Consider the following 144179-nt stretch of genomic DNA (forward strand, 5'->3'; position numbering starts at 1 on the left):
CCAAGACGTCAGATGTCCGCACTCAGTCGCTTGAGAATCTGCTGGACTGAGCAATATTCCTCAACCCTCTGGAATAGGCCACCCAAGTAGGAGCAGTTTGAATCCAGACTGAAATGTATCCAGAGCGAATTTAGACTAAAATTTACCCAGATAATTAGTCTCATCCAAGAATTCCTGGATTAGGTTGGCCACCACTCAACCAAGAGTTTTCCCAGGAAGGGAACTTTTGCCTGAGGACACATGCTATGTGACTGTAAGTGTGCTTGCTTTTGGCTAGCTTCCCGGCTACATCAAGCGGGAGTTAGCAGTAAATTACTTTGGACTGAGCAAAAATCAACCGGTACTTCAGTTATCTTTGTAACAAGGAGACATTAAGCTTTTCCTCATGGATTCAGGAACATAACCTAAATTACTACTCCAGATTAACTATTCCACGTGCACAACTGCATGCATTTGTGGGTCTTGGGATACTGCTTTCATGCTGTACTTCACAGTGGATATTTTTAAACTCGAAAGATAAATGTAGTAAATCCTGACATTATAAAAGAGTTCCCCTGCTCACTTTCTGAGTTATGTAACATCCCAAAGTAGGGAGGGGTTAGCATCTTCTCAGTTACGTGCAGAAATAAGTTTCCTATATTTAAAAAGCGGTTTGATTCTGTTGGGCTCTGCAGTAGTTTTTCTTCAATGGGCCAGTTGTATCAAGACTTGTTAAGTATTTGGCACAAAGAAAACTGCTGAATTGTCCTGGGGGAAGATCAGCAAGAGGAAGGGAGGGGACTATATACTGACAAAAACAAAACAAAGCCCAACATCTGAACAACCCCAAGTTGTTGTGAAATACTGGCTTAATCTGTTTTGTTATTGGGTTGAAAAATAAAGGTACAAAGAAGCAGAAAGGACTGAAACAGGCGTTAGAAAGCATATTTCAGACAAGGAAAGAACATCACCATTATTCTGCAGTTGTTTCTGAATTCCTTTGATGAACTTTTGGCTTCAGCTGATTGCATAAGGTAAGCTCTTTCATGTTGCTTTCTCCTTGACTCTTGAGCTACTTTCTTGTCAGTACTAACAGATGTTCTAACAGCACTCCTTTTTGGAGCACTAAAATGAAAAAGAGTTACTACTCGCACTGAAACTCAGTCACTTAGAGAACTGTTTGGCTGTCAAGTGATTGATATAATTTATAAATAGTAGGGGTGCAGTCCTATAAATTCAGAGATGCAGCTTCTGAACTTACAAGCATCCTCTGCTACTCTGCTGTGCATTTGAACTAGGCAGTTCTGGCCATCTAGCTGTGGCACTTTGGAGGATGAGGGAAGGAGGCTGGATACACTTTGCTGGTGGCCCCAGTCTCTGCCTTTGCCCACCTCCTTGCCACCCCCCCCCCCCAGGTTGCTTTCACAGCCTTGGAGAAGCAGCCAGCAGTGCTTCATGTGATGGGAGGGGAGGGGGATCAGTGCAGATCTGCACTGGCAGGGTTGGAGATCTGTTTTAATCTTGGAACTATGAATCTGCAGCATCCTTTGGCCCCCTAGATGTGGCTTCATGGGCCATAGGATTATTGTATCTAGAATTTCCTGCAAGGACTGTGGATTTTCCATTTGTGGATTTTCCTTAATTAGGCCAGATACTTAAGAATATCTTGCTTTGCCATCATTAGAGCAATGTTCTATGCTAAGGCTTTCTTTTCAGGAACTTTCAAAAGTGCACTGTGGGAAAGCCAGAGTTAAAATCATTTCAAAACTACAAATGTCAATGTAGCCAAGAATCCTGCTCTATGTGTTAAGCTCCAATATTGCAATTCCAAGACAGCTTTACAGAACTATATACAATCTTCACAGTTGTTTATGCGGTTCTGACCTGATTTGCCTTCACTATTGATTTGTTTAAGAAATCTTCAGTTATCCTTCCTACCTTTTTCTGCTTTCAACAGGATGGCCATTTATATGTTAACAGAAAGAAGGAGATATGCAGAAGAGATTTGCATGAAAAGTCCATCTGCCCATTGACATGAATAGGTGCCCCTTGAGAAGCATTTACTCAAATTTAAACTGAAATACAGAGCACGTTCTCATAGTGGTTAGGAGCAATCACTGAGTCTGCTCCATCACTCGCTTAGGTACTGATGGTTGCTTAGCATCGTCCAGGCCTCCCCCTGCTTGGGCACTTTATCTTTAAACTGGGCAACCTTCAAACAGAGGCAGCCCTTCAAACAGCATCTCCATGTGCGAATCTGGAGGTGCTTGCGGAAACAAGGAAGAGGGTTCTCAGCAGTCAGCTGATGCTTTCCCTTCTCTTTCAGACCATTGCATTGCATTGCTTTGCATTGCAGGAGTGTAAAACTAAGGCCCAGGAGGCCAAATCTGGCCTGCTTGGGTTCCCCCAAAGGCCACACTCCCTCTCACTTGCCTCTTCCCTTTCCCCCAGCCACCCATCATTTGGTGGTTTCCCAGTTCTTTTGCAGCTTCCCCGCCCCCATCCTACGAGATTGAGATGGCTCCCCAAGCCTCAGTTACAGGCAGTAAGAGCATTGCTAAGATATAGGCCCTTACACTTTGACAGCCACCTGTCATTGAACTGAGAACCTGTGTTCTCTTTAAAGAAAGAGAGGACTCAGTTTTAGCCCTTGTCCAGTTCCTCGGATGCCAGGAGCAAGGTGCAAAAGTGGCTCCCCATGGGCTCTGAATGGGGGAACTTGAGAAGTGAGGAACTTGCTGGGCAGAGGGAGGAATCTTCCGAGACATCCCTTTCTCAGCAGACGATCCTGCCTTGGATGATTGGCTTCCGTGGCCTGTCAAGAGAAGGCTGGGCAGGAGGAAGGTTTTCCAGCCTCTGCTGAAAATAAACCTGCTGCCCCTGGAGGGTTGGGACTCCCCTAAAGTGCGGCCCAGCAGAGGCTTGAGATGCTTCAATTAGCACTTGAGGTGAACCGCTTGGCATCAGTGGGAGTTGTTCTGAACTTAATTTTTCTGCACATGTCTCTAGGCACACAAAAATCAACAAAACAAAAGCGAACACGGGGTAGCCACTGGCAGCCCCTCCAAAGAGCTGGTGTGCAATTTGGAAAGGAAGGTGGCTGGCAGTGTGTCTTTCCTGATCTTCAGGAACAAATTGCAATGGAAAAGGCCCAACTGTGGCAAGCTGAAAAGGTGCAGCTTCACAGCAGCAAGAGAGAGACGAGACTTGTTGCTCCCATGGCAGCCCTGGAGACACCACCTGGAGGACTGCGGGGAAGGAGGGAGTGAAGCGCTCGCGAGGATCCTGGGCATCTGCTGGGATCATTGTGTGTGCTTCACAGAACAGCCAACCAATCGTGGCAAATCATCACGAAGGGTTATTGTGACATGTGGAGACCAAGCCCTGGAATAATCCTTCCGTTCTTAGGGTGGCCAGTTTGGGGGGAGGGGCGGGGAAGGGAGAGAGAGAAATGAAAAGTTGCCTTTTATTCACTTTGTTTTGCCTGAACCTGACAGAAAAGGTTACAGCTTTTTCCTCCAGACAGAGTTGCTACTCCAAGGTTAGAAGCGGCACTAGGCCCATGAATGCTAACAGCACAATCCTTTGGTCACTAGATAATGTCCAGGTGGCCATAGGATTTTTGAAGTCTACAAGGGTAGAAAATTGCTTGGACTTCATAGATGGGAATCTGCAGCCAGCATGGAAAGAGCTGTGCCAGGTACTTTGCTAAGGTTATAAGAGCATCATCACAGAAGGGCTCTCAGGGCAGGGGAGAGACTGGCACCACAATATAATGCAGTAGACAACTGAAATCAGCTTTCCGAAGTGCTTTGCCAATTAAGTGGAGGGCAGTCTCCCCTAAGCTCTTCCCACCCTGCATAGGATTATGCCCATAATCCTCCAAATTCAGAGAGTTTCAGGCATCTCCACCGGACTGCGCCCTTAAGTCCAATGATCCAGGAAGACAGACTGGTTGCTGCCTCCAGGGAACCTAACTCACTCCTTAGAACACAAGCCCAGCACTTAAGAGCATCAATGAGTGATTACATTAATCCCGTTATATTTGAAGTAGTCCCAAACACTCTTGGACAGATCCTGCATCTGCTAACTCTAAGCATGCCATGGTATATCACCCCATACCAAGATAACAATCTGCTTAGCAAAACACACACGCAGAGGACCTTGTCCAAATAGGGAGGATGGGGGAGTTGTGTTGTAATCTTTAACTTTTGCTCACGGCTTCACATTGCCTGCTGTAAAAGATCTCTGTATAGGTTTAATTTCTGTATTCAAGGAGGCCCTAAAATGCAGAAATACCAGAGAAACAGAAGTGTGTATCAACAGACAATTGCACTGCTAAGGAAAAATATGATTCTGAAATGGAGGATGAGGATGCAGAGTTTTCAGGTAAGTACAAAGAATTACAAAGTACAAAGGTGGGAGAAGTAAACAGATGGAATTTGTTATTTGATTAATGCAAGAAGGAGGGAGAAGCATTCACACCAATTAGAACAGGGACTGGTTGTTCTTTTCTCTCTTAACCACAATCATGGCAAGGGAATGGTTGGTATTGATACCGGCTGCATTTACGTGCAGGACATTTCCCATAAACATGTAAGATTTAGTAGTGGGCAGGTTTTATTCTCTCAAACTATCCTGACTGGCAGTAGATAGAATTTTTAGGTTGTTAAATCTGCACAATAAACTGATCTTACAACACACCAATGTTTGCTTAAATTCAGTATAGCATGGGTAAAACTTTTTAAAAAGGTATTTCGATCAGCAGTTTTTCAGGTAAGAGAGAGCAGCACGACTAAATCCTCTTCTCCCACTCTTGAACTTCAGTGGCAGGAGATGGAGGGGGTAGTAGTCAAACACATCTGGGGGCTTTTTGCCTGTCTAGCTAGTATGTCCATGGATTGGGAAGGAGGCTGGGCCCCCCAGTCTCTCCCTCCTTGCTCCCTGAACTTCCCCCTTGTATCTTTCTCTGAGGTTGCAGCCTTAGAAAGTAGCCAGGTAAGTTCTGGTTATGGTGGTATGGGTGGTGGTGGGGCCTGATTCCCAGTTCTGAGGTTGCAGCACGGCCTGTGACCTTGGAGCTGAGCATCCAGAAATCCCTCTGACACTGCCTAGGGGCCAGAGGGTCTATTTCACCAGCATTTTGAATAATTGAGCACTGTGAGTGCAGCTCTAAAATGAAACTTCAAGTAACTGTCCATCTGCCCTGCCTTCATCACCCATGAATGTGTTGTGTGAGGGAGCACGCATGTGTGTGTGAGTATAAGAGAATGGATTTATGGATGGAGAAGTGGAGCAGCACAGAGCATTTTCTTATTTCTGTTCCCTCCCTTGTATATGTATGTATCACATGTGATTCAAGGTGTGTTTGTGAAATATGTGCATGCATTTGTGCATGAGTGCAATATGTAAGGCGGCACAAGTGTGCAGGCTGCGTCTTTCTGTGTCCTCTCATCACTAAACATTCATTTCCATGGGTCTTCCATCGTTTGCCTGTAACCTGAATGATCCTGTCATCACAGGATAAGATTTCTGATGTGTTGCTCTAGTTATTATTGTCACTGATTTGCTTGTTATCTCCAGGAATGGTTCTCAGTGCTGAGTCTTTTCCTTTCAATATTTCTGCTGAAACAAATGACCTACTTTGGTCCAACTCGTGAGGTACCCCATGCTTTCCTTGGGCAACTAGATGATCCTTCCTTCAATACTACTGGAGTTAAAATTGTTTATACTCCAGATACAAGGATGGCAAGAGAAATCATGGAGAAAATAGAAACTGTCTCTGTCATGAAAGGTATATAAAGCTTGGTAAAATATTTTGGCATGCTAGTTCTTTAGCAGGACTTGAGTTGACTTCTTATATGAATTACTACCTTGGTTGAGCTCTGGAGACTGTTCTTGGTCAGTGGAAAAGTGGAGTCAACAGGAAGGCCTTAACTCTTTCAGCTCAAAAGCAGGGTCAACAGAAATCTCATTTCCACCTGAGAGGAAAAAACCTCCCACAGTCTTGGTTCTGTCTTCACAAAGAAGAGCAGGGTTCTCTGGCTGCTCCTGGGTAGTCCTGCCTTTTTTAAAAGACAAGTTGTTGAGGAAGAGTATTCCCTTCCCTCACCTTCCCTGGCAGTGTCCAAGGATTAGCTCAAGCGTTGCTGGACAAGCTTCTGAAGCTTTAAGCTGAGCCAAACCAGTCATAGCAAGCCTACTCCATGGTGATGAGGGTGGCAATGACGGAATTCTTTTCCACCACCGCTGAATCTTCTTAGCATAGTTAGGAAGCTATCCAGTTAGGGAAAGATCATTTCTTGGCATGAGCAGATTTCTCTAATTAGCTGGCTTTCTAACTTAGTTGATGTCTTTTGCTAATGACCTCTGCAATACTCTTTTAGTATCACAAAGCCAATCCGGCTAGGCTGCTTTAACATAATCAAAATTGTAGTCAGAAGGCTCTTGCCTAGAAAGTTGGAAGGAGAAAGGGCATGGGTAAAGACCAGCTTCCAACAGCTCACCTCCAAACTGAATCCCTTTCCCCTTTTACCAACCAAATGGTTATAGCACCAGCCTCAGGGAGGTTCCTGCTGTTTGTCACAGGACAATCTGTTAGCACTCACTCTGCAAAGAGACATTTTAACAGGCCTCTGCCAAAGATATACCATACATACTCCCACCGTACTCTTCTACTGGAAGTCATGGACCATCTGAAGGTGTCTTCAGAGGATGATCCCATGGCTGTTCTTACCCCTAAAGCAGTTCTTGTTAAGAAGGGTGATGAAGCCCTAACTGATCAGGGTAAGTGGAAGAATGAGGCAGCACTAGGTCAAGCCCACGAAGCCTCAGCTCTGGTCATTAGAGCTACTGTGGCTAATGGCATGGTTGCCTGGGCCATCCATTCTCTGGGATGCTGCCTGAAGTTCCACCTGCTTGTAAGCATCTGTGGGAAGATCTCAACAAGCTGAACAGGGTGACCAGAGTTTCTTTCATGGGCTATATCCAATATTCATCCAGAGCCTTGGCTTCTGGGATGCTAGCCCTGTGGGATCTGTGGCTGAAGCATTGAGAGGTGGCCACATCTTTCCTTGGAAGCAAGCTGAAGTTTTCAGACAGCATTGGAGATAAGGACATTTTAGGCAGGTCAGACAGCATGGCAACAAAAGCCCAGGGGACTCCTTCTCCAGGCATCCCCAGAAGGAAGCTTTGCATGTCTTCTCCTAGACAGAGAGTCACCTAACATCCATCCCTGCCAGATATGTAAAAGGAGACTAAATGTCCAGGCAGACTGATTGAGCCAAGCCATAATTCAGTAGGAGGATTGGATACTTCATCCTCAGGCCTTCCTGACAACTGCATGAGCATGAAGAACTTGAGGCACTGATCTTTTTTCAACCAAGTCCAGCATGTAGGTGTCTTGGTTTATCTCAAAATTTGAGGATCCCAGGGCAGAGGCTGGATTGTAATCTCCTTCCTCTGGTCTCAAGGTATCCTCTATGCCTTTCCCCCATTCCCTTTTCTCACCGGGATCCTGAGGAATATGACAACCTTGAAAGCTGAGGTAATTGTGGAGGCTTCTTATCAGCCAGACCGGCCATAATCTTCTGAGCTCAGCATCTATTCCTACTGGAAGATCCTGGTGCATCACAGCTTTCTGTCCCAGGGTCCTCTGTTCCATCAGATCTGGGATGGTTTAATCTCTATGGCTGGTGGGTGAATGGTAACAGCTCCCAAACAAATGAACTATCTAAAAGCATGTTTATACCATTCTACCCTTCAGGATAGTCAGCTGATAAAAAAAATTATCCAACAACATGGATGGTTTTCCAGAGGTCGTCCAGGAAGAAGGAGGTACCACCGCTAGGAAGTTAAGATTTCCCTTTCCTTTATTCCATCCGGTTTTCTTTCATTCTGTTCTTTCCACAGCAGGTGGAAATTGTTTCTTTCCCTCCTGTTGGGTCCACTCTCTATTGACCAGAAAGACACTTCATAGCAAGTCCGTGTTTCCAAATTCTGTGGCAGGGATCGGAGTTGAAACAAGTGACAAACTAAATGTTTCTGTAACTATGTAAAGGACATTCACCATAAACAATAATCCTGTTGAAGAGTTATTTTTAGGCAGAGTTGAGCCCTGTAACTTCTTAAAAATTAAGGAACCCGTAAATGTCACAGTGTGTTTCATAAGCATTTTCTTACTGCTAGTTTTAAAAAAAACTTTTCTAGGCATGACTAGACTGCAAATCTCTGGTTTTGCTATTCTGAACACTTCACAGTTAAAGAAGGTGATTTCAGAATGATTACAGTTTAGGTACAGCAGGAAAGAGTCATGCTGGATTTGCATTTGCATTTCAAATTATTGCCTTGAATCACAAACACGTTTTCAGGGTTTGTTCTGTGAAAGGATAGTAGTTATTTTGTTCAAAAATGAATCTCTCCCACATTTTGTGTTAACTTATTTACCCCTTGTAATTTGAGTGAAGGTTCAGGATTAAAATGCTACCAGTCAACACTTTCTTTCAGTGCTTAACTTGTACTATTATTTACTTGAACATGTTGAACCAAGCACCTGTTTTTACTTGTGCCTTCTACCCTGCTTGGTAAATCCATTTCAGGCAGGCATCATATTTGAATCAAGCAAGGGCCAGGGAGGCACTGTGGCATCCACCTGTGGACCTGCTCCCATTTGAGCCGAAACATAACATGACAGAGAGATGTTATTGGGCTCCTCAGCCGGGGGCTGCCCTGTGCCTCTGTCTTGGCTTGTTCAGAGGACTGACCACTGGGTTTGCGTAATGGGAGAACTTGGCTCCGTCCCTGCTCAACCCAGGGCAAGTTGCTATATGAGCTCTTTGCATGTTTCTCAGCAAAGGAGAAATTCGTCTTATGCATAATAATGTGTGTATATTTGGGCAGGGGGAATCAAGTGTCTTTGGACAAAGACTATGCTGGCACCTGGATGAGAAGCCTTTGGAGATCCTGTTGCGATCCCATTCACAACCCTTTATTATTGCTAGTCTACTGTGACTTTTCCTTGCTTCATACCATTAGCTGGTTATAGATTTCAGTCAGTTCATTAATTCCAGAAGTGTTGCCTTGGCCAGTTCTCCACCTTGTTAAGAACCATGGCACATGGCCTGGCATAGCTAGCCCAGCATCTGCATCAACAGCTGTTCCTTTTTCTCCTGCATGGGATCCCAACTAACAGCAATCCTTCTATACTACAGGCATACAAACAGAATTAATGAAAGATGAAAACACCATGGAAGCTGCACAAAAGGAGAACCACGATCTCATTGGCGTTGTGTTTTTGGATGACTTTTCCTACCGACTCAGATTTCCTTCTTATAAAATTGTTTCTCCAAGCAGTTTAATTGAAGAACTAGGTAATTCAAGATGATCTCACATTTCTCTTCCACTTCCTAGATAATTATATGAATACAGTGATGGCAGAAAAGTTATATTGATATATATTTCTGTAAGTTATTTGAGCATTCTTTTAGTGTAGAAAAGAGATCCATAGAGTCATTCTATTCCGTTATGAAAACAAACAAAAACCTGCCCATTTAAAATCAGAGGCTAATCCTGTTGGCTTAAGCCTCAGAAAGCTGGGATATTGAAAGGTAAGATGCTCTCTGTGATCAGCAGCAAGGTTGTGCAGTGTCACAAATGGTGTTTGTTTGCAGCTCAGCCTCTAGGCACCCACACTCTCCCTTGGTCTTTCATGCCCAATCCAGATCTCAAGCTAATGGGACCTTCTTGTCACTGGAGCTCATTGTTCTGCCAGTAGAGGAGGGGGAACAGGTACCTATCAGCTGGGACAAGGCTGAGATCAGTTTGAGGCTGAGAACCTCACCCTGTGCATGAAGACAAGCTGCAGGAATGGGGGGGGGGGGGGATCCTGTATTGGCTTATCCAGAAGTAGGGGCTTCTGCACAAAGAGGGACATAGCTATTCCTTTACACTTGTGCCAACATTTCCTGGTTTCTTACTGATACCATTAATGTACCAGATTGTGTATATGGTTAAATAACATTGTTTGATTTTCTCTTGCTTGTAGATTTGTGTTACAACTATTCAAGACATTATTGTAACAATCCAAAGTATTGGTTTGAAGGGTTTGTGTCACTGCAGTCTAGCATTGACAGTGTTCTTATTGAAGTAAGTAGAACTTCTTTGTTTGTGAGTTTAGTCTTTTCTTTGCATTGATTACATTATGTGATATTATTTTATTTTGATTACCTGTTATAATAATGAAATATTAATTGTTCTTGCTCATTATAATGATCTTTGGATTAAAGTGGCACAAGGGTGCCCCATGAGTTAAGGCAAATTGCACAAATAAATTTAAACAATGAAAGAAGTTTCCACAATTATATGCCTCAGAATTCTTTCATTTTTAAAAAAGGGACACTAGTTGAGCTAATACTTGACACTTGGAATTCATGATCTGCCTGATGATTGCAACAATTCTGCAAAATATTTTTACTTCAGTTCTGCAGCATGTCATATTATGTACTTCTTTCAGGTTTTGATGAATGTGACTGATATGCTTTGTTCATGCTTGTCCAGGAAGGGTACCTTTCACAGGCCTGGTGAAGCTCTGAGCAGGAGTTCAGGGTTACTAAGCTTTTTCTCTCCTGTTAAATCCTATTCAGCAATTGCTGCTACAGTTACCTCATACATGCTCAAGTTTTACTATGAATCCAGAATCCTGCCAGAACTTCCATGATTTCAGAGGAATTCTGCTTTGAAATCTACTATATTCTATATGCAGTGCCTATTCTTTTAGTTATGGAATGCGGTCTCATAAATCAAACTATGTATTATTACGCAGATTGGGAACCTAGTATGGGGAGGGCATATGTGGACTTAAGCTCCTTGCCCCTGCCCCTCCCTCAGTGGTCCTCCCCCACTTGGAATAGACATATATAAAGCGTGAATGTACATTCAATCTGTCTTGTGACTACCTCTTGTGTGACAACTCGAACTTTTACATTTTTCTCAGGTATTGGATCATTCAGATTAGTATAAAAATATTCTAACAATGTGCCAGGTATGATTACAGTTTCTCCACAGACTTTTCCAGTTGACCTGGGGAGTGTGGGGTAAATGGCATGAAGCCAGCTTTTACTTCCCCTCTAAAACTTAAGATTTTTAAGTGCCTGAATGAGGTTACCATCTAACCCTAACCCTGGCTCCTGGCTCCCGCTTTCCATGTTGCCTGCTGTTGTGCCTGCCTCCTGCCTGACCCACATCCGGCCTTGCCTGCCTCTCGTGCCACACTGTGTTGCCTCAGTGAGCCGGGCTGCCTTCCTGCGAGCTGCACTTCAGCCCCCGCCTCCTGCCCGCCCCGTGCTGCACCCGGCTCCTGTTGTCTCGTGCATCTTGACTGGCTGTGCCTTCGGCCCTGTTATTGCGTCCAAGATACCTGCGCCTCTGTTGGTCCTCCTGGTGCTGAGCCCTTGGCTTGCTCCTGGCCACGTCCTTGCTCTGTCCTCATGCCTGTTTCTGCTTCCTGGCCTTGGCCTGTACCATGACTATGACTTGGACTTTCCATTCAGTCCTGCTTTTGGACCCTTTCTTGCCTGAAGTTCTGTTGTCCTGGTCCTGGTTGTTGTCTCTCGCTGCCCACATCCAGGCCCTTAACCCTGACAGGTAAGTTCCCTCAAGGAGATTCTTCGATGAAGAAAGCTACCATCAAATCCTAAGATAATTAGAAACTTAATGCATCAGTACTACTACTGATAAAAATCCTCAGGAGTTCAGTGTGTGCATACTTGACCCCACTTGTTTGTGTCTCATATTTCTTGATATTTGTTCATAATTATCACTTTAAGTTGAGAATGCCTGGTATAGTTCACCATTGTTCCAAAAAGGAGCTGGTAAAATCAGAGTATGTCTGTGTGTAGCAAGAGAGACAACAAACAGCAGCTACTGACTTGTGTTTGGCATTTTAAACAAAGTATCATGATAATTATACTGGTGTAGGAGTATTCTCACTGTTAATTTTAACAATTATCTTTAACCGGTATGTAGGATCTAGGCAGGAAAAGATAAAAAGCTGGGAGTAGTTCTATCAATTGAATGTTGTGACTAGTTGGTAAGATAAATGACATTACACAGAGTATGGTATTTCTAAATTAGCTGTTAAGGCTTGTAAGTATGGGATGGTATAGCAAAGTTTTACATAAATAGATAAATAAATAAAGTGCCCCAATCCATTATGTCAACAGGATCTTCTCGGTACTGAGTCAAGCCTTCTGACCTGCTGGTGAGGCAGGTTTGAGGCTGAGGTAGAGCATGCCTGAGGGAAGCAGGGGAGTGAAAAGCATACTCTACTGGAAACCTGTGTTGGCTTACTCAGAAGTAGGGCTTTCTGAGCAAAAGGGACACAGCTATCCATTTTCACACCCGTGCCAATAAAGTGTGTGTGCTTCAGAACTATTCTGCAAGCAGGAAACTTGGCAAAGGTATTGGATCAGTATTGTGTGAGTGCTAAGACTTGTAAATACCTGTGGTAAAGTGCATGAAACAGACTGGTTGATGAAGAGTTAATATTTTGTTAAAGGGGCCAGCTGCCTCCCAGAGGCAGTGTAGGGAGAAGAATCAGTAGTAATATTACTTGTTGGTTTTGCCCCTGCTATTGTTGGCTGCTACTTTCAAAGTGGGTGGTTTTAATTAAGAGGGTCTAGGCCACCAATGTTTTGTTTATCCTTAAATGAATAGCTTAACGTAATTCCTGTGATGGGTGTTTGTTCTGAGTGGATGTCCATGAACAGAGCTTAACTCTCAACAATGAGATGCTGAGCACCAAGTGGTGATGGGTGAGGGGGCATCCTGCCAGAGAGAACTTATGTTTGGATTGCACCTTCTTCAGGAGGGGTGGAAGGGATTGCCTGGTTATGCACTAGAACATGCCACTGCACTTAATGTGAAAAGGGGGTTATCTTAGACTAGTTTTTTTAAAGTTACAGAGCAGGAGCAGTGGCAAATGGCACTTGTTGCTTTTATGTCTGACAGACCAAAAGGTGGACTGGGAACAAGAGGGCAGTCTCAATTTGAATCTTGCTCAGAAGGTTAGAGGAAGGCTTGATTTAAACCTTACTCAGATGGAAGACTAAAACTGCACCTGTCCTGTAATCCACGGGGTTACTTGTAAGCTTTTAAAAGATAGCTTACTGAAACCTAAACTAGATTTTTAACAAGACTTACCTAGTAACCCTTGTTTTACTATAATTCAGTACAAAGAAGCCATTTGGATGTCTTAAAAGAAAGACTCTGGCAATATACATCCTGCTAAAAGTAAGGTAATGCTTTTATAGAACCCATGACAGAATTGTTAAATCAGTTTGTAGTAAAATGTTGCAGTTCTTCGTCGTGGCCTCTGTGCATCACACATATGGGTGCTGTGCCTGCGCATTGCCTAGGCCAGAAGATTAGAAAGCTAACAGTTTTTGGCGGGAAAACTCCGCTCCCCTCCCCCTCCATAGTATATATAGGGCAGAGTGTCCACCAGTTTCTTAGTCTTGAAGACTGCCGTTCGCTGTGCCTCGTGCCTGTTTGACTCTCGCATCAATCTTTTTGCTCCTTGTTGTTCATTCTCTTATAGTTCTTATATCTCCTTACATTCCAAGTTTTTTCTCTTCCCCGTTACAAAATTCTCTCTTTCTTGCTTTCAAAAACAAACAAACCCAAAAAATATTATAACTCTGCACCATCTCCTCTCTTTCTTTTTCATGATGGCGCAGTGAGTGGCCTTTCGCAAATGCATTGAGCGCGGCTCCAAGATGTCCCCGGAGGACCCGCACGACCTATGCCTTTTCTGCCTTGGCGAGGGGCATAGGACCGATAAGTGTGGCCATTGCTTGGCCTTCACCAAGCAGGCCAGGAAAAACTGGGAGAATCATCTCCGTACACTGCTCTGGGACCAGGCCCTGATGCAGTCAGACCAGCTGATCTTAAAGTCTGGCTCAACTTCGGCCGTGCCTTCTCAGCGCTCCACCACTGCCTCAGCCGTGCCTTCTAAGCGCCCTGCCTCGGCCGCTGCCGCACCTCCACAGCATCCTTCAGATGAAGACACTACGTCGATAGAGACCCAACAGCTACCTTCTCCCCCAACTAAACAACGGGAGAAGCATAAGCATACCGGATCCGATAAGTCATCCGGTCATAAGAAGGCGAGGAAAGACAAGGCGGACAAGCCGACCCGCAAGGGGAAAAAACCCGACCACCCCCAAGCATCGTGGTTTGGGTTCATCTGGGTTTTCGGTACTGACCACCGCTACGATACCAACCCCATCAGGACCGGCCCTGCAGTCAGCAATGCAGGTGACTCCACCAGGATCCCCCAGGCAAATTGTTTGGCCTGAGAGTGCATCAGCTCAATGTTCGGGAGTCTATCTCAGATGGGGAAATTCGAGATTCCCCACCGAGGGAACGCTCTCCAACCCCGATGCCTCCAGCTGGACCGCCTGTGGAATCTCCATCACCACCTCGGCGGTGAAGCCATTCCGCTGACTGACAAGCTGACGAGTGGGACCAACCCAGCTATAGTGGTTTCACAGATTGGGGTGAATACCACTCGTTCGGCTACTATCCATGGGACCATCTGTTACCATTGGTCCCAAGGGAGGCACCATCCACGTCAGGCTGTGGAGCGTGAAGACGTCCTACTTCTCCGGAGACCTCCTCATCCAGCGAGCGTTACCGCTATCAAGGAAACTCAGATGAGTCAGAGGTGGACTCCACATCCCCTGGTGTGACCATTACCTCCCAGGACCCGGAGTTTCCGGACGAACCCCACATTACATTTGGGGAGTTCACATCCTGCCTGGTTCGGTCACTGGAGATCGATGCTCACCATCGCCCCGGTCCCAGCACTGATAAATTTTATGACATAGTCAGGGGCGAGCAATCTGCAGCCATCGCATTGCCCCTTATCACTACACTGTGTCAAGCGATGGTCCAGCCCTGGGACCTACCGGCTCAGCCGCAGGCCACGTCTCGCCGGTACGAGGCCATGTACCGGGCTCAGGAGGAGGACATATCATTCCTCCTACGTCATCCGAAACCGAACTCGGTGGTGGTTGAGTCGTCCCAGGGCAGGGAATCAAGGGGCCATACAGCTCCCCATGACAAAGAAGGGAGGAAGATCGATACGCTTGCGTGCCGAGTCTATGCAGCCTCTGGACTTCGCCTCCGCATATCCAACTATGAAGCGACGCTTGCACGCTACCAATTTTTCATTATGCAAAAGTTGGAAAACGTTGCCTCCTCCCTTCCGGACCACCAAGCAGACTTGGCGAGGGTATTCATAAAGGAGGCAATGCAAGTGGCTATTCAACAGCTTTCTACTGCACGGCATCATGTGGACACTGACTCTAGGACCTTAGTCGGTGCCATTTCCCTCTGACGGCATGTGTGGTTGAGGAGCTGCAACTTCCCGGAGGAAATGAAAAGAAGAATCGAAGAGATGCCATTTGATGGGACTGGACTCTTTCATGCCAAGACTGATCACAAGCTCAAGTCCATCCACGAATCGCATATGACAGCACGTCGCATGGAGCTCCCACCGCAACAGAGGCGTAAGTGATCGTGGTCCCGCCCTTCATACCGTCAACAATTTCAACCTCGGCAGCAATATCAACAGAGACAACAACACAGAAAGCAGCAGCCTCAACAACGCTTCTTCCAGGGTCGCCGGCGTTTTGATACTGATAAGTTTCAATGCTGACGGGCCTGGCAAACCCTTCCATCTCTCCACTTCCCACCTTTCCCTCTCCCTTTTGGGGGCCGGCTCCAAAGCCGACTCCCCATTTGGGAGTCCATCACATCTGATCAGTGGGTTTTATCCATCATTCAGCTCGGATGCAGAATACAATTCGACATTGTTCCTCCGTCGAGCCCAATTTGAATTACACCTTGCTCTTCAGTACTACAAGACAAAGTTTGTCAACTACTTCGTAAGGGAGCGATTCAACAGCTTTCTTGTTCTGAGCGGCTCCACGGATTCTATTCGAGATATTTTATTGTCCCTAAACGGGATGGTGGTCTCCGGCCTATCCTGGACTTGCGAAACGTTAATAGGTATATCAAACCTAAAGAGTTTCAGATGACCACCTTACAAAATATCCTTCCATTGCTGAGGAGAGAGGATTGGTTCGCCTCACTGGACTTAAAGGATGCCTATTTCCACATTTCAATTCATCCTTCTCACAGACGCTTTCTATGTTTCACAGTGGGATCCGATATATTCAAGTTCAACATCCTGCCATTCAGCCTGGCTACCGCTCCGAGAGTCTTCACAAAGTGCATAGCTCCGGTGTGTGCATACCTGCGGCTTCAGGGTATCCAAGTATACCCCTACCTGGACAATTGGTTTATTGTCTCCCAGACCAGAGACAGTCTCCTGTCAGCCGTACACACAACTTGTGCTTTACTAGATGATCTTGGACTTTGTATTAACCACGAAAAATTGTCCCTTGTTCCTACGCAGGTGATCGATTTCATTGGAGCACGTCTCGACTCTACTCTAGAGAGGGCATTTCTCCCTCCAACCCATCGAGACAATCTCTGTACATATATCCATCGGATTCGACGGGGCAGGACAATACAGGCTGTCACCATCCAGAGACTTCTAGGACACATGGCGGCCGCAGTTGCCATCATTTGGTACGCCAGACTCCGACTTCGGCCCCCACAGCTGTTTTTCAACAAGTCATTTCATCCACAGCGAGATCCTCCCAGCAAATTAATCCGGATTCCGCTGACTAGCCTATGTTCCATGACATGGTGGACTATTCCAGACAACTTGACAGTGGGAGTTCCGTTCTGGCCGCCCCAACCGACAGTAACCTTATACACCGATGCATCCCTCGTCGGTTGGGGTGTGGTATGTGCAGAACTTCATGCCCAAGGCACTTGGAACCAGCAGGAAGCAAAGAAACATATCCATTTCCTCAAACTCTCAGTGATTTTCAACTCTCTCCGATCTTTCGAGAATGTCCTTTGACAACAAGTTGTCCAGATTGCATCCGACAGAATCACTGCCGTATTCTACATCAACAAACAGGGCGGGACAAGGTCACCTGCTCTGGCTCGTCTCTCGATGGAAATTGGGGACTGGTGTATACCGAGGGAAATAATGCTGTTGGCAGTTCACCTGGCAGGAACCGACAACGAAGCCGATATACTCAGCAGACAGATGTCAACAACTCACGAGTGGAAGTTGGACCGACGCCTTAGCGAGCAGCTCTTCCATCTGTGGGGATACCCAGACATAGACTTGTTCGCTACCCAGGAGAACAGGGTTTGCGAACTGTTTTGCTCCAGGGTGCGCATCGGACTGGGGTCAGCAGGAGATGCCTCATGATCCCATGGAACAACATGACTTTTTACACTTTTCCCCCAATTCCACTTTTGACAAGAGTTGTCTCGAAGATAGCCCAAGACAACGCTACAGGGATTCTAATAACTCTGTGGTGGCCATGGCAACCGTGGTTCACCACTCTTCTCCGACTGTCAGACGGCATATTTCTTCGTCTCCCAGTAATTCCTCATCTGTTAACAGAACGGGGTGATCTGACACCCGGACTTGACTTCTCTAAAACTGACAGCTTGGCGCATCTGCTGATTTTCAGTACTGACTCGGTACCGACAACATCCCAAGCATCGGTGAACCCAGCTCACGGAACAGTACACCTCTGTCCCTCCTCAGGACCGACAGGAATTGCTTCAGGACTGACTGTTCTGGATCCAGACATTCAATCAATTCTTGAATCTGCTCTAATCTAAGACCATCAACGCGTCGATCTTGTGCGGCAAAATGGACTAGATTCTCATCTTTTGCTGAATGCCTTTCCTTTACTCCTGGACTGGCTTCCGGTGAGAACATTCTACAATTTCTTTTGGAATTGCATCATTCGGGACTTAAACCGTCATCTATAAAAGTTTACGTGGCCGCCATATCGCATTGCTGCAGTACTATACAAGGCTCATCTGTTTTTTCACAACCTATGGTCAGACGTTTCATCAAGGGACTGCAAAACCTTCACCCTTCCATTCGTCCTGTTATGCCGACATGGAGTCTTTCCGTAGTACTGCAAGCGCGTACTAGACCCCCGTTTGAGCCTCTGGTGACGACTGATTTACGCCTAGTTTCTTGGAAGACTGCCTTTCTTGTAGCTGTCATGTCAGCCCAAAGAGCCAGTGAACTTTTTGCTCTTTGAATAGATCTACCATACTTAAACTTTCATAAGGAAAAGGTCATTCTTCGAATGGATTCGACATTCTTACCTAAAGTTGCTACACCATTCCATAAGAATCAGAAGATTGTTTTACAATCGAATCCGATTGAAAGATCCCTTCACACTCTCTATGTTTGACGCCGTTTGGCATTTTACAGATCTCGTACTGAGTCCTTTAGTCCTTTAGATGTTCTAAAATAGACTCTTCGTAAAGTATTCTGAACACGACACAGACTCTCCAGTCATGTCACAAAGACTGTCAAAATGGATTGTCTAGACTATCGTGCTGGCATATCAGTTAGCAAAGATCGACTTACCTGTCTCTCCGAGGGGTCATTCTATGCGAGCAGCAGCGGCTCCATCTGCCTTCACCGCGGGAGTTCCGATTCAAGATATCTGCAGAGGTGCAACTTGGGCTGCTCCGTGCACTTTCACCAAGCATTATCGGCTTGATATACGTGCCAGACAGGATTGCTCCTTTGGCAGAGCAGTTCTCTCAGCTGTTCTTCGCTAACGACACCTCCCTCCTCCGAGTCTGGTAAGCTTGCTAATCACCCATATGTGTGAGGCACAGAGGCCACGACGAAGAAAAGCAGGTTGCTTACCTGTAACTGATGTTCTTCAAGTGGCCATCTGTGCATTCACACAACCCACCTGCCAGTCCCGCTCAGTGTCGGAGAGTGGCTGTCTTCATCGGTACCATACTTTAATATTCATGGTACCGAGTACACTTGCTATGATGTATATTTTTCGCCCACAAGGGGGCGAACGATCGATCTTCAAGACTGAGAAAATGGCGGACACTCCACCCTATATATACTATGGAGGGGGAGGGGAGCGGAGTTTTCCCGCCAAAAACCGTTAGCTTTCTAATCTTCCAACCTAGGCACTGCGCAGGCGCAGCACCCATACGTGTGAATGCACAGATGGCCACTCGAAGACTATCAGTTACAGGTAAGCAACCTGCTTCTGTTAGGAATACAGCTGAAATTGTGGGCAAGATCTCCAGATTTTATCTCATCTCATTACTTCAATATCAAGCTGGAACAGGGAAAAAAATACTGACCTTCAATGAAAAAAGTATCACAACAATCTGAGAACTTCAGGGGTTTTTGAAAAGTCCAAACTTACCCTGGTTTTTACCTTAATGTGTGCTTTTGACATGTAGCTTATGCATTATCACTGAAGCATGCTGCATTTTTATCTTTTACCAGTCTTTCATATTTTGTTTCTTTTTGACTTTGTCAGTGGTTTCTTGTCAATACCATCTATGCATAAGAGAAGACCTCAGGGGAATCTCAATATAGGCAGGAGTAAAGAAAAAAAAAGGGGGGGGGAAGCATTTCAGTGGAAACCTCTACCCTCTAACCCCCACAAAAATAGGCCAACAGGAAATGGACTTGTTTATTAGGCCCATGATGTTGATAGACTGTTGTGGGCAGTGGGTCAGAAGCAAAGTGGAAGGGAAATAGTGTGGAGTGGCTCTAAAAATGAGCAGAAGCACTCCATACTGAAACCAAAGTTAATTTGGGTGCAATTTATGACGTTTGTTTGTTTGTTTGTTTGTTTATAACTTTTGTAGACCATCCCATTAGTCTCAGGATGGTTTAACAATACAAAATGTTTGAAAAGGGGAAAAAATTAAAATTAAAACTCAGCGTCCTAAAATTTAGCAATCATAAAACCCCCATTAAAACAGTCAGGTCTTAAAACATTGGGAAAATAAAAAGGGTTTGGCCTGGTGCTGAAAAGAATAAAGTGCCAGTGCCAGGCAAACCTCTCCGGGGAGCGAATTCCACAATTGGGGTGCCACCACAGAGAAGGCCCTTCTCCGGGTAGTCACCCTCCAGTGATGACATTGCAAATGCCATCACTGATTATAGGACATGAGAGCCAGTGTGGTATAGTGGTGAAGAGTACAGGACTGGCAGTGAGGAGATTTGGGTTCTAGTCCCCCCTCAGCCATGGAGCACACTGTGAGAAGACCAATTGGTTGACAAGTGTGTGCAGAAAAGGCATGCGTGCTTTCCCTGTGCTCCTCCCTGAGGGTTGTGTCACAGGCAATGCTCATAAGGAGAGTTTTGATAAGTGACCACTAGGTTGGGCTCAAGAAACCACTTTGTGCATGCTCAGAGACGTGACTGAGTGATTTACGTGTATAAACAACGAGGAGTTTTGCTAAGAACAGCTTGTGGCTGGTGATGGTTGGAGAGAGGAAAAGCAGCTTGCAACTGTAGTAGCATAGTGATAATGTCTGTTAAGGCATCAGCTTCCAGTTTCCTGGTGTTGCGGAGCTTGAGCCAACATGGGGTAACTTTAACTCTGATCCTAAGCTGGCAGATTTTTAAAATGGTTTTTTTTTATTCGAAAAAATATTTACAATGAAAGTGTTAAAGATACAAATGTGTGTTGCTGTAACCCCATACTACCTAATCAAACTTTTATCAGTTCAAACATTAATATTTAAAAACCTTTTGTTGTAAATTGGTTAGGATTCCATCCAAAAGCTTATGTTTCTATTTCTAAGGGTAAAAGCTTAATCATGTTTAGACAGAAAAAGTCCAAAAATGCCCATGACTTCCCAGACTGCCATGCTTAAATGATTTTTAAATAGCCTAATGCAGCACTTTCTTTTTATTGTTGAATTTATTTTGTTTGTATAGCATACAATCTCAAGTTTGACACTGGAAACAACTGGTCAAGGGAGGGAAGTATAGGCAGAGGTAAATGGGAAAGGAATATGCTGTTTTATCAGTTACATGTGCTTAGCCACCTCATTCACAAAATGTTACGAGCATGTGGCTGTATTCACACATAACAAGCCTTGGCAGGAATGGCTCATCCTCATGTGTGAATACTGGAAACATGATGAAACATGGCTTATTGGTTATCATGAATCACTACAGAGAACCAACAATCAGTTCTAAGCTGCCCGTGCTTCAGCATTCCTTCTCGTTCTGTGTGAAGCCAGTTGCAATGCTATTCCCCAGTTCCCCCATTTCAGCCAGCAAGTTCAGGGGCAAGAGCAGCTGCGGTCACTCCAGCCACGATTTTCTGCTGCCCCGTTCACCTGGCAATGGCTGAGTTACTGGCAGACACAGCACTGGTTGGCTGCCCTGGCGTTCCCTCTGCTCCCTCCCAGTGTGCGCTCTTGAACTCCCAGCCACCCACCGCCATGTCCACCACCTGGCTGCTCACCCACCTACCCATCACCTGGCTGAGATGCCCATCTTGCCCACCTGGTGTGGCCCCGCACTCATGTCCTTGCCTGGCACAGCCTCCGAAATGCGCAGTGAGTGCGAGCACAATCACCCGGGGGCGGGGGGCAGACATGGTGATGGCGGGTGTCAGGCAGCACTCACCAGCAGGGGGGGCAGAGAGCACCTCCAGCAGCAGGTCAGGATGGGGGATAAAGAAGGACACTTGCAATTTTCCCCTGCAAGTTTTCGGGTTCTAAACTTCTGCATTCCCCCCACCCCCATGATTAAATAGAAATCCGGTGGCCATGCTAGGCACATTCCTATAAGTTTTATAGAATAATGTGATAGTTCCCATTTTCTTGTCATGCAGGGTTATATAATCATATATACCACATTGTGCATACCACATTGTGATATGCTGCAGAGGTCTTGGTTTTTGATCCCAAGTTATAAAACGAGAACACTAGTTCAAGGTTCTTGTACCAGTGTTAGTGCTGAGGCTTGTGTGTATATGTGTGTGCTTTACCACTGTGGAAAATGAAAGTATCTATCTTGCTATCTATAAAACAAAAACCTGTTTATTTTTCCAGCGTATTACCCATCATTCTGTTTGGGATGAAATGAAATCACTGAGTGGTGTTCGTATGAAATCACCTCCTTTAACACCTACAACTGACCTTGAAAGCTGTGTGTTCTTTTTGGTTTTGTCACTGTGCTTTTCTCCACTTATGTACTTCTTGTCACAAAATGTTTCACGGGAGAAAAGGAAATTAAAGGAAGTGATGAAGACAATGGGGCTACGAGACACGGCATTCTGGTGAGCTACGAGACGCACCTTCCTATAAGAAAAAGCTGGGGAAGGCATGTTATGAATTCAGCACATCTAAGCTTGTTTGTTTTCTAGAGTATTACTGTAATTCCCCGTTTTTTTCAACATCCACATGAAACCGCTGGGTGAGGTCATCAGGAGGTTTTGGCTGAAGTGTCATCAATATGCTGATGATTTTCAGCTCCGCCTCTCATTTTCATCTGACCCAGGAGTGGTGGTGTCTGGACTCAGTAATGGGTTGGATGAGGGCCAATATACTCAAGCTCAATCCTGATGAAACAGAAGTACCGTTGGTGAGTCAACCCACATTTGGACTGGGAGATTGCAAACCTGCCCTGGATGGGGTTGCACTCCACCTAAAGGACAAGGTCCGTAATCTGGGGGTTCTCCTTGACCCTGAGCTCTCCCTGGTTGCCCAGGTGGACTAGCTTGGCAGGAGCACCTTTTATCAGCTTCAGCTCATTTACAATCTCCATTCTTACTTAGATGGGCATAGTCTTGCCACAGGCATTCGTGCACTCGTAACTTCCGGACTGGACTACCTCAATGCACTATATCTGGGGCTTGCCTGGAAGACAGTCCAGATTTTTCAAATGATTCAGAAGAGGGCAGTGCAGCTATTGATGAGGACCGGTTCTTAAGAGCACATTACACTGGTTGTCTGTCGCCTGCACAGGTTGCCTGTTCCTTTCTGGGCTGAATTCAAGGCTTTGACTATGACATACAAAGCCCTAAACGGCTTGGGACCACAGTATCTTAGTGAGCACCTTACTCCATATGTTCCTGCCCATTGTTTAAGATCTTCAGCTGGAGCCCTCCTATGAGTTCTTCTCCCTGAAGAGGCTAAGCGGGAGGTTGTAAAGAGAAGGGCCTTTTCTGTGGGGGCATCCAAATTATGGAACATTATACTGCTGGAGATTTGCCAGGCACCTACCTTGTTAAGTTTGGGAATCACCTGGCAAAAAACTTTCCTTTGGCACCACCTGGACTATTTGCATCAGTGCATATATTAATGTATGTTTCATTTTTATTTAATTATTTGATTGTGACTTTACGTTGTTTATTATGAGATTTTAATTGCATTTTGACAATGTTGTTTGTTTTTAGACTGTAATGGCTGCCTAGAAAATGCATTGCTAATGGGCAGGTTTCAAACAAATTTAATAAATAAATACATAAATAAATAATCCAGTCATGGCAATGACAGTGAATTGCACTATTTGGCAAAAACTAGTCACGAGGTTACCATTTTCAGCAGCAGCCCCATACTCTCCTGTCCCCCTTAATGTTTAAACATATTTACCTAAGTGGTGATGACATTTTGTTGGGCATTTCCTTGCTCATCTTCCACAGAAGTGGCTTCTGCAGGCAAGGAGTGGAGGGGGGTGGCATGGCCCTAAAGCAGCCTTCCCCAGTCTGGTGTCACCTGGATATGTTTGCTCAGCATCAGTCTCAAAATTGTCAAAAAGTGTAACAACACATTTTCATTTGCAGGCTGTCCTGGGGTTTGCTGTATGCTGTATTCGTTCTACTTGTATCCTGCATGTTAGGACTTCTTCTGAAGAATTTGATTTTTGAAATGAGCAGTTTTTCAGCCCTATTTCTTCTGTTCTTCTGTTATGGTATAAGCTCTGTAAGTCTGTGTCCTTCATTTTATCACCTTTCAAAATACTTCATTCAGGATTGAATATGACTGTCTAAAACTTGGTGATATGTTAAATGAATAATTACAGTGGGTTAATCTCCCAAGAATGGTTATCTTCTACCTACTGTAGAGAAGACACTTTCATGTAAAGTCAAGTTTTTGTGTTATTTGTCATTTGCTACAGCTTATTTTAAGCTATTTAATATTATATTATATATTATATTATATTATATGGGGACTGCAGGTGGCACAGTGGTTTAAACAGCTGTGCTGCTGGGCTGGTTGATCGAAAGGTCACCGGTTCGAATCTGCACAATGGAGTGAGTTCCCGTTGCTCCGTCCCAGCTCCTGCCAACCTTGCAGTTCGAAAGCATGCAAATGCAAGTATATGAAAAGGTACCACTTTGGTGGGCAGGTAACAACGTTCCGTGCACTTTGGTGTATAGTCATGCTGGCCACATGACCACGGAGACTGTCTGCAGACAAACGCTGGCTCCCTCAGCTAGGAAATGGAGATGAGCACCGCCCCCTAGAGTCAGGCATGACTGGACTTAATGTCAAGGGGAAACCTTTACCTTTACCTTTTACAGCTTATTTTAATTCATGCTCACTGTTCTAGGCTTTAACAGCTTTTAACTGTATTACATACATTTTAGTATTCCGCCTTGAGGACCAGTTCAGACAAAAGGTGATAGAGCAGTTTAACAAATGCATTAAGTTGGGCATGTGTAGCTTCTTTTTTTTCCCCCACCCTGTTAAATAAATCCTACTTCCTTGTTTTCAGATCAAGTAGCCTACCAGTTGCTTTCTCTTTCCTTTCAGGAAACAAGTGGCTCGCACCAGGCCCCATTTTGAGGTCCTGGCATGCTGCTGCTTTTTAGTATATTTACATTGCATTTATATCCCAATTTTTCCCTCTTGTGAAGAACACAAGGTGGCTTGCATAGCTCCATTTGATCCTTTCTTTTTATCCTCTGTATAACCCAGTGAGGTAGATTGGGGTGAGATTGAGTGACTGGCCCAAGTCACCTAGTCACTTTCCTGGCCTAGCAGGATTAGGAACTTGGCCTTCCAGGTCCTCAGTCCAACACTATCCCCCAGGCCATACTGGCTCTTCTCTCCACCCTCATCTATTTTGAACCCAGTTCCCTCCACAAAAAGGGGCTGCTGCTACGAGAATGGCATTGCCCCTGCAATGTGTGCAAATGCCCCAAGGCCTTGTGCAGGTTTGCATGGGGTGTGCAAGGCTCTGTCCCCTTTCAGGGTGAAAATGGGGTGCTTGTCTGTCCTAAATATTGATAACCCATCAAATTGCAATTGTATCAGACTGAAATATTGGACAGTTAACCATCTTGGATTGGATGTAGGTTTCCAGTGCATATTCATGTGACAGAATACACATTTATATTGCCTTAACATATGATGATGTACGTACAGGCGTGTAGGTAGACACTCTGTTTCCTCCGCTTGTATATGCCCATGTAGGAAAAAGTCATGTAGGTTGTAGGGTTGTGGAATGAGTGCTGTTCAGTTACTTTAGTCAATTTATTATGCCTTTTCAGTTAGAAGTGAAAGTGCTAAACTAAAAGAGTTTCCTCTTTTCCAGATATGCTTCTGTTTTATGATCAGCGCTCTCCTAAAGAAGCCCAAAACCACTTGCTTTGCAGTCTTTGTCCTCATTTTTTCTTTTGGAGCTCTCAGCTTGCTTACATTGATTAACCTGCTTCCAGCAGCTTTGGAATGGATTTTGAGCCTCTGCTGTCCATTTGCTTTTGGGGCTGCAATCTCAAAGGTAGAGTGCTATGCTTTATTTGGGATTGGAAATGCCACACTCAATGTTGTTTGTGAAACTGGTGATAAGCATGCCGGAGTCCATATGAAAACGCAAACACATCCCAGCTGCCACTGTTTTTGCTCTGAGAATGAATTTATAGAAATCTCTTTATGGGCACAAAGGTGCTCGCCTTGGTTAGATCTTGTCTTCTCCTTCATGGGACTGTGAGCCATACTTCACAGGTTACCACAGGTTATAGTCTGAACAACAGTTACTTACTAAAGGATTCATTACCTTCCAAACTTTTGATTTCCCCATCTAGCTTTGACTCATGAGAACTAACACTTCCTCTTTTTACACAGGTTGCTCGTTTTCAAAATTATGGAAGATACTTCTATTTGTCTGACCTAATGTATGAACGTTACGTGTATGTCCTAATTTTTGACAGTGTTTTATATGTGCTGCTGACCATCTATTTTGACAAAGTCGTACCTGGTAAGCAAACAAATAACTGTTACCTAGAAGATTGCTTTTCTATGGATTCCACATCCTTATCTTCAGTTTATGGTTTAACAATTGTCTTCTGTAAGTTAGCAAGCCTCTTAAAGGAAAAGATGCCACTTTGGGGAAATAACAAAGCTGAACCAGCATGAGGAGCACTTTTTGTAGTTTTATTAGCTTATATTATCAGTTTAAGCCCCCAGATACCAATATATAGTTCAAATACAGACACTGTGGGCATGTTTCTAAGACATGCCAATTACAACTTCAGCCATTAGCTTGTAGCCCTGCTTTCATCAAGTTGCTGTTGTTATTGTGGTTGTTACTGAGCATCATCATATACACAATGAGCAGGGCAATCCTATGGCTCTGCAGACAGTATCTAGTGTCCCAGACAGGGGTTGGGGTTTTTTGGAGTTTCAGTTCAGACGTTGGAACACAATTCCAGTCTTGGAGCTAGAACTCTGCACTTGGAGCACCTCCCCTCCACAGCTGATGCAAAAGTAATAGGTTAGGGGCATTTCAGGGGATAGGGAGGAGAGCTTCCCTGTTTTTTGGTGACACAACCCATCATGGTATGAACAACCACTACACAAGCCATAGTTGTCAGGATAGCTTTAAAAAATGCTGTTCTGTGGGAAGTGGTCTACATTTGGATGACACGGCAACCCACCATGGCGAGGCAGCCTCAACAGGTTTTTGTGTTGTTTGAACGTGCTCAAAGCATCTACCCAGTTATGGCCAAGTAAGGCAACTTCTCTTCTCCACCAGTCTATCAGCTCTTGGAATCACTGACCCTTAAATAACTTACAGTATCATTCCTGCTCATGCCTCAGTGTTCAGTGAGACTGCACTATGGAGGAACCAGGAAGGTGGATACTTTGGAAGCTGGTCACATGTTCAGTGCCAACTGCAACAAATGAGCCTGTTCTTGCTCTACCAAAGCTTTACCATGTGTTTCTTATATTCCTGTTAGACAAATATGGAGTGCCCTATCCTGCCACATTTTTCCTAAAGAAGTCCTACTGGCGTAGATCAGGAAGCAGCTATACTTGGGATGCTCCTACAAATGAACAAAACCATGGCAATATTTTCAGTGACAATGCTGAGCCTGTGCCTCCTGAGTTTGATGGGAAGGAAGCCATTAGGTAAACAAAACATATTTCTCTCGTTAGATTAGTGTTCACGTGCATGGATGTGAATGTATAATGGAAATAATGGTCCACCAAGTTCAACGAAAATTGGAGCAAATTATATTCATTGTTGAATATTTGCATGACGTTCCAAAAGATAAATATGGCCTGAATATGAACTGGCTGCAGGTCGGTACAGGCAGGACCCTTTTCCTATGCAAATGATACTTTGGGGTAATTGTGAGAATTGTGACTAGAATCCGGCAATGTACTAATAATTAATTCCTTCCCAATCTTTTAGGATAAACAATATTAAAAAAACATATAAGGTAAAGAAAATGGAAACAGAAGCTCTGAGAGGTGAGACGCCTTTAATTGTATTCTCCCCTCCCTTCCTTCCTTCCTTCCTTCCAAAGAAAGGAAGGAAGGAAGGAAGGAAGGAAGGAAGGTGCATTTCTGTGTGTGTGTGTATGTGTATCCCACTTGAAAATACATTACTGCTTTTTATCTTATCACTGCTTTCTGCCTGTGAGATAATGCTAATAAAGTACCTGAGTATATAACTTCTTCCTCAGATCTGTTAAATCATGGTGTTATTTGAATCTTCCTTCAAGTAGTTTACATTACCCTTATTCATCTGGTAAAGAACTGTAGGAAAGTACCAACTACTGCAAACTAGTCATTCAGAGCTTCTCCTGAGAAAAGTTTCACAACCTACAGGGCAAAATTTGCACAGTGCTGTGCATTCCTACCACCAAAGCTGCTATAATGATGACTGTGGAAGCCGTAAAAAAGAACTATATTTGAGTTTCTGGCTCACACAGCTCTTTTGCCTGGTGCCAAGGAGCTGACTGACTATGCTCTGTCATAGACCTTTCTAAAGACAATATTGGATTACTGTTCCAGTGAGGAGATCCTTGTGGACAAATTCACACATACACAAGATTGGATGCTTGGAGCTCTGTGTGTGGATTCTACATGCCCACCTACCAACAAGGAAGTTGACATTGGGTTCCTCTTCCTCTTCCTCTTCTTCGGCTTTGGGTGTCCAGGGTGATACAAAACTCTGGCCCTTGCACTTCAGGTAGCATCAACCATTGTTATGTGATGCTGTCGTAGTGTGTCTTTGATGTTGTCTCTCAATCTTCCTCTGAGTCTGTCTTGCGCTCTTTTTATGAATTCCTTGAATGGTATGGATTCCCAAGACATTCTCTCCAGATGAGCAAACTACTTTATTTGCTGTCTTTGTATATAGTTAGGGATTGGTTCTATTTCAATTTTCCCTTATAATCTCATTCCTGATTTTATCCCTTACGGTCACTCTAGCAGCTTTCCTCAAACATCTCATTTCCATGGTGCCTAACTTTCATTTATGTTTTGTTGTAAGTGTCCATGTTTGACCCTGGTAGCATAGGGTGGGGATGAGTATGCTTTGTATGAAATGCTTCTTTGTACTGATTGGTGCATTGTGTTGTAGGAGAGGAGCGATCTGTCCCAATACTTGGTTTGCCTTACTGCATCATATGTTAAACTCTTCGTCCATTTTACCATCTTCTGTGAATGTTGTTTCTAGATATTTGAACACAGACTCTTGTTTTATGCTTGTTCCCTCTACTGCTATATTTAGGGTATGTTTTTCCCTTCCATCTGCCATTACTTCAGTCTTCTCTTTACTGATTCTCATATTGTTTGCCTTGCATTCTTGGTTCATGGAGGTAAGATGCTGTTGCAGCTCCTTAGCTGTACTTACCATCAGTGCCTGATCTTCTCCAAAGAATAGTTTGTTGATGTTATTTCCATTTTTGGGCTTGGCTTTTTTGCTTATGCTATCAATGTAGGTGAAAAATAAAAGTGGCAATAATATACATCCTTGTTTTACTCCAGATGTTATCATGAAGGGTTCCGATATTCCTTGGTTTGTTTTAACTACACTTCTGCAATTGCTATATAAGCTTTTGCATACTCTAATACAATGTTCACTTACTCCATATTGGGTCATTGTTTACTATAGCCATTTCCTATCAACTCTATTAATGCTTTCTCTTGTTCTACAAATGCAACAAAGAGATTCTTACTGTATTCCATATTCAATTCTATTAGTTGTTGAAGTGTAAAAATTGCATCTTTGCAGCTTCTATATCTTCTGAAACCCGTCTGTTCTTCTGCAAGTTCTGATTCTATGACTGGTCTCAATGTTGTTTCTGTTATCTTGGCATACATTTTCTCTGCAGGGCTCAGGAGTGAGATGCCTTGGTATTGTGTACATTCTTGCTTTCTCCCTTTGTTTTTCCAGAGTGATATTATTATTGATTGTTGCCAATCAGTAGGTGCAGTTAATTGTGTCCATGCTGCATTAAAGATTTTATGTAGCCATCTGATGCTGCTTTCCTCTGCTGCTTGAATTACTTCTCTTGGTAACCTGTTTATTCCAGCTGCTTTGTGTTTAGGTGACTGTTTAACAACTCTTACTACTTCTACAATTAATATTTCTGGCTCTAGTGCTATTGTTTTGTAGTCTTGTTTTGCTTCCTCCTAATACTCTCCTAGGGGGTTGAAGAGTTCTTTGAAGTGTTCCCTCCACTTTCTATTACTTCTGAGGGTTCTATTAGTGGTCTTCCATTCTTGTCATTGATTATTTCAGTGGGATTGTAATTCTCTCTCTTCTGTATACATTTGACTACCCTGAAAAACTTTCTGCAGGCTGTTCTCTCATAATCGGCTAATAATTTTCCAATGCAGTCCCAGGATTCTTGTTTTGCTTTCTTGATTATTCTGTTGGTATTTCTGCACTGCAATCTATAGTTCATATAATCGTCTTCTTTCCTGGATTTTATCCAACGTTGATATAATGCTTTTTTCAACTGTACTGCTTCTTTAACTTCTTCACACCACTATGCAGAGTGTTTGGTCCCATTCCATTCTTTCCCACTTTTCTCTTTTCCTCCTAATTCTTCTGCAATATTAAGCAGGGTGGTTCTGTATTCCTTCCATTTGTCCTCCACGTTCCCTACCTCTGGTGATAGCTGGTTAAATGCTGTCTCCACTTTTTGTTGTTGTTGTTCTGTTATTGCTTCTTGTGTAAGTTTTGCTATCTTAATTAATTCATAGTTTTTGTTTAGTCTTCTGTTCATATTAGATTTATCATTTCTTGCTGTTTACAGTCTTTTGACTGGGGCCACAGAGTCCATTGGGGATTGCTTTGGCATCGAGTATTCTGGATCTTCTTTTAACTCCTGTTAATATGTTATCAATCTTACTTCGAATGGTGATGTCATTTCATTTATACCATGAATAACGTTGTGAGTCTTAGTGTTCAGAAGGAGTGCTAGTGATAAAAAGATGGTGTTGGCTGCATAAATCCAGGATCCTTTGCCCATTCTTGTTCCTTTCACTGTTCTTGGCAACATGAGAGCCAACAAACTGTTCATACTCTCTTCTGTTAGTACCCTCTCGGCAGTTGAAATCTCCCATTATGCGCAGTGTACTGTTAGCTTCCACTTCCTCTGTCACCTCAGATAATTCATCAAAGAACTCATCCTTTTGCTCTTCAGTGTAGCTATCATTGCATGGGGCTTATTATTGTGCATATGTTTCAATTTGCTCTCATCTCTTGATTTTCAATATTATTATCCTGCCCAAATAGTTATTGATGTCTAGTATGCATTGTGCTATGTTTGGCTGTACCAAAAGCCCACTCCATTCTTTGAAGTTGTCCCTCCTGAGTAAATAAACAAGTACTGTTTGTGAACTTTCTTACTATGTCCTTTGCGTCTTATATCGGCTTGTCCCATTATCTCGATCCCTCTTTTTCCCATTATTTCTACAATTTCTTCTGTTTTATTGCCCAAGCCGGCTGTGTTCAAGACTCCTATTTTGGACTTCACTGTTCTGTCTCTTAGTCCGTTAACATTGCCATGGTCATTTCTTGTTTGATCAGTCTTTTGTATCTTGTTTGGATTTCTGTAGCGAAATGCTACCCGCTGCCAGCTTGCTGGGCCTGTTGCAACGTCACCAGAGGCCCTTTTGCCAGGTCGTTTCAGGGTGACCCAGGATGGCCTTCGTGGCTGCCGTAGCAGTCCTCTGGCACAAGGCCACGCCATACTTGGCCCAACCCTGGCAATCCCTTATGTGTCCTGTTACTGCCTCTCATGACGTGGACCTGGGGCTTGGGTTTGAGAGGCTACATTGGTTTAGGGGATAAAAAAGAACAGTTTTTAAAGGAGCTGGGGCTAAAGAAGTTTGAGGAAACACTGCCTTAGAGCATAGTGGTCTGCCTGCCAGGATTATGTTCCTGTTAAATACCTGTCTTTCACAGGTTTTTTCCATTCCTTTATCACTCAGGGTTGTCTGTTCCAACTTCCGGGCAAGCTTTTTTCTGCCTTAACCATCCCCAGTGAGTTTATATGTGATAGCTAGGGATCTGTGGGTTTTGGCAGTGAATAGATTTCCCCTCTTCTGTCTCTTTATCAATCCCATGTTTGGCTACTTCCAAATTCCTTTTCAACCAGGAAGGTGCCTAAAATTGCTTCCACAGAGATCATTTATTTTCTTTAATCTTGCCCCTACTCCCATAATATTGATGTGCATCAGGAGCACTGCAAATAGCACTAATTTGAAGGGAGTGCCTATGGTATCACAGCAAGAACATTTTTTGGAGGATGCATTTTTCATACTGATTTGCATGTGCATTCACATGCTGTGACAATACCACACATGAAACTAATCTGTATACAAAAGCAGGTCATGTGAATTGCATGGTCAAGCATCATAAACAGAAAGGAGCTGCAAAACCACACCACTGGTCCTCACTCTGAGGTGACTCATTTCCTTGACCCTGCCTCATGCTCAGTGCACTCACTATGGCGTGCTTCAGGGGAAAGCCTGAATGTGAAGACATTACTCTACAGAAAGCTAAGTCTGATGTGTGGATGTAGATCCATCCGCACAGTCTCCTTCTACATCTATTACCCTGTCATACAAAAAAGAGGCTAAACAATTGCATCAAGATTTCTGTTTGCATACTGTTATCATCAATTGAACACGCTCATTATTTGTACCTATTACACACATAATGATTGCTTTTTGAGGCGTTTTACCAACACACATATAAGCATAAAGAATTGAAAAGCTGACTTAGAAGGAATTCTTCTAAGTAGGTCCCAGTAAACCTATACAGGACTGCTTCATAAGAATGCGTGGGACTGCAGCCTCCGGGTCTCTTGTACCTTTCAGAGCTAACAGAGTTTCTTGTATACTAGGCTTGTCGCTGAATATTTACGAAGGCCAGATCACTGCAGTGCTTGGTCACAGTGGAGCTGGGAAAACTACCCTGCTGAACATTCTCAGTGGACTTTCCCAGCCATCCGATGGTAAGAATCGAGGCTTTCCGGTAAACTAGGCTGCCAGCCAATCCCAAACCTGTTTCGGCAGGCTCCTTGTTGGTTCAGCACAGAAAGGCAAATTAGGGCAGCAGCCAGTTCCCCACAGTGACCCACCGGATACTTCTAGGACAGGGGTCTCAAACTCAACTTACCTGGGGGCCGCTGGAAGTAGAGTCTGGGTGAGGCTGGGCCGCATCAAGCAGTGGTGGTGGGCCGCTCATCCCGCGTTGCTCCCGGAGGCCAGCTCGGGCGCTGCCAGCGCTTTGAAGGCCGCAGGGCCCCTCCCCCGTGCCCCGCCCATCCCGGCAAGTGTCCCGCGGGCCGCGAGTTTGAGACCCCTGCTCTAGGATCTGCACAGGTAGGACAAGGACTCCTTATTTACTGTTGTTCAGTGCCAGCTTGGCTTGCCTCTGATTCCCATTGTGTATCCTGCAAATCTGTTCTGGATGGTTGGGATATCCTTGGAATACTAGGGGAAGGTAGTTGGGATGTGGAATGCAAATGAAAGTCAAATGATCGGAAATCCTCTCTCTCTCTCTCTCTCTCTCTCTCTCTCTCTCTCTCTCTCTCTCTCCCGCTTGCTCATGCACACTCTTTCTGGCAGCAGGAGCGTTCTCAATGGGACTCCACTTGAATCTGACCCCAGCAACAGAATAAACCTCTGGATCCAACCCAAAGAAAATGTCTGAATTATCAGTAGTTGAACTCCATCACTTTCTTTTATATATGCAGGTTCTACGACCATCTGCACATACAATATATCTAAAAGGGAAGATATGAAACAGATTAGGGAAATGCTTGGTGTGTGCCCGCAATTCAACATTCAATTTGAATTTTTAACAGTGAAAGAAAATTTAAAGACCTTTGCTAAAATCAAGGGTATTCCATCCAAAGACGTAGATAAAGAGGTAGGTGTATATTTAGTGAGCAGTAATATATCACAGTAATCTATGCTATGCATCTATTTCTTGTAAACAAGCTGCATGTTAGGGGCAAACATTCTTATGTTCTGTTAGCATTTATAGTCACCCTAATCCAGAGAAGGTTACTTGCTTTGAAATCAATGGCCTTAGATACAACTGTTTGTTTTTGTTTTTCAAATGGCAACTGAATATTGTAACTGCATATCCACCAAAGGTTGTGGGCATAGTGTTATATAAAATTGAGAATTGCTCTAGGAACATCTTTATTTTCAACCTTTTGAGAATAAGGAAGCTTTTATCCTATTTTATCTTGCCAGTTTAGTATTTGCCGTAGGATTTATTTAAATATGCTTTCCCCTTTTTATTGGGGACATGCATATTAGACTTGACATTGGCTGTAATTCTAGGCAACCTTACCTGAGGGTAGTCCCCATTGATTGCAACTGGATTTGCATAAGATTGAGCTTTTTGGTACTGAGAGAACAATCCGATGGACATTATAGATAGTTTAGGTGGCCATAGGGTAATTCAGAATCTCAGCTTTGACCTTGAAAACTTGCTTCAAGATTGGGGCTGGAACTCTGAATTTGGAGTGTCCTTCCTCTACCCTTGCAGGGGGCATGTAAAGAACCACACCTGTTACAGCACTGAGGATGCAAGAGGGACCTTGAAGGTGGGCTTCTAGAGTCAGAGAGGGGAGGAGATGGGCTCCACCAGCATGCAAAGTATCCTGGTGCTGCCTCAGTCTCCTTGCCTTGTGCTCCTTCTCTTGTGTTTTGCATGACAGGAAGGTCACAGAGTTGACCTTCCTCTGTGTTCCTCCTGCCATGAATAGGATGCCCATAAACTATCTATTGTAAACTGTTTCAGAGAGCCTTTCAGCTGATGAACAGTATAAAAATATTCTAAATAAAATAAAAATTCTAAATAAATAAACTTCAGATTTGTGGGGGGGTGTTAGCGGTGGTTATGGACAGCCTCACTTTCCTGTGCTGTGAGCCTGATAATCCAAATGTTTATTTTTAGTACACATTATATTTAAGTCTTGTCTATTACACGAACTGAAAAAGCAAAGCAGAACCAAAACCCAAAAGAATGTAAAAGAAAGACTTAGCTGCATACTCATAAAATAAGACCAGTGGTGAAATATAGAGTTTTGAAATAATGAAACACATTTATTTTGCATGGCACATGTTCTCTTTCATTTGGGGATGTAATAAAGAGAAAACTGCATTAAATCATTAACAACCTGGGGTTTTCTATGCAGTTGAAGCAGGAGAAGCAGAAAATCCCCCCCTTTCCTTTCCTTTGCCCTGGCACATAGTTAATTAGGTTACAAGCAAACCCAAAAAATAAGGGCACCTTTCCCTGCACACATCTCCTTTCCTGCTCCTCCTAACCTGTTACCAAGTGATGGCAAATGTAATCAAGCAAGCAACACCCACTAAAAGCACTAGGAGTTGTTGCAGGAAAACAACGTGAATGCTGGATATCCTGTGACAAGCCTTGCCATCTGTGATAGTAGCAAGTAATGTGGGACGTGGAGAGAGCTGTACCTTGATGGGATCTTCGTGAAATGAGATTAGGCGTAGATTCAGCATCAACAGGGCACTGCGTTCACCGTTACCATCCTGTAGCGCATGGGTTCTCAAACTAAGGCCCGCAGGCCGGATCCGGCCCGCCATGCCCTTTCAACCGGCCCGCCCCACAGGTTTTGCACTCACTGGGCACATGTGCGGCTTGCTTGCGAGGAGATCGTTATGGACTCAATTGGAGAAAATGCTCTCCTCATGAGCAAGTCAGTACCTCACCCAGCAGCAGCTTGCTCACGGGGAGATCGTTTTGGACTCAGTTGGAGAAAATGATCTCCCAGCCAGCAAGCTGGCACCTCCCCCCACGCCCCTCCCCCCACGCCCCTCCCCCCAGTCTTTGCCTTGCCCCCACATGAATGTTTGCCCCCCCCCCGGCACTGCCTCGGCAGTCCGTGGCCACCACTGGCACCTGTCAACTGGCCCCCTGTTCAAAAAGTTTGATGACCCCTGCTGTAGTGTATCGAAAAGACAAAAGTGGCTGGTAAGTTCTTGTGCCAGTCATAACAATTCCATGGAAAACAAATCTGAATATTTGGCTACTATTCTTCTTTTTAATGAGTGCACTTAGAGTTGATTGCAGGAATAACATTTAAATTAAAACATGAAGGAAAAGTCCATGTTTGAAGAAAAATACATTGGAGGGCTTATGATGGTAAAAATATAAGCGATCAATGCAGATTAAAATCCTGCTGCCCATCTGAGGCAAGGAAGAGGGCGCTTAATTGAGTCCCAGTTGTTTTTCCTCAACAGCTGATTTGCAGCATTTAAAATGTTTTGGAAGCACTTTGTAAATGAGGACAGGTCAGTGCAACTGTGCAGCCCAGGAAATTCAGGGTGAGTGATGCAGAAAGGCAGGGATGGGCCCCTTTGACCATTCTTCCAGTAGATGAACCAATACTGCCTTGCCCGTCCAAATGGGAAGATAATCATTGTGTTGCATTGCTCATCAGAAAAAGAGTGCAGATTGGGAAGAACAGGAAACTAATCAAGCAGATGCTGAAATACCCCAGGGAAATCTGATTATGCAAACAATGTCACTATAAGGGATAGGCTAGTCTTGTAAATATTTGAGACTTCATGCTATCTTAGTAACATTCAATGTATAGAAGATACATTGATATACATAGCCTGTATCTTTCAACCAAGCAAAAGAAAGAAAGGTAAGATCAGAAGAAATTCAATTGATCCATCATCCCTATGCTTGAAATGTGCATTTATACACTTTGCAGGTGCAAAACATACTGACCCTCTTGGATATCGGGGCCATTCAGGACACCCAAGCTAATCGATTAAGTGGAGGACAGAAGCGGAAATTGTCCCTTGGGATTACTTTCTTAGGAGACCCACAGGTAAAACATGATAAGATTTGCACAGAATTAGCTTCAGTTGCAAAATACTAGATGAAATAATTTAATTTTAAAGCCACAGAATTGCCTGATCATAAAGAAAAATAATGCATGTCAAAGCTGAATGTTAACTGCTAATTATTAAGGTGGTTGAATTTAAACATGCAACCCTGTTCCTGCCTGCAGGTCTTGTTACTCGATGAGCCCACTGCAGGGCTGGATCCCTATTCTAGACACCTGGTGTGGGCCCTCTTGAACGAGCGCAAGGCAGGCCGGGTAACTCTGTTCACCACTCAGTTCATGGACGAAGCAGATATTCTTGCTGGTGAGTGGAGTTTCTCCTGTTTATAGGTATAAATAATATAGGTACAAAGAGACAAAGATGCCTCTCCTACTCTATTCCATCCTTCCGGTAGCTTTTGAGGTCCTTTGATCAAGGGTGGCGCAATTACATGCAGAGAGGCATCTTACTACTCTATCCACCAGGTACTGGATCCCTTCATGTCTTTCACTGTGGATCCAAGTGCTCATTATTCTGTGAGCTCAGGGCCAACCATAAACATTCTTGCCTACCACTTAAATAATTATCTAGGGTACCTTGAATGATGCTGCTACCTAAGAAGATCAATAATGTCTGCACCTGGAGATATAGTACCTGTGTAACTGCTGCTTCCCTGTCCAGGAGTTTAATGGACTCCAGATGCTGCTATTTTGCCCAGTCTTCTTGCTTTGTTCCAAGCCCATTGATCTCCAGTCCCACCCAATCCAGTGGTTTTGGCAATCTTTGCTTGGTTTCTGATCCTTCCCTTGTGCCCCGCAAAACATCAACCATTCAGTCCTTGTTTTTCATTCTCTTGTAAATATTAACACAAGGATAATTAAGATGGAGGAATCCCTGCAATCACGCTTTGCAGGAAGTTCTGCATCCTACAGTGCACCCTTTTAAGTCATTGTTTTAGGTAAGCTTGGCCCTGTATGTCAGGATCCTGATTTTGCTTCATGTTCAGGGGAGCATTTTGGACAGACTGGCGAGGTGGGCTAGCCTGAGGAGAGGGCAGTTTGTCCGCGGCCACCCAGGGAGCTCACTTAATCACTGAGTGGGCCAGAGATGTAATGCAGGGACACTCGGCTTCTACTCTGACTACTTCATTGTGCTGGCTGAACCTACCCCAAAGATAGTCTCAGTTGTCAGACCTGTTGGGATTCTTGCACAGCTTATATGCATACGGACATGAGGCATTACATCCGATACCAGGCTGCCCTCTTCTGCGTTTTGTTTTGGTTTGTTTTTGCATTTCCATTTTGAGTATCCAGCCAATGTACCTTCTCTTCCGATACTTCTCCTTGACAGATGACATTTGACAAAGAGTTTCTTAGTGCTGAATGAGCTATCTTTTTGTTTTGTCCAGACCGGAAAGCATTTATTTCACGTGGCAGATTGACATGTGTTGGCTCATCTTTGTTCCTGAAGAAAAAATGGGGCATTGGTTATCATTTGAGGTATTCTGAATTTGTCACTGTTGTGTATTTACCTGTTCTGTAGTGGCAAAGTTTATTTCATATCATCTGTGCATCCATAGATATTATTGCATGTAATAATTGGATGATTATGCGCCCTTCCCTTTCATTTCCAAAATGAAATGCAGATTATGTAACTAAAAATAACTCAATAATTAAAATAAAAGTTATCAAATCGAAAAGAAAAAGCAATATTCTAAGAGGCAACAGATGACAAGCAAAAACCACTGCAGAACAGGACAAACAAAATTGAAAGCTTGATGGAACAGCAAGACATGACATTGATGGCAGAACATTAACAAAGAAGGAAACACATGAACCAACTAGGTTAGGGAGTTCTATATCCTGGTTTCCACCACAGAAAATGCTTTCATGCGTTCCTGCCATTCAGGCCTCAGACTGTGGTGGAATGTGCAAAAGTTCACATGTACTCATGACACTAAGAATAAAGAAGCAAGAGGAGAAAATTGCTGGCAAAGAGAAGAAGTGCCAGAGAGTCAGACAAACAAACAAATAAATGCAGCTTTTGCTGCAACCTGTACTGCTTTGCCTATGTGTGTGTGCTGGAGATGGTGAGATAGTATAGTATAAGAAAATAATGAAACATTTTCTGCAGTGTGGAAGGTATATTGCAATTCTGTACTAAAAGCAAGAAATTGAAAATGAATTGCACCCTCAAGAAGGATTCTGTCTGAAAGCAACATTTGACAATTTTGGAATAATATTTGTTAGCTGGTACTACGTTTTGGATATCTTATTCAGAGGATATTATAAATAAATGAGTGCAAACTTGGTCACTGGTATCTAAATGCATTTTTAATATGGACAGGTTGCATGTAAATGAACTTTGTGACTCTGAGAGAATTACATCCCTGGTCCAACTATATATCCCAGCTGCTAAATTATCTGGACAACGTGAAAATGAGCTGAGTTATACACTGCCCTTAGAAAATCTGAATAAATTTCCAGGTAATTATCAATTTAAATATGATCATTGCTACCATCTTTCGTGTCTGATGAGTTAGATTTGATTAACTTACTCCATTTATCAGTTGCTCAATTACCAAAGTACTTTGGCAAACCTCCGTATCAAAATTCATTACAATCACTGTTCAGAACACCAGCCAATAACAGCAGAAACATTTTGTAATGCATAACAGCCATATCAAAGGATTGGGTAACACTATTTTAGACACAATAATACTCTGGACGAAGTAGCAAAACATAACAAAATATGGCATGTTAAAACCAAATAAGTCATTTTTAAAGCCTGGTGGAAAAATCATGCCTGAAAGAAAAAGTATATGAAAACAAGCCCCAGGCAAGCCTCTCCTAATATATTACTCTGCTTAGAATAGATTTTCAGAAGGCTCTTGCTTTGATATGAAGTCCTTATCTTCAAGTAGAAGGACACATCACAGCTTTGCATATGGGCTCCTCTCCCCCATCATGCAGATTTGTTCAGCGACATGGATGGCCAAACAGACCTGGGAATTGTGAACTACGGGGTGACCATGACAACTCTGGAAGACGTCTTCCTGAGGCTGGAGGGAGATGAAACCATTGGCACAGAAGGTGAAGTATGGTTGCAAACAATGTGCGTTGCTGCAGTGCTTCCTGCTGTACCTGGGAAAAGTGCTCAGTGGCAGAGCCCATGTTTTGTATGCAGAAGTTCATTTTTGACATCTCCAGATAGAAACATAGCGAGTCAGCAGGGGTCTCCCAAGCCAGCTAGTCTGATCCCTTCATGGTAATACCCAACATGTGGTTATCCAATCTTTCCTTGAATGCCCTCACTGATGGGGCCTCCACCACCTCCTGTGGAAGCCCATTCCATATCCCAGGGGTCCTAACCATCAGGAAGTACTTCCTGACATCCAACCTAAAACCTGGTTCCTTGAGCATTGCCCCTTTGAACCACGTCCTTTCCTCCACCACAGGGGAAAACCAGCCACAACCCTCTACCATGTGACACCCCTTCACATACCGATATGTAGCTATAAGATCCCCTCTGAATCTCCTCTTCTCCAGGCTGAAGAGGCCCAGCTCCCTCAGCTTCATCTCTCAGTAGCCCAACCTGGCTACCACTCTTGTGACCCTGCACTGAACTGATTCTAGCCTAGCTATGCCTCCCTTATAATGTGGAGCCCATAACTGGACACAGTACTCCAGTTGTGGGTGCACTAGACTCTAGGGCTGGGAAGAAACCAAGCCTGGAGCCCCATAGAGCAGCTGCTTGTCAGTGTCAGCTGGACTAGGCTTGATGGAGCACTGGACTGACTCAGCTTTTCGTGTCTTTAAAATAGGAGTTTGGGACCATAAATATATTTAGTTAGCTGACCTGTACCCCAACTTTCTATTAAACAAGGTGCTTGGGGTAGCAGAATGAGTACTATGGGCCCATCCCCACCCCTCTTACCCATCTTGACAGAGCAGGGGGAGGAACCTGGAATGGTCTTCCAGGAGCAGGAGATGGACCACTGTGGTAGTGGTGATAGCTGGGAGGATGCAAGAGACGACGGGAGGGAGGGAAAGATGTTTGGAAAAGCTGGACAGACACTCCCAAGGCTGATACTGAAGTTTTGCTTTTGTCCTCTGCAAATTCTCTTAGATTGTGGAGCTCTTTATGGAGAGCAAGTGGAAAAGGAACAAGATGTGCTGTTGCTCTCAGACACTGGAAAAGCAACAATGAAGGGCACTGAGCTCTGGAAACAGCAAGTCTGTGCCATGGCAAGGATGCACTTTTTAAATCTCAGGCGTGATAAGAAAGTCTGGGGTGCTCTGTGAGTGCCAAATCTTTGTTTCATTTTTTGTTCTCCAAAATCTCCTGTTTTAAGGATTTCAGAATGAGGACCAAACTGCATGTGATATTTAATTGTTGCATGCGCTGAGTGAAGATTGTTCTTCTTGACCTATAATTACATTTTTAAAATTGGGCATTTCAGAAATGCACAGCTGTTAAAAATTATATCATATCTTGACATGAAAAGCTATGTCTTGTCATGTTGGCTTATAAGCCAAAAATAATAGGATACGCTTTCTTTGGCTTCTGCCTGATTGTCTAATTTGAGGTCCCCACCCTTTCAGTTGGACATAAAGGACAGGATCAGAAGGGAACAGTTCCACCAAAATAAATTCTTGAAAATGTAATTCTGCTCCTATCAAGTTGTTGCTGTTCCTCCAGCTTTGCAAATAGGTTGCTTTTCCTTTTGGCAGTACATCTTAGCTTTTGCCTTCTCCCACATCCATGTTCTCCTGTCTAAATGCCCTTTATTTAACTCACCTTGGAAATATTACTCTGCTGCCTCACCTTCACTTGCTGCCAACGGCTACAGCTTTACTTTTTTACAGTGTTTTTTATTTACCAAGCCCAGCTGTGCAGCATCAGTTTGGCTTTTGCATGGCTGAGTGCAGCTTAACTCAGTCCAGAAGGTTGCTGTTCTATAAAGGTAGAGAGAGTCATGAGAGGCAGCGGGAAGGAGAGAACCCTGCTTTTCCCTATTGCACATTGTAATACAGTTGGCAAATGTCACCTCTCACCTGTGCTTCATTGCTTTCTCCTTAATTACAGATTACTTCTTTCTGGAATTATACTAGCACCTTTTCTCATTCAGTTAATAGCACTTGGTATCTGGTTGAATCTACATTATGCAGAGCTTCATCCTAGCCTTTATTTTGCGCCAGGAAAGCAGACTTTAATAGGAACCAGTGGACTTCTAATCCTTAATAATACAGGTAAGGCACAGAACAGAATATAGACATTCTTTAGTTGTTAAAGGGCTCAGTAACTACCGGATTAGGGCACTACAATTCAGAACCCTCTGCAGACATGAAATGGATTGGCTCAGTTTGCAAGGCATAGCTTATCATTGGTTGTTGTGTTATGCAAAGCTAGTGATCCTTCTAGGTCAATTGTAGAGTTATATAAGTGTTGTTTGCTTCAGGGCCAGGGTGACATGGGCCATTTGGATGGGAAGGATGAGCCCTGGGACACAGGACCTCCAGATGTGGAGAAGGAAGTGGTGGAAGGGCATATCTCCAGGCCACTGGCTCCAGGTGTTCAGGTAGACCCTGAGAACCATCAGAGCCTGCAATGTCAGGATGTGATCTGGGACAGGAACCTGATGAGCCTGATATAACCCTTAACCCCATGGCACAGTGCCAGGAGATGACTCATCAACTAGAAGGGCTGTTTACAAAGGATACTCCCAGAGCAGCGGGGTCCAGGGTTGCTCAGAAGGTTCTCGGAGGTAGTTTCTGATTTGGATTCAACAAACTGCTCTGTGCATGCTCAGACTCTTTCTTCGCTGGTTATAGTTTGCTGGATGTACACTGGAGCATAACTTGCTGTTGTGAGAGAGCAGTCTGTTCTGGAAGTGAGAAGTGGGAAATGTAGCTTCTGACAAAAGTTACTCTGCGTCGAGAACTGAAGGGGAGAACTGGGGCCAGCCACATTGCAGTACTGGATGAAGCGAGCTGCTGCTAGCAGCAGACTGTGGAAAGTAGTATTTGCATTAATTCTTAAATTACAACAAGAACTCCAAAAATTGTGGCAATAATTGAAGGAGGAAGTGCTTATTTTAAAACGCAAAAGCTTTTGTATTAAGAGCTTCTCCCCCACACACACATTTTAAGAGATTGTATAACAAATGAGAGTACCTCAACACCCAAATGCATCTTTTAAAATGTGTTGCTGCTTTACATAGTTGGCTTGGAGTCTGACAGCATCAGCAATCCAGACAGTCTCTTCTGAGGAATGTGCAGAAGGAAGGATTAAGCTTTAATAGTCAACTTAATGCTTCATTTAAGCATCAATATAAAGATTTGCATTACATTTCATAGATAAAGTGCAAGACATTTAAGCGATATTATTTTGGTTCTCTCTCCTCCTCTCTCTCTTACTCTCTCTCTTTCTTTGGAAGTTAAGATTTGCCATTGTCCTCTTGGTTGCTTTCTCAAGTCATCTTTCTTTCAGGTGCAAGCATAGACAATTTTATCCGTGCAGTGAAGAGTCAGAATATCCTGTTGGAAGTCATCTCTGGCAGCAACGTCAGTGACCAGCTAGTACACAACGGAGCCATAAAAGTAGCCCTTGAAGACCAGGTAGTTTATTCATTTTGCTCCTTTTGGGATAAAGAGCCTATATATCCACAGTAGATTAGCTTTCCCCAGCCTGGGAACTCCCAGGATTCTTAACTATACATAATACTCCCTGGGCTGATTGAATTTGAAGTCATCTAGAAGGCACTAGATTAGGGAAGACTACAGTAGATAATCTCCAAATCCAAGAAGAGCAGGTTGGTGATTATGATATACTACCATCCGCATACAGAGCACTTAACAGAAAGAAATAAGAATGCATGCTACCAAGCAATCTGAAATTGACTGCAAGAAAGGCAACCAACGGGGAAAGTATAGCAGGTGCCTTCAAAAACAACTGACATGGCCATATGCCAGCTCCCTGTCTCTCCTGTTTCCTTCAGTCCTTTCCCTATTTACAACCTTCATGTAAATATAGAGTGTTGATACTTCTTGATAGCAGAATCCTTCCCCAGGCTTTCAAACTAAATACTCGGAGCTTGGGGAAGGGGACCTCCTCAAGCTAAGCTGAGGGGCAGGTGATTTAAAGCCCAGTTAGCAGTCTGATATTCAGAGAAGCTGGACCTCAGTGAAACTGGGTATGCAGTGAAGGCACTTGTGCTCCTGGGACATTCAGTCTAGAGTGGCCCGGCTGCCCATTTGCTGGAATTATTTGATCCCACTCTGCCCTGCTTGTATATTTGTGAATCAAAATTAGAAAAATGCAATAATAAGACTGGTACAATCTCATCAAAGGAAACCGAGCCACAGAATATTACCTCCAAACTTTTCCACATTTGCTGAACCAGAGTGAGCAAACATCCTCATTCAAAGGAGGAGCTAGCAAAGGTGAAGGAACTGCAGTGATGATTTAGTTTAACAACATTTTATTCCATTTCGTTGGGGGTATTTGTGCTTTACTAAATTGATCAAAGCTATAGAATAGATCTATTCACATCTAAATAAAGCATCAGCTATTCAACTGTCTACTGAACACAAGCCTCTTCAAGACAGGTCTTCTAACAGAGCTCCTGGAAAATGATGGTTTTTAATCTTAAGGGAGTGCATTTATGCAAGAGGAGGTTGAATTGCCTTCCCACTCAGCCTCTACTGTTCTTATGATGACCAGAAAATTTTTGGTTGGTCATTAAAAATAATGATCAGTACCAACTTCCTTCCCAAATGTACTTTATTTTAATGTAATTCACTTTAATTACTTTCAAATTAAATCAACTCATTAAAGGAATTTGATTGCTTTGAACTTTAAACCAAATGAATCTTAGGCTTGCTTATAGAATGGTCAACAACAAACTCATCTGGGTTCCTACCTTGTCTACTAGCTGTTGCTTTCTCTTCCCCATCTCCCCTGACTCACTCAAGTTCTAACTGGTCTCTCCTGTCCTGGTTTGTGTCAGAAATACAGGTTCACACTCATGTGCCACATGGAGATAACACACTGCTTTCCGGTGCTTGTCAACATCATCAGCAATGCATTCCTGCACATGTTTAATTCTGCTGCCCGTCTTCACATCTGGAGTCATGCCTTCTTAGGCGTAAGTGTTTTGACCGGACCATAAAAGCTGTTTTGAGGTGTGGTAGTGGGAAGGGAGATAGTATATAAGGATATTCTTTTAACATATTAAAACACTAGGACATACTTAAAATGGCAATACGTTCTGTTTGAAAGGATTCGATGCATCATTCTAGCAAACATACAGTGCTTTCTTTTAGTGTTCTTTGAGAACTAACAGTCATAATTAGTGCAGATCAAGAAAAGCAGACAGGCCCCATTCTAATCATTCCCATTGTGTCCCTTTCCCCAAGGCTCATGCCCTGTTCATTAACCGGGAGAACATGTTGTGAATAGCTTGCTTCCTGTTGATCTGCCCTGTGCATTTACTCCTCTACAATGAGCACAGCAGCCCTTCAGGCTTGTGTCCATGGTTTAATTTTTATTGATTCATTAGATTTTTATCCCATCCTTTTCATACAGAGATCCCCAAGCTGCTCATCTCATTTTCTTCCCCTCGCTCTCGATGTTGTCCCCTCAACAACAGGTCTGTGAGATAGGTTGGGCTAAGTGTGTGTGACTGGCCCAAAGCCACCCAGTTGGCCCCATGGCACAGTGGGGAAAACAGAACTTGCGGGTCCCACAAAGGGGACAAAGAAAATGGGGAGAGCCATAGCTTTTATACAGCCAGCAATCACTAGATAACCCATTGTTCCCTGATTGGTCAGAAGATGCTGTGATTTGCACATGCTCAGTTAGCAGCACTCCATGTAAGGCATGAAGGGGCCGCAATCTCTGTGATTAGCTCTCCTTGCTACAGAGTGATCTGGAGGGATGGGCAGTTCTCAGGGTCCTTGGCTCATAGTCCAACCGGCATAGAGGTATAGCACTCATCCATGGCTGTTAGATCTTTCTCTCAGTCAGGCATCCAAGGAGGAAAAAGCAAGAAAAGCAAAGCAGGTCCTACTAGGTGAGGCAGATGGCTTAGGAGAAAAAAAACCTGTTTGTCTGGAGAGAGACTGGACAGCACATGGATGGCAGCAGTGGAGTGGGGGTTTTTCTCTGAGGAAGAAGCACAAGTTGGTTTCGGATAGCCCTTCCTCTTTGGAAGGAGCAGAATAACTCATCGGAGGATGCCTTTACCACTGTAGGCAAAGGAGCTGGTAGGCCACAGAACATTAAAGGTTTGAACAAGATTGGTTTGCCTCTGTTCACCACCTCCAGCACTTTTCCAAATGAAGGGCCAAGGTAAAGGCCTGGTGATGTTTGCAAGAGTCCATAAGGTGGCCCAAGTGTGACTTAACCCCTTCTTCTCCACCCACACAATATCGCCACCTTTACCTTGTTTCTCCACCTAGGTGGATGTTTATGTTATTGGGTCGCAACTGCTTGTGTGTGTGTGTGAGTGAAGTAGTTAAATCAAACCCTAGGTGAGAGAAGAATCACGTGGCTTAGATCAAAGACTGATTTACAAGATCCCAATATTCCAGTTGTGAAGATCCTAAGGAGTAATTTATATCTTGGGCTTAATGGGTTGCCAGACCAAGGACACCAGGAGATTCAAAGTGTTGCAATTACTTGTGGCTGAGAGAATCCCCGCCTTGGAACTGGGAGTTTAGCCTCACCCCACCTCTCGGTGGGAACCTAAGGTGTGAGAGGCTAGTGTCTTTGTTCTCCCTGTCTGTGATGAAGAAGATCCAATGCTCTAGATACAGCAGTCTCTGTGTAGGTAAAGAGTAGGACAGGGCTTCCTTATTTTCTCCGTCCTCTGGTGCAACACGGTTTGATGGGCAAAGCCCTTTATTTGCTCTGTACCACTTTCCGCTGTCCATTTCCCTTGTTCATTTCCCTTTCATGTGAAATCAAACCTTACCCTTTCCACCTCTGTTTTGATTTCTTAGTAAGCTTCTATTCCCTTAAAGTGTGCTTGATGTGTCACATGCTAACTCGGGTGCCTTGGCCATGGCATGGGACATCACAGGGGTTGGGAGTACAGCCGCACTGAACCCAGGGGGAAAAGGGGATTCCCTTTAGGTGCATCATTACTGCGTCTCTGAATATGAAACCTTAATATATATTAAATGATTATAAACTATATTCTTCTGATTCATTTTCCAGGAAATTAGCACTGAAGACATATGGTTTTATTTTTCGCATGTATATGTATCTACATCTGTTATTTTATTCCCTGCTTTTCTGCCACACTTTGCAATGAGAACTATTCAAGATTACAAGGTAAAACTATTAAATGTGAAAGAAATACCTTCCAGTTCAATAGATAGGTATCTTACAGTAGGGGCATAAAAGCTGTATGCAGAGACAAGGTTTTCAAGATATAAAATGAGCAAAGAATGAAAAATAATAGAAGGATATTGATTTAAGAGCTACAGTAAGACTTAAAAGGAATAGGATTTTAAAAAAATCTGTGATGCCATAGAACTATTTGAAATGCCTTTTCTTGGGGAAGGATTCTGCTAGAAAATGGGAACTTTCACTCATTGCCATCCTCACCTGGCAGAAACAACACCAGAAGAATTGGCGTAGATGACAGTCTGAGCCTGGAGTTCTCTGTGTACCGCCCATGCATCCTTCCTTCCTCAATGAAAATTATCCATACTTTGAGAACCAAGTATCTTGCACCAGATAGAAATGAGATCTGCACAATACAGATCTCACTGTAGTAGCACTGGATGCCAGGGCCCCAGGGGACACCTAGAAGAGGGTGATACCTGGGCAGCAGGGTTGGTCTAGACATGTTGGCAACCTGCTGAGCAGCCCAGGTGAGGGGGGCCTGGTGAGTCCAGAACAAAGAACAGTCTGTTCTGATACAGTAAAGAAAAACCAAAGGAGGGGTGGTTGGAATTCCCTCACTCGGCCTACAGCTCCATCTGTCTTCAGCACACACTCTTTAGATTGCAGTCTCTTAGCAGGAGCAATGCTGCTGCTTCTGCCATGCTAGGATTCCATCTTGCAGCAAGCAACGACTGTTGCTGTCGCACTGAGAGTCCAGCAGAGGGCATGCCTGCTGTTGGCTGCTCTTTCTTCCATGTCTGGCAGAAAGGTTTAGCTTCAGCTGGGCAAAGGCACTGCTGGGAAGAAGCCCCACATTCTGTTGCATTGTTGCTCAGCCACCTCAGTTGCTGCTGGCTGGAGTCTCTGCTGATGATGGGGAAGTTGCTTCTTCTGTGGCTGGATCTTTGACCAAGAAGGAAGCGCACCAGCAGGACTTCTGGGGGAGACCCCACCATTGGCTGGCTAAAATCCCCTTTCCCCAGGTGACAGGTATTGCTAGCTTGTTGCAGGGCTAGAAGGGAAAGGGAAGCTGCAATGAGCTCTATGCAGATTCACCATCCACAGATGTTACATCCTTCATTGGAGTAGATTGAGACTCGAATGGGAGTAGGACTGCCTACTCACAGAACTCATGACAGATGAATGTAGAGTAACTACACGTTCGTCATTTGACATGGGGTTAAAGTTACCTAGGATATTTTAACCTGGTACAGCAAAAACTTAGTGGAAAAAGTGAAAAGTATTAGAGTAGGGTAGTGAGAATCAGAGAAAACTGTTGTACTACCAGCATTGTGTTTAGCTCTTGTATCTTAAAGGCATAAGTACATAAGGAAAGCCAAGCTGGATCAGACCAAAGGTCCATTTAGACCTGCACTTCATGCACAAGGTGACAAACCAGGTGCCCATGGGGTCCCTCAAGCAAAATGGGTGCAAAACCTCCTCCTGCCCAAGCTCCTCAGCAACTGGGTACACAGACATGCCACCCCTGTGAAAGAGGCAGCACATAGCCAGCAAGGCTAATAGCCACTGATAGCCTCCTCCCTCGTGCATCTGCTCAATCCCCTTTCAAGGCCATCCATACTTGCAGCGGTCACCGCTTTCAGTGGGAGCAAGTTCCATAGTTTAACTGTATTCTGGGTGAGGAAGGACTTCCTTTTATCTGTCCTAAACCTCCCACCAATCAGTATCATGGGATGACCCTGGGTTCTAGTGTTCCAGGAGAGGAAGAAAAACCTCTCCCCTTCCACTTTCTCCACACCATGCATTATTTCAAACACCCCTATCATGTCCTCTCTTACTTGCCTTTTTTCTAAGCTGAACAGTCTCAGTTGTTGTAGCTGTTCCTCACAGGGGAGCTGCTCAATTGCCCTAATCATTTTTGTTACCCTTTGTTGCATTTTTTCCAACTCAATGTCCTTTTTTCAGGTAGGTCAACCGTAACTGAACACAATATTCCAAGTGCAGTTGCACCAAGGATTTGTATAAGGGAAGTAAGATTACGGCAGTCCTATTTTCTGTGCTGTTCCTAATGATACCTAGCATGGAATTGGACTTCTTCAGCAGCTGAGCACTGGGCTGAGATTTTCACTGAGCTGTCTGCTATTACCCAAAGATCTCTTTCTTGCTCAGTCACTTCTAGCTCAGATCCCATCAGCGTATGCGTGAAGCTGGGACTTTTTGGCCCAACTCTACACTTGCTTACACTAAACTGCATTTGCCATGTTCATGCCCCTTCTCCCAGCTTGGAGGGATTCCCTTTGAAGCTGCTCAGTATCCCTTTAGGTTCAACCACCCCAAAGGGTTTAGTGTCATTAGCAAACTTGGCCACCTCACGACTTACTCTTGCTCCATTCTGAACCGGTATATGATGTAATTAGAATGGACACAGACAGTTGTAACCAATCCTTCGCCATCTTCTTTTGTAGATCAAAGCTCGCTCTCAGCTGCGGGTCTCAGGACTCTTTCCTTCCGCATACTTGTGTGGGCAAGCTCTGGTGGATGTACCCCTGACTTGTTTTCTGCTTGTTTTATTGCTTTGGCCGTGGTATGCAAGATTTAGCTATAGTGATGCTAAGTTGAATTTCACCATGGTTTTCTGTTCGGTAAGTATGACTTATCACTATAACTTCAAAATGTGGTCTTGAAACAGATTTAAAATGTACATTCTTTACTCACAAGTATCAGCAATCAACACTGAGTAAATAATACACCTCTTAGCCACATCTTCGCAAGCCTTGAAAAGCAGCCTCCACTCCTTCCTTACCAAAAGTTCCCTAAGGTAAAACAGCTACTCACCAGTGACAACAAGCTACAGCAGAGACATAAACAAGACCCTGCAAAGAACTGAGAAGCTAACTCTTTTCCTATATATAATCAGGCAACCCCATGATCAGACCTAATCACATCAGCTAAAACATCAAAAGTCACCCTCTTCACACCCTCTTCATCCCCATGGGGCTTATCACCTGCCTTCTGTGTTCTGCATAGGACTAACAGAGCAATCACTGTGCAGAAGAATAAATGGATACTGTGATTTTATAGCAACATTCAGAAACTAGTTGGAGAATAATTCAGTGGTTCAGGATGCTCCACTACTGATCTGAAAGTGGGCTGTTTCCAAGAAGTTTCAAAGGGAGACCCCATGGTGAATGAGCTGAGTTAGAATTTAACTGTTTGTGGACAGGACATGGATACAGCTCAGCCATCACCAAATTTTGCCCCCAGGACCCTGGAGAAACTAGGGCAGGCAGATTGACCTAACCTTTGCTTATCATTCCCTGAGGCCATGCCCACCCCTCTCCTGTGTCTTGGGGCTGCCTGGTAGCTATACATTTCCCCATCTGATCATCTTCCTGCAGCAGAGCTGTTAATTCTCTTTACCTGTACTTGCAAGAGTTCTCTAAATCTTACAGGGCAAGCAGTTTCTTAATCTTAAAGGGGACATCATACCATTGCAAGGATGACCTGGTGACTGCCATGTTTTTTTCTTACAAGGAAGAAAGTGGCTTGGTAGAAAGATCCTTGCACAGTTTTTCTCTGATCTGGAAGGATAAGGGCAGGGGAATGCTTATAGGGTATGTGCTGAAACGATCACGCAACCACTTTGCAATAGGTTAAACTCAATCCAGGTTTGCTCAGTTTGGATACTTGTTTTGTCAATTTCTGGATATCCCCTGTTTTTAGACATGGTTATTAATAATTCCTACAGAGATCTGTGCAGGCAGTGACTGACCAAGCAAAAGAACTTGGGGTGTGATAGACAGCTTGACAGAAATGTCAACACAGGAGTTTTCAGTTCCTTTCACAGTGTGCAGCGGCTGTGAAAAATGGCAAATTCTATATTAAGCATAATTTGGAAAGGAACTGAATATAAAAGTTGCCAATATCCTACTGCCCTTATAGAAATTTGTGAGGCAACTAAGCTTAGAATACCGTGTACAGTTCCAGTCACTCCATTTAAAAAACTGGAAAAAGTGCAGAAAAGGGCAACAAAAGTGATTAAGTAGCTAGAGCAACTTCCCCATGAAGAAAGGTTACAGCAGCTGAGATTGTTTTGCTTGGGGAAAAATGGGGGAGTAAGGGGGGACATGGTAGAGATACATGAAATTGCGCACAGCATGGGGAAAGTGAATAGGGGGACAGTTTTTCCCCATGAATAAATCTGATTGGTGGAAGATTCAGGGCAGATAGAGGGAAGTAAATATTTCTTCACACATGACATAGTTTAAACTATGGAATTCATTTCCATGAGATGTAGTGATGGCACCACGTTGGAAGTTTTAAAAGGGGACTGGACAAATCCATGGAGAGGCCATTACTAGTCCTCGTGAGTTCTGATGGGTATATGCTGCCTTCAGTAGCAGAGGCAGTGTGTCTGAGCACACTAACTGCTGGGCAACATGGTCAAACGGGTGGTGTTGTGCTCATATCCTGATTGTGGGAACCTGTGTGCAGCTGGTTGGCCACTGTGTGGAAAGAATGCTGGCCTAGATGGACCACTGGTCTGATCCAGCAGGACTGCTCTTATGTTCTTTGGATTTCCAGTGTTATATTACTTGACTAATACTGATTTGAGTACAATTGTTAGTGCAAAATTTTATGTGTTTATCTCTTAAAGCAAATGGTATATCTTTCATGTATATTTACTGTAAAACACTCATTTACTGTTAACATGGGACCTTCTTTTTCATAGATATCATTCCTGTTTGGCTACAGCATATCAGTTATAATATTCATCTACACAATTGCCTTCCTATTTCGCAAAAAACATCATACCAGCAGTTTTTGGTCATTTGTCTTAATTTTGGTAAGTATAAGGGTATAATGGAACTGTTTCTTTGTTTTTTCTAATCCTAACCTGGACTGTAACCTTCAGCATATAACTGAGGTTAGCGCCATTGCTGACATGTGCTTCCAAAATGCCTGGTTGCACTTTCCAATGTTTTTTGGAATAGGTCATTCTGGCTGCCCATTATAAACATGGTCCAAGCCTAGAATACTTCACAGGGTCCTTGGTTTCCCTACCCATCACCTGGTTTACAACCCTAATCCTACAATAGGGCTGAGCTACTCATGTGGCCTATGAATTTTCAAAATTCCTGCTTTGGAAAAAAATTTCTGCATAGCTCATTCATTTTGTCCACAATCCAAGTCTCAAAAGCTTTGCAGGGTCTTTGTTTTCCCAAGCCTAACCCTAATCCAGACTGTAAACCTCAGCATATACCTGTGGTGAGCTGGTCACTGCTGGCAGGTATTTCTGAAATTCCTGTTTTCACAATATTTTTTTGGCATAGTTCATTCTTTCAGCCCATTTTGAACATGACCCAAGCCTCAAAAACTTCAGAGGAAACTTAATTTTCTCAACCCTACCCTGGATTGTAACCTGCCCACCCCCACCCCCCGGCCGCCCAGCACATGACAGGGCTGAGCCAGGCTTGGCAGACACAGATTTCCAAAATGCCAAATATCTGGACATTCTTCGTCATGGCCTCTGTGCATCACACATATGGGGGTGCTGCGCCTGTGCAGTGCCTTTGGCCGGAAGATTATAAGCTAACAGTTTTTGGTGGGAAAGCTTCGCTCCCCCTCCCCCATGGCCTATAAAGAGCAAGGCGTCTGCCATTTTGTTCAGTCTTTGCGACCGCCGTTCGCTGTGCCTCGTGCCGCTTTCGCTATCGCTCTGACCGTTGCTCATCTAGCTTGTTCTTGTTCTCGATTATTCTCCCAGTTGTTATATCCCTGTTAGTTTTTATAGTTCTTCTTAGTTTTATAGTTCTCTATCGTTCTACCTTCTCTTTCGATCTCTTATTTAAAACAAAAAACAAAAAAACAAAAATATATTCTTACCCTCTGCACTGTCTTCTATTTCTTCTTTTCTTACGATGGCGCAGCGAGCGGCTTTCCGCAAATGCGTGGAATGCGGGTCGAAGATGTCTCCAACCGACTTGCATGACCTATGCCTCCTCTGCTTGCGGGAAGGGCATAGGACTGACAAATGCTCTCACTGCCTGGCCTTGTCTAAGCAGACCAGGAAAAACCGTGAGAATCGCCTGAGGAGGCTCCTGTGGGATCGGGCTCTCATGCAGTCTGACCCACTCGTCGTTGCTTCAAAGCCTGGCTCTGCTATGGTGGCTCCACCCTCACGCCCTTCGGAGGAAGGCATGTCTACCATGGGGGCTCCACCTGCTTCTCTGAAGAAAAAGCGCAAGAAGCGTAAGCATGCTGACTCCGATAAATCAGCAAAGAAAGCCAGGAAGGAGAAGCCTCTGAAACTGACGCAGAAGTCGAAGGACACAGAGCACCCTCGACACCGTGATTCAGGTTCGCGGGCCCCCTCGGTACCAGCAGCAGTCACTGTACCGACTCCACCCGATCCGGTGCTCCAGGCGGCTATGAGGGTCACCCCTCAAGGGTCCCCTCAACATGTGGCTGACCTTCCTGCTGAGCCGCTTCCAACTCTTCCAATGGGGGTCAATTGCTGATGGGGAAATTCAAGACTCCCCCCTCCAGGGCTAGGTCGCCCACACCTATGCCCACAGCCACAATGGAGGTGGATGTGGAGATGTCCTCACCTAGGAGCCGAAGGAGTTGCTCGATGGAACAGTGATCCAAGGGATGGCACCGCTCCTACTTTTCCATCCTGGGGTGAACCACACCCTGTCGGGTACCATCCACTGTCCTCGGGTCCAAGGCGCGCATCCCCAATACCTCCTTGGGATGAAAGTAGCCGGTCCGTCTCTCCGGTGGAGTCCTCGTCTTCGGCCCCCCCGTTTTATGGTGCGGACTCCGATGACTCGGAGGTCGATTCAACCTCTCCTGACGTCACTGTGACTTCCCAGGGCCCTGCGTCACCTGACGAGTCCCACGTCTCCTTCGCGGAGCTGATGTCCCAGCTTGTCCAGTCCCTTGACATCGACACCATCCAGCATCCGGGACCTTCTATGGACAAGTTTTATGATGTCATCTGCAGGGAGCAGTCCACCTCAATCGTCCTGCCGTTGATTACTACCTTACGACAGGCGATGACGCAACCCTGGGACTTGCCTTCTCACCCTCAACCCACGTCTCGGAGGTACGAATCCATGTACCGTGTTCGGGAGGAGGACATTCTCTTCCTTCACCACCACCCCAAGCCAAACTCGGTCATGGTGGAGTCCTCTCAGGGTAGAGAGGCAAGAGGCCACACTGCACCGAGGGACCAAGAGGGACATAAGATCGACTCCCTGGCCAGGAGAGTCTATGCAGCCTCAGGCCTGGGGCTGCGTGTTTCCAACTACGAGGCGACGTTGGCGAGGTACCAATACTTCATAATGCAACGCCTCCACAATGTCGTCTCGACCCTCCTGGACCACCAAGGTGATCTGGCGAAGGTGCTGATAAAGGAGGCGATGCAGGTTGCCGTCCAGCAGTTGTCCACAGCCAGGCATCATGTGGACACTGACTCAAGAGACTTGGTCGGTGCTGTCTCTCTCCGCAGACATGCCTGGTTAAGGAGTCCCAACTTTCCAGAGGAGACTAAGCGGTGAATTGAAGAAATGCCCTTTGACAGGTGCGGGCTTTTCCACTCCAGGACCGATCGCAAGCTGAAAAAACTCCATGAGTCCCACATGACGGCCCAACGGATGGAGCTCCAGACTCAACCTAGGTGTAAGTGGGCATGGACCCGTCCATCCTATAGACAATCTTATCAGCCTAGGCAACAGCCCCAGCACCGGCCGCAGCAACAGCAACGCTGCTGTCAACAGCCCCAGCAACGTTATCAACAGGGCTGTCGCCGTTTTGACGGAGATAGGAGGCAGCGTTGACGGGACTGGTGAACCATTCCTCTGACCCCTTCCATACCCATCCCCCTCTCATCTGGGGACCGGCTGAGAAGCCGACTCCCCATTTGGGAGTCCATCACATCTGACTGGTGGGTATTATCCGTCATACAGCATGGCTATCAGAATTCGACATTGTTCCTCCATTGAGTCCGATCCGGTTTACATCATGCTCGCCGGTATTGCTCGATGAAATACAACAACTTCTTCGTAAAGGAGCGATTCATCAAGTAACTCCACATGACAGACTCCATGGATTCTACTCCAGATATTTTACGGTCCCGAAGCGGGATGGTGGTCTACGTTCGATTTTGGACTTACGTACTCTGAATCGATTTATCGTGTCAAAAAAGTTTCGAATGACCACCCTTCAAAATATTTTGCCACTGCTAAGGAAAGAGGATTGGTTCGCCTCATTGGACTTGAAGGATGCCTATTTCCATATTTCAATTCACCCCAGTTATAGGCGTTTCCTTCGCTTTGCTGTTGCGCCCGATTTATATGAATTTACGGTTCTACCCTTCGGTCTCGCCACTGCTCCGAGAGTGTTCACCAAATGCATGGCCCCTGTCTGCGCTTTCCTACGCCTCCAAGGCATACAAGTTTACCCTTACCTTGATGACTGGCTCCTGGTGTCCCAATCTAAGGAAGGACTCCTCACATCCATCTGTACAACCTGTGCCTTATTGAACGATCTGGGCCTATGCATTAATACCGAGAAATCTTCTCTCCTTCCGTTGCAGACGCTTACATTCATCGGAGCCCATTTGGATTCGATGCTGGAAAAAACCTTCCTCCCTCAGGACAGACAACAGACTCTTGCTCGCCACATCCATCGAATGTGACACCAGCACTGTCAGATCCGACGATTGTTCCATCGAATCTGACAACCTTTCATCCGGATATTCAACACATCCTTGATTCTGCTTTAAAGCCATCTTCGCAGAAGTCCTACGCGGCTAAATGGAGACGATTTTCCACCTTTGCCGAGTCTCGTTTGTTCTCTCCATTTACATCATTGATACATCAAATTCTTCAGTTCCTATTAGAACTGCACCACTCTGGACTGAAACCGTATTCAATTAAAGTGTATATGGCGGCAATCGCCTATCATCGTGGCATGGTGGACGGATCACCCATCTTCTCTCAACCTACTATTAAGAGGTTTCTTAAGGGTCTTTATAATCTCAATCCATCAATCAGGCCAGTAATGCCTACCTGGAGTCTTTCTGTTGTTTTGCAAGCGCTTACAAGAGCTCCTTTCGAACCATTGGCAACAGTTGATTTACGTCTTGTTTCATGGAAGACAGCGTTTCTAGTGGCGGTTACCTCGGCCCGAAGGGCCAGTGAGCTCTGCGCTCTCCGCATAGACCCTCCTTACCTAAATTTTCACAGAGAGAAGGTCGTCCTGCGGCTCGATCCATCCTTTCTCCCTAAGGTGTCCACACCTTTTCATATGGGACAAGATATTATCTTACCTGCCTTTTTTCCGTCTCTGTCGACTCCGTTAGAAAGATCGTTGCACTCACTTGATGTTCGGCACTGCTTAGCCTTCTACAGATCTAGGACGGAATCTGTTCGGCGCTCAGATAGACTTTTAGTTAAATATTCTACCAGAGATCAAGGCGCTCCAGTCACTCCGCAGAGACTTTCTAAGTGGGTAGTCCATACTATCACTTTATCTTATCAACTGGCTAAGATTGACTTACCCACAGCTCCTCAAAGCCATTTGACTAGGACTGTTGCTGCCTCATCTGCCTTCGCATCGGGAGTCCCGATTGATGATGTATGTCGAGCTGCTACTTGGGTGAACCCTTGCACTTTCGCCAAACATTATCGTTTAGACGTTCGGGCTCGACAAGATTGCTCCTTCGGTAGAGCCGTTCTTTCATCTGTTCTTCGTTGAGACACCTCCCCTCCTCCATTATGGTAAGCTTGTTAATCTAGCCATATGTGTGATGCACAGAGGCCACGATGAAGAAAAGCAGGTTGCTTACCTGTAACTGATGTTCTTCGAGTGGCCATCTTTGCAGTCACACAACCCACCCGCTGGCTCCACTCGGTGTCAGTGAGTGGACATTTTCATTGGCACTGAATGTTTCCATTTTTTCTTGGTACCGATATCGTTTACAGTAGGGATAGTTTTTCCACATGGGGGCGTACGGTCGTCAAAGACTGAACAAAATGGCGGATGCTCCGCTCTTTATAGGGCATGGGGGAGCGGGAGCAGAGCTTTCCCACCAAAAACCATTAGCTTGTAATCTTCCGGCCAAAGACACTGTGCAGGCGCAGCACCCCCATATGTGTGACTGCACAGATGGCCACTCGAAGAATAACAGTTACAGGTAAGCAACCTGCTTTTTTTCTGTTCAGCTCATTTTTTCAGCCCATTTTAAACATGTTCCAAACCTTGAAAATGTCTCAGGGTCCTTGGTTTTCCGAACCCTAGCCCTAACCTGGATTGTAACCCTAAGCATATAAATGGACTGAGCTGGACATGGCTGGCAGGAATTTCCAAAATGCCAGTTTTCACTCTGTTTTCCATTTTGTCTGGTCGTTCTAAGCATGTTCTATGTAACTAATACTTCACAGGGACTTCAGTTTCTCTAACCTTAGCCTAGAGTGTAATCTGAACTCCTCCATAGGGCTGAGCCACCCATGAGTGACATGTATTTCCAATATGCCTACTTTCACAATGCTTTTTTCCACAGCTCATTCTTTTGGGTCATTCAATGTCTGTACCTTCAAAGTCACAATCACCTTGGTTTTATTAAGCCTACCCAAATCCATTTTTCATCCCGATGCTGTAAGAGGACAGAGTTCCTCATTAACCGCAACCATTTCCAAAATCCAGCTCTCTGGAATTTTTCTGCACAGCTCACTCCTTCTGCCCATTCTAAGCACATTCAAAGCCTTGAATACTTCACAGGACCCTTGCTTTTTCTAACCCTAACTCTAACCTTGAACTTTGCCCTATAGGGCTGAGCTACTGATACCGCTCATGTATTCCCACAATGCCAGCAATATGAATGTGTTTCTGCACAGATCATTCTTTCTGCCCTTTCTAAACACATTCGAAACCTTGAATACTTCACAGGGATCTTTGTGTTTATAACCAGAACCCTAACGTGGATTTTAACCCAAATCCTAAAATATGAGTGATGCACCACATTCAGCAGCTTCACAGGGGCCTTCATTTTTCCAACCCTGACCCTAATGTGAATTTTAACACCGTAACAACCCTATGACACATCTAGTAATTCATAAAATGTGTTTTTAAATTATGTTGTTACTTCATACTATTAAGTTGCATTGCACTTTAGATAGTAAAACAACCAAAGAGTGTTGTTATTTCTTTCACAAGGGAAGGGAAGGGAAGGGAAAGGTAAAAGGAATCAGCAAATGTGATGTGGATAAGGATGAGCAAGTGTGGTTACATCTATTCAGGTTTTGCTTCCTTTGCGGTGGTAGTTACGAGATTAAGCTTTATGCAAAACAGAAAAGTTGATTGAAATTCAATGTTAATGATTAAGATTAAGACAACCTTTTGCTTTATTATAGGTGACCTTGCTTCTGCTCATCATCAGAGTCGCCCTTTATCAATTTTATGTGGACTACATAGATCTTATTTATCTGCCTACATTCATAATTATACGGTTTTTGGTTTCCTTATCAGCAGTAAGTTAAAGTACAAGCTATGTGCAACCATGTCTTATGGAACTGTATTTTTGTGGTTAAGAAGCTGTAGCATCACAATTGTTCTGTCAGGTTTGATCACTGTTTCAGTTTAATTGAGAACTCAAATGTAGCTTATTTATCTGAAGTTAGCACAGGACTGAATGGCTATTTCCATCTTCTACTCTGTACATTTTGATGCATGACTCCACTGTGCTGAAGTCTGCAGAGCAGAGTTCGAGATTTTTCATGGGAAAAAGTGATTCCTCCTTTAGGAAATCCCAGAGTAAAACAGGAATTATGTAAATTAAGAGTTAATCAAATCTAACCCACCTAGTGTCTGCTCCAGGACATAAGTGGCAGGTGTTCTTGGCTTGAACACTGGAGGCCAGGGGGGAAAGCAAGGATTCCTCAGCCAAGGGTCAGACACTTGGCACAGTATAGTAAGACCAGAGACACAAGCAGAGCCAGGAGTAAACAAGGAGCAAATGTGAAATCAGAAACAAGAAAGAGTCAGATACTGGCAAAGGTACTGCAGCACCAGAGTTCACAGCAAACTCAAGCACAAAGAAGGCTCTACAGACACGTGAAGACACTGCAGGCAACTACCAAAGCAGGATCATACCACACAGACTCATGTTGTTATATCACAGCTGCTCATTATTGGGAAGACTTTTATAGAGCCACCTGTGTCACCCAATTGGTCTGTGTGATTGGACTGGCCCTAATCTTGTAAGAATTTACAGGTCCAGTACTAATCCTGCAGGTACTTGGAAGGTAAATCAGGATGCCTTCTCTTATCAAGCCACCAGATGGAGTTTGAAGATCCTGTAAGTGCTGATTGTTTCATGCTTGTAAAAATGATAGCCGCAGGCTTTCACCTCAGGCTTGCAAAAATTATTGCCTTAACAGTCATTCCATTGCAATTCTATCTATTGTATCAAACTTCCTTTTATGTGATGTGTTCTCAGTCAACAGAAGCATGTGTGTATTATTTTCTGAATAAATATGCACTGAGCAGAGGAAAGGTTTTGATTTCACTAAATAGGTAAATGAAAGATAGGCTAGAACAACTAGCTAACAGGTAATGTAATAATTTTTGTATAAGACATGGGGCTTTGTATGGGACGCTTTCTAGAGATTGGGGGCTCCATGTTTTCCCTATCCAAAGTATACTTGACTTTGGACCCTGGAGGATTAGGAATTTCCTTTTTAGATGGCACTTGTTTAACTCAAATTTAGTTTAGTGTATAAACTTGGATAAGACAACACTTACTAAAATCACATTTTGTAAACCTGCAGTCTACAAAATTAGAAATTTTTAACCTTCAGCAATGTTAATTTTTCCTTTGGAGAGATTATAGGAATTTGGGAAACATTGCAGATACTGAGTTGTTTGGGGTTCTAAACAGGGTACTGAACGGACCCCAGAAACCCACTGCATACACACCTTCATATTCATTTTAAGATAACAATAAAAGAGTCCAGATTTGGAATTGGCTGGCAGCCTTACACCTGTGCACTTTATTGTTATAATTTGTGGTTGTGTGTTTGGGACAGGGTTTGCGAAAGTCAGGAAAGTCCTTTTTAATTTCCTCCTAAAACTTATCTATTGAAGGAGTGTGGGGTTTTAGTCTCCAGGTGCACATTTGCTAATTCCGCCTCTATCATGCCAAGGGCAAAGTTATGTAGGTCCTGGAAGCACAGACATCCTTGCTGGACCGTTAAAAAAAGTATGTTTCCTTAAGTGGCAGACAAACATTGCATACCAGAGGAGCACCCTGGGTGGCTTTGTTTTATATTTGTCTGGATTAGCACAGGGGATACCTATGTTCCACATCAGAGGGTATGATTTACATCATCATTTTTCTTTCTTTTTATCCCCTTATAGCTACTAATGTTTTCTGAAGATAATATGGAAATAACAGCCGCACAAACCAAGTCACTCTGGATATCTTCCTTTGTGGTGAGAAATGAATGCACAATTCTTGTTTATAAGAAAGATCTTTTGACAAAGGCCTGATAAAATTGCTATCAACCGCTACTTCCAGCGTAGTTCAGATAACATAACTGAGGTACATGCACTATTTCCTTTCCATTCAGTGGCTCCCACTAGGTTTTATAGTGAATACACATATTTATTACTATTACTCATTTCCATTAGACACTGCTCAACAGCCAAAGTTCTCTGTGTGCTTTATAACAGTACATGTCCTATGCTTCTTTGAGAAATCATGTCTCAGAACTTGGCTGTTGCGAAACTGAGCTTTTGGAGTGAGCAGCAAGCCTGAAGTCATTCAATGAATTCCATGTAACAGCTTCCTTATATCCTTTAGTAAAGAAGTGCCATTCACTTGAAGGACTGTGGAGTCAGTGGTATAAACCAGTTAATCTCTGGAGTTTCACTGTGCCTTTATTGATCATCTATTTCTCAACTAAATCACTGAAATACTCACTTGCTTTATAAGGTTGTTGTGAGGATTTCTAATGGTTTAAGTGGGTGCAACCAACTAAATTCCGATTGCCGGCACTGCTGCAGGGAAGCATGGCTTGGATCTGCCAGAAATCGAGCATGAGAGGACACAATTCTGATTCCTGCTGATCACTTTCCTCTGCTCCTGTAGTCCACTGCACCAAATATAACCCCATTCTCAATGAATTCCATGTAACAGCTTCCTTATATCCTTTAGTAAAGAAGTGCCATTCACTTGAAGGACTGTGGAGTCAGTGGTATAAACCAGTTAATCTCTGGAGTTTCACTGTGCCTTTATTGATCATCTATTTCTCAACTAAATCACTGAAATACTCACTTGCTTTATAAGGTTGTTGTGAGGATTTCTAATGGTTTAAGTGGGTGCAACCAACTAAATTCCGATTGCCGGCACTGCTGCAGGGAAGCATGGCTTGGATCTGCCAGAAATCGAGCATGAGAGGACACAATTCTGATTCCTGCTGATCACTTTCCTCTGCTCCTGTAGTCCACTGCACCAAATATAACCCCATTCTGGATGGTTCATTGACCTCAGGAGCAAGGTTTTCAGGGAAGTAGGATAAGAAAAGACAATTCCATTGGTGGAATCCTGCGACCCAAGCTTCTGGGTTCAGCAGCTTCTGTGCATAAGCTTTCTTGAATGGTGTTTAGGGACTGGAGAACAGAGGTCTCTCTAGGCTGCAAGCAACACACGCCAATCAGAAACCATGGGACAAGCAGCAGAGCCCCCACCTGTACTTCTGCTTTCCAGTAGGTGATGGACACTGTGAGGAATTTCACTTGGGGAGAGCCTTTCAATGTGAATTTCCTATTGCTTAAAAAAAGGGGGAACCCTTGCCCTATCTTCGTGAAACTTGGCCAGTCTGAATTTGTTGAGGGATGGTGGAATGCCATAAAGTGGTTCTGACAAGAGACAGGACATCGTGGCGATTAGAGGGGGAGGAAAGTAGCTATGGCTTCTATTGAAATCAGTGGGATGTTCATATGGTGAGCACCTGTTGATCTGGTTCACATGATATGCCAGGCTCATTTTAGGTTATTTAGAATGTAGTGAACCACTGTGTATGCCAGACACCACAACCCTGGATAATCTTTGCGGTCCCAGTGAATCCAGCATGCTAGACAAACTGGACTATTCTGAAATTGAGTTCTGCTCTGAGTGGAAAGGCTGGAAGAATGAAATGGCAGCACAGCTTGTGGGAGGACAATTACGAATACTATGGAACCATCTGTATATATGTATTACTGTGCACATTTGTTCCTTGACTACAGAGGTATTTAACCAAGCACAAATATAAATATATTACCCGACACTGATTAGAGATATGTACTGTGTCTTTTTTTTCTTTTTTATCTAGCCATATGTTCATAGTATAATCTTCATTTTGTTGTTTCGCTTTCTGGTGATGAAATATGGCAGGCCGGTTATGAGAAGAGATCCTGTCTTTAGGTTAGTTCACAAGCATTCGCACGTTCATGCGGACAAACATAATAATGCAAAATTTTCCTGCTGTTCTTGTCGGAAGGAACAAATAATATCTAATTGCTAGTTTCCCTTTTCTCTTCCTGCATCTGAAAAATCACAGTCTCATGCTTCATTGAACTGGGCCTGTCCTAGAGTGGTTCATGCTTTTCAGGGATTCGGTCAGATGGTAAATGAGATGTGTTCTATGCTTTTTAAGAAAGAAAAATTCATGAATTTCCCTTTTAGTTTTTAGGAACCATTACATCAATATGGTGGAATATTTCTTCTATAAAAAGAACCACTGTCATCCTTTGGGCACAACTTTGAAAGAATCATAGAAAAATAGAGTTGGAAGGGGCCATGAAGGCCATCGAGTCCAATCCCCTGCTGTTGCAGGACTCCAGCTTACACCATTCCACCCTCTCTGAGTGGGATGGTGAAACTTGGAGAGTGCTCACAGATTATTTTGTTATTGAACTGCTGTGCTGGAGAATGGATGTTGAATGCCACTCCTTTTCCCATACCGCTCATGCATGGATTCAGAACCTTTACCTAGAATATGAGACAAATAAGCCTCATTCAGGCACAGTATTTCATCAGTTCCCAACAATAGTGGTTGACTTTATAGATAAATGAAATAAAGATACTAATAAATAATAGCAAGGGTCTTGAAATACACAAATTTCACTATGATTTATATAGAAGTTACTGCCTAGCCTCAAAAGACTGTATGCTTTGACAAAAAAACAAAACAAAACAAAACCCCCCAGAAATTAGCAGACTATAAGGGAAAGATTTTTGGAATTGTTTGTTTGCAACACTCGGTCAGGTCTAGCTTACTATTCATGGATTTAATCATTAAAACCAGCATGCATTTCTTGGTGTGCTGTGCCTGAACGTGCGTTGTGCTGTCCTTGACCTGCAGGATCTCTGCACAGAGAAAGCACTCCGGTCCGAATCCTGAGAAGCCTCCGGAAAATGATGATAGAGATGTGCAGAGAGAAAGGGCCCGGGCCCAGAGCGCTCTGGCCTCTGCCGATCGGGAAGGGGTAAGCCCTGACTGCCGTGCTTTCCTTTTTGTTGCCTCTTTAGAGCTTGCTCTGCTTTTTACTTTAGTGCTTTGCTTACAAAATGCAATGAAACGCCTTATCCTACCTAGCACCCCAGTGGCATGAAAGCTCTTAGGGCTCAAAAGCCGTGGTGGTGACACCTCTGGCACTGTTTAGGTACTTGCTCATCCAGTCTGCACAATGGAGCTGGGGAGGAGGAGAATCACAGTTGTCCAAGTCAAGACCTCCAAGGTAACATTTTCAGAACATCTGGAATCGCCAAGACAGGCAGAGAGCTGTGTGCAGATGAGAGAGTCGCGTCAGGGTTTTGGTTTTTACAAAAGAGAAGGAGCTGTTCTTCATTTGTAGTAGAAATAGATTGTTGGTGCTTAATAATCAAAAGCCCATAGAGCCACTCTTAAAACTGGTAGGAGAAAGTTAGCAGGGCCTGAGAAACATCAGTTAATGCCTCAGAGAGGTCAATGTAGAGCTTTCCTTAGTCCCCAGAATATAAAAACTGTGGACAGATCTTGCTAAATACCACAAACGCATAACAAAAAGAACCCACAACAAGAAAGATTTAATTATTTATCCAATTGTTCATTTGTCATCATTGTATTGCAAATGAAATGATGTATTTTTTTCTCCTCCCGACTTAGAACCCGGTTATCATAGTCCACAACCTGCGCAAGGAATACAAATGTGGGGAGGCTGGTCCATGTTCCTGTTTCAAAAAACACAAGAAAGGAAAGAAAGTGGCCACCAGAACAGTCTCTTTGTGCGTTAAAAAAGGTTTGCTAGCAAATACATTTACTACTATTGTATAAAGTTTCGACCTTAAAAAAAGAAAAGAAAATATCCCCTGTACTACTCTGTGAAAAAGTTTGACCTGATGCTGAAGACATTGGTTTTCTTTGTACTGTAAGAATGTGAAGCTGGAAGAGAAGAAGTTGGAACAGTGCAGTCTTATACTCATAAGTCCCACTGAGTTCAGGGGAGCTTGCATATGGGAATGGACATAAGCAATGGACATATAGGACATAAGCTACGTCCTGGGTCATGTACAGAAAAAAAGAATTAGTTTTTTTGCTTCAGTATGGAAAACAGTGACCATTAAAAAAAATGCTCTATTGGAACCCTGGTGTAGAAAGGCAACAAAACAATGATTCATGGGAAGAAGACTTGTTTCTTCTAGGAAATTTACATTTAATTTATATATGAATGCTATTGCTATGTCAAAAACAACATAAAATGCACACATTACTAAGCACTTTATTCATCTTGAATCTGTCTAACCATTTTTTTTCCAAACTGCTGATGTGGGGGCCATCTTTCCTGTCCAGCTGTTTGTTCAAATAGCCTATTTTTCTTCCTAGACTACAAGACATTACTTATTTCAATATTTTAAAATGATTGTTTTTCCTGCTCATTCATTCAGCCATGGAGTCACAGGAGGAAAATTATGTAAGCCACCTTGAGTTCCTTGGAAGGAAAAAGTGGGATATAGGCATAATAACAAATATATACACAACCTGGTATTGCATATCTCTTGGTGGAATCTGTAAGCCCCAGTGCATCCAGCTATAGAGCAATATAAATGCAGCAAAGATATTGTAGACGTGCCCTGGGGCTTAGCCTGATTCTGCGGATTTTTGATTCCTCCCTCCCTTTGACTAGCCAACCCCTTATCAAATTGCAACATGCTTTCAAAATCCCTTTAGTTTCACAAGTGGATTACTGTATGAGATGGGTTGGGAAGGCAGTTCCAGAAACATGACACCCCACATGTGCAGGAGACGCTGGTGATGTCTTATCAATTGCAGCTTTTATTCTGGGCTTTATAAGAGCATCCATGGTGCTCTTCTGGTGAAGGAGTTCAATGCCATGAACAAGAAGCCATGCATGGAACAAGGTTGAAGGAGGCACCATAACAGCGACTTACATGTTATTGTTTTAGCTGAGTAGATTTGTATCCTGTTTTATGGCTGACATTAAAACCACTGGAGTGCAATAAAGCCCGCTCAGCAGGAACGGGCACTGATGCCATTTTTGCCTTTCTCTGCCCGCCTCCTGTATACTTGGTACGATCAGAGAAGACTCGATGCAACTACGACCTTCCAGCAGTGACTGCTGTGCAGCATTAACAGTCATGAAATCTGCATGTTCACTCGGAAGGAGTAAGTGTGAATAATGCTGCAGCTGTAGTCTGATGTGTTTTTCATTTGCTGCAGCTCTGGACACTGGTGATTCTTGAAACATCTCCTTAAAAAGCTTACACATCTAGCCAGCTGTATTTCAATCCCAGCATTTCCTTTCCTTTTCCTTCCTTTGTGTGCTGTGTCCCAGCATCATTACTCAAAACGTTCATTTGTTCTAGGCGAAGTGTTAGGACTCCTGGGACCCAACGGAGCTGGTAAAAGTACAACAGTGAACATGATAATAGGGGAAACAGATCTGACCGCTGGGGAGGTAGGTGTACCTACTTTTTCAATTCCAAATCAACTTCAAATAGAAAAGTCAATGTTAATTAAATATCCTCCAGTCTCTATGAATTTCATTATTACTATGGGGCTGAAATCCTTTATGCCCTTCCTTGAGAGAAGGCCCTACTGAAGTAAACCAATTTTAGTAGACATGTACAGGATTGCACCATAAAAGCATCACATTGATTTCCAGGTATCCATACATAGGTGCTGAAATGTTTTACTTTGTATTACTGTCAAGCAATCAACTTTCAGGTATCAAGATGAAAAGCTCAAACAACTTGAGTGAGTGCATACGAAGGTCTTTTATTTGTGTTATCATTTTATCATGGAAGTATTCATCTAGCCTAGCAAAATAGTAGTTCAGAACTACTAGAACATAACAGAACATGAAGAGATACAGGAGGGCTATTGGCACTACTGATTGGAAGAACAAATGGGAAAAGTTCTATGTAGCTTCTTCTTACGCCCTCTATCAAATCTTTCCTATGCAAAGTACTCGTGCTACTGCTAGCTGGGATGGGTGTGCAAGTTTTGTGACACAGTTTTATTAATATTTTTAATTCTTCTCAGCCTATAACTTTTCTAGCTTTGGCACTGTTCCTATTTAGTATGAAAATGAAATGTTCCTTTTCCAGACAAAAACAGACTTTCTGATGAAGAAACAGAACACTTTGCTCTTAGATGAACCTAAGTAGGGATATTAGAGAGAGAACAGAGGCTGAAAGGGACAGAACAAGAGGAAGAACGGCAGTTGTCAAATATCGCCTGAAAGCAGCAGGTGTCTCTGCCCACAAAAAAGCCTCTTGGTTATATGGCATTCCTTTGTTATACAAAGGAAAGCTATCTAATTAGTGCAAAATGCACACTACAACAATAAAATATACCAATTAACAAACAGGTATCTTGCCTGCTTGCTTTCATGTTGATTTATAACAGGCACAGACTACATCTGGTGTCAGAAAGGAAGTGTGAGTTACAACAGGTAGACTATGTCCTGGTTGTGATTTACTATTTCCTCAGTCTTCTCAAGGATGTGTACCGATTGCCTGTTCAGCACATGCTGGTTTTCTTCCACCAGTCCTTGCTAACTAGAAAATATCCAAAGCCTGAACATTTTCTATTTCTTGTCCTACAAGGACAGAAACTCCTTAGGATTCTTAGAATGTTTTGTTAATATTATGACACACATACACATGCGAGAGATGGGTTGAAACCAGGATCTGCGTTCAGCAAGAGGAAGGTCCCTACACTTGACTGGGGGACGGGGGCGGGGGTGTCTTTCCTCCCTCCACACTTCAGTTCACCCTGTTCAGCAAGGTTTCTCAGCCATTAGAAGGACACATCAGAAAAAGGTCACTTCCATCCAACATAAATCTGGCCTGAATAGATCAGCTCTGTTTTGGAGCTTTCCAGGTGACAGATCTTTGTCTGGTACCCCTGCCAGCCAGTGTCGTAGCTAATGGGATTCTAAATGCATGCAAACACTTCCTGTGCCTAATGTTTGATATCGAAATAGCCTGGAGAAGACACCCTCTCAAAGGTGAGGTGACTTTACTTATTTAAAACATTTGTATGCTGACCAATTGTGCCATGACACCTCTGGGCGACTCACAACAAGATAAAAACATAACAACGATAAAATACAGCAAAACATACAAAACAAAGGTCTTGTGGCAATTAGTTATTAAAATGTTGTGTTTTTTATAAAGAAAGGACTTGAGGTGAGTAGGGGCTCTGCAGACAGGGAAAGAACCTTTAACTTTCCACCTATGCCACAGTCCCAGTGAAAAATCCTGCCAGGAGTGAAGCTCCCATCGGTGTCAGTGCTGGCACCAGGTTTCTGGGGGCCCTGGGAAAAGGCACCCTCATAGGGGGCCCCTCCCTCAATCAGTCCACCCTCGAATCAGTATTGTCCCCTGCTCCTCATCCTCTTCCTCACTGTTGCTTGACAAGCAGAGAGGAAAAGAGCCGGTAGACAGTGCATTCGGTGCCTCTGCTCCTCACCGGCAGGCCGGAGTGGGAAGCAGGCTGCAAAGGCAAAGCAGAAGGGGGAGCTCTGGTCAGTGGGCCCTGCTGGGATGGGAGCCCTTGGCAGATGCTGCGCTGTGCCTATTCTTCACGCAGGCTGTGCTTGGCACCAGTGGAGGCGTCTGTTCTTGCGTCGTGCGTGCGTGCGGGTGTGTTATGCATGGGGTGATCTTCACCCAGCTTGCAGCGGTAGAGATACGGCTCACTTCGTTCCCTCCTTGACTGCTATTTAAAGAACAAAAGTTGGGAATGTGAAGGTCTAATTTGGCTCTTGCTCTTTCTTAAAAGTCTGATGTTTCTCAATAAATGCCAGTTCGAAAAATCCAACCAAAGGAAATGATAAACATGTAACCCAATAATGTATTTAACCCATTCCCATTAAAAACATAGAAAGGTAACAGTGTCTCTTACAAAGTAGAAACTGGACATGCATTGTCACTGGTTGCCCTTTCCAATGTGACTTGTCTGTCCTCTGTTTCTATTGTTGCCCCTCGCCTCTTATGAGGACTGCCTGGAGCTCGGGCAGCTTTTCTGGTGTTGCTGTTATTGTGCTCTGCTGTGGAAAGACACCCTTCGTCGATCATACCCTCCTTGAGATTTTTTGATAGTTCAGGGGGTGCGCTTGTGCGGAACAAAATGCTATTGAAATCACAGTAATGACTATTTACAGATGCTGATAAAAGGGGTTAGTGCAGTGGAAACTGAAGAAGACACTGCTGAATTTCTTGGCCACTGTCCTCAGGAGAATGCCCTCTGGCCCAACCTGACAGTGAAAGAACATCTGGAGATTTATGCAGCTGTGAAAGGCATTCGGAAGGAAGCTGCTGCTATTACTATTAATAGGTATGGGCAGCACAAAAGCCTGTTTTCATTGTACAAGTTCTGTCTTAGGGCTTGATGTTATAGAATTGTATTTATTCACAGTTCAGATTTTCTTTTTTTCTTTTTTTTTGGGTGGTGGACAATACAAGATAACCAAAAGTAGGTGTAGAGTACTGATCAGGCCACAGAGGACCTCACACAGCGGATGAGTTGAAGGAGTTCATCTCACAAGTCTTTAATTGACATGGTTGCTAACTGGAATTTGTGTCACTGTGCCAGGGACAGGTTCCAGAAATGTTATAACATTGATGGAGGCCATTTCAAGCACCTAAGAGACTAAACATGACCTAATCAGTACTGTATACCTACTTTTGGCCCACCTTTTAAATAGAAGCTCTTGATTATGCAAACACCAGATACAGTACATCTCTATCCAGTGTACTGGAAGCATCCCTGAAAAATTATAGGAATCTCTCCTCTCCTCTCCTCTCCTCTCCAAGCAGGATCAGTTGCAGAATAAACTGAATTTTGTACTATTTTCTTTCAGGATGGCAGACAATCTAGATCTTCAAGAGCATCTTAAAAAGCCAACAAAGACATTAAGTGCTGGATTATCTAGAAAAGTAAGTTGTGTTTTGTTAGGACTCTGCCCGTGGGACAAATATTCTATGTTAGGTGCAGGTCTGGCAGCACCAGGAAGTACCACTTGACATATGAAGGCCTATCACTTCCATCATCACATTCCCTTTTCTACTACCCCCTGCTGCCTGCTCTTCACCCGTATCTTCCATGCAAGCTTTTACAAGGAGGGTCAAATTTGTTAGATCTGGTTTCTCTCAGTTTCTCAATTTTCCATTCTTAAATCCAGTTTATCCTGATGATTAAGGATTTTTCCATCCTTGAGTTTAGTTCATTCCAAAAGCTAAAGATGTTTTTAAGTTTGCATGAAAACTCATATGCATTTTGTTCATATTTCTCCTAGCACATGCATTTTGCTTGCAGTTTTGCCTAATTCACACATTTTAGCAAGTGGTTTTCCTGCTATAATGCAGATGGACATTATTTTTATTAATATATGCATTTTCTGTGCACTTTTTCCTACTATACATATTTTGATATGCATTTTAATTGGAAAATTCCATTGCCGAAATTGGAGAAGTATGAATTTAGAAGAATTTACATAGATTTGCGGGCTACATACTTCCTGTTCAGTCCTCTCAAAAAATTGTCTCAACAGCTGTCAAAGCCCATGCTCCTCTATAGATGGAGTGGTTTGCATTTTCCCAAGCACCTGGAGTTTGAGGAAAGGGCAGAAGAGGTGCAGGATATGGCAAATGATCACTCCAAAAACACAGCACAACACAACATAACAAACAAAACAAAGCCAGAAGAGGAGCTTGCCATGAAGCCATGAAGGAGATCAGGATCTTCTGACTCCTTCCTTTCACTTGACAGCTCCTCATTAACAGCTGCAAGAAATTAACCTGTCTGCAGCCCATCCTGGTCAATGTCCATGAATGGTACCTACTTTCCTTTGACAACAGACACTTCTCAGGACATCAGTCAGGAAATGCTTTTCATTTCAGACCCCTGCAAGTGTGTAGGTGCACACTTGGAAAGGCCAATTCATTTTTAAAAAAAAAATCAAATGAGTGCTGTGTTGCCATGTAACCAAGCTTTTTGATTTCCTGGTTTGGGCTACTAGTCTGTATTGTTCATATGTATTATTAATCTAACTTGATTTTCCCCTAGAAGTGGCTTGAATGCTGGGACCTCGTCTTTAGATCCATGCTTAGCCATGGAGACCCTTGGGTGCCCTTGGGGAAGCTACTTCTTCTCAGTGTCAACTACTTTGCAGGATTGTTGTAGGGTACACTGAGAACATTTCTTGAACGGGAGATGGAATGAAAACATGAATTCCTGTGAAAATAGCTTGTGCAGTTTATGTGCCTCGCTGAACATGGACATGTTTTAGTTTGTTCTCATTCAAATCTTCATAGAGAATTTTCTGTGTTTAATCAGCCAAACAGTTTTCACCACAGATGAAGGTGTTGTCCAGGAGTAGGCTACAAATAAGGGGGTTTGTTTTTGCTTTTTCATTTTTCACGTGTGTATCCTGTACTTCTATAAAATATTAAATGAAATGTTTGAGTAATTTCTTCTCAGTTTATTAATGATTAATATAATCAATTTTCCTTCAATTTAGTTATGCTTTGCAATGAGCTTGCTGGGCAGTCCTACTGTGTTGCTATTAGATGAATCAACTACTGGAATGGATCCCAGGGGAAAGCGCCAAGTCTGGTGAGTGACCTATACCTTAACTATATAACAGAACTGGATTTTTAAAGTAATGATCTTAACAAAACTCATAGTCCAATCCACCATTTCTCTCCTAAATTCCATTTCTGCCTAAATATTTTCTTCATCCACGATACCCAAATCCCATAGGCCCTACATTTTTGTCAGAATGAATACATGGTGTCGGATGGTCTCCCAAGAGAAAATAATTCAGTGCAACATCTCATACCACCCAAGTTATTAGGAATTATTAACGAGCTAATTCATCTTTTTGTACATGATGTATTTCAGGCTTGCCAAGGAGACCCAGTTTCCTTCTGGTGGGTTAATCCCAGTTCCTATCATCCAGTGCCTCCCTGTAAATTCCCAGCATTGGCAACTGGTTCCACTTGCACAGGTTGGGTGGAGGGCAGCATCAGTCATCCTACGTGCTAAGTGCACTGATGCAGTGCAGTATAATTAAATAAAGTGAAGAATAATGCCTTCCCGTGGATCAGAGGAGTTGGGTGCCTTTGCACTTGGCTTCACGCTTGGGGACAAGTGTGCGTGGCCTCATGACCCTCGATAGCCATCCTGACCCTTCACTTATGGACAACACTCCCTGAAAGAGGAACTTGGTCCCAGCAAAACCCAGCCTTTGAAAAGGCAAGAAAAGTGTGTTTGGGCAGCACACCTGATTCTGAGCTGACAGAAAGGCCTGTGAGTGCCTAAGATCCTTTGCGGCAGGAGTGAGGAATCTTCAGGCCATGGGGTAAATCTGCCTTCCCAAGCCCCACCCACACTTTATTTATTTATTTATTTATTTATTAATTAAAACATTTTTATCCCGCCCCATTCGCTGAAGCCTCGGGGCGGCTTACAACAATTAGTTAAATAATTATAATTAAAAATATAAACTTTAAAATAAAATACATATAATATAAAATAAGCCGCCCTGGCCAGATAAAATTCAATAATATTAACATTTAAAATGCTGCTTAAATAAAAAGGGCTTCGCCTGGCGCCGAAAAACAAATAACGACGGCGCCAGGCGGACCTCTCTGGGGAGCGCGTTCCATAACTTAGGCGCCACCGCTGAGAAAGCCCTCCTCCGAGTACCCACCCTCCTAATTTCTTTCATGGAGGGTTCCCGGAGAAGGGCCTCTCCCGCCGATCTCAGGGGGCAGCTGGGCATGTATGGATGTAAGCGCTCCTTCAGGTATCCAGGACCCAAGCCGTTTAGGGCTTTATAGGTCATCACCTAGGGCTTTATGCCCCATCTCCTAGTGCTAGAGGGAGGCAGCCGTTTCCTGCTTAGGAGAGATGAATGCTAGCTCTACTTATGGGTGGATGCTTACTGATGAATGCTCAACAGCTCTCTATCTCCTATTCTAACTTAAATAAATAGAAAGATAAAAATGAGCATACCCCTCCTCCACAAATGCTCTGCTTTACCACATCTTTACTGGCTGCTGTGGATTCCTCTGGAATAGTCCATCAATCAAGACACTTGCTGAAACAGACACGTACCAGCTAACCAAAAAGAGATGCTGGGGCTTGAGGAGATGAAACTCCTCTGGCTCTTTTCCATGAGCAAGAGGTGCAAGCTTTAAAAGCTCCTACCTTCTTCCTTGTTCTTTCCATGAACTCTTTCATGCTGCATCTGGCCTTATAGCTTCAGTTCTTTGGCATCTCCCTCTCCCCCGCTTTATAAATTCTCTTCTGTTGGTACCTCTGTTATCTCCTTTGCCTATTTTTTCCCTTGCGGATTTGGAACTTGAAGTTGAGTACTCCATTCTTCTGCCACTGGACTAACAAAAAATGTTAAGAACAGACCATATTGTCCTCCAATAAATCTTGTGTTGTCTGCAGGAAAACCATTCGTACCATCCTGAAGGACAAGGATCAAGGAGCCATTCTGACAACTCACCACATGGAAGATGCAGAGGCGGTGTGTGACCGAGTAGCCATCATGGTGGCTGGGCAGCTCAGGTGGGCTTCCTCATGCATTCAGTTTTCCAGTTTACTGGGATACTATGAATGGACTGATGAGGCAAAGGAAGATGTGTACAGAATCCTTGGAGAAAGAAGGCACTTGTCTACTGGACTCTGTCATGACCCAAGGCAGGGCACCATTGATTTTCCTGGCTTTTAGAAATAGCCACAGAGAGAATTGCTTGGCGGATAAGAGTAGAGGTGAATGCCTCTTTATGGGAAGGCATGATTGCATCTTACTTGAAAGAGGTGGTGGTAAGACTTTCCTTTAAAAAACAAAACAAAACCCTAAGTCCTACTGTGCTGGATAATTTGTAGTTAGTTTCCAATCCTTGATTCTTGGGCAAGGTACTGTAGCATGCAGTGGCTTCTCAGATACAAGGATTTCTGGGCGATGCGTTTCAATCTAGCTTCAGCCTGGTTATGGAACAGAGATTGCTTTGGTGGATGAGCTACACCGGGAACTGGGCACAGATAGAGTGTCCCTACACCCTTCGGCAGCTTGCCATGCCGTCAAATATGGTATCTTTTTGAGGCATATGTCAAGGAAGGAATTCCTATCTGACATTTCTTGAGGACGCCATCTTCTCCCCAGTGCTATGTACCATGTAGATGAAACTACTGGGAAGGATAGTTCGCAGATTTGAGCTTTGGTGGAACCAGTATGCTGGTGACATCTAGCTCTCTTTCTCATTTCCATCCAAATCCAAGGAAGCTATCTTACTTCTAAGTTGGTGTCTGATGTCAGTGATGGACTGGACGAGGGCAAACATATTAAAGTTTAATCTAGGCAAGACAGTGGTGCTCCTGGTTAGTTGAAAAGGAGTTCAGGGAATAGCGATTTAAGATTATAATTCTAACAAAAAGCCTTCTCCAGATATATCCATAGTAAAAGGCAGAGGAAAGAAATGGTAGTTGATGTGGGTGGCAAAATGATAACAGATGACAGAGAAAAGACAGAATTGCTCAGTTCCTACTCAGACTCAGTCCCAAAAGTAGATCCATTGCCTCCCCAGTGAAGGGAAACACAAGCTGAAGGAGCAGGGTGGCAGCTTGAGACTGCCACGCAAATGGCTAACCAATGGTTAAGGATCTCCTCACTAGCGTGATTGAGCGCCTGCCATAATAGCCAAGGCAGCCTAGGAAACATTAACGCTTCTGTATTGCCTCTTCTGCCGTATGCTGATCCCTCCCTCCCGCAGGTGCCTTGGTTCCATTCAGTACCTGAAGAGCAAATTCGGCAAGAACTACTTGCTGCAAATTAAAGTAAAGGGGCTAGAGCAAGGCGAGCTTCTGAATACTCGGATTCTGCAGATGTTCCCCCAAGCGGCTCGTCAGGAAAGGTAATTTAGTATGTTAGTATTTTCATGTCCTTCTTTGTATTGTGTGTTATACTGTATCCAACACTCCTGAGTGGCAGGGGATCAGCTGGATTAAGAAGATGGGATGAAGCCTCTTCCTTTCACTCTTCCTTCCAGGTCATGTTTATTCGCCCAGGGAGTGAGTCCTGGGGACGAACTCGTATGCCCCCATCCAGCTGGCTTCTGCCTGTGTATCCCGGGCTGAATGCGAGCAGTTCCCTTCCCAGCCCAACAGCCAGTGCTGTACGCAGGGACCTGCTCAGGAGCTGCAGCCTTTGTGATCAGCTGTTCAAGCTGCGTGTGTGTGTATGAGTGTGTGAGAGCGAGCCGGATGCAACCGCTGTGCCTCCCTTCCCTGCCGAGCTGGCTACCCTGCTTGTGCCCCTCAGGACACTGGAGCTGGGCTGTTCTTCCTCCCCTTAGGATCTCCACTCTGTTGGTCTACAAGGTCCCGATGGAAGATGCTCTGCCTCTGTCCAAAGCCTTCTCCATGCTAGAGGAAGGTAGGTCTGCATTGAGCGTATGGACGGAGCATGTGAAGAGACTGTATATGTGCAACGGACCTGTGACTGCTCTGATACCAGACTGATCTAGTCTGCATGGCCCAATCACCCTGGACTTAGGCTGTACGGCAGCAAATGCGGGATGTGGGGATGGGCATTCTCTGTGGAAGGGAGGGGCGTGCAGCTGCAGGAGCAACTGGAAACTGGTGTGTCTGAAATATAATTCCTCTGACTTTGGTGTCATGGGAGACGCTGCCTCAAAAGACAGTAGGGGTATTCGGCTGGTATGCAACATAATGAATCCCCAACAATCGGGGAGGACTGGAGGCAATGTCTGAAGACATGACCTGGCTCCCCACTTAAAAAAGAAGAAGTCCAGTGATGTGACCGGAACACATAATCAATGCACCTTTATGTCCTCACAGCTAAACGAACCTTCAACTTTGAGGAGTACAGCTTTTCTTTGAACACTTTGGAACAGGTACTGTGCTTTTAAAATGTACATAATGGCTCTGTTTGGAGTGGGAATCAGCCCCCCAAGCGGAAGGTATTGATGTGAATGGATGAAAGCCACATCCAGCTTCCGTGCATGGAGTGCAGCTTCTGCCCAGTTGGAACCGACTGCAAAACGGGAGTGCGTGGCCTGCCACAACCCGTGCCAGAGCTGTGCGTACAGAATCTGCTGTGGACGTGAACACTTCAAGCGGTGCTGGTGTAGTTCAAGCCAGCTCCTGGAAATAGCTTTGGGGATCACTGGAGGTAGGGAACCCCTCTCAGCCAGAGGGTTGAATTCTGTTTTGGAGAAGTTCTTCAGGTCCACCCAGTGATGGGTGATGCTGAAGGGAAAGTGGGTGGGGCCAAAAACAGTGGCCTGGCTTATTATGGTTAGACAACTCTTAGATGGCTGAAGAATCTATGTTTTTATTGTATCCCTTAGGTGTTCCTAGAACTCTGCAGGCAGCAAGAGTGGGATAATTGTGATGCAGCCCTGGGCACAACCTTTGAGTGGAAGCAATAGCAGGAGGCTGATGTCTAAGCTACAAGAGGCCTGTTCCAGGGGCAGGCATTTCCGGAAGGGGGGGCTGGAAGCAAGGGGGACACCAAGCAGCTGGGGCAGAGCAGCCCGTCTCCAAGTAACATCGTGCCTAGTCTTGTCCTTCGACTGGACGCCGTTTGGGAAAAGGACACTGCTGTTCATACAGTCCTCTGCATGCAATTCGGTCTCTTTTACGGATACCATATGAACCCTATGTGGAGACAAAATGTTTCTCTGGGTTTCCGCTAGTCCTTGTTTTTCAGGAAATGATAAATACTATATTTACTTCTGTAATAGAATATATAATACATAGCTTGGCATGTAACATTGTACGCTTGGTAAGTTGTCATAAGTGAAAAGTGCAAAAGTCTTGGCTCATTCAAAGGCTACTTACAAATAATATATCATGGTTATGGGGTTTGCAGGGGATGCCATATGAGGTGAGACTGAGGGAACTGGGTCTCTTCAGCCTGGAGAAGAGGAGACTCAGAGGGGATATTTTGGCAACATACAGGTATGTGAGGGGATGTCACACGGAGATGGGTAGAGACCTGTTCTCCCCTGCAGAGGAAGGCAGGATGCGCTCCAACGGAGCAAAGCTCAGGGAGCCATGGTTCCATTTAGATGGCAGGAAGCACTTCCTGACAGTTAGGACCTCGAGGGTATGGAATGGGCTTCCACGAGAGGTCGTTGAGGCTCCATCGGTGCGGGTTTTCAAAGAAAGGCTGGACATGCACATGGTGGGCATGTTGTGAGTGGAGCCAGCTGGTGCCGGAGGTCAGACTAGATGGCCTGGGAGGCCCCTTCTGACTCGCTCTCTTTCTATGTTTCTAAGGAATGGATGAAGACATTGCCAACCCTGGGAGGCATGTAGACACCTAGTGACATCTAGTGGGGGCACAAAATAATTTGTGCCCAACAGCGGAGCAGCCAACACTCCTGCTTCTCTCCCATCCCCAGGACAAGGTGTATGGAAGGCAGCTTATTCTGGGAGCTGAAGTGGAAGATCCCCAGCACCACTCGCACCTGGGAATCCAGGCTAGCCTGCATCCTGCCAGGCACCACTTGGGGCTGGAGGATCACTGGCCATTTGCTGACTTTGCACGGCAGCCCCAGTAGCTGCCCGGGGCTGCTCCGCCTGAGGCGACCTGGGCCTGCGGGCAGCCCCATCTGGCAGAGCCCAGCCCAGTGCAGCAATGGCCCACCAGCTGCCGCCACGAGAAGCAGCACAAGCCCACCCCCCTCCACTCCCGAGTGCTCTCAGCCTCTTGGGGACACCTGCCTGTGAGCTGGGCTTCTTTGCAGCCTCCCTGTGCCCACAGGGAGCATAGCTAGATTACAGCTTGGATTCAACGCATTGCATGGAACCTAGGGCTTGAACCAACATAACCTCAACCAGGAAATCAATGCCCCCCCCCCCCGCCATTTCATTTCCAAAGCACACAATCTAAATTTTGGGGAAAACAGGGTAACATATTAATTAGGGATCCAGGGAAAAGTGCAGAATGGGAAGATGCTTTCTCACAGTCTGGACACAAAGCAATAAATGGGTAGAGTAGGAAATCCATACGAAGAGCAAAGAAAAGGGGAAATACCATTTAGCTAGCAGGGACCTGTACTAAGAAAGCTTGCACGATCTCTCCTGGGCCTGCCTCAAGTTCCCTTTTCTCCTGGGAGACTGTTGCCAGCACTCATGAAAGACCCCACCACTTCCTTTCCCTGTATATCTCCCCCTCCACCCTTTCTGGGTGGAGATTTCGGAAGAATCACTTGACTTTTTTCTAGATCTGATAATGGTTCATCCCCAGCTCTGACGCAGAGGCCAAAGATCCCCACTGTTCCCTACCAGGAGATATGGACGTCCATACCTTTTGTAGACGGTGGTGCCTGGGCTACATGTGACCTCAGCCGGACGAGCTGCATTGGGAAAGGAGCTGCATTTCTGTCGTCAGGACTTGGTTGACATGGGATGGGTCTGGCCGGGCTGAGCGGGCTACTTCAGGCCGAGGCCGAATGCCTCTTTCAGCTTGCTCGAAGCTCCCTGAACAGGGTCTGCCTCCAGCCACACCAGTGGTAGGCGTGGAGCACTGAGGTGTGCTTGCAACACGGGCACCAGCAAGTGTGGACAAGAATTGCCTCATGAACTCTCTGTCAAGTCACCTAAACAATAAATCACATATCCCTGAGCATCTGTCTTCCCTGGTGCTTCCTTCTTTAAATACAGGTAGTTTCTGAAAGTTTGGTTGCTTCTGATTCTGGACTTTCAGATTTATCACCATACTATGGTACAATAATAATATTTTTTAATGATGTGTCTGTGTGCGAAACCTCTCCTGGGCAGGTTGCTAAGTGGTAGCAGCTAGAGAGGGAGTTTAAAAATGAGCAATTATGTGTTGTACTGCTATAGCACTCCTGCATCCATGCATGTTTTAACTCCACTACCATTTTATGTGGGTCCCTTTCAACCACTGCTGTGGTTACTGTGCTTTCTGAAAAAGCCCCTTTGGAAGTGTCTGCATGTTGTATGGCTAGGAAGTATATGAAAGAGAATCTGTGCCGAAGATGGACAGGGAAGGAAACGGAGGGGGCATCTGAAGTAACTGCACCAGAGGGGGTGGGGAGTAAATATTTATTTGTTAAATCTCTCTCCTTTCTGGAATAGCTGCATAGTCCTCACCTGGAAAAATGCTGCGATGGCCCATCCCACGCAAGTGGCTCCCCTCAGAGCAGGATGGGAGGAGGCTGAGGCACCACAGGGGCACATCCGATGTTAGCCGCACGGGGCTGTTCCCTACCCCACTGCGAAAAGCCTTGTCAGAGAGACAGCCAGCACAGCTCCTTGTGGGCCAGCGACAAGAGGCCATCGGAGTGCTGCTCCCATCCGTGAGAGAGAACAGCAATGTATCTCACAGTGTAGCTGAGGGTCTGAGCCACCTTGTGGCTGTCTAGATGCTGGCTATCACCCATCAGATTGCTCTGCCGACCCCCTAGAGCATTGCTGTACAGTTACCAAGGTGCATGTTCTCAAGATACATCGAGCTTTTGTTGACCTTTCAACATCAAGAATTGAATACCTGGCAGCAGAGCATCCAATAACAAGCATGCCAATTCCTTTAAACAATGGAGAATTCTTTTGAGCACAAGAAAATCTGCACACTTACTATTTTGGCAGAAAAGAAGAAAAAGTGGGATATAAATGCAATGATGAAACTGCAACCCAAAAGCCACTTATTTATCACAAAGTGCCAACACAATAAAACCTGAAAATTGCAGTTTTAGTTTAGAAAAAACTCATAGCCAATCCAAGCATGCATGCATATATACATACATGCATATATCCATCCATCCCGTCATCCAACCCTCCCTCCCCTTGGCAGCAGACTGTCCAGCCATGCGAAAGCCCGGACAAGCTGTGGCTAATGAGTCGCGGCTCGTGACATCATCGCCTGACACCTCCTTTCCGATCATGTGCATGGCCTCTATTTGCGCTGTTACCCGATGCTCGGCTGCTGGGGCGATGCTGGGGTGATTTGGCTCGCATGCCGACAGAGAGGGCTCTGCATGTCTGCTGTGGCACAGGTGCCATAGGGTCACCACCACTGCCTTAACCCTACCCTGGTGTGCTCCCCTAGGACTAATAGTAAAATACAGTTGTACCTTGGCTCACCAACTTAACACCTTCCAGGACTCTGGTCGTGACCCAAATTGGTTGTGTGCATTTGTACATACTTGCACAAACCTTTTTGCACAAGTAAAAACATTTACAAAGGTTCTGACGGTCCCACCAAGCTCTTGCAATCTCTATAAAAGGAGAGGAGGAAACTGCTGCTGTGAATTGAAATCAGATTTAAAGTTTCATGGGAAGGGCAGCAAGCTAGTGTCAGCTGTGTGCAAATACCATGCAGTGCTGGGCAGCTCTTGGGCAGCTGGCACTGGCAGTTGCCCAAACTTTCTTGATGAGGGAACAGCAAGGGGTTTGCTGGTCTTGCAGAGCAGGTCAGTTTCGGATCCCTGGTACCTGTAATGGGGGGAAATGACATGGCAACCCATGTGTGTTATGTAACTTTCATATCATCATTTTCTATGAGCTTACCTTATTTTACATTAATTGAACTGTTACAATGTTAATATAATTGTAAAAATAATAACCATGTATCATATACAGAAGTTGTTCTGGTTTCTTTGGCTATGGGATCATATCAAAATGAAATAAAGAATAAGGAAGTGTCAAATAAAACTTAAAGGTTGCAAATTTGGTATTCTACTGCCCCCTTTTGGCAGGACATATCAAGGACAGTGAGCTAGCCTGGGTTTCTTTTAGAAGGGGAGGCAGAGGTTCCTGTTAAGATGGAAGATTTGTAGCCCTCCCAAGCTGCATATGACAAAATTGTGATTATCACCCTTCTTTATCACCTTAGAATATAATTTATAATTTCAACCCAACGTGGGTCAAGATACAAAGAACCCTGGAGCACCTGGATCCTCATTCAGTGCACATTTTAATGCCAGTGTGACTTGAAAGGGAAATCTTTACACCTGAATAGTTTTACTGTCTAATGTCCATTTTAAAAATGGAAACTATCTTTCATCTCCTGCCTACACCCTTTCTTTCCAAATTCTCTCCCACATAACTCTCCTCCTTCAAATATGTGTTCCATGCATACAAAATTGCTGGGTTGTTTGTTTTCTCTTTTTTCCCCCCCCCCCCCCGCCCCTTTTTGATGCTGCTTGGGTGATTTGCTGCTGCGACTGCTGCTGTTGTTGTTTTAACCCCTCTACAGGATTGCTGCATGTGGGTTGCTGGCTGCTTAGATTCAGCTGGTTTTCCAATTTGTGCTAAGGATCATCATCATCAACAACAGCCATGCTATTGTCAAGGCATCCCCCCTCCTACTCTGGCCCCCATTTGGGACTTTGCAGCTACTAACCTGTTCTGCATGATGTAGCTATTGTTGGCAGGTCCAGTACGGGTTACCCACAGTAACCATTTTTTTTTTCAAAAAACCTTTGAAAAGTACCCATGGACTGTTCTAGGCTTTATTTTACCTTCAGTGGATTATTGCGTTGTCTGGATGCAGAAGACCAATCCCACCAAGGCGAAAGATCCATAGCCAGTGACTCAATCAGCACAAAACCACTCAGAGAGTCTCGGCTATTGGGCAGTATCAAAACAAAACAAAACAAACCTCGTTTGTGAACTAGCCATGACCACTAACAGGTGCCCCGCAAGCATCCAAGTAGCACTTGGAGGTGGCTGGCATTGGTTTTCCCCACTGTGATGCCCAACCAATTTTGTGAAGAAAAACCAACCCACAATGAATTGTTTTGACATGTGAACCCCATTATCCTGCAGGTCACATGCTTGGTTTCCTTTTGCTGTAGGGGTTGTTGGCTGCTGTATGAATTACACCTTGTACCCCTACAATTTGTAAAGAACAGCTCTGGTACAGGTTGCTGGCTGCTGGGGATTCAACTGCTTTTCTCTGTTTCTGTGGAGATTCTTGTTCAATGATCACAAGGCATTTTGGTTTATCAGGTCATGTTCCAGATTTTCCATGTTTCCTCAGGCTCCAGAATGCCAAGACCTCAGTCATATTTTTAAAATACACATTATTTAAACAATATGCATATGATGTGGAATCCTGTCTTGGGAGCAACAAACCCAGCCTGTTGTTTGTGCAAGCATAGCCTAACATCAGGCATGAATGTCATGGGTTGGTTTTGCCACCCTCCCTATTCTGGCATATGTCATGCAGAATCAGAGACGAATTCTTGCATGAGCAGTAGTTGCCTCTCCTGACCATAAAACATTATGGAGCAGAAAGAATTAAATCCAGGAGGCTGCTAAAATTACTCAGGTGGCCATGGTAAAAACCACTATTTAGGCAAAGCATAATTACCTTAAAGGCCAGTCAAGACAATTGCTCCTCTAATCCCAAACTCTGTGTCCAGTGGTATCTAGTCCCGTGATCTTGAGAAAACTATGCAACACCATTGGGCTACAACAGAACCCTCCACTACTGGATTTTTGCAGTGGCTGGGCCTTTCACTATTATTTTCACATCAGAGGGGATGCCACGAGCAGCTCTTTCTAGAAATGTAATCTGAACATGTAATGATTTCCATAACTTTACTGCAAGCAACTTTTTAAAAGACTCATGAATCTAAAACATAAGGATTTTCTCCCCAGTTGGATCAATTCCATTCATACTACTGTAACATTTGCTTTTCAGTGCAAAGTGTACAGCATCTCTTTTTGAATACAGTGATTTAGAGAGATCTAGAAAATGTATCCATGCAGGTCATTGTAAAACCAACAATGACAAAAACTTTCCTATGCTTCCTTCATTCCATTCTTTGCAACTAAATAAAAACATGCTCTTTGGACAGTTTCTTAAATTAAAAAGGAATTTCTAGTTTGAAAGGCTACATCACCTGAAAGCAGAGATTTAGGTGACAAATACAGAAGTTAGCCTTGAAATACGATCGCACCATGAGAGAACTGTGCCGCTTCGGGCACAAGAGGGCACTAGGGGCTTATCCAACAACATTTGTGCTTCGTTTGAGTGTTCTTATTTTTCCTCTACAATTACTAAAATAATGTGTAAGCATTGGCACAGAATGACTATGCCTAATCTGCAGTGCTGATGGTTGTGCCCCTCCTTGCATTGGCTTTAGAAGGACTGGGACTTTAAGAGGCTATCTAGTACACTTGCACATTGATCCCACACCAACTGGAATTTGATTCAAGGTCATTTTAATTGTAGCCTTTATTCAGGTCATTCTTTATCTAGGAAGACTGCTTTTTTTGAGCCCCCACCCCTTCCCACCCCACCCCTGGTACACTGCATGTTTCATCTATACTACTTGTTAAACTGTGGTGCAAAATGTGTGATTTATATTCTATACCACTGTGGGTTACATATAGCACCTTGGTAAGACCTCCTGCACATACCAGGGAACATTGCTGTAAGCATTAAATTATCATTGGGGTGCACTTGAATGAACCATTGCATCAAATGCTCCCATGAATATACTGATTTCAAATTCTTGGTTATTAGCAAAGTATATTTTTTACAATTTATTGTTGTAAGCCGCCCCGAGGCTTCAGCGAATGGGACGGCATAAAAATGTTTTAATAAAAATAAATAAAATAATATTTTTATCAGTGTGAACAACAGGTTCTTCCTTCTGGTGTTTTCCTTACTGTAAGAGTGTTTTGCTTTCCATTAGTATAAATTCCAATAAAGCTTGTAATTTGGAGGGGCAATGTTGTTACTTAGCAGTCCAAAGGGATTCTCCGTATATCGTTTTCTGTTTCATTCGGGAAGTAGTTTGCCAAGGGCGACTGTATTTTTAGCAGGACAGGTTATCGGAGCGCTCGCTTCACGCCAATACACTCAGCCACTCAACCAAGGGAAGGCCGCAGCCCCCACTGATCATTCGCTGTCCCCCTATAAGATGATCTGGCATAAAACAAACCTAAGTGGATTTTATTTTATTTCTGAGTTACTCCTCCATATTTGATCTTCAGATTAGCATGAAAAACAGAAACAGCTGACAGAGCTGGCCCAGGAGGAGAAAAAACATTGTACCAAATTGGCCTTCTCAAATTTTGAATTGTGGGCAAGTTTATCATCAGAAGCAGGTATCATCTTGACAAAAATTTGTGTGTGGACAGGGGAAGAAAATAGTTTGAGCAAGGGTGGATTGGAGAAGAAATTTTAAAAGCATGCCATCTAAGTTGGAAAATAATTTTTAAATATTTTGAAATATGTATTTTGAACTCTTATATGTGGATTACTAATTCATAGAACCTAAACTGTTGGCTTGATTATGAAATCACAGCCTGACCAGAGAAAGAACTCATGTTCCCACTGCTATAGACTGTCAAAACCACTACATCAGTGTCTGTGAATTCTCAGATGGATTCATCTTTGAATGGGCATTTGTATGCGTATTTTGAAATTTAATCCAATTTCTTTCCTTGTTCTTTTGTGTGCAGGATCTCTAGCTCTGTATTTTACAGCTGAAATTTCACCTTTTATACTACAAATCACACATTTGCTTCTTAGATAGAGCTTTTTTACTTACCAATAATTAAGGAAATTAAGGAAATTAAGGATATCTATACTGCTCTCATTTCCTTGAAAACAGTTATTGATGGTGTAAACTTATAATTTGATTCTGAATTCATTTTATTCTGATTTATTATAATGCTTCATAAAATGTGTTAACATCGATTCCATGAGCCTGCTAATTCAGAACTAGAGAAATTGGAAGAAAACCCAAGACATGATCCCATTACGGTTCTCACACCGCTCCTTGATGCAATGCCAATAGCTGTGCTGAGTGAGTATCCACTGGTAGATGTTTTCCTGTGTGTGGGAGAGAAAGGATATAGTACAGTAGAGGCCAAGTGAATATATAACTCCAACTTTTCAACAGAAAAGTTATTTTCTCTGAAGAGCCCGTTAAGCAGAGCAAGGCAAGAATCCGAACTGAGCCCTAAGCCTGCATCACCTGTTTTCTCAATAGGCCTGTACTGAGGCGGAAATTCAGATCAGCGCTGCCAGGATCAGCATCGCCAGCCACTACTTCACAATCTGGCAGGCCTATAAATTCCGTCTTCTGCCATTTGGACAGCAAGACAGGCATACCAAAATTTGATGCCCATGTCTAAAGGCAAGAGTTTCTGTCAGCTCCACCCCTACCTATCAAGCTCTGTTCAGATTCCACATCCGCCCTGGCTTCACCTCCCAGCCCCACGCAGGAGGCTAGCTATTCTGAAAACAAAGACCCCAGCCAGGGCTTCATTTAGTCCTGCTTCTAGTGGTGGCTAGTGCTTATTGGGACCTGTGAGGCTGAGGACAAAGTGGCCAATGGTAAGCAGAGCCAACTAAATCACCATCAAATTGCAGATCAGTTTTGTGGACACAGAAGTGACTTATGACTTGTTCTTGGGCGATCCCTTGAAAACAGAACAAAAACAAAACAAGAATTTCCATAAGGATCTGTTTACACTTCACAACACATGCTAGAAAGCACAAAATCAGAGATTCTTCCTTTTCATCTACAGACACCAATGTAGTTGTTAATTTTGATGGTAGCTTTGGCAATGGGGCATCCCATGTAAAAAGCATGCAAATAAGAGGCTGTTTTAATTTGACTGGATACAACTTTTGCCTATAAGCCATTGAAAAGCAAAGAGCCAGAATTAACAGAGCAAAGCAGGAAATGCAAACCCCAACTCAAACTGCGAGGTTTACTGGCCAGAGACCCTAGCACAGCCCAATACATACCTATGTCACAGGAATGGAAAAGCTTCCACACCAAGGCCCTCCATTTCTGACTCTTCTCATCCTGGCCAATCCATTTTGAATTTACCCCCTGCCATGCTATTTGTTTCTCCTGCCCGGCACTGGACCTTCCAATTGAACCTCTCGTTATGACAGCTTCACAAGAAAACAAGTCTACCTACATGCATGCACACTCATCGCTTCTCCCCTGCCTTCATATTCAGTCCTTTTTTGCCCCATATTTTCCATTTCTGCTCTTATCCTAGCCCATGCTTGCTTCTTCCCCCCATAATATACCTGCGGTCAAATGAAACCCTTCCAAGTAGAAGGGTTTGGTTCCTCTGCTCCGCCTCAGTAAGCCCGGTTGGCCTAAGCCATGCCCATCTGCTTGGACCAGGCACAAGGTCCCCAGAGCCCCTTCTCGATTGCCCAAGGGGTCCTATGAGAATCCACTGTCAATGTTTCCATCGCTGCTTCTATAACCTGTTGTGCTGTCATGGTTGAAGGCTACCACTGCTCATCAGGATCCTCCTGTACCCTGTGTGAGAGCTTTCGCTGGGAAAGAACTGCCTGCCAGGTTCCACAAGGGCAAGATTCACTGAGCCTGACTGAAGACGATAGCAGCCCCAGGGCCCACCCTGGACTGCCTGCAATGAGCAGGGAGGCCTGGGGGCAGCCTTGCCCAAGCTTGGTGGGCATAGGGTCATTTGCTCTAATGCCTCAGCTTCCCCTGCCTTCTGTGGACGTGCTCACTGTGACTGACAAATTGCTTCCGAGGGCCAGTATTTATATTTTGTACTAACGTGTTACAATACCACACCTAACAAATGGAGAGGGAATGCATTTTTGCTAAGAGTAAAAAATGGTCCCTCCATCCAGGGACCCAACAGTCCACTTCCATATTCTTAAAGCAGAATGTTGTTTAAAACCACATCCATCCATCTTATTTGACTCTATCTGATACATATTTTGTGCACAAATGATACGGCAAGGAGGTATGACAAGAGTTGCGTATCTGATTTTTGCAGCCCCTCCCATTTTTGCCCTGCTATGCCTCCTCCTGATATCTAGGTGAACCTCTTTTAACACTTGCATGGAAGATGCATAACATGTTTTAAATTAAATTGAAAGGGGATGTCCATTTAGGTAGGTTCAACTGACACATAGCATAGGAGGGCTATACTAAATCCCTTTGACAAGGACTATCAAGTAACTAAAAGCCACATAATCATCCATAATTGCAATCAATGCACTGATTGATTCCTTTTAGCCCAAATTTGTATAGCTCTGTCATGCCATACAGAGGCTTATGGGTTTCCCTGCAGCTCTGACATGCCATACAGAGGCTTATGGCTGGCAGCAAGCCTGGGCACTCCACTCCGGGTTGCGATCGCGGAGCTGCAAGTGGTTTCACGTTTAGAGATGCACTGATGAGACAAAGGCACACAGCAGGAAGTAACGCATGAAATCCTAATCACAATTTACCAGGGAAGAAGGCCCACTGAGCACAGTGGGAATTACTTCTGAATAAGCAGGCATGGAATTGCCCTGTTATTTAACTCACAGGATGATAGGCTAGCATGTCAATAAACAGATCAAGATACCCAGAACTGATTAACAGCAGGGAGTTCAGAGGCCCCCAAAACAGAACCAAGCTTATAAGCCCTGCAGATCGCAGTCTGAATCAGGAAAGACTATTTTGCCCTTTCATTGCTTCGCTCTGCTCCGCAGGTGCAGGGAAACACATTTCAGAATCGGTGCAGCTTCACACCAGAGATTCTGAACTGCACGTGCAGCAATCTACTGGAAAGGGAGAGTAACTTTAAATAAATATATACACACACATGCAATCACGTCAGCACCGGATTACTGTGAGGACTGTACATTTGTTTTAATAGCTGGGGATATTTACACTGTTAACTGTAGAAACATCTGGGTCATGAAACATTTTAAAACAGTCTAATAAAAATCAATTCAAGTGTAACATGAAACACACAAAGGCTATTTTAGACCCAAGCAGGAGCTGAGATTCACATCAACAAAACAAAACCTGAACAGAAAGGGGGGGGAAGTCCCACCCTATATGCTGAGGGGAGTTTGCTGCAGTCTGTTTGTTGTTTTTTTAACTGTGTTCTGCTGTTGTAACAAAATGTGAAGAAATGTACAGCACATAAGTCCTTACAACAACAACGTCCTTGTATGTGAGAGCAATTCAGACATGAAATACAGATAGAAATCAGTAAAAACCTAGTTGAAAGAACAGCATGGGAGGCAATGAATGAGCTGTTATGGGCTTGCAAGGCACCAAGTACTGCTTGCAAGGGTCAATAAGAAATTAAGCCTTAGGGCAGTTACAAGAGATCCTGTCACTTCATTTGGCTCTGTTCAAAAACCCAGAAATTTATACAAAAGATACCATCTTCATATATAGCTAAAACCACCTCTAACTCCTGTCAAGTACATTGGACCTGCTCTTTCCAAGGCCACAATTTCAATTTTCCACTTCTAATCAAGTCAGAAGGAGCAACTGGATTTTGTTTTCTGAAACCATTTCCAGTTTTTTTTTCTTCCACAACCCATCTTAAGTTCTGTGTAAAAGTTAGAACAGGTGTCCAAAGTTTGCTCAGGCTCTGCTCTTGGTGGAGGTAGCACTGTTTTGAGTTTCTGTCCTTTCTTTGACTGAGCAAAGGGGAACCTCACACCATCCCATGCACAAGCCTTGTGGACTTCACTGCATTTTGCCTCTAGCTCAGCACAGGAAGGACTCCATGTGCGCGCGCGTGCGTGTGCACAAGCGTGTGTGCAGCATGTGCAAAAGCAATGCTCCCAGAGGTGGGGGAATTTAATTCCTAAACTCAAAGGGCTTGGTGGATGACTACATGAGGATGAACAAGATGCAAATTGACACAAGATACACACACAGTCTATGAGATCAATGTACACTCCAAATTGCCTTGTTAGTTCTGTCATCCCTGAACGCTGCCGCCATTTGCAGTGAGAGGGGGAAGTCACGTGCGCCTGCCTGAGGCAAACTGCCAGTCTGTCCCCCTGTGCAGAGATGAAAATTCCAGGAGCTTTCCGAGCCACACCAGAAATCCATTCCGCTCTCTCTTCCGAACCCTTCATCTTCCACAGAAACGGATCCTGGTCAGTGTTCCCCCTTGAGCACGAGTGCATCACCTGAAGAGGGCTAGTGAGGCATGGCTGTTATCCTCATGCTCTGGGATGCTATGGGGTAAGTCACCATGGGTGTGGTGGCATGGCTCATGGTGATGCCCCCCAGCGGCTGAGCCATCGACACAGCCACAGGCGCCACCGACACGGCCACTGGCGCCATGGAGACGGGCGGGGCCATGCCCTGGGCAATGGTCTGAGCCAGGGCGGCCGACAGGGGCGTGATTTCAGGGTTCATGGGGGGCGCTGCATTGCTTGGAGGGGCTGCCTGAGCTCCAGCTGGAGCCACCAGGTCCTGCTGGGAGACAGGCCGTGGCTGCAGAGCTTGGCTGCTCAGGGTGGTGTGAGTCTGGGCAATGCTGTGATTGTAGTTGGTGACGGTGCCCACAGTGGGTGCCAGAGTCTGCTCAGTGGCCGTTGCTGTTGAGCTGAGAGTCATCACCTTGGCCTGGTTGCGGAACTGGGCGTTCTGCTCCAAGAGGACCTCGTTGGTGGCGAGGAGGTTGTTGACCTGCTTCTTGAGGTCTTCCACACGCTTGCGGAGCATGATGTTCTCCTCTTCCAGGAGCCGGTATTCCACTGTGCGTGGACTGGTGAAGTTGTACTCGTAGGTCTCAAAGTGGAGCCCATCTACCCGCCGCCGCTTGAGCACAGGGTCATGGTCATCGTAGCATCGGTCAGTGTCATACATGGAATCATAGGGGTCGTAGCGACGCACGGGAGTGGTGATTCCTTGCTCCCGGGTGGCCAGGCCCCGGGCATCATACTCATAATCCCGCTGCAGGTGCTGGAATTTACACTTGGCCCCACGCTGGCAGTCTCCCTTGAGGAAATCCCTACAAATGGGAACCTCCTCCTTGCTATTGGGGAGATCAGCTGGGGAAAGGCCCAGCCCAGCTGCCACCTTCTGGCGAAGGCGTGGAGGGAGCTCCCCAGTCTTCTTGTAACAGTCCTCATCCTCCTTGGTGCCATGGATGAAGCGGCAGTTGATACGGACACATTCCTTGTTCTGAAAGTCGTGGCAGAAGATGAACTCATTCTTGCTGACTCCCAGGTTGGTCACCTCATTGATGTCAGGGTGCCGGAAACGACAGCGTTTGCCTCGTTTGCAGACATTGCGCAGGAAGTCTCGGCAGATGTCATCCGAGTTGGCACTCGCCTCATCGCTGCCACTACCATTATAGGTGTTGTCACGATCAGGCATTTTTTCTTGGGGCCAAAATCAGGCTACTGTACAAGACCAAGAGATATAGAAGAAACATAAATAGGAAGTGTTCAGTTAGCAGATCTAAGAAACTGTGCATCAGATTCAAGTATTTTGTACTCTCTGCATATGACTTCTCAACCACCAGAGAATTGGTGCAGTAGACAGTATAATCTTACAGCATTTACATGAATGAAACAGCATTAATATAACTAATCTATTTTTCTCCATTTCTACCAGTTGAAAGGGGCAACCAGGACACAGGAGCTACACAACTGGCTTATTTTCTATCCTTTCATCATAGATCTCTATTTCAAGTTGCCTTTCTTATTATGTAGTTCTGTAAATGGTATTTACAGATGTGAAACCAAATATTACTGTTTGTAAATCCATGGCTGCAGGATGAGGGCTAAAAACAAGCAAACTATAAAAAATGACATACAGCCACCTAAAATTTAGAACTCACTCTTATATTTATTATATACATACTATATAAATGTCTTTGAGCTAAAATATAGAGGAAATTCAAGTACTTCCTCCTTCCCTCTCTAATAAACATTAAGCCTCCAGTCTGCTGACCATCACTAAAATTACTGCCTAGCATTGATGTGTGCAAAGGCCAATGCCCACATTGCTAAACTGAAACCTCATTCCCTCAAACTGAATACAGTCTTTAAACTCTAAGAAAGGGGTAGGAATAATTCCCACAAATGAAGGAAAAACATAGGAGAGAAAACTCAACCAAATCCTGCCAATATGCAAGAAAGGGGTTCAGAATTGGGTGCCCCTCCCCCACAGTCTTCATGGTGCCTTTAGTAGGGACATCACTTCTCTGCCATGGAACCTTTGCCAATGGATCCCCTAGAGTCAGGAAGGTGCATAGATTTTGCTCCAAGAATTTTATATCCATGTGAATAGTGTTTCAGGAACATAGGAAGCTTCCTTATACCAAAGCAAACAACTGACTTCCCTGTATTGGCTACAGTATCTGGCAGTGGCACTGTCAGACAATGGCATTTTAGATAGGTTTCTTTTCCAGTCCTACCTGGAGATGGGAAGAATTAAGCCTGGGCCTTCATGGACACAAGCATACATTCTGTCACTGAATTATGGCCCCACACAAAATCATTGGCTTTTACTTTTATCCATAGGAATGAATGCCAGCCATTCTTGCATATGGGAAGAAAATAAGGGATACACTCTGGGACACCATTAAAATAGGGACTATAGATGCTCTCTTGCCCCAATACTACATATCTGGACTGTGCAGGTTTTGTCCCATTTTAACCATGTCCTAGATAGAGTTCTATATGCAAATTGCCTACAATACAAATTGAACTATTCCCCTATCTCCATGGCCCACTTTTAGGCTCTGTTAGTTAGGCCTAGGTCTCACTAAGGCGGCAAACCTGTGTGCCAGCAGATCTATCACAAACTGCAGGTTGAATACTCCCCATTCAAAGAACCAGAATCCTCCTCTCATTCAGTTATCTAAACAGAGAGAATCTTTTTTTATGGAATATTCAGTCACATGAGCCCTCAAGATGAAGTCTGAGATGGCACAGCCCAGACCCAGGTATGCCACCTTACTGATTAATACTAAATATAAATGAAGTGTTTTATGTATAATTACTTTTTGCACAAAGGCCCTTAAGATCAAGCAAAGACAACAGAATGTTTGTGATTCTCTCATTTTGAAAATCAACAGTATTCTGTGATGTGGACACACAAACTGACCTGACATTCCTAGCAGAGTGTAGAAGCATGCCTGAAAACCCAGATCTTAAAGACTGGCAGTTAGACTCTTCAAGTATTTCACAGAAGTGAAAATAAGTAATTGTTCAGTTAACATAGAGCACAAATGAACAAGCACCTATGTTGAACCAGATAGTGTTCAAGCTGCTATCAACAACTGGACAAATGCATCAGATAAATTATATCACAAAAAGGAACCCCCCCCCCCCCAGTTATCTATCTCCCTTCTGACATAGAAACAACATGGCTAAAAATTAAGAATTGTGGGACTGGGAGGGCACCCATTCTGCAAATTCTTGCATTTGCAGACAGACATAAAATCTACATTGAACTTTCAGCCAAAATTAGACAGAGCATGGTGGGTGACAGCTCCAGCTGAATATGCTTAGTTCACAGAGCCCTGGCTAATTTAAACTGAAAATGCACATAATGCTTCCCTGTAGTTGCACAATGCTGAGGAAAAAAGTCCTTATGGAAGCTTGTCTACCATTATTGATCTTACCAAGGAATCCACAATAGTCTTCTGAGAAAACCTAGCACTCCTGAATCCAACCTTTAAAATCTACCAGGGAATCTGAGCACCAAATAAAGGTAAGATAAACATTTGATGAAAAATCACACCTGCCCATCTTAGCATGTTTTCTTATACAGTGTGTGACACTACATTTTAAAAGCTGCTTGAGCATTCCCTGCTCAGAAGCAGCAACTCCACTTCCAAACTTTGCAAGCGCTAGAACTAAAATTACTAGAAATAGTCACAAGATTGCATCAACTAACTTTTCCCACTGAATCTCTATTTCAGCAGTCCATTCTGTAGTACTTCGACAGCAAGTTATGTTTGTAGAAAGCAAGACTAAGAACAAACCTCTTTGATCGGTGGTGAGGATGCACATCCCGATTAGTGCAGTGAGAGCGTTGCTCATCACTGGTGAAAGGTCCCGAGCAGCCCTGCCCTACTTCATAGTTCATCTGTGCCGCTCTCCAACTACCCCAGGAACATCCAAACGCTACAAGCTCCCCGTAACCCCGAAGGACAATCAAGTCTTTCAACACACGCACCCTGCTTCGTGAGAGTGGAAGGTCCAAGGCAGAGCTCAGCGAGGCGCCATGAGGTCAGCGAGGGGAAGGAGGAAGAGCGCCAAGCAAGGAAAAAGGAAGGGAAGCGGGGCGCTCCTGTGGAAGGCCCAGCGAAAGGATTCCTGGGGTCGGGGCCTAAGGACCTCCAGGGATGGACCGTTCATTCCTAAGGGGATGGGGCGAGACACCTGAGGCGGAGCAGGGAGCGCCAAGGCCAGACCAGCCAGTCCCCGCTCCGCCACTTCCACCCACTCACCCTCACTCCGACCTCCTCCGGTCCAAACAAAGCGCAACCCCTTCCGGCGTGAACTCCCCCGCTCTTGCCGCTGCCGCCGGAAGTACTCTATGCTCCTTCCTCCGCGCGCAATGGCGGGGGAATGCAAGGCACTACTGTCGCCGTGGCAACGCGACGCTTTTGCCCCTCCCTCTTCCACCGCTGTTAGATATACGGGCGGCGCCGTGCGGGCGAGGGAGCGCGCGACTCTGCGCTGCGGGGCTGTGCGGAGCACGAGGCCTGTCTCGCTTTCGCTGACAGGTCACGTGGCGCTCGCACGGCGCTCCGGTAAGCCTATCACTTTTCTCGCCGTCCGCCTCCGCCCCACGGGGCTCTCCGGGCGACTTGCAGCCAAAGGTGGGACGCAAGTAGGAGGGCCTCGAAACGTCCTACTAGCAGCCTTTCGGCTACTCTCCGAAGTTGCCATTTTTTCGTACCTCCACTGGAACTGGCAGCAGTTCGTAATAGACCAGATTACACAGCCAAGTACTGAATACCTTTTGGAGAAAGTGTCTCATCTGTGCAAATACATTTCCAGCATTAGACTTCTAGGAAGGTCCACTTCACACTTGAATGCTTTCTAGAGGAATGCAGCTTCCTCACACCTCTAAATTTCATCACCCTAGGGAGCTCTACAACCATGTTTATGAGCAGTGTTTAATTTTTTAGGTTGTACTATTCATAGATCATGCTGATGTACAAATCAATAGATATTCATAGGTAAAATCATTCAATAATTGACATACCTGGACCAGAGAAACACCCTTTTCTAGACATCAGCATGTGTGCATCCTTGAAATGTAGCAACCAGGCACCATTCCAGAGGCGGCTAGTTGGCATTTGACAGCAGCTCAATCCAAGGGCAATTCACACCAACCCACTCCATCCTTCCTTTTCTTCAGAGCAGCTTCTTTCTGCTTTGGTATGCAAGCAGGAAAGCACATGCCAGTGTAACTTTTTCAGGTGTTACCTATTGGAAAGTGTTAACTGTGCTACAATGTAACCCTTTAATGATCGATGTATCAAAGGGCCAACTAAGGACTGGGCAAGTGCACAACCTGGAACAATTTGTTAGCAACCAGTTATTCTCCACAAAACTTAAGAAAACCGGGGAAGGTTGTGTATTTTGGGCACAGGCAGGCAAACCAGGACAGACCATTTAGTCAACCATGCTACCCACTAGTTCACAAACATCTAAGAACAAGAGTACAATCAGCTATGTTTTTCAGGGAAGCATAGGCATATGCTCCTTTCTCATTTAATACAAGTGCACCCTTTCCTTGCAAATTGAATCCAATGTAAAGAAAATCTTCCGTCATAAGACTGCACACTATAGAAGAGGCACTAAGCAGCTGTAGTGCAGCCTTCCCCCAACAGGCTATTTGAGGGCTGCTCTGAACAGCAGTCCAATGGATCCAGAGTGCGTAAAGTTAGGGAAAGCTGACACAATGGAGGGTAAGTTATCTGTACTGCAGCTTCTATCTGTGCTTTGTTTCTAGTATTAGACTGCTTATCAACCTGCATGTTACTTAATAAGTATAGAAAATGAATCCTACACTGGGACAGAACATTGATTCTTACAACAGTTATTTTCTAGAATTTATTATTAACCCAGTGAAGAAAACAAGCCACTGGCAGATGCAAATCACTTGCAACTTCAATTCACTTCCAAAGCAGCACAACCTAGCTAGAAGCATTCTGTTGAGTATCTTGAACCCAGAAGCAAAGCCCTTGCAATGACAATGAAAACCTTTTGCTAGCTTGGTAATCCAGTTACACACATAGGCATTGTGCTCTTGCCAGAGTAGCTTGACTGGGAGGAAGCCTGCCTTCAGAAGTTGCTGCAATACCTGTCAAATGGAGAGCCACAACAACCTCTTGCTAGTTTATTCTATTTTGGGCAGAAGCAAAATAGTTCCAAGCAAAATAGTTTTTAGAAAATTAAACTAAAATGCTTTTATTTCAAGAAAGTTCTGTAGCATACCTGTAGAGGGCTGGATCCTACCCCACCCAAGAATGTTTAGAATGCTAAACAGCAATGTTGGTAGTTGTGTATAAATGTGTGTGCAAGACCACCATAGATTACCAACAACAAAATACAAGCCAATATTATACATTAAATTTAAGCCACCTGGAAACCGTATCTAGGTTACTAACTTTTACTGAAAATTCAACATTTGGTGGAGGAAACACAGTTCAGAATTCTTCCCAAAAGGGGCTTTATTTTACACAGTTGCCACATCACGCCACAAAGAACAGGATCAGTCCAAGATAGTAAAGCTCAGGGGCAACACCCTTGAAGGATCACAGCTCCTAGGCTTTTAAGATGGAACCTCATGAAGATTGGCTAAGAGTCTTCTAAAAGCAGCAGCAAATAGAAGGCATTATCTGGAAGTCAGCTTCCCAAGCTCCACCTTTCCATGCTGTTTTGCAGCTTCAGTAGCACTGTGAGTTATGTTTACTTGGACCTCTGCCTCATCTTTCTCCTTTTGCGCTTCAGCCTGTAAGAGATAATATTCTTTAACAGTCAATACTACTGTAACATTATGCTAATATGACAGTTCAATTAATGAAGCTTTCCAAGCACCAGTCCTCTTCCAATGGGCATACCTACCACATTTGTTCATAATTCCTACAATTTGTCCATTCCCAATTCATATCTAGTAATCAGGCTAAAACAGCAACTTTCTGGGAGCACCAACTAGAAAGTCAAGAGTAAATGCACTAACCAAGCAAATTATAGCCCTGCAACTGCCATTAGACTCCCCCTGCCCCACCAGTCTTTAGGAAGTAGAAGATGCACTAGAATACCAAATCTAGTCTCAAATTTTAGTTTCCACTTAGCAAGCAAGAGGTTCAGTGAAGCTCTACAAAGACAAGTGAAGACACTTGCACGTTCATAATTCTAAATGCAAAAGGCAAGCAGTTGGCAGTAAGTAATCCTCAGCCAAAGAACCTACTCCCTTCATGGCTGCTACATATGCCATACAGAATGCAGAACTTGTACTGGGGCATGAAAAGTGACACTAGGAGTTTCATTCACTGGAGCTGCCTGAAGCATTCGATCCTGTAGTCAAACTAAGGACTTATTTCTCTACCTCTGTATACTGGCAATTTGCTAATGACTTCCTACTGAACCTAATTAAAGTAACACTGAAAATTCTTCCCCTAGACTTTCTAAAAGGCAATACAGATGATCCTGATATAGTATCTTCGACATATACTATGTTAAGAATGCACTTCTCAGAAACACAATCCTTCACATTTTGGCTTAATAAGCCACTACATTCAGGGATTTGGGGTGGGCAGGGAGATTAAAGGACAGTACAAGAAAAGCAAACAATGAAACTTATGGAAGGGCAAGTGAGACACCAGTTTGATAAAGTAAATAACTTGACCAAAGGATATCCTATCTTTGGTGAAATTCTCATTTAACAGAAATGCAGTACAAGTCTATTATGTCTGTCAAGTACCACTTGATTAACATGGTTTACACTCCAACTATATTCAGGATTGTAGCCTTAATGTCTCAAGTATAAATGTGTCTATGCACACTGCAGAGGAACAGGACAGCACTGAATAGTTGCTAAGTGAAGCATTCACAACCACGAATTCTCATGTTCTTCGATTTATGACCCCTAGGGAGCACAAAGCTTGCTTTTGAAGAAAACAGGAGCCAGCAGGACTGAGGAATAAATGCAGCAAGATTTAAAAGGGAATAATGTTTGAGAGAAAATCTATGGCCCAATGCTCTACTTTGGTTAAAATTCATTTAATCTTCCTCCCTATACATTGGATCCCTTCCTTAGCATTGGGACAACGTTCGTTTCCAAGTAAGGAGAATTTGTGTCTCAAGTTTTGTTAAGTTTATGGAGATACAAAGGTGAAGGAGGATAGATCTCAAAGCATATGTGTGGCCCTTTGTAGTCATCCTTGTTGTGTATACCCTATTACATTAAAAGTAGTGGCAGTCTTACAACACAGCTACCATTTGTCTCCACTCAAAATCAATATAAGCTAGGCCTTCCACAGTTCAGCAGCATCTGCATTGCCTAGTTTTCATCAGTGTGGACTTCTGGCTACATTAAGAAATATCCCTTGCACCCAAGGCCACTTAGCTGCAATTCTAACTTAGAAGGGAGCAAGCCTCACTGAGCTCATTGGAGCTTTCTAAGTAAGCCCCAATCTAAGTTAGCATGCTTAGAAGTACATTTCAATTCCCTGTAAACACCAGATCAATTTTAAGATTACAGACACAGGGGTTTTGTATTTTGTCACCATCAAGTTTTATGATGCCTTAGTTTACAAGTAGATTAAATGTATTTTTAAAATTCTGATTAAGGCTCTCCCACAGTAAATTTTTGCAGAAGAAGCAATTATGCAGCAGAGTACAATAAAAACACATGCTCACATACCTGCGCATTCGCTTCTTTCGCCACTAGAAAAAAGTGGGGGGGGGAGAAGAGAGGAAAAGTCAGTTTTGCATAATAAATCACAGATCAGGTAAGTTAGACCTCAAAACGTACTATGTTATTAAAATATTAGGCACAGAATATCCATCTACTTTTAAAAGTTACTTTGTGTGAGCTCTGTCAAAGCTTATTGCCATTCTTTAAAAATTGCAACAGCCAACTTCAGGAATAAACTATAAGAACCTCCCATAAGTTCAATACCAAGTGCATACAGAAACTGGAACAAGGCATCCATGTTTACTCAATTAAAGGGGAGCTGATATTTTGCCCATGCCACAAATCAACAATCCCCAATATCCGTCAAACTCCTGTTCTTCTCATTTCTCGAGGGCTCGTAACAATACAATCCTATGTATTCTTATTCAGAACTAACTTTCACGGAGCTTAATGGGGATTCAGCCCAAGAAAGAAAACCTGTGTGTTCCTAGGGTAAGAGCCACAGGATCAGATCAGGGGCTTGTCTGGCCCAGCCTTCCGTTCAGAATGTGAAACAACTCCTAGCAGTAGCGAGCTAATTCAGCTGTGGCCTAGAAAAACACGAGGCTTCCACAAATACCAGATTTTTATATTGCCCCCGTGATTCTACAGCTGCTCTTCCATGAAATCTACACCACGCGCGATACGGCCCTTCTTACACTATCTACGTACTCTAATACAACCCAGGCCTCGATGCACTTCCTTCTCGCCCTATCGGCCCAGCGCGTCAAGAAAATCGTGTTTAGTTCAAAGTCTCAAACATGCCTTCCAATTCTTCACCTCATGTCCCTCGCCCTCTGTTATTAGGATCCAGTAACGCATCTCCGGCCCACCAACCTCCCGGTGCCAGAAGGCGATGCACAGGCCTCAAATCCAACTACATCTACATGGAAGCACAGCATCCAGCCTGACCCCCGCTCACCTTCGCTCGCATGCTGGGGCGCGCCCCCCGGGCTCAGTTCCCGAGCACAGGCAACAAGGCTGTAGTCGGATGGCGACGGATACTCAAAACAGCGCCAGCCCGCAATTAGCAGCACACACCAAAGATGGCGAAGGCTGCAACAGTAGAAAGACCCAGGAAAGCCGTCGGTTGCTATTTATAGCTCACGTTGTGCGCGGGAAATTTACGTCACAGAAGTAGCCTTCGCGTTGGATGACGGGAGATATAGTCTTCATGTTGAGGACTTACACTGTATTTCTTCCAGCCCGAAGCTATCGTTCGCCGCCATTTTAAACGTAAAATGAGTCCTATTCGGCTGCCAATCATCTGAACGACGGGACGCAGAGGGGGTGCCAGCTAAGTCCCCGTTCTTGCAGAGCAACCGCCTCTTAACTTTACAAAGATTGTATACGCCAACGGTGGAACATACTGTAAATAGTGTATTTGTCTATATGCAGAGAGCATTTATTAAACTACTTTGTAAATAAAATCTATCTGCATAGGCACATAGTTAAGAGTAAAACGTCGAGGTCAGAAGGCTTTAAGCAACAGTCCTTAACTTTCAACCAGAAAATGTAGCTTTCACAAGAACATGTCTAACTTTAGCAAGTTCCCACAAGAGGATAATAAAGCTAAAGACTGAACTAGGGTCTACTAAATGACTGAAGCACAAGAAACATGCAGGCTAATCCTATGAATATTTCTGCAGAAACAAGTCCCATTTAGTTCAGTGGAACTAAACCCATGTACTTAGACATAGGATTGTAACCATAATCCTATGCAAAGGGATGTACCCAGATTTGGGAGACTAGATTGGACCAAACAGGTTTTAAACCCACTTTGCCTGTTGTGTCTGCCCAGCCAGTTAAGCCATTTTGCAAAGGAGCAGCTAAATCAGTATTAACACTTTTTCATATGCCAAATGGTGGATTACACGTTTACTGTACTAACATATGCCAGATGCATACATAGAATGGAGCACTAACCAATCACAAGATGGCAAAGGAATATTTTTACAGTAATTTGCTTTTTATAAAAACTTTGAAGTTTTACCTTAACATGTAAATACTGACCATCTTACAAGTTTCTAGCAGCCAGGCTTACTCAACCATGTGTACCCAATGGTGTTTACACCCAGATACAGGACCTTTACATAACTTGCAGTTAGCTTACCAGTGTTGACCTATTAATGGAAAAGATACTGACACCCTCATTCAGCCTCTTATACCTCAAGTCACGCACCTTGTCAAACACAAGTAGGCAAGATTACCTGTGTGCCAATTAGACAATAAAACCCATTGGTCCAGGGAGTTCCACTACTTGCTGTCTACCTCACGTATATTATCTTCAAAATACAGGATGTAGACTAGCTCAGAAACATTCGTAGTAATTGATTTTCCTTCCCCGGCCCTTACAAGTTGTGATAATTTATTTATTTATTTACTTATTAAAACATTTTTATGCCGCCCCATTCGCCGAAGCCTCGGGGCGGCTTACAACATAGATAAAACAAGTTAAAATCCATATAAAATAATCTTAATTAAAACTCACATTATAAAATAAGCCGCCCTGGCCAGATAAAATTCAATTGTATTTAGCATTTAAAATGTTGCTTAAATAAAAAGGTCTTAGCCTGGCGCCGAAAAACAAATAACGACGGCGCCAGGCGGACCTCTCTGGGGAGCGCATTCCATAACTTAGGCGCCACCGCTGAGAAAGCCCTTCTCCGAGTAACCACCCTCCTAATTTCTCTCACGGAGGGCTCCCGGAGAAGGGCCTCTCCCGCCGATCTCAGGGGGCGACTGGGCAAATATGGATGTAATGAGGTTGTAGTAACTTACTTCTGTGCAGCATGGCCTTCTTGCTTTGCCCATTCCAGAGGCTGGCAGGAACCAACTTTAGCTTTCTGTTCTGAGTTTAACACTAAATAGAACCATGATGTATGCACTCCTGCCTCCCTTCAGGTCAACCAGACCCCCACTGCAAGGAGTGTTCTGACAATGGCAGGAAAGAGATGGCTCCCTGCCTTCAGAGCAAGCTGCACTTGTCTTAGTAGATTTATATCCCACACTTTTTCCTTTCAAGGAACAAAAGGCAGATTACCTAATTCTCCTCCCCTTCCCCATCTTAGCCTCACAACCACCCTGAGAATTGAGCTGAGAGTCTGTGACGGGCCCAAGATCACCCAGTGAGCTCCATGACCAAGTGGAGACTAGGACCCAGATCTCCCAAGCCACAGTCCAGCACACTTAACCACTGCATCACACTGGCTCTCATTTTCTTAGGAATGCCAAGCTGTATTAGGGCCCGTCCACTTGGATAAATATGGCTGGCCAGTGGAAGACATAACCTATTGTCAAAAGCATCTCCATTCTAGCTTTAGAGCTAGATGCTCCACACAGATTTTCCTGTGTTGCGCACATACTCAGGACTATGAAGATGCAATGCAGAGCTTAGTCTGGCCCTCAGTGGTGGCAGAATGTGTTGCCTTCAGTCAGCTGGGCCCACTGTGTTAAGAGCACTTTTATTGTACCAAAGCTGCAGTATGAGGATTTATATAGCTGGCAAACCTAGGACAGGAGGAAGAGTCAATGCCATTTAGAAGATAACTGGCTAATAAAAATTTAGCATGGGTCATCAGTCAAGTATGTCTTAAAAACTGGCAGTTTCATATATAGGAGCCCAAAGAAGTTGAAAATGCATTCCCCTTAGGCATTTGCCTAAGCTTACATTCTGTATAAGGGTAAGAATTTTTTTTTTCCAAGAACCAGGTAACATTACACACACCTAAGATTCTGCTTTTCTGAAGAGGAAATTGAGGAGGGATGACCACATGCCCCCCATGAAGTATATCAGGGATTTATTTCCAATTTTATTTTAGGGTTCTCAAAATGTTATAGTCATGTCATATTTTGATGTGTGCTTTTTAACCTAAAAATAAGGGTCTGAAATAATGTTGTCTGTGCAAGTAAGGCAGAATCCATCAACCCACATTATTAAAAAGATGGATCATTTCATTCAACACTATGTATAAACCTTCTACTGATACCGAGACAACATTCCTTGGATTTCTTTAAAAAAGTAAAAGCAGAGGCTTTAATTACAGAACATTGCGGTGTACCAGTCTCCCTCAAAGGCAATGCCAATCAGTACAAGATATATCAGAATACATCAGTTGCATAAACCTAGCAAAAAGTTCCGAGTTCTGATCATAGTGGGTCCCACTTAATAAAAGAATTGACTCAAGGGTCAATATCAGTCTTACACAATATTGGGTCACCTGGAAGTGTTCATGATGAAGCCATTGTATCTATTCTTTTATAGATCATAGAAATGGAATAGAGCCAAGAAGCAATTCCTGCATCCTTTATATCATTGGCTAAGGCCTAATGACAAAAAAGTGCATTATACAAATGTAGCATGTTCATTTCTAGTCCACACCAGTTGAAAAGAACCTGAAAATATAAATACTAGTCACAAAGCTAACAAAAACACAGTAAGGTTGATCTGAGACTCCAGAACTCATTTTGAGAGCTAATGCATATCCTTCACAATTTGTACTCCTTCACTAAATGGCATCATGTCCAAGAGTCATAGAAGCACCGTAACTTTTTATCTTCCCAGAGCTACTAATACATATCTAACAAGGCTGTCTGATTAATCCAATGTACATTAACAGCCGTTTGAGTAGCTCTACAGTGCATTGCTAAACTCAACTGTGGGCAGGACTAGATCAGAGAAGACTGTTGCACAGGTAAACATTAGCTCTGACAAAGAAACATGTTGTCTTCACCAAGCTAGTGGTGAAGTATTGTTTTGATCAAGTGTTCAGAAAAGAAGTGGCAACATTATTTTCACCTTAGCACCTAGCAAATGTTACGACAGATTTAACAATTCCATTGCATTCCCTTGCCTGGTACAGCTGTATCTGGGCCAATGTAGAACACAGCTCCCATCTATTCTGGAAATGCAGCGCTTGTCTTGTTTTAATGCTGTATGGCAATTCATAGAGTCAAGACAGAGAAATATTTTGTAAATAAACTAGACAAAGATCCAATCCCACTGAACACAATCTCACACTGGTTCCATTCTAACCATACCCGATTAATGCCAAAATTCGAAGAGCCGTCCAAATACCAAGATGTTTCTGAACTTCAAAATGGACAAGGTGCCACATTGCCAAGATGCAAATGCCAACAGAAGCTATCTTGTAATTTCACCTTTCTAAAAAATGGTGAAGAAAGCTAAGGGTTTTTTATTGCCTGTAAAGTTCTAAGGCTTCATTCATCCTACAAGGATGTTAAATGAAGAACACGAGTTAAAATTTCTTCCTGAGTTTCTCATTACTAGGGACATATTAAGGGATTCACTAGCCAGAAATGCAGCACTCTAAGTAGGTATTTGGAAATGGAAGAAATTCATTAAACTTTCATAAAATTTCTCCTCATTCACCATTTCTATTAAACGCATAAGTTGTACACATTTCTTCTTTTATACATTTACAATGGCAAAACTGTCCAAGATTTCATTATGCGTCCACCCCTTCAACATAGTAGAACCATTCATCTATCCATAGGTGTCACTAATCAATTTTATTTGGAAAAAAATCAAGTTACATAACAATTTTTGGGAGTTTTCTTTCAAAATTTTGAACTGCATTTTTTAAATCAAGAGATACAATTGCTTTGAAGTTTCAAAATAAAGATAGAAAATTAAATAAACTGCCAGCAAATCTTAGTGGTTTATAAACTGATAATGTGGCTGAACTTAGCCTTTCCGTTATGGAAGGGCACTAAGAAAACATATTACTTATAAATGCTAAAATGTTCCTTGTTAGGAACAAGTTGTGTTTTCCCCCTCATTTTCCTTAAGTTCATGGTTAACAATTGGGAGCAGCTGAAAACTAAACTGGCAGTTAACTGCAAGTCTTGTGCATGATCCTTCAAGCTCATTACTTCCATATGATTCAACCTTCACTCAACATGTTCCCCATTTTACTTCCCTGTTGAAAGCGACCTTTACAAAAGAGCAAGAGAACAAACTAGAAATTAAAGTAGAAAGTTTACAAAGAGTGATGGAAAATATTTTTCAGAAAAAATGACACTTTTTTATTTCCTTTTACAGACTTAAACTTTGGTAATAACTGTAGTATTTTTAAATATTAAACTCCAGATATATTGGTCAGAAAGACTTTGTCTACCAGAGAGCACAAATGCTCTCCCTCCTTACAAGGCAGTTTTACAGGCATCAATTCAGCTACATTAAGTGCCTGGACAGGGCCTGGTTTAGAATACAATAGAAAAAAAATCCCACACAATCATATACAATTCAATTGGACAATTTAAAAAGATGTACTATAGAAAAGACATTCCCACAAATGAAGTTTATTCCAGGTCCAACCACTTTTGTAGCATTTCATTCATCCATGTAAAAAAGATGTATGGAGGGGATTCTTCTGAAAAATCCTGCGTTACACAGTGTATCAACCAGGGTAGTGGCAAGCTGGAGTCCATGGAAAGCAAGTGCATGCAGGATAGGTAAATACAAATGAATAAAATGTCATAAAGCTCCAACTGAGAGTGTATGGACTCCTGCAGAGATCAGTTTTATTGCCTCTGGCCTTTGGAAAAGTTTTAACATATCTTTGCCCTAGAGGGGTAATTTTTTTAAAAAGAAGGATCACATAAACGGATTAAAAGAAAAGGTTTGTCAAAACAAATTGACATCACCTACATAGGAATAATCTTTAAACCAGCTTCCTGCCAAATTTAAAAATGAGTTGAGGGTTTAAAATGACAAACACAAAAAAGCCTAAATAATGTGCTACAAGTTAAGCAGAGGGAAAATGACTGAAGATCAGAACAATGAAGGGCATGCAAGTTATGCCAACGCATATGATGCAATTCTAAACCCAAGATGGATTTCTGCGTGTCTAAACAGCTGTGAAAATATGCCAAAGGATTTTTCAGAGAAATCAGAGTACCTGTAAAAAGGAATGAAAGGGGGCAGGGGGAGCTAGAAGAAAGCTCCCTCTCTTGCTCACAACTTTACTTGCTCACCTTTAATGAGCACAAGTAGTATCAAAGGCTAGAAAGATTGGATATAGACTAGTTTTTACTCCTGATTTTATTATTTCACACTTTTGAGTATTCTGAAGTGGCCAAGAGAAGCCTCCCTCAGTGGCAAAGTCAGTCACAGATGGTTGCTCTCTGTGGGAAGTCCAGGCCATTTGTCATTTGGTCCTATGTGACAAACAGCCATTAAGGGATACTTGTTTCTCTTGTTTTGAGTGGGGGCATGTGAGAGAAAGAATCAGGTGCTATGCAGAGGAAGTGAGAGCCTTTCAGTCGCCAGTCTCATTCTCTTCTGCTGTTTCTCCTGTTGTGGCATTCTCAGCATTCTTGGAAGCCTAGAGGAACAAAGGGAGTCAGTGACATTGCCCAGGTGTTTGAAACAGCAAGTTACATACTTTAGCACAGAGAGAAAGTAATCATTTATGTTCTTAGATTAAGCACTAAGTTTCCTGGTTAAGTTTTAAAAAACAATTTCATCTTTCAAAGACAACCTGAAACTATATGGTTAGGGTTTTCCTTGTATCATTGGCATTTAAATTCTACAGATCAAAGTCTCTTATATAAAGAGCTTCACTTATATAAAGCTCATGATCAGGCAGAGATCAGGAGATCTATCCGAGATCATTTTCTTTTGGTGTGAACATCAATATCAAATGACAGCACACAGTTATCCTGCAGATATCAATTTCCTGATGATCTCCAGGTCATCCTGACAAATTAAGCACTATACTATATATTAAGCACTATATTATATACTAAGTAATATAATATTACTATTATATACTTCAATTACACTGCATTTTGGCCTAAATGAAAGAATCACATTCTCTTTAGGAAGCTCTAAGATGTAAATATAATGATTAGGGGTCTCACTGACTTCAGAAGATAGCCACAACCACAAAAAGTTACCTTCTTTTTCTTCTTTTTCTGAGCCTTACGACTTGCTGAGCTCTGTAGAAGTGCCTGAAAGTGGAGGGAAAAAAAGGTACCTAGAATGCAAGTATTGTCTGCTCCAAGAAAAAACAAGTACAAAATCACTGCCAGCCATAGAATTCTTGGCATGTGCTGGGATTGACACTTGGCATCAAACAGAGCTGAGTTGTGCATCCTTTCCAGCCAATTACTTCAATTTTCACCTGTCTGCAAGAATTACTCAATGGCAGCTGGAACCAAGCAACTCTGGGAGACTCACAGTGTCTCCATATAAAACACAGTGTACTACTGCTTATAAAATTGCACAGCTTAAACTAGTCTGAGAAAAAAGGGCTGCTTAACACAAATATGTATACCCCTAAGTAAAGGCTTTAAAAATGGTTTGGATTTAGTTTCAAACTGTTTTCTAGGAATTTAAGTATCCTGTTCTTGTATCTTATTACAATTCACAGCTGAAGAAAACCTTTACCAGTTCAGTAGGAGACACTGACACTACAGGAAGGAGCCAACACCTAAACAGATGTCTCAAGCATTTACACTCACACAAAAATAATTTGTTTGAAATAGATGTGAATTCTCTTCAAGGGCTTTGTCCCATCATCTCTCAATATTAATTCCACTACAATGCAGATATAATTGCTGCACTCCATTTATATTCCTAGCAATATTAGTTTAACAATTTTTCTGCTTCTTTTTAAACCATCTTCTGACACCTTGAGATGTCAAAATATGATCCTCTTGTCTTAGATCTGCTTTCTTGTTTCAGATGATGGATGGGCAGCATGTGGCCCTCCAGATGATGCTGGAATGCAATTTCCATCATTCCTAACTATTGGCTATACCAACGGTTCCCAAACTGTGTTCCACAGAACCCTAGAGTTCCACAAAAGCCTCATAGGGGTTCTGCAAAAAAAATCTCAAAAATCAAATTTAAAACAGATTTTAAAATTAAACCACATGAGGCCAAGTATTCAATTGTCAGTTGGCACTGAAGCAGCAAACAAGGAAATGCATCACATCATTTGGTTCCTAGCACTCTATTGCACAGTGTTGGAAATACTTGAAATAATTCATTTGGGACATTATCATATAATGGCTTTATTTATTATATTTAAAGTGTATTCTCTTTATTTCCAAACTAACTATGTTATGCAAAGCACTTAGGCAATAGGAGCAGATGAAAGAAGGAAGAACACTGTGGATTCACAACGCTTAGTACAAATCAGGGATAGTGTTAGGGTTCTGCAGAAAAAAAATGTCTTCAGAAAAGTTCCATGACCAAAAAAGTTTGGGAATTACTGGGATATACAGGCTAGGATTGATAAGAATTGTGGTTCAACAACATCTGGAGGGCCAAAATTTGCCCATCCTTAGACAAATATTAGAAGTAACTATTAATTTCTATTGCACTGCATCCAGACTAGGAATTTCTCTCAACTATGAAAAACACTGTTTCTGTAACTTTGATGTATAAAAATACTGTCACAGACTGACCTTCAGTTCTACATCTTGCACTTCAAATTCTGATTTGTAGAGTTCAGGCTCAAAGGGCCCACTGGTTATCCTCATGGGACCATTGGGCATTAGAAGCACCGTGAACTTAAACTGGGCAACAAACTCTCCTAGAGGGGAAAAAAGATGAGTAATATTAGCTAAGTGTTAGATAACTGCCTGTACTCAGTCTCTGCAAAGCTGCTTCTTATACTGCATTACAATCCAGCATCTGAATGGCTAGTTTCTTACATCTGCTTTGAAAGCATAATAACAGACAGCAACTAGTCCTAGAAGCTAATTGTGTAGCCCCAAAATCAAAACCAAAAATTCTCTGTTATTTATCTACACATGCTCACCTTCCTTCTCATAAAGGACATTAAAAGGCTGGAGCAGCTCATGTTTGGCACATTCTACTACCCCCATCCTGGCCTTTTTTTCATCCTCAAATGCCCTGTAGAGAAGAGAAATATCGATGAAGAACCCATGAGTAGGTCTTCTAGCATTCTTTTCAAAACTAAACAGCTTTTTACAAGTTTTGTAACAGTAGTGGTCTTATTACCAGAGTATAATTGCACCTGCACAAGATATACATGAAATATACTGTACTTGGTACCAAGTTCAATTTCCAAGGAATCTCAGCTTTTCTAACTATTGTGGCAGCAAAAAACAGCTTGAAGAGTGTATAGGTGAGGCTGGAAGAAACACACAAGCTAAACAAGTAACTAAATTAAAACTTACAGTGTCCTGTATAGCACTTTCCTCTCCACACAGTTAGCAGAACTTGGTTTATACAAAATAAGTCAAACACATGAAAATGTGCTTAACATTCAAGATTTAACAAGGTTGCAGAGTTCAGTTTCTCTCTACTAAAGAATAAGACTTCTCTGGCAGGGCATATATACAGTCCTCTTCATTAGCTAAAAATGATGGCTAGGAATCCACACACGTTAAACTAGGAAAAGCAAGGAAACCCAGAATATTCCCTTCCCAATACCTGCAATTACCTACTGCATTAGTAAGAACCATTCAACAGTTTGTACAAATACATCAGAAAGCACAGAATACCTGAGTGTGAATGGCATAGCATCAAAACGTCTTTCCACCTCACTGAAAAAGGCACGGGAAGTTTTCATTTTCAAACCATACTGCTTGGAAGGGTCCCTTTTGTAAATTGTAGTTCTCTGCCCTGCATCCTTTGCCTGAAGACATGTAAGTTATTTAACATTATTTTCCCAGGATAATACATTCACATGATGAAAAGTCACAGGACAGGGAAGTTTACAATCTAAGGAAAAGGGGACAAAGGTTTTGGAATATGACTGTGGTTATATAAAAAATTCCCCAGCCTTAGTTGCTTTTTTGAGACACCACACTGAGTGGCATTACCTGAATGGGAATATTCTGCCCGCCCCCCCACCGCCATCAATCATTGGGTTAGATCAAGTTGCCAATCTTGTAGGGTCCCCACTTACAGAACAAATATGAAACAAGCACTTACTTTTCCTTCTCCAGTGCTAACGAGAACATCAATGGCGTAAACTTCATGGACCTCAAATTCCGCTTTTTCATGGTCCTTTCTAGATTGACACATATACAAAAAACATGAAACAGAAGGACACCTCTGCTTGGGAGTCTATATGAAAAAGTTAGTAATTCAAAATCCTGACGTTCATCTTGTATTACAATAAATTTTGCTCCCATGGCACAATTCCATGACTGCCAATCTGCACACCACCATCTCTTATTCAGCCGTTTGCCATCAATTCCAGACATGTGAGTGTATGCGCACACATGAACATAGATACCTTTGCTGGTCTGTGGGGTTCTGGATTATGGTCTTCTCTCCATCTATCACATGCTGTTTTAGCTGGTGTGATAGCATCCCTGTCAAAGAAAAGATAATTATTAGCTGTTGGTGAACTGCAGCTGATATTCCAAAGCCCTGTAATTTTTAAAAAGTAAAATACCGAGATCAGATATACTTCTTGTCCTTTCCTTTAGAAACAAAACCTTCAAGACTGAATTTGATGTAGAAAAATGTGATATTGTTACTATGTTCCTCCAAACTGTTTGACCAGCAACTCCCATCATTCTTCCAGGACTGATGGGAATTGTAGATCAAAATGTGAGCAGTCCCAAACTACCCACCCCTATGTTAAAAGAACATCTAAAAATGCAGCATAGAATTCTGTCTCAGGGTCTCAATCAAGGGCAAACAGACTGCAAAAACTGGTGTCAACCCCAGTGTGTGCCTCTGAATCCAGAGAGAGGAGAAGCAACACAGAACACACTGCAGGCATTTTAATTTTTTTTAACATAGTACACAAGTACACAAAAAGGATGCGAAACAGAACAAGCTAAAATGAACATGGTAAACAAAGTTGCCAAGGGAATTCTTTAGGTATGCAACCTATAAATTCAGCCACCCAAATCTATCTTCCTGTCTTTCAACATGAGAGTTTAACAAAAAAGAAATCATTAATCTATACAACAATTCTTCCAATCACCTCAAATTCTCTACTGATGGAAATTTTGCATTCTGATGGATATTTATTCCCCTCCTCATACCACTAGTTCAGTGTACTGTTAAGCATCTCTTTCTCCTTTGCTGCATTTCTTCTGCTTTTTAAATTGATCCCAGATAAAACCATCTATCATCCAACATCCAAATAAGAAAGGAAATACCACTTTTTTACTTAGGAGGCAGCTACTGGTGTGTTTGTAGGGGACAATAAAGTTTGACCAGCACAGACAGAAGAGAGATCTGTTTAGTCCTCTAATTTTTCACATTATCACCAGTGAGTGGATGGTGGTGGTATCTGAATAGTTTCCAAAAGAGGGTTGATTAAGATACCCTTGACACCAAGAGCACCTACCTTCTACTGTATTGCTGACATTTTTTTCTACATAGGGATACACACGGGAATAGCCTACCCTTGAAAATGAATTATTTGCAGTGAGCTGACAGACTAGCCCAGCAGAACTATATCAAAAGTTAAGTGATTGATGGTCAGTAACACTTTTGTCACATTCCTATCACCCCTCCCAATACCCTTTCTACACAAACATTACCAGCATGGAACTAATGATAAAAATCTACTCCTTTTTTGATAGCCCCACCACCCTGGACTTGTTTTGGTGACTGGATGCATTGGTGATTTTTAGCATTCAGCTAAGGGCAGTGACACACAGAAAACAGAATTAGCCAATTGAATGGATTCAGCTTAAACCTACACCTATCTATTGCAGTTCCTAAGAAAGCTTCTCAAAGCATTTCACAAGCATTCCCAAGTCTGACCAGTGATCCACAAGCAGTCCTCCTCTCCAAAGGAGAAGAGATGAAGCACAGAAGTCATTTGCAGTGACTGAAAGGTCATTTTATGAGCTCAAATAAACTAGATTTTTTTTTTTTTTTGCAAATATTACATCAGAGCAATCAAGGCCCCTCAAGCCAGCAAGTTGCTACTCACAGTATTAACACTTCCAATAATTTTTTTGGATTAATTAATGGTTTCATCAGCCAGTGCTTACCTTCAATTGGTGTGCAGTTAAATGAGTGAGCAATCTTGTTCCAGGCATCTGTCACTTGTGAATTCTGTAGGATGGAAGTCAATGCAGTCAATTAATTGTAATTTGATCTCCCCCAGCTGAGACCTGTGTTATTACTAAGATCATCGGAGGAGCACTTGCTGGATGTATTGCAACTTGAAGACTGCCATCAAGGAGCAATCAGGAAGCAGATGTTCTCTGCGCTATCACCCACCTTAAGGAATCCTCACCCCTCCTCCATTTGGGAGCCACCAACTGTGGTACACTGTTAAAGTCCATCTCCTCCCTCAAGTTTTCCTTGCACACTTGTGCTGCCCAATCAGTTTGCTCGCTAATACTTGTGTTTTTAGCTTTGGTTTAAATAGTTTAGACAAATTAACTTATAATTGTATTTATGATGTATTTTGTTTCCTTAAATGGTTCAAAGATACCTTTTGATATGGTAGCATAGGAAACACATCCTTTCATAAGGAGCCTTCAGAGTAGTATCTGAAGTAGTCGTTATTTGTTTTTTGGCGCCAGGCCAAGACCTTTTCATTCAAACAGTATTTTAATAAACTTTAATATTTATAGTTTTAATTGTGCAGCCAGTGTGTTTCCAAGTTTTAACTGTAATTGTAATTGTTTTATTTATTTGTTGATGTGAGCCATCCCGAGACTATGTAGCAATGGGGACGGCATATAAAAACTTTAAATAAATAAATAAATAGTAGAAAGAAATTGAAAAAAATAATTGCAAAGAGAACGATTATATAATGATGAATGACGCCAAAGTCAGAAAAAAAATTAAACCTAGAATTTCCAGTTTCCAGAAGCTAACCACTGAACCATTGGCCTGGTCTGCACAACTGCCACAGGGAATTTCAGCTCATTCGACCAGCCATTGTAAATATTTAAGATGAAGCTGGCAGCACTGCTTGTCTTAGACACACCATCAACCCACCTCAGCTGGGCTCAAGTACTTTATGCAGCAACTGTCCACTGCAGCTTGAATAATCACAGTGACTGTTGGCACATGTCATAACCTACCAGTAATCGTGGAAACTGACTCACTGCCTAAGATCACCATAAATTAGGAAACAAGGATGGACTTATTAGATGGGAGGAAGAAATCTTCAATCCAACATTTTCATGGGGAAGTGTATGAATATTTGAGTAGCTGCCAGATATTTGTACCACATTTTGAAGAACACATAAAAGAATCATCAGTCATTTACAGAAGGACTAGTGACAATCTTTCAGTAGCTACTATGTTTTCATAAACACAGGCTCCAATGTGGTCTGACTTCGAAAATCCTTTAAAGCCATCACAATACAGTCCAGAAGAATGTTTCACTACTGATTTGAGGGAGTAGCTCTAACTTCTAAGGCCAGGTGCCTGCAGATTCGCCAGCTAAGAAATGTTCATGCATACATTTCAGAGTAAGTGCAGGCTTTGATTTATCCCCATGATCCTTTGTCACCTCCTTCAATCGGAGGCAACCAATTCATATGAAAGTAACCTTCTATCACCACCTGATTTCCAGGCTTCACTAAGCGCAGAGCAGCTTCAGCACAGAGGTGGGCGGCTCTGATGACATCAGCTTTGCGACCTGTCACTGGAGTTTCCTAAAAAGGACGTAAAGTAGTTAAAATTGAACACTTTTATTCCCCTGATTTCAAAGACAATTTTAAGACATGCCTAAATCTTTCATACTGGACTAGAGAATATTTGTGTATTTACCTGAGCAGATTATGCTCCAAGTATTTTGCCATATGGGTTCTACACTTTCCAGCATCCATTATTTTCTCTAGTCTGCCTTTGGTACTAAATTATTACTGGCAAGTTAAAGAAACCCAACTGACAAGTAGCAGAGTAATCCACACTGTAGTTAATCAGCATCAGATTGTTTAGAGAGAGATCAGAGAAACATAAACATCTACCTAGGTGGAGACCCAAAAGATTTGTTTTTAAAAGTGTATCACCTAAAATTTAATGTTCTTTTATTCACTGATACATTTTGCCTTGCTTACTTTGACAAGTCATCATTTTAATAACATTTTGCTAAGATGACAATCTTAGTCAAGCTGAACAGGAAATGTTTTCTGAAACATATACATTCAAGTACAGTACCCAATGAGATTAACCAATAGGGTTGTCTACCATACTTTGCAATGGTATGGATCGCCACGATACAACAAATCCATTTGTTCCTGTGGATAAATGTAGCCATCTACTCAGAATAAACATCCTCAGCACTAAGTGAGAAATAAAAATACTAGTGAGAAAAAAAGTCCTTAAACCAGTATGAAAGTTTGGCAAACCCAAATTTGAAACAAATTTATTTTACATCCCTAGAACAGTGTTAATTCATGCATGGACTGGTTTCAGAAGACATGTGCTCAGTTTTGCCATTGTATTTTCTTAAGTGTTTCAAGTAGCAATAACCAGTACTTGAAGCAGTTAACTTTCACTGAATAATCTTAAGATATAAGACATCCATGGGCCTGTTTTGGGGAGGGGGCTGCATTACATTGTTTCAAAAACTTTTGCAAGCTGGTTCCTACTTAAGGGCTGTTTATATAAATTGTGCAGTGCCAGGGAGTCTTGTCAGTCGCCCCTCGGGCCTGACGGTGCTGTTGTTTAATGCCAGGTCGGCCAATAACAAATCTGCCCTCATCCATGACTTGATTGTGGATGAGGGGGCCGACCTGGCCTGTATAACGGAGACCTGGGCGGGAGAGGGGGGGGGATGTCGCCCTCTCCCAATTGTGCCCGCGCGGGTATATGGACCAGCACTGTTCACGGCCGGAGGGGAGGGGGAGGGTCACTTTGGTTTACCGAGCCTCCATCTCTCTCACGGGGCTTCCTGTCCCTTCGAGACCAGGGCTGGAGTGTCTCTACTTGGTGCTGGGCGACCGAGACAGATTGGGGATTCTGTTGGTGTACCATGCACCCTTCTGCCCAACAGTCTCCCTGCCTGAGCTGACGGAAACTGTCTCGGACCTGGTGTTGAGGACCCCCAGGATGTTGGTCCTGGGGGACTTCAATCTCCATGCCGAGGCTAGTTTGACCGGGGCGGCTCAGGACTTCATGGCCTCCATGACGGCCATGGGGCTGTCTCAACATGTCACCGGCCCGACCCATGAACGTGGACACACTCTGGACCTGGTTTTCTCGACGGGGCAGGAAGAGGGTGGTCTGAGGGTGAGGAATTTATGCTTGACTCCCCTGTCATAGTCAGATCACTTCCTAGTGAGGTTTGTGCTCGAGAGTGACATCTCCCTCTGTAAGGGTGCGGACCCGATTGTGTGGGTCCGCCCCCGGAGCCGGATGGATCCGGAAGGATTCCTGAAGGCCCTGGGGGAGTTTCCGGCTGACAAGACGGGTGCTCCTGTCGAGGCTCTGGTCGAACTGTGGAATGGGGAGATGACCAGGGCTGTAGACACGATCGCTCCTAAGCGTCCTCTCCCACCGGGCAGAGCCCGCTCTTCCCCTTGGTATACCCCAGAATTGAGGGCGATGAAGCAGGTTGGGAGACGGCTAGAGCGTAGGTGGAGGAAATCACGGGATGAATCTGACCGAACACACTTAAGAGCCCACTATCGGGCCTATGCTGTGGCGGTGAGGGCGGCGAAAAAGAGATTCTTCTCCGCTTCCATTGCCTCCTCACAATGCCGTCCGGCGGAGCTCTTTCGAGTGGTGCAAGGCCTGGTTCGTCCAGGTCCGAAGGAAGAGCTGATTCCACCCTCAAAGGCCCGCTGTGACGACTTTGCCGGGCATTTCAGGGAGAAAATCGCTCAGATTCGCCACGAGCTGGATTCCACTATTGATTCAGAGGTTTTAAGGGAGACACCAATGCTACCGTCTGGTCCAGAATTATTGGATGAATTTCAGTTATTGCGGCCCGATGATGTGGACAAGGTGCTTGGACGAGTACGTCCTACCACTTGCCTTTTGGACCCTTGCCCGTCTTGGTTAATAAAGGATTCCAAGCACGGGACTGGAACCTGGATCTTGGAAGTGGTTAACGCTTCCCTGAGGGAGGGTCGGGTGCCTGCCCCTTTAAAGGAGGCGGTAGTCCGACCAGTCCTGAAGAAGGCGTCACTGGATCCAGGGATGGTCACTAATTATAGACCAGTGGCCAACATCCCGTTTCTGGGCAAGGTGTTAGAGCGAGTGGTGGCGGGACAACTCCAAGCGCTCTTGGATCAAACTGATTATCTGGACCCATTTCAGTCCAGCTTCAGACCCGGGTACGGTACTGAATCTGCCTTGGTCGCCCTGTACGATGACCTGTGCAGGGAGAAGGACAGGGGGAGTGCGTCCCTGTTGGTTCTCCTGGACCTCTCAGCGGCTTTCGATACCATCGACCATGGTATCCTTCTGGATAGGCTTGCGGGATTGGGGGTCGGAGGCACCACTTTGCGGTGGTTCCGCTCTTATCTCAACGACCGATTCCAGAAGGTGGTGCTGGGGGACTATGGCTCTGCGCCATGGCAGCTTTGCCATGGAGTACCGCAGGGGTCCATTTTGTCCCCTTTGCTGTTTAACATCTACATGAAACCGCTGGGAGAGGTCATCAGGAGGTGTGGGCTGCGGAACCATCAGTACGCTGATGATACCCAGCTCTACCTCTCGTTTTCCACCAATCCAGGTGAGGCAGTGGCTGTACTGAACCGGTGCCTGGCCGAGGTAACGGGCTGGATGAGGGCCAATAAACTGAAGCTCAATCCAGACAAGACGGAGGTCCTGTTGGTTGGCGGTTCGGGCTTCGGAGAAGGTGAATTGAACCTTGTCCTGAATGGGGTTGCACTCCCTCCTAGGGACAAGGTCCGCAGCTTGGGAGTGCTCCTCGACCCGGAGCTTTCACTCGAAGCTCAGGTGACAACAGCGGCGAGGAGCGCTTTCCTCCAGCTTCGGCTGATTCATCAGCTGCGTCCCTACCTGGAGTACGACTGCCTTGCAACAGTGACTCATGCGCTGGTGACTTCCCGTCTTGACTTCTGTAACGCGCTCTATGTGGGGTTACCCCTGAAGACGGTCCGGATACTTCAATTGGTGCAGAATAGAGCTGCCAGGCTGCTGACGGGGACTGGACGTTATGTTCACATGACTCCAGTTCTCCGTCAGCTTCACTGGCTCCCCATTGAAGTCTGGGCCCAATTCAAGGTGTTGGTAATGACCTATAAGGCCCTAAACGGCTTGGGTCCTGGTTACCTGAAGGAGCGCTTACATCCATATATGCCCAGTCGCCCCCTGAGATCGGCGGGAGAGGCCCTTCTCCGGGAGCCCCCCGTGAGAGAAATTAGGAGGGTGGCTACTCGGAGGAGGGCTTTCTCAGTGGTGGCGCCTAAGTTATGGAATGCGCTCCCCAGAGAGGTCCGCCTGGCGCCGTCGTTATTTGTTTTTCGGCGCCAGGTGAAGACCTTTTTATTTAAGCAACATTTTAAATGGTAATACCACTGAATTTTATCTGGCCAGGGCGGCTTATTTTATATTGTGTGTTTTAAATTATTATGATTATCTATATGTATATTTTAACTTATTGGTTTTATTTATTGTTGTAAGCCGCCCCGAGACTTCGGCGAATGGGGCGGCATAAAAATGTTTTAATAAATAAATAAATAAAATAAATTCCCTGTACTCGACTAGATGAACCTTAAAAGAAGCATATACACATCATTTCTTAAAGCCACATCCAAAAGATTTACCTTCGATGCATCAGTGACAAAACTGTGTGCTACATTTGCTATGAAGCCATCAACATGGACTCCCAGGTCACTGCAACACAAAGCAAGGCAGCATGTTTAATCCACAAATAGCAACACAGAAGCCTTTGGAACTTCCAAGGCTTTAAATACTTTGCTTGCAAGATCTTTGATTCCCAACCCTATAAAACCACTATGGTTAAAGTTGTTTGCACCACAGCATCTAAAGCAATCCTGGCAAGCAGGGCAGAACCATCTAACTTTTTCTTGTTTGCTAAGAGAAACCCAGACTCCATCAAAAAACAGATCCATCCCCTGTACCTATAGCAGTGTGAATTTCATTTAAATCGTGATTTAACTCACTGGTAAGCCTGGAATTAGATCCTGGTTTTCTACATAATTTGCACACACATCTGCCATACCTGTAGGTAGAGGAACTTCATTAAAATATTCCCAATTTGGGTCCCTTTTACAGCCTGCTACCATTATAGATTTTCTTCTCCAGGAAAATAACAGACTATACCTCAGGCTATACACAAAAAGATCCAAAGACTTGTGCAGTATTCTGCTCAAAATATTTTATTTTATTTTAACTGCTTGCTCCTCCCTCCTCACACTTAGTTTCTTGTGCAGATCTATTCCACTCCCAACTACCTTCTTCTATTCATTGAATTTTATGAAACTTAGCACTAAAGAGGTAAGGGGTTTATTCTGTGTACATAGATTTGCAAAGGAACAATGAGATTAAGAGCTTTTTCTCAACTCTGCATGTTTATTTTATAGCATTTTTGCTGTGAAGAAGAGGCATGTGATTTCTGTATTCACAGTTCTGAGAACTGTAAAGCCAAGCATCTGTGATATTATCTCCTACACAGAAAAATTGCTCAGTAATCTTACAGAAACCTCTGGAAGAGCATGACATTGTGAATGGATTAATGGAATTCATTTACCCAAAAATGTAAACATTGCATGAATATACAGCCTCATGCTACAAAATTAATAATTAATTCTTATTTCATGATGAATAAACTTTGGACTATAATATATCTTAGATAGGAAACTACCTTTAAATAGATTTTTTTCTTCAAAGCATTATATTTGTTTTAAAAATCCAATTTAAGTCAAAAATCAATTTAAATAAAAAATGTATTTAAATGTTTAAAATCTGGTTATTTTATTTTAACTCACTGATTTTTATCCATCCTACTATGCTCTAGAGTATAAACTAGTTTAAGGTGTGCAGCTGAGAGGTGAAATTAGCAGGCCAATAGATAACCAAAAAAAAAAAAAAAACTCGTGGATACTTACATTTTAACCAAATCACCATCTTTGAGGATGTAATCCTGGTCACTCTTCAAGGGGGAGAAGTGACAGACACAGTTATTTACCGATATACTTGTAGGGAAGGCAATACCTACATGGAAAAAGAAACAGTGGTGAGAACTTACTAACCCAGTAGCAGTTATCCAACCACTTCAAATTTTACTGTGTATTTTCTTGTTTTAATGTGACTAGATGCACTTACTATATAAATTTATAAGTACATGATATAGTCTCTAGGCAGGAAGGCCATTAATCCAAGACACAAAAGCAGCACTTCAGATTTAGAATACAGGTTACCCTATATAATTCAAAACTACTTCAGTTTCAAACCTTCCAGTTTGGATTGCCATGCTTCTTTTGGCATGTATGATCATTGTGGTGTCTCCCAGGCACCTTCTGCCAAGTCACCTACTCAGTTGTCGCTTGTCATATCTTTTAAAATCAGCTGGCATAGCTTTTTGGAGGGGGAACAACCCTCAAATAACTCACAAACTATGAGCATACAATGACTGCTACAGCTGCACGAACCTGTCTTGTAACTTTCACAGCTTCCCCAATTTAGAATGACTTGGGCTTGGTTAGTGATGAGAGGGAAACACCTAAGGTACGACATGGAATAGCTTATGGAATATTATCATTTCCCAAAGATTACAATGCTGCTGACAGAACCACCTCTCAGTCAAGAGGTAAAGCAAATTCAAATTTGACAATACAGATTTACTCAGAAGGAAGTCCCACTGTGTTCAATAGACCTTACTCTCAGGTAAGTGGGTGTATGACTGCAACCTAAGTGTCTAAAGATTGCAGCAGATCATCAGATTTCTTCTTGTACTGTGAAGCACCAAGTATACTAGACCACCCACCTTCAACTGTCATACCTGGCAACTATGCATTGCAAAATATAACCCCAAACAAAATGTTTTTGCATTCCCAACATCACGTCCTTACAATCCAAAAGGACTGTGAACAATAAAAAGCTGAGAATTTAACAACAACCCTAAATCAGTATCTAGCCCTTTCTTTTTCCTTTGGCAAACCCGATTGCCATTTTACTCCTCTGAATAGTAGACTCTAATCCTTGCAGATGAAACGTTGTGAAACATGGAAAACATAATGCTTAAAGCTTATGTTGGAATTTGAATTTAAGAGGTAATCTTCTTGTGAAAATACAGAAAAAATTTATACCAGGTTCTGGTTACAGTCAAGAAACCATGAACTTCATTTATGTTTACCATGTAAGAATGATTTCGACAAAAAGAAACTGAACAAATAAAAAATTAATGTATGCCTCCAAAACTGATATTTTAAACTATTACCTATTTTATACTATTATTAAGCTATTTTATTTTTTAAAAATTCCAAAGCTAATCAAAGTGGGTTCATTTTTATATTAACATAAAAAAATTCTCCAGGACTTCAGATACATCAATCCCAAGAAGACAGGAGGAAAGAAAATATTATGTTGGTACCTCAGTATCAAATCAGTCCCACTGGGGACAGAACCAAAATAATTTTAATTCTCATATATCAGTAAACAAGATATGAGCTCCCAGAAATACAATCAAGGTTTGCATGACACATTCCATTCTGTTATAGATCAGACTTGATAACAAGTTCTAGGCTGGCAAAAATGGAATGCCTCATGTTCAAAAGTATAATTTTTCAGCATGAATGGGAATGATAATTCTACTCTGAAATCCAAGCCAACTAGTACAAGCCTGTAAGAAGCTAAGAACCATCTCCAGCAATTCACAGTATAAAAATGGGTTGGATTTCTTAGGGCAATAGGTTTGTTTTGCTGCATCTCTGTGATTTCTTCATCTACATCTTTGTATTTTTAAACACATTCAATAATTAACACATTTTAAACAGTGAATTATGATGTCGTGTATTACAATAGAGTTGCAAAGCTGTATGTTACCTTTCTTCATATCTTTTTCTTTCTTAAAGATTTTGCCGGTCTCTTCCATAATCATGACGTCCCCTTTCTCACATAAGCTGAGGACAGAAACTCCGGATTTGGCTGCCTCTACCACAGTACGCAGGACTCCTAAAGTTCAGTACAAAATTTCAAATTGAGTATTTTAATACACTTTCAAGTTGGAAAAACTCATGTCACTCTATGTAGGACAGAAAGAATGCCATTACAGAAACACTTTGGTGGTGTGTGTGGGGGTTTTTTGTTGTTGTTTTTTGGCCCATCTTGAAGTAAGCAGGGGCAACACGTGTTTTCTTTTAAGTTTTCAGATAATTATGCACCAGATTTTATCAAGTCAGTCATTATGACAGGCACACACACAAAATGTGTTGAGCCGAAGGGGCTCTTACACTGTCAGCCACCTGCCTATTTTTGCATGCACATAGTACAGGGGCTGTTTCAAAATGAAATCAGGGGAACTGACATTTTCTTCCTACTTTTATATCTGCCTAAACTTGGCTAAGAACGAACTGAAAAGAAAGAATACTTGTGAAAACTGTAATATATCACTGAATATTATCTTTGAGCTAAAGTCCACAACCATTTGACCTTAAGGAACAATATCCCTGCTTTTTTCCACTCCTAAAAAATGATTTGATAGCTTACATTAGGAATTTTACAGAAGTTATTAATGTTTGACAATTTTACAGAGTATGTTTGAATGGACTAGTGGAAGAGCTACAGGGCACTCTGTCCTCAGCACAGAAACAAAGCAGGATGACAGAGGAAGGAGGCCACTTCCTCCACACCCAGCATAGAAATGCTGCTCTCCATCCCTCCTCTGCCAGTCCCTAGCAATCTAGTAATTTTTTGCAGGCTAGTAATGTTTGTATGCTTATTTACAAGGCTGCTCTAGTTGTAGCCCCATTATTAGGTCTTTTTATTTGTCCTACAAAAAAGTCATCTCACCTAAGATTAAAAGCACATAGTTTATATAGATGTTCAATTTATGTAATATCATAAGACAGCCAAACAGAAACATAGATGTTTTATCTAATTAAGATGTCTTCCCCACAATTACAGAGTTAATTTCTCTGCAGGTTCATCCAAGCCTGAGAAGTTTCTAGAACTAGCATAAGACCTTTTAGTTTCAGAAGGCCTTTAATGGAAAGGGGATAAACTGCATAAGATAATTTTAATTTGAAATACTAATTTATAGTGACTGAGTACTTATATGCCAAACTGTAATTGTCTCTTGTGATAAGTACTTCATTCCAAGTTATCACTTAGCTTGCAAACTCAGTGGATTACCACATAGATGGTAAACATTAACTTTAGTTTTATAATCCCAAATCACATTTATAAAAATATTTAGCTTCACCCTTTAGAGCAGTTTCATGATCCACCTTATCTTATCCAAATAGGTCTGCTAAGAAAAGGACTGGATTGTTAACCCCATTCATTGGGGGAGCTGAGTAGGAGCAAAGATACTTTTGTCCCTCATTCACTCTACAAGCCCATATGAAGCCAGCAATTAAGTTTCCTACCTCTTTAACCTCTTAATTTAACAGGAAACATTCTTCTTAGAAAGGACTCAACATAAATTCCAAACAGAATAAAGCACTGATATTTCTCAGTTATGGAGCCATACATTACAACACCCCCACGCATACACTGCCTGTTAGCCAGTCAACTGAGCTAGCATATTCTTAAACAAGATGCTCTCCGGTGCAACTGGCAGCCATCACCCTTGATAGAGCATTTTTAAAAACATTTTAAACTTCATTCAGCATTTTATAATCTAATAGAGCAGGTTAAGGTACTTGATTACCCAGTCTGTTTGCTCACATATAGGAACTACTCAGGCCTAGGGCTCAACTGTGTACTCTCGCTCTCTATATATATGGTTTGTTGAAGGGAAAACCTCCTCCACTGAACTCCCCAAATACAAGCTAGTTATGGCTGAAGAGCAAAACAGAATTCCTTTTCACTAGCTCCTTGCATACCTCATCAGCAACTTCCTAGAAAACAGTGGATTTTTTTTAAAGGTGATCTGATCCGTAGCAGAAATTCTTCCTTAAACAAAAGGGAGAATCTGGGAGGAAGCCAGGACGTCGGAAACTAGTGAACGAGAGAGAGCGCCAGCAGCACATGGCAAGTCGCAGACCATGTGCCTCACAGTTCCTGGAGGACGGCGTCTTCATTCCTCAGGGGAGTCATGGAAAACCAACCCCCCCCCCCAATCAAAACACGAACGAAAAGCGTTTTCCTCTTTTTCAAAAGAAAGGGGGCTGAATTTGTTAATGAATGTCCTCCTCCTCCTGATCCTCCAATCTCAATGCTGGGTAATATACTAATAAGGCTCCTAAGACTATTTAATTTTTCGTAAAAAATCTTAGTTTATTGGGGCAATTTTTTTTTTTTTTTTGCGGGGGAGAGAAAATACTGAAGAGTGCACCATGTGCGGGGGCGACTATCCCCTCTTCCTATCAAGGACAACTCGGCTCTCATACAAGACTCCCCCGTCTCCAAGGACTGAAGGGGAGGGGGGAGACCCTAAAAACTATGGTCTCCCCCCTCCCCACCAAACAGCTGCTCAACTTCAGTTCAGGGTAGGCACTGAAGATCTCGAGCCGGTTCCTCCCCCTCCCCGCCAGCCCTCTTTCAGCCATGCCTTGACGACCGGCGAGTCAACTCTCTCGCCCCTCGCCGTTCTGGGGAGTCCAGAGACGGCACGAGAGACCTCCCCTCCTCTCCCCGGCGGTCCGAATGCGCTCCCCCCACGCCGCCCGCCTTCACAGGCGCCTGCCCCGCGTGACACCATGCCCAGTCGCGCCCGGGAGGCTCCGCGGACGGCGCGCGCAAACAGGCCCCGGACCCGGCTCGCCCGCCAGCGGGCCACAACACTCACGGTTGGCGATTTCTCCCCCCATCTTGTACTTGTTCACGACCACGTCTTCCGCGATCGTCAGCTCGGCCGCCTCCTCCTCGCCCGACATGGTCGGACTGAGCCGCCCCTCCGCGCTGCCTCGTCTCAAGTCCTTCTCCCACCGCGCGAGCGGGTCGTCGCGGCCGCTGTCGTCGTCGCTGCTACTCCTCTTGGGGCCGCCGCCGCCGCCGCCTCACTAAGACCGACTGCGAGACAGGCTGGAGGCGAGCGCGCGGGCTTTGCGCGCGGCACGCTGGGAAGCGAGTCCACCACCGCCTCCTTCAGCCGTAGAGAACTACAACTCCCACAAGGTGCTGTAGCCGGGCCTAGTCAGACCTCGACGCTGCGTGAGGTACGATGGGAAAACCATAATGGCAAAGCAAAGTCCCGCGCCCCACCTGGCGTCATCTAATGGTTGCAGGTGGAATTGCAGGCGCTTCGCTCTTGTTCAAAGCGGGCCCGTCGCTTGTTCGGCTTGATTAACTGGGCCTGTTCCGCCACAGGCCCGGGTTGGGAGTTGGCGTTTCACAGAGTTAATACAGGATAGTACTACATCCTGATTCCACAGCCACAAACATAACCGTTGCTTAAAATTCCCAGCTCATTCATAACTATGAAATGAAATGGTGAGAAGTTTAGGGTTTACTTAGACTGTTAGCTACACAGGTTGTCAACGTAGGATAGGAAGAATAACTAGTTAGTAATTTTGAAGTACTTTAATGACACCCTTGTGCAGAAGAGAAAATGAACAAAAGCATGCAGCAAAAAGCTAAATTCTTGCAACTATATAGAATCTGCATAGATTTCTTATAAGGCATTCTAGTATGCCTAGTCATAGATAGGAAAAGTAAAGATCTTTGCAAGACACTAACAATATAAGTCTACTGATGGCAATTCAGACATCGAATTCTGTGAGATTTACTGCTGGCCTGTACTATATTATGACATTGCAACAAAACGGGATTACAATGAAAAGTTCTTCCTGGCACAGAAAATTCTAGTTTATCTCAGGATTCTTCACATTAATCAAGCATAAGTTTGCCTACACATTTATAAGCTTGTTTGGGCTGGGAATCTACTCTTAAAATATAAAATAAAATACACTATCCTCAGCGATTCTGTGGCCATAACCAAATTTGACACTTAGGCAGTGTGATGGTGAAATTGCAACAGGCATTGTTAACTGGTTAAGAAGGAAATATATGTGAATATTAACTCTGCATGTTGTATTCTGGCACAGGGTATTAACAAAGACTTGTTAATATACTAGCCAGACTCAAAAGTTTTCAGCTTCCCTTTGCCCCACTTCTAGCTCTGCCAGAGAACTGTAGATAACTTTAAAAATAAAGCTACTGGAATACCAACACCTCTTTGGCAGTTGAATGCAGTATTCACCTTTCAAGAAACAACACACTTGGAGAAAAGAAACTAGGAAGAAAGGAGGTGCTACAAGCTTCCCAGACAATGTATTGCATAGGTGAATAATTAGGAACTTGCTAAGGATTAACTAAGCAATGTCCCAGGAAACATTTACCACCACTATGTGAGTGGACCATCTACTGCCCTTTATGTCTGTTTGGGTAGGTGTGAGAGAGTCCAAACAGCAGGAGAGAAAATTCAAAAAAGGCAGGAAAATCACAGACATGCCTCTCGCTGTAACTCCATGGCAATCCTGCCCAATGACACAATGAATGGATGTAGCCACTGATGTCTCTGCAGTGTTAGCACACCTTCCAGTGTCACAACACACATCACACAACAACACCTTCATTCTGAGAGTCACAGTGGCATACTCCATAAGTCAAGAGACTGCAAAAATGGAGTCAGGAGTTTGAACTCCACGGGGGAAAAGGGCAGGAATGTTTTCTCGTGTACCCAGCAATGAACAAAGCATACCACTGATAGTGGAGGCTGCATACAACCGTCATCACTGATAGCCTTCTCTGTGAGCTGGATTGATCCCTTTTTAGGCCATCCAAACTTGAGATGTGTGATAACAAATTCCATCGCTTAGTAGACCTACTATGGGGGAGCAACTTGATATGTTGGGGATCCCTAGGCTGGATTGCAGGGACCACCCCAACATAAGGGGAAGGGAGCATTCATTGAACACACTCAGGGATGGAAGTGGTCCTCAGAGGGTTTTCCCACCACTCCCTCCAGCAGGACTTTGGTGTCTTAAGTGGTGGCTTGACAGTGACAGGGTAGCAGGTGCAATGTACCTTATGACACCAGCTCCAAGCTGGGAGCAGCATCTCTTCTTGTCTATTATGGGCCATGCAAGGGTACAGGAGCATGTCTGAAGCAAGCAAGCCAATACCCCTGTGCAGGGGAGAGAACAATAAACAATAGGCAGCAGCAGCTGGAGCAGGTGGCCTCTGATCCTGCAATCTGCAACTCAGTCTCAAAGTCAATGCACCTGCACTGGTAGGCCAACATTCAGGTGGCAAGTGGCATGGCGTGGAACAATATCTCTCTGGCCTCATCATGTCATGCCCCCTTTGAGCTCCAGTGATGGAAAACAGTGGCAGTAGCACAACATAAAAGCATGCTTCATACTCGTACTGAGGACAGTGCAAAAGAAAAGCCCTTCTCATCATGCAAGTGGCAGCCAAACCGTCCTGCTAACATCTCTCTGTCTAGAACACCTGGAGGACGACATTCTCAGGACTTCAGCCACAGGTGCCAAACACCCCCTCCAGAGAATGGGGCTGCTTGCCTACTGCAACTTACCCAGGGAAGCCATGGAAAGGGGTAGGGAGTAAATACTCTCTGTGCTCAAAGGGCTCTTCTTTTCTTCCTCTGCAACCCCTGGCTGTGTCAGTACTATTGCCTAAAGCATGTGGCCCCAAGTGCAGGGCTGTAATGCATTTCCTTTGCACCATCAGCCAGGAGCAGGCACAGGTAACCTCAACCATCTCTTTAACATGGGAGGACAAGATGGAGACCATGCTCCGGTAACTGGTGGGAGGACAGTGTCTGGCTAAAGGCTGAAAACACTGCCTGCTTTTTCCCATGATGATGGTGTTGAATTTCAGTTTGCTAAAATCATGTGATGTGCATGTTTATTATCTTGTTAATCCACACCATCGTAAACATTCTGAGTGAACTGGTCCTCTTTGCCTGAATCCTGTGACCCAGTGTTCCATGTTGGTGGGAGGGCACGCAGGGCGCATGCCTCCTACTTTCTCAGGGGTGCTAGTGGTGTTGGGCTACGTACTCGGATGCCCATGCTGAGCTTCTCATGTTCCTGCTTGTCCCGCTGCAGTCTCATGGGCCCATCATGCTCCTCCCCAGGGGCCGGGTTCTCTGAGGGCCAGGACTCTGGATGGGAATTTGCCAAGCAGCTGCAACTCATGAGCCAAACTGGCAAGCAGGGGCCAGTGCACTCCTTGGGGGTCCTAGGATGGTCCTTTGCCCTCACGAAAGAGCATGAAGCCCAGCGGTTCCAGGCAGCCAGTGAGGCCAGCGCCTTGGGCATCACCGGCACCAGCTGCCACCCCCTAGACACAGAGGAATGATCTACCCGCAGGGGGTTGGAAGACAGCAGGAAGCATTTGGGCTTTGCAGCAAGGTGCTGCTGTCCAAGGAAGTGGAGGGGCCATCCCTTGTGCCCCCTACAGCTACGCAGCAGCCGGAATGGGCTCCCTGAGCCACGGCGGGCCCTCCTGCTGGCACTGTGGAGGCAAGGCAAGGCAAGGCAGGGCTGGGCCCTCGGGGCCTTCTTCACACACCAGGTGCACTTCTGCTGCCACACTGAGGACTCCGCACCTGCCTGCCCATGCCCCTGTGCTCGTGTCCTGGCAAGGCCGAGGAGGAGAACAGCCTGGAACTGGGAATGGCTTGGGTGGTAGGTGCTGAGTTGCTTCTCTGCCTGACCAGTCCCAGCTGTTCGCAAGCAGCAGGCACTGCCTGGCACAGCACAGAGCAGGCCAGGCATCCTTGAAGAGGGAGGGCTGCTCTTTCTGCCTCTGTGACCAGAAGGCGGGTGTGACGATCCTTGCTTCTGGATGGGGGCGGCAAGAGAGGTGGAAGGGCTACCTTTTCCAGGATTGCAACTGGGAGCTGCCCAGCACACTGGTGCTGCCTACCACCTCGTCTCCCACCCAAACAGGCACCTCTGCAGATGAAGGATCTGCTGCTGTTGGGCACACTGGAAGCTGCCTCCCCAGCAGACACCTCATGGCTCATTTTCCCTTCAGTATTTTGACTGTCAAGCCACCTTTCATCATTCTCATGCTGGCATCCCCAAGCAGTCCCTCCAAGGGTTCCCAGCAGCACTTGTCTGCCCAGCATTTTGTAAAAGTTTACACAGTTGTGTGCAAAAAAAAGAATCCCATTTGCACAAATGTGACTGTTCATGTAAGTGTGAATGGGAGGATCACAAGCCTCTGTCAGAGCAATGTCCATGGGGGGGGGGAGGGGGGGAAGGAGGCACCCATCCTGGATATTGCCCCAACAGAGGGGTAAGGTCTCTCTCCCACTGCTTCCTTTAGTTTCCTTTCACAGCTCTCTGTAGGCAAACCCTCAAGAGAAAAACAAGTCATGAGAAGAAGTATTTTAGACTTACCCTCCTTTCTCAGCAAGATACTTTTCTTTTTTCATTTGTCCCCTTTGGTCTCCACAGTAATGCAATGGTCTTGTTTTTAAGGTGGAACTGCTAGGCAGTGAAAAGTGTCTTGTTGGGTATGAAATGACGCAGGTGCATCGAGCCTTCTTCCTTTGTGTGCCTTGGCTCAAAGTCCCTGGGCCTGCCTGATCTGTGTTCTTTCTTTTAGTGAACTAATTGTAGTGACTTTATATTGCATCTTCAAATATGCATAGCGATTTACAATGAAATGTATTAATCCTCACCACAGCCCAGGCAGCTCATGATTAATCCTACTGTATAGATGGGAAACTGAGATAATTTGTTCCAGGCCACTCAGTACATGTTCACCTACTGCTAACCAGGGATTTTAATCAAAGTCTCCCAGATCAAACTCCATTACTCTATTCAGCTTTGCCCATTTTACGATTAGGCTTTGCCTAATCTATTCAGATGGTCATGTAGAGCCAACTGAGATTAGAAACAGAAAGAAAAAGACTGCACAATCTATTGTCTCTGTATGTCTTAACTGAAGGAGGTTCTCTCCCCACGCTTTTTTTTAACCGAACTAGTTTCTGTTGGTGAGCTATGTAGTCCAATTTCTCCAGGAAAATCACATTTGAACGCCGTTAACATGGATCCTGCTTTACCATTCTTACGCTATGAGAACACTCAGCTTTCCTGGATAAGAAGCAGCAGAGACATCCATCACTGTCTTGTACTTTTCTGCCCTCAGTAGAGTTCTTTGAAGTTTGAAACAGCACCTCCCTCATGCTGAACAACAAAGTATAGTGCTCCAATTCGTGTCCCTCCATGTGTTTTCACCTACTGCAGCCCATCCCTGGTTATGCTGGTGACAGCTGATGGGAGCTGCAGACCAAAAGATATGGAGGGACACACGTTGCCCACTCCTGTATCAAAGTCACCTACTTAAGACTAATTGACAAATTATTCTGGTTCTTGGTTGGTTCACCACTTGAGACTAGGGTGATAGGGCAGTTGAAGCTGTGATAATATGCACACTTGCTTAGCAATAATACCTCCTGAACACAGTGGGACTTACTTCCAAGTAACTCTGAATGGGATTTGGGCTAGAAGAGCACGAGCTGTAAATGTGCAAGTCTCCGCTTCCAGTCTAACCTTGGTTGTGACGTCAGTGTCTGACCTTATATAAGCCACTAGTTCTATGTGAAGAACATTTACCACCTGGAAAATCTCTATTAGATCTGTATATTTAAAGCCTAGCACATTGTCATCTTTGAAAAGAAGTTAAACCTGACTGTGCCTGCAGCAGATGTTGACGTGATAAAAGGAGGTACCATTGTTCAAAGCATGCTTAGGTGGCCACTTTTGTGAGGATCCCTTCTGCCTTGAGCTGGCACCGATCCATCCTCATCCCTTGAGAGACTCATTAATGCTGGAACTTGAAACTAATGAACACTAGGGGGGTCCACACTCACTACACAGATGTAACACTCAGTGCATACTTTCCTGTGGGTATGATACTGTCCCACCATCTACAGCTCCCTGAATCTTTTCTTGCATTTCTTGCTGCACTGGGAGAGTTACGGAAGAACAGCTCGGTCTCAGCAGCAAGAGGACAGAGAGCCATATGGATGCATGACACTGACCTATGTGCCTAGCATTAGCGTCTGCCTTCTCTTTGGCAAAGAGCCTGTGCCTTAAACAGCTGTATAGCAGGCAGAAAACGTATTGCAGCTTTTCCCAACATGAAAATGAAATGAAAAGCTGCCTGTCACATCACTTCATAAAGAAACTCTTCATAAAGAAACATAGAAACAGAGAGAGTCAAAAGGGGCTTCCCGGGCCATCTAGTCTGACCCCCGGCTCCAGCCGGCTCCGGTCACGACATGCCCACCATGTGCATGTCCAGCCTATCTTTGAACACCCTCACTGATGGGACCTCAACCACCTCCCGTGGAAGCCCATTTTTGTCCAAAAAGTAAAACCCACCCTGCAAAAACCTGTGGCAATCCTATTTGATTATATCTCCAAAAACCTAAGTGCTGTCAGGTGGTAGTAAGCCTTCGCCCCCTTTGCAGCTTATTTTTGCTGAGATAATGTGTATGGCTGTACATTGAAGATTAGGAAAAGTAAATGTTGGATGTTGAGTAATACTGTGTTTCTCACCCACACCAGTAGTCAGACAGACATGGGTATCAATGCCACTTTTTATTTTCTGTTTAAAACATGCACACACAAAGCTTCTGTGAGGCCTTCAGCAAAGGAAGTGCCTTTGTCAGGAAGAACTGGTCATCTTCAGAGCTGGTTCATGCCCAGCACTTGCCCTGCAAGGACATAAACAAGCCCACTGGCACACACTCTTGCAAGGAAATGCCCCCATGCAGTCTCTCACTGACTGCGAGTGAGAAAGGATGAAGAGTATGTCCACCCTACACCCTTTTGCTGGTTAAACAGGCATCGCCTTCTCAAGGGAATCTTGGGAACTGTACTTCAGCGGGAGATGGGGGAAGTTGCTAAAAATCTCCAAATCCAATTCCCATCAGTTCCTCACCAAACTACAATTTCCAGGATTCTTTGTGGAACTAAAACTATTATGGGTGTGTTACTAGGGCCTTCAAAGACAACTTCAGCACCTCTGAATAAGTTATATTTGAAATAAATCGATCCTTTAGAAGAGTAGTTGCAATGTTCTTTTTAAAATTTGGCTTAGGGAAAGATGCTGTGTCATCCCAAAGGTTGCATCCCTTTAGCACTAGAGGCATAGCCAATAAAATACAGGCATTTAAAAAGTTACAATTCATACCAGCATATTTTATCATAGGATTTTCCTCTAATGAGGTTACCCATCAGTGTTTGTTTTTTTACTGGTCTTGTTCCTCTGTCTTTCACAATACCCTGACATATATAAATTAAATAGGTAAATTTTATATATAGGTTTATGGCAAAAACAGTAGACATTTATCTGGAAGTGAGCCTCACTGTTTCTAAAGTCGCAGAAATTGGGCCAGAAAAAATGTGGAAATGTTATGCCACCTCTGTGACCATTTCCTGCCTACTAGATTCAGCTTTCTTAACCACATATATTTAATCAAGTAGAAAAAATGAGTAAGACCTGAACTCATCTGAGTGCATCTCCTTGCATCAAGTTTGCTCACCATCCTTCCAATTTGTTTATGTCTTGGCACAGGAGTACTTGGTTGTCCTTGCTCATAACAACAGAGATGTCACATTTTTTGTTTTTTTTTAAACACCACCATTATTCCCCGTGACACTGAAGCGGGGACATTGTACAAAGCAATTCAAAGTGTGTAAACATTGGGATTCCTTCCAGTTCAGATTTTTTTTAAAAAAAAGACAAAAACCTTCATTTCACCATTTTCATGTCAAAAAGACAAAACGCTGCAACACGATTTTTATGACAGACAATATACACATTCAGCTTTGGGGTACACATTATCAAATGTGACACTATTACCCTACAAATATAAAAATGCAAACAAAAAACGCCAGAGCTAAGCTAAACCATTGAGGTTGCTTTCATGCTTGTTCATCACTGCATATAACAATTGGCATTTGTTAGTTGTTCCCCAGTTTAATTGTCCCAGTCCTAATGTTCCTTAGTTTGGCTGCTTCCCTCAAGCCATTCATACCGCGCATAGATCAAGGAGCTGGAACACCTCCCTCTCATAACTTTGCTAACTCAGAACTGCTCATTTTGAACTAACTCTGATTTTTCACCTTCCTGTCTCCACTGGACTCTGACTCTCTCTTTCACAGTCAAAATATGGAGCTGGAGAGAAAGTGTGCCCCTTTTATTCACACCTTGCAGCATATCAGCTCTGACTTAAGTGTGGCCCGGTCTCATTCTCAAGAGCCTCTGGTAACTGTAGGGCTCCAAACCTTATTCACGTAAGTGAAGCTCATTTGTTCAAATAGACATGGATGCAGGAGGGGGCTAGAACAATTACACAGAAGAGAGTTGCAGCAAATGTGACCATTCCCAGAACAGAGCCGTAGCTGAAACTTATGGCACATTCTAGAGAGTCTGGTGTGCTGGACCTCAACACTATTTTATATGCAACTTGTAAAAGTACTTTGATAGTTATGAGCATCAAGATAACACTGAATTTTTATTCTTGGTACTTTCTGAATTCAATACATGCCTGCAGTTTGACTCAGAATGAGCTCCTTGGAACAATCAAGCTTTGTTTGTTGAATGACTGCCATGCAATGCTTGGTGTTGTTCTAGGGCTCTGGTCCTTAATAAATTCTTGGGGCCAGGAGTGTTTGCAGGAAGGCGGGATGTCGGTCCAATCAAAATTAAGCAGTAACTACCACAACCACAAAGGATTCCATTGAGCAGGTCTTAATTGCTGCGAAGTTTTGAAGAAAGGAAAAGAAACCTTGAGAGGTGGCTTGGAGGATATTTCCTGGCTCTAGAAGTAAAGCTAAGAACTCTTCCATGATATCACCCAATTCTGAAGTGATGCTGCTTTTTGTAGACCCTGATGGTGTAATCATATGCAGGTATACTCAAAACTGGAACGTTCTACTATGTGCGATGGGGCATTCTCTCATTTTGGCTGAGCATGTACGGCCTACTCAAAGATTACTTGCATGGCTATTGGTTATGCTGGATATCTGTCATCTCCTGTATCGGAGGCATGATGTCTCTCAATACGGTTTGCTGGGCAGTACAAGCAAGAGGGTATTCTTGCACCCCAGCCTACTTGCTGGCTTCCCACAGGCATCTGATTGGCCACAGTGGGAACTAAATGCTGCACTAGATAAGCCTCGGCTCTCATCTACGAGTGCTCTTATTTTAAGTACTGCAGTGATTTTGCCATATTTGTCCTGTAGTATGACAACAGGATAGGGTGGCTTCATTTCTGTGGGAAGAGAACAATTTTCTATTTCCTTCTCCCCTGAAACCCTTCTAGGACCCATGACACTTAGCTTTGGAAGTTTCTCTCCGATCTAGGCCTTGCGCTGCGTTACAAAGCCCACATGTGTGATACGCAGAGACCACGACGAAGAACCCTTCCCTTCCTTCCTTCCTTGATTTATATCCAACCTTCTTTTTTAAAGAAGTCAAAGCTGCTTACATCATTCTCATTCTCCTGCTCCCGGTCTTATCCCCTGTGAGGTATGTTGGGCTGAGTCTGTGAATGGCCCAAAGTCACCCAGTTGACTCCATGGCTGAGTGAGGACTAGAACCTGGATCGCCTGGGTCCCAGACCTGTGCTCTTAACCGCTACACCACACTGGCTCTCAATTCTTTAGTGAATTTGTAGTGGAATCAGTAGGCGAATTAAAAAGCAGTAAGTTTTTACTCAAAAAGACTCTAGGGGGCAGTCTAACAGCACACCTAGCTCCCTGCTCTTACATTATCCAGCACCTCTTGGGTTGGAATTGCTGAGAAATGCCTCATGTAGAGAAGCCCAGTACTATTGATAGAAGCCAGGAAAACTTGGCTGCCTTTCAGCTGTTGATATTTCACCACACCCTGTAAAGCTCTGATCTGAAATGGAAACTCATTTGTTTTATCAACTCCTGGTGTTTCTCACAGTGGGCAGGAGAGAAGGAACACATAGTGGACAGAGTATACCATAACCACAAAGTCTAAGAACTTGCAAGGCAAAATCTGATTGCTCCTTCAGGCTGTTTAATTACCAAACAAGCTTGGTAAGGAGGAAAACCTGGGCCTGTGCAGCCATGGTCTGATAGAAAGTGGAATTCCTCTCATACACAGCACACTCCTCCTCCTCCTCCTCCTCCTCCTCCTCCTCTCTACCCCCATTTGTTTGGACTGGAGAGGTTGGAGAAAGGATGGAAATACATTCATATTCTCTACAAACCTTGATTTTTGTTGTTGATTACATAACTGGTACAAAAATGCATTACATTTTGAAAAATCTCCTTTCAGCCACCTATTAGCAATTCAAAGGGGAGCCTGGAGAGCAACATAGAGGACTGTAGAACAATCTGGATGTTTTTTCCCCTCACCTAACAGCGCTCTGCAATGCAAATTATGAACCAATCCAGAATGCAGACCACGTTAGAACCAGATTACAGAGACCATTTTCAGGACTCAAGACACGATATGAAGACCAAATTCAGAGCTTTACTTAAAGCCTTCGTCTCTCCCTGATTCGATTTGAGTTTCTCCCTTTTGTAAATATCCTTTATATGATGCAATCCCAAACGTGTGGGAACAAAGTCAAGGCTATGTACAATATGACTGGCCTTCAGGGAAGGGTGGGAAGGTGGTGATGAAAGGGAGAGATCTGTTCCCCAACCATACTCCCATGTAAAGAAATCTGATTCGGAAGAATCAGGAATAACATTATTAAGGCCCATAATGCACCTTTGCAGCCTCCTGGGTAGAGGTAGAGTCTTCAGCAGTAAAACATCTCCCCTCACTTGTTCACTGATTGCAGCAAGCACTTTGTGATTGGTGCTGTTTTTACACATCCCGTCCTGTGACGCAGCATCCCATAAACCATCTCATTCCAGAAGGAAGTAAGAAGAATGTCGCCTCACAGGAGAACTCTCTGCTCCAAACTCTTTCTGCCTGCCAGTCTCTCTTCTTCAGAGCAGTCTGCGCTCGCTCTTTCTCTTGCTCTTCATTCTGAGATGCCGGAGATTACTACGGGATCTTCCACAGGTGAGACACAGAGCGAGAGAGAGGATTCCAGCTGCCTAGGGCAGAGATTCACGTTGAGGACTCTCACATGTTCGCCCCACTTCTCAAGCATCTCCATCCAGAGAGGAGCTGGTAAGGCACAAGGGTTGCTAATGGCACGCTGAAGCAGCACTAGCAGAGATGAAGGCAGGACGGTGGAGGTTCAGGGTGTGAAAGCATCTTTTCTAAGTGACGTGTCTGACTGAGAGGTAGGATCAAAAGGCACAAGTCCTAACTTGCCCATCCCTGGGCACATTGTTCCCCTACATGAGGTTGTAATAGACAGGCTTTCAGAAAAAGCACATCCTTCATATCCACCCTGATAACGAATCCTCTCTTCCTCTATTGCATACATGGTCGGGATGGGGCACAGCAAGCAAAGGGCACCCCCTTCTTCACCAAGAAGCCCTTCCCCAAATCTTTCGGTCACCTACACGGCTCAGCAGAGTTGGCTTGTGCTTGGGGCCCCCTGTCACTGATGGCAGAGGGCTGTCTTTGCGAAGGCTGCACGCCAAGCACCTCAAGGCTCGGACCGGTGCAGGGCGCAGTAACACCTCTTGGGCCTTGTCACACAGGATTCTGCCTGGCATCACAAACTGGCCCTGCTGCCAGGAGAGTTGGTGTCACCCATCTGGGCACCGGCTCCCCAGATTCAAGGAAGCCGCCGGCACATCTCCTCCTCCTCCATGCAGAAGCCCTACCTTGCAAAAGCGGGCCTCCCTCTGTGTTTGGACAGGAATGGATCCTGCAGTTTAGACAGGTCACCTGAAAATGGTTCTGTTTACCCGCGGGGTCCAGAGCATTTGAACTGCTGAGGTCAAACCGCAGGGCAAGGCAGGGAGCTCTGATGCAACCCCAGGGGAGCCTGCCATTGGCAGGTCTTGCTACACTTGCTCTTTATGGCCAGTGCCACAGTGCTTGCTTAGGAGCATCAGAAAGTCCTTCCTTTCGGCCCACAAGCACAACAAGAGCGTGGTTTTGGCTCTGGGTGCCCCAGAAAGGGACAGCGAAGCAGCCACCCATGGGCTTAAGTCCTCTGAGCATTGGCCTTGCTGAACAGCCGGCTGTGCCAGTAATCCGGATTGTCGAAAGCACAGTCTGAGGCCTCCAGCGTGCGCAGGGGCTTCATGAATCCGTTTGCTGGACAGGGTGGACTCTGGCAGCCCAGGCACTGGACTGGGGGCAAGACAGCATCCATCTCCTCATAGCCCTGCTCGTCTGGGGAGCCCTGGGTGATGCCGGAGTCCATGTCAGTATAGTCTCCCCGAGAGCTGCGAATGCTGCTCAGGGACTTGCTGAGTTTGGGCTGCTTGTTCATGTACTCATAGTCCTCTTCATCTTCCTCATCCTCCCGGCAGGGTGTGGTTAGTTGGGAGCTCGGCACACTGCCCAAGGATGCGCTCAGCTCTGAGCCCAGATCCATGTACTCATAGCCCAGTTCCTCCAGAGAGGCAGGCCGTGGTTGCGGAGGCTGCGGAGCGCGCCGGTTCATGTACTCATACTCTTCATCCACTTCATGCACAGGAAGTGAGCTGTGGGCCACGGAGGCAACGATGCCGGCAGCACGTCCTGCACAGGGGAAGAGAAGAGAAGAGAAGAGAAGAGAAGAGAAGAGAAGAGAAGAGAAGAGAGAAGCTTTTGAATGTTGCCATCACCCGCAGAGAGCAGCAGCAATTGCCAAGGGACCAGGCACTGAAGCGAGGGTACAGGTACGTGTTTTTGGCATTTATCGGCCACAGGGCTGTATTTACGAGGTGGAAGAGCATGGAGGTTATACATGGGGCTCTCGCATTCCTGCCCCTAGCCTTACAGCATGGGTTTCTGAGGCTCCAAGGGAGAAACCACACATGCGCTGCCACAGATGAAAGAAGGCACTGCTAGGAAATCTGTATGCATGGCCAGCGCAATCGCCGATCTAGCTTACGAACCGTTTGTACGAAGGCTGAAGGGCAGACAAAGGCAGCCCAGACTGTAGCCTCGACAGCACTGCTTTGTTTCACATAAGGCAACGCTGCAGCCGAGGGCAGGGGAGCTGTGGCTTTACTGTGTGGCCATTCCCAGTGCCAGGGACCTGGGATAACTCTGCAGCAGCAAGAAAGGAGGGAGGGTAAGGTGTCAGTTCTAACCTCTGCATGTGAGGTAAAGGTTTTACTGCTATAGTCATCAGTTCCCAAACTGCGATACTTCAGGCCCCTGGCACTCAAACCACCCAGCAAGCCTATAGGGTAAGGGTCTCAGTGGGAGGAAACAAGGGTTGCTGCACCCTGGCCCCTCTGGCCTCCTCACCCCATTCTAGAGAGCTTGTGGCTGGAGCCACCTGCTCTTGCTAGTCTGCTCTACAAAGAGCCCTTTCCTTGTGGCTGCCAGCACCCCGACCCCAACCTAGGAAGCCAGGAAGCAGTAAACTCCCTCATGATTCTTAATGTATTTTTTTTCCTACTGTACTAGGGCTGCATTCAGTTAGGCCACCAAGTTTCAGCTGCCACACAAAGCTAAACCTACAAAGAACGTGCTGCTGCAAATCAGAAAATTTAACTACCGGGGCAAACCTTGAACCAGGGAGAGTCAGACTGTGTTTGCTGCCCCTGCAGGCCAGGGCCACGACTACCCCGCCTCTTCCACCTGGGCACTGGGGCAATCCACCCCAGAGAGCAGGACACCTACTCTGACCCCGCAGCCCCTCCCTGGTGCTGCTCCCACCTCTGCCATTTCGATCCGGCATGACGTAGCCGTTGGCATCTTCCTCTCCATCTGTACTTCCAATGGGGAGCATCAGGCTCTCCCGCTGGGACACGTAGGCGCTGTCTCCCCGGGACCGCAGGCTGCGGCACAGGCTGCCCGACAATGACAGATCCTCCGTGAGGTCGTACTCGGAGGCAGTGCCCCGGCCCTCTGACGACTCTGACACGGTGCGGCCCATTGACTCCTGCCGTACACGCAAAGTCTGCCGTGAGCCCAGTCCAGTGCTCTGGATCACAAGGAGTCGGAGATTAACACACGGTTGACGCTTCACAAGATCCACCAACTGTTGACCCGACCCTGGGCATGCTGGGAAAGAGTGACTACACCCCTCTGTGGTTTCAGTCTTGAGGAGTGAGACTAAGTGTCACACAGTCTTGGTCTGTCCTGGACTTACACAACTTGTGGCCCGCTAAGTGGAACGCACCCTCGGACCATGCTTGCCAGCCCACCGAAGGCTCAACAGCCATCCCACTTTTCTGCCCGGCAACAGCAGGGTTGTCAAGTGCACAGCAGGCTGCATTTGATTCGCTGGTTCACACGCTGTGCAGGCCCCTTTCATGGCTGACTGGCATTGGCACGGCCAGGTCACCAGCCAATGTCTGCCCAGCTCCTTTAACAGGAGATGCAGGGACTGAACACACAGGGCAGGCAGTCCAGCACCCAGCCCTCTGTCCGTGTGCCAGCCAGCAGCAACCTCTCAAGTATCCCCTGTCAGGCTGCCCCCAAAGCCCGTTCTGATGAGGATCTAATTGGGCGCACAGCCCTCATTCTACACCGGCTCTCAGCTCCAGACAGCTTTTGAGGGAACTGGTACCTGGTAACTTCCAGTGAGGCTGCTCTGATTCATGGGGATGTATCCAGTTGAGGGATTCAAAAGATTTGGACTCTAGAGAAAGCAAGTAAGAGAAGATGTCAGTAGCAGGGCCAGTTTCAAACTTTTAAACAAATCATTTGTGAGCTTTGCCTTCCCTGACCTAGTGCCTTCCAGATCTGTTAGACTGCAACTCCCATTGTTCCCTGCTTTGCCAGCTGGGAGGGATGGGAGTGGAAGTCTAACACATCTGAAGGCTTCCTAGCAAGGATAGTCTGGTTTAGAGATTGGAATAATCATAGATCGCTTTTCAGCTGCATGTTTTCCAAGAGGCTTACATTATAAAATAATGTGAAATAGGCGAGAGCCGGGATCCCCAAATCATCTGTTTGAGCATGGCTGGCACTATGTGCGGGAGCGCCTTACCCGTATGGAGTCGATCCACTGCCTGGAGGCAAAGAGGTTATTAAGTTCCTCCTCTTCCTCCAACTCTGTCGCCATCTCCAGTGTCTCCATTTCATCCAGCTCCTTTTCACTGAGTGTGGGTGGTTCGATCGGGGAAAGCGTCCCACTCTCCCTCTGTGGGGAACAAGTATGACCTTCACTGTACTTACACTGGCCATCTTTAATGCCACACCAGTGGCTGCTCAGTTGCCCTGGAAGTACCTAAATGAGCACAGGACATCTAAACTCAACGTTGGAGAGGCCCCTGGGCAGTGCCTAGAGCTCCGGTGGGAGGAGAGCCCTCCTGTGCATGTGTATGGAGGCACCTTCCCCTTCACCCAAGCTGTGTGTGCGCACACACATATTACACCCAGGTACATGCAACACACACACAGGAGAACAATCCCTGAAGGCATCTCCCTCGTAGAACAGTGTAGCCTGAACACCTCAGGAGGCAAGCCTTTGTGGCAGAAACGGGCTTAGCCTGAGATTTTGGATCTCAGAGAGAAATGGTTGATTCTCTGGTATGGCAGATAGGAAATATTTAAATTTTTAAACAGTGTTTGAACAGTTACTGGCAGCCACATGGGGGATTTAAAATTTCAAGCAACTCTGTAGTTCTGTTAAGAAAACATTTAACATACTGAAAGAGGAACACCATGTAAACATAAGCAAAATCTGGCTACCAGTGGGATGTAACTGGTTTAGCAGCAAAGCAGGGGCTTGTGGCCTTGGTGGGATATTTTTAATATGGCCATAGCACTAACCACTTAGCACTGCGGAGGCCAAATCCTGCCCTCCTGCAGTCCCGATATGCCCCTGCCAGCTTTCTCCTGATGGTCACATCCCCTTCCCCTGCCCCCACTCCATTTCCCTTAACAATCAATCACTTCATAGTGTCCAGATTTTGTGCAGCTTCCCCTCCAAAGGGATGAAAAGCCTCCCCTGAGGATTTGTTTCTGGAGGGGAGAGCTTTAAACTGAAATATGCTGGGGACAGACTGATTAGGCTGGTTGTCTTTTGCCCCTCCCACCACAAGAAGAGTCTGGAGGAGCCTCTCTGGAACTTCATTCAGCTCCCAAGCCGAAGTACGCCCCACCCCCAGCTTAGCATCCACCAAGCCTCCAAGGGTTGTGCTTGCAGCTTGGGCTGCAGAAGGGAGTTGGGTCTAACTGGCACTGACCTTAATCACAAGGTAGCGAGGGGGGTCGCGTGCCATCCGTGTGAACTCATTTGCTAGCTCTTTGAAGGTGGGACGAATGTTCTCATCAATCATCCAGCCTATGGGATAGAGAAGGTGAAAATCTTTCAGGTACCAGTTATGCCATCTCCTAGGCGGCAGGGCAAGACTGTTTGCCTAAGGACTATCAGCCATCCTGAGGCTTACGCAAAGGACGGGGTAGAAATGTTTAAATTAAATTAAATTAAATTAAATTAAATTAAATTATTAAGGACTCCACTTCCTTCACAGCAAAAATTTTCCATGGACCAGTGTCATCAAAGGACAGTTAGAATCATACAGTTAGGAGAAGGGCATTTGGTCAAACATCCAGTCTCCCATCCAGATTATGACCAGGGCTGACCCTGCTTAGCAGAATCAGGCACTTCAAGCTATAAGGGATGGGAAAGTTTCTCCAGTCACATACATTTTACCATCACCATGTAGACATCAATGGTGCAGATCTGGGGCTGTGCAAGACGCTCCCCTTTCTCCAGAAGGTCAGGCACTTCTGAAAGGTGGATCCCAGCATAAGGTTCACCCCCAAAGGTCATCATCTCCCATAATGTCACTCCTGCAGTGGGTGAAATGACAGAAAATGGAAGTGAGCAGAATTCCCAAGAGGCAGTGCAGGGGTGCTGCAAGCAAAATCTCAGGGCAGCTGCAGGAAAAGTGGTAGAAGTTATGTTGAGAGGTTCTGACTGCACCAAACAGTTTTGGGGCTGGGGATGAAAGAGGACACTAGAGAGCAATTCTTAATTCAGGCGTCAGTACTTGGGGAGGCCTTAAGCAGGTATTTCTTGATTATAGAGCTTTCTTATGGTGTCAAAAGATGTAGCCAAATTTTCAGGAGCTGGAGTCAGTTTGTCTGGAACACCTACCGTAACTCCACACATCACTTTGGTGCGTATATTTTCCAAAATGTATGCTCTCCAAGGCCATCCATTTTATTGGTGTCTGAAAAACATAAGGCGGAAAGGTGACTTTTAAGTATGAAGCTAGAGAAACATGTGAACACACTCTGTGAAGAGCAACTCTGAAGCCAATCCATTTCCCCTAGGAATTTGTAGCTAAAACTTTACTCCTAATGGCCTATTAAAATATCATGCAGAGGAAAGGGTTTTTTTGTGGGAGGGAGTAGAAAAATGGGGGTTATCACTCCCTGGAAACTCAGTCTTTATCTCTTCTCTTTCCTCTTTATTTTTATTTTAAATATTGTTCAGTTTACAATAGCAGTGGTTACTTACTGCTTATTACATACGTACTACTGACTCATTGTTTTATCACTCTAATCTTTCCATTAAATTACATGTTATTGAAACCACAGGCTATTAAAAGCAGTTGGAGTCTGAGTTGGTACTGTTATTTTATTTGTATATAAAATAAAGCACTGCCATTTTGCTGAAAAAGTAGCTTTTTTCTTTTGTCCTCCTGGCACTCTAAAACACAGACTGTTTTTCTGAAAGTGTTATTTCCCATTCTGTATTATAATATCTCCCTATATAGGTCTTTAGCATCCTTCCAACATTTGGCTATCAACACCGGTACTGCTGTTAAAAGAAACCCAACTTGCTTTTGATCTAATAAAGTTTGATTCTGACTATCAGAGGTATTCAGTAATGCCAAATCTGGTGTTTTTCCCACTGCTGTTTCCATTATGGAAGATACTTCTTGAAAAATTTCCATTCAAAATTGTTGAGTACATTCACAGCCCCACCACATGTGAAGTTCCCTTAACCCTCTCCCACACAATGGTAAGATTTATCAATCTTAGCAGATATGGATGGCATTAAATATCATTTTGTAATATTTAAAGCTATATCCCTGTCCACTTAGCTGAACAGTTTGCTAGGGATTTTTTCTGACATTTTTGTCCAGTATTCTTGATATATTTTAACAGCCCAGTCAGATTCCCAATACAGTCAGAACTTGTGAACCCAAGTCCTGTTTAAGTAACAATCTGTTTAAATTTGTTACTTGCCTTTTAGCCTTTCCAGCTGTAGTGACTACTCTTTTTTCAAAAGCTGTCACATCCGTGATACCTTCCTGTATAACATTTTGCTTTGTAATAAATGTGGACATTTGATACCAGGCTGACCATGTGATTCCTGTGTTCTTCAATGAGGTACTCCCGAAAGTTCTAGGTCTAGTCGCTGTGTTTATAAAATAATGCATTAGTCTGTCCAACTGACTGTCCTTTAAAACCTTTTTAATCTCTCTCCTCTTCTAAAACTTACAAATACTCAGGAGTATTCTTCCAGAGGTGAATCATAGCTTTCTCTCTCCACTTCCATTTAGCTGGCATTTTGAAGACATTTAAGATTCCAGATGGAGAATTAAAGCAGTGACAGCCCTCCCTGCACAAGCTTGCAGAGGAGATGAAGCTACAAGGCTTCCGTATAGCCTGATTCTGCCTAATCTTGGAAGCTAAGCAAGGTTGGTCCAGGCTGAAATCTGGATGGGTGAGACTTGAGTCCTGCATTGAGCAGGTGGTTGGACCCAGTGGCCTGCTAAGCCCCTTCTAAGCATTGTCCTACCTGTACTGTCTCAGGTAAACACTAACCTTAATCTCATTGTAGAAGTATTTCTTGTCATCCGGATACAGTAAGTCAGCAATGCCAAAATCTGCCACTTGTACTTGGCTAGGAGATTTTACCAAAACATTGCGGGCAGCAAGGTTACGATGGACCATGCGGTGCTCCTCCAGATAGTACATACCCTGGACATAAAAGAAGGAAGAACAGATGAATGAGAATGTGGTACAAAGCTTGAGTCACCTGAATGTATGTTGCTTTGGGGCATCTCGTTTAGAGGAAGAGTGATCAACCTAGGGCATCCTCACATATACAGGTTGATCCCATCATAATCTATGATAATGAAAATCAGATGTTGCACACCTTCAAGAGTAAGGCAGCCCTGAAATGGGGTGACTAGCCTATATATATCCTAAAGAATCTGATAGAGGGGTATGTTGGGAAGGAGACCGGAGTGAAGCTAAATGCATTTTGCAGCTTCTTCATTTCCATGTTGCCTGCCAAGAACCCGGCACATTGAAAAAAATTCCGCAACATTTTCTAGGGCACATGCTTAGCTCATTCTAGACAAGCCCTATTGAGGCTCATTGCTGCTTCACATGAAATGAGAGGACAGTCTAAGCCACACACTTAAGTGGCTGCATGTGACAAGGGATATTTCATGACAGAAGACACACTGTCTTTCAGGGAAGTTTTTTCAGCACTGATCTTCAGCCAAAGCATTTGTGCAGGTCTTCTCACTTAGGACCTTCCTGATAAATTTTCAAGAAACTCCACTGCTTCCTGGAAGACTCTAGATTTAAGTTTTGGTGGTGATTTTTGATTGGTATGGTAAATTCTCCACCTGTTTCTACCTTATCATTAGCTTTTCTATCTCAGCTATATATGTTAACAAGAGGACACCATGCCAAAAACACACACTCACAAATGTAATGGCTTGTGAAACAAGCAACAATCATACATATATGATTACATGACTATATATATATATATATATATATATAGCATAACTAAATTAATTGTAGTTATTCTATTTGTATTTACCTCTACTTAATTGCTTATCCTAATAACTCAACATGGCTGCTGGCTCCAGTCATCAGCTGCCAATTTAATGTTGTCCCCCCCCCCCCAGTAGTGTCATAATTTCAGTTATTACAAAGCCTCTGGGTGCTGTGTATCCTCTTCCCTCAGCCTCATGCCACTGGTGACCTCAGCAATGTGATCTGCCTGAAGAGTGTGCTTCATTTCTGTTAGCTGAATTGGTTAATTTCCATTCCATTAAAGAGAGTCACTGCTATGTGTAAGGTACAGTACCAATTTGTGAAAGTTCTTTCTGAAAGCAGGAGGGAAGTAAATTATTTCAGGCAACCAAACCAGGATAGCTTGGATGTCAGTGAAAAGGCACATGTGCTTCCTCTCCACCAAACTATGGCAGTCTTCCAATCCTGCTGATGCACCTTGTGGCCATCCCATGCCATTGCAAGAAAGTCCCTCAACCTTCAGAAGCAGTTTTGCAGGGAGAGACAGAGGCTGCAACGAGGAGGAGGAGCAGCAGCAGCCGCCGCCAGGAAAGCCCTATTACATTAGCAGATTTCTGCTAGCACTTCTTGGATTCCACCCAGTGAGCGGTACCTTTCAAGTCCCACTTGTACTTCTCTGAATTCAAGCCATAGGTGTTGATCTACACTTATGCTTGAGACACTCCCCGAATATTCTGAATGCTGCAGTTCTCAAAAGAAACAGGAATAAGACTGCATTAAAAAGTCCTCTTTTTAAACAGAAGATCATCTCCAGCCTTAAGGATTCTGGGAAAAACCTTTCATGGACCCACAGTATTCCCCCCGAAGCTCCCTACTTACCTTGGCGATCTGCACACACCAGTTTAGCATCAGCTGTGGCCCAATGGCATCCTTGTTTTTGCGGACATATTCCAGCAATGATCCCAGAGGCAGGAACTGTGTGACAAGTTGCAGCTGCGTGCCAGTACAGATGCCCAGGAGGCGCACAATATAAGCATGATCCAGGCTACCTATTGCCAACATGTGCTGAACAAAGACAGAACCAAAAGACAGACAGCATCAGAGCAAAGGCCAGTATGAAGTGCTGAGTTATATCTAAAAGCAAAGGAAGATACCAGTAGGGTTCTGAGAAAAACAATTTGAGGCAAAGCCAGCAGCGATCCTAGCTGGACAAGGCTTCCTTTAGACTCTTCACTGCCCAAAAATAATATGCTAGCCTGTCTCTGCAAGCAAAACTGGTCAGCTTCCCCCTCTACCCATGAGAGATAAAGGGCTTCCAAGAAGGTACCTGATATTCGCCTTGCCTGTTGGCTTCCACGGCCAGTTGGTCAGTGACACCAAATGGATGGAAGTCAGTCAGCAGCACCAATCTAGGCAGCACCGAACTGATGGAACCATCAAAGGAAGCCATCAAGGGAAGCCAACTGGGAACACTCTGGGAACAGTCTAGGAAGACTGGCACATGGCTGCCATTGCTTTCAAGATGTTATTTTATTATTTTATTTTTGCTACCGGGGAGCTAGTGACTTTAATGCTCACAGACAGCATTTTTAGAAACAACTTGATGAAGCTTACCATTCCTAAATTCTGCCCCAAGTCTGGCAAGGAGTGGTGCCCACCATATAGCTGGTCTGGCCTTCCAGTCAGGATAAACAGAGGCTTTGTGCCATTATGACCTTCATCAAAATACTTAATTTACTGCAGGGGTGGGGGATTACAATGAGGGGAATGACCCCTCCCGACCCCTCCCCCCACCAGCCCTCCATGGACTGAATGCTATCAGAGAGTGGCCACACACCCCGGCAGCACTTGACTCCTGGCCAAAACACTCCTCTAGATGGCACTGGTTGGAGGGCCTCCGGTCAGCCCTTCAGTCGGGGACCTGGCTTCACTTCTCTTGGGCTTTCCTGGACCAGTGACGGGAGATGATGGGGGAGCTTTCCCTTCATAGGCCATTCGCCCTCCTGAACCACAGAGAAACAGTGGGGATCCCTCTCCCTGCTGGCCACTAGGGTGCAGGGGAGGGAGTTGAGGACAGGTGCTAGCCTGGTGGCCAAGCTGATCCATGGGCTGAAAAGCCCCCAGTGCTGCTTCACTGCATCACCTGGAGGGTACAGGTACTCCCCAAGT

General features: G+C 44.2%; 4 protein-coding genes across 8 annotated transcripts in view; 1 reads left to right on the forward strand and 3 right to left on the reverse strand.

Annotated features, from left to right (window-relative positions):
• Window positions 1-802: 802 nt before the first annotated feature.
• On the forward strand, window positions 803-76265 carry LOC123033118 (ATP-binding cassette sub-family A member 10-like). 2 transcript variants are annotated; one of them, XM_044449546.1, is made up of 39 exons: window positions 803-1013; window positions 4256-4368; window positions 5563-5773; window positions 9189-9347; window positions 10022-10122; window positions 22000-22226; window positions 23733-23871; window positions 25490-25675; window positions 26020-26152; window positions 27135-27306; window positions 27593-27651; window positions 32550-32660; window positions 33405-33580; window positions 36417-36536; window positions 36720-36858; window positions 37943-38033; window positions 38881-39020; window positions 39507-39626; window positions 40663-40834; window positions 41623-41786; window positions 43027-43154; window positions 44546-44683; window positions 46759-46875; window positions 49359-49535; window positions 51626-51739; window positions 58314-58430; window positions 60319-60393; window positions 62277-62368; window positions 63309-63432; window positions 64092-64224; window positions 65810-65901; window positions 68617-68789; window positions 69316-69391; window positions 70975-71069; window positions 72918-73037; window positions 74243-74383; window positions 74825-74904; window positions 75330-75385; window positions 75842-76265. In XM_044449546.1, the coding sequence occupies exons 2-39, from the start codon at window positions 4267-4269 to the stop codon at window positions 75920-75922; spliced, it is 4851 nt and encodes a 1616-aa protein (XP_044305481.1). In that variant the 5' UTR covers window positions 803-1013; window positions 4256-4266; the 3' UTR covers window positions 75923-76265. The 2 variants fall into 2 exon arrangements, with proteins under 2 accessions (XP_044305481.1, XP_044305482.1); XM_044449547.1 differs by lacking the exon at window positions 803-1013 and having other exon boundaries at window positions 4021-4368.
• Window positions 76266-87105: 10840 nt separating this feature from the next.
• Window positions 87106-98275, reverse strand: ZC3H10 (zinc finger CCCH-type containing 10). Of its 3 annotated transcripts, XM_044449555.1 has the most exons (4): window positions 98094-98275; window positions 97139-97161; window positions 93470-95224; window positions 87106-89643 (listed from the first exon to the last, which is right to left on the reverse strand). In XM_044449555.1, exon 4 carries the CDS (start codon window positions 89615-89617, stop codon window positions 88430-88432), a length of 1188 nt encoding a protein of 395 aa, XP_044305490.1. In that variant the 5' UTR covers window positions 89618-89643; window positions 93470-95224; window positions 97139-97161; window positions 98094-98275; the 3' UTR covers window positions 87106-88429. The 3 variants fall into 3 exon arrangements, with proteins under 3 accessions (XP_044305490.1, XP_044305493.1, XP_044305491.1); XM_044449558.1 differs by lacking the exons at window positions 93470-95224; window positions 97139-97161; window positions 98094-98275 and adding an exon at window positions 92432-92778; XM_044449556.1 differs by lacking the exons at window positions 93470-95224; window positions 97139-97161; window positions 98094-98275 and adding an exon at window positions 92238-92778.
• Window positions 98276-102684: 4409 nt separating this feature from the next.
• On the reverse strand, window positions 102685-122242 carry PA2G4 (proliferation-associated 2G4). 2 transcript variants are annotated; one of them, XM_044449543.1, is made up of 13 exons: window positions 122005-122242; window positions 119097-119225; window positions 117161-117266; window positions 115856-115925; window positions 111677-111769; window positions 110144-110207; window positions 108418-108496; window positions 108111-108189; window positions 107678-107811; window positions 106969-107063; window positions 106613-106740; window positions 105095-105148; window positions 102685-104520 (listed from the first exon to the last, which is right to left on the reverse strand). In XM_044449543.1, exons 1-13 carry the CDS (start codon window positions 122090-122092, stop codon window positions 104455-104457), a joined length of 1185 nt encoding a protein of 394 aa, XP_044305478.1. In that variant the 5' UTR covers window positions 122093-122242; the 3' UTR covers window positions 102685-104454. The 2 variants fall into 2 exon arrangements, with proteins under 2 accessions (XP_044305478.1, XP_044305480.1); XM_044449545.1 differs by lacking the exon at window positions 122005-122242 and adding an exon at window positions 121100-121598.
• Window positions 122243-130660: 8418 nt separating this feature from the next.
• Window positions 130661-144179, reverse strand: part of ERBB3 (erb-b2 receptor tyrosine kinase 3) — a 97168-nt gene continuing 83649 nt past the window's right edge. Inside the window, exons 20-28 of the mRNA XM_044449534.1 lie at window positions 142890-143075; window positions 141060-141215; window positions 139378-139453; window positions 138924-139070; window positions 138461-138558; window positions 137260-137412; window positions 136837-136908; window positions 135981-136248; window positions 130661-134849 (exon numbers count right to left, since the gene is read on the reverse strand). Of these exons, the coding sequence (XP_044305469.1) occupies window positions 134308-134849; window positions 135981-136248; window positions 136837-136908; window positions 137260-137412; window positions 138461-138558; window positions 138924-139070; window positions 139378-139453; window positions 141060-141215; window positions 142890-143075 (1698 nt within the window). The 3' untranslated portion in view covers window positions 130661-134307. The remainder of the gene's footprint in view (window positions 134850-135980; window positions 136249-136836; window positions 136909-137259; window positions 137413-138460; window positions 138559-138923; window positions 139071-139377; window positions 139454-141059; window positions 141216-142889; window positions 143076-144179) is intronic.

Source organism: Varanus komodoensis, unplaced genomic scaffold, assembly GCF_004798865.1.
Source record: "Varanus komodoensis strain SLA01 unplaced genomic scaffold, ASM479886v1 scaffold59_1, whole genome shotgun sequence".
NCBI lineage: Eukaryota > Metazoa > Chordata > Lepidosauria > Squamata > Varanidae > Varanus > Varanus komodoensis.

What these genes read in the sequence shown, in the direction of transcription:
- LOC123033118 (XM_044449546.1), top strand. Translation starts at nt 4,267, where the DNA reads ATGCAGAAATACCAGAGAAACAGAAGTGTGTATCAACAGACAATTGCA. An exon ending in CAGTTTAATTGAAGAACTAG is followed by an intron (nt 9,348 to 10,021) that starts GTAATTCAAGAT and finishes TCTTGCTTGTAG; the next exon opens with ATTTGTGTTACAACTATTCA. An exon ending in CGAAGCAGATATTCTTGCTG is followed by an intron (nt 36,859 to 37,942) that starts GTGAGTGGAGTT and finishes TGTTTTGTCCAG; the next exon opens with ACCGGAAAGCATTTATTTCA.
- ZC3H10 (XM_044449555.1), bottom strand. Translation starts at nt 89,617, where the DNA reads ATGCCTGATCGTGACAACACCTATAATGGTAGTGGCAGCGATGAGGCG.
- PA2G4 (XM_044449543.1), bottom strand. Translation starts at nt 122,092, where the DNA reads ATGTCGGGCGAGGAGGAGGCGGCCGAGCTGACGATCGCGGAAGACGTG. An exon ending in AGAAAAAGATATGAAGAAAG is followed by an intron (nt 117,267 to 119,096) that starts GTAACATACAGC and finishes TTTTCCATGTAG; the next exon opens with GTATTGCCTTCCCTACAAGT. An exon ending in TAACTGCACACCAATTGAAG is followed by an intron (nt 108,497 to 110,143) that starts GTAAGCACTGGC and finishes TTTCTTTGACAG; the next exon opens with GGATGCTATCACACCAGCTA.